Source organism: Calliopsis andreniformis, unplaced genomic scaffold (genome assembly GCF_051401765.1).
Source record: "Calliopsis andreniformis isolate RMS-2024a unplaced genomic scaffold, iyCalAndr_principal scaffold0002, whole genome shotgun sequence".
Classification (NCBI taxonomy): Eukaryota; Metazoa; Arthropoda; class Insecta; order Hymenoptera; family Andrenidae; genus Calliopsis; species Calliopsis andreniformis.
The window spans coordinates 1620177-1764355 of NW_027480423.1; positions in this window are offsets into that span (position 1 = coordinate 1620177).

Below are 144179 nucleotides of genomic sequence, written 5' to 3' on the forward strand. Positions count from 1 at the left end.
ATAGTTAGGGCCTTAGAAGTCAACGCCCGATGCATAAAATACAAAATAAATAGAACAGTTTTTCCATCGTGTAAAACGAATATTTGCTACCGGTGTGAAAATTATGGTCATTTCTACGTTCCGGTCAACCTAGGCTTCACCACAGGGCGTTAGTCCACCAGATAGAATAGTTAGGGCCTAAGAAGTGAACCCCAGAAGCATAAAATACAATATAAATACAACAGTTTTTCCATCACACAAAACGAATAATTGCAACCAGTATGAAAGCTAGGGTCATTTCTACTTTACGGGCAACCTAGGCTACACCCTAGGGCGTTGCTCTTACAGATTGAATAGTTAGGGCCTTAGAAGTTAATGCCCGAAGCATAAAATGCAATAAAAATACAACAGTTTTTCCATCGTATAAAAGGATTAATTGCAACCAGTTTGAAAGTGATGGCCATTTCTACGTTCCGGGCAACCTAGCCTTCACTCGAGGGCGTTGCTCCACCAGAACGAATAGCTGCGGCCTTAGACGTCAACGCCAGATGCATAAAATACAATATAACTACAACAGTTTTTCTATCGTATAAAACGAGTAATTGCAACCAGTATGAAAGTTAACGTCATTTCTTCGTTCCGGGCAACCTAGGCCTCACTCTAGGGCGTTGTTCCACAAGATTGAATAGTTAGGGCCTAGGAAGTGAACGCCAGCAGCATAAAATAGAATATAAATACAACTGTTTTTCCATCATATAAAACAAATAATTGAAACCAGTGTGAAAGTTATGGGCATTTCTACGTTCCGGGCAACCTAGGCTTCACTCTACGGCGTTGTTCCACCAGATCGAATAGTTAGGGCCTAAGAAGTCAGCGCCAGAAGCATAAAATACAATATAAATATAACAGTTTTTCCATCGTATAAAACGAATAATAGCAACCAGTGTGAAAGTTATGGTCATTTCTACGTTCCGGGCAACCTAGGCTTCACCCTAGGGCGTTGCTCCAACAGTTCGAATAGTTAGTGCCTTAGAAGTCAACGGCCGAAGCATAAAATACAAAATAAATAGAACTGTTTTTCCATCGTATAAAACGAATAATTGCTACCGGTGTGAAAGTTATTTCCATTTCTACGTTCCGGGCAACCTAGGCTTCACCGTAGGGCGTTGTTCCACCAGATGGAATAGTTAGGGCATAAGAAGTCAACGCCAGAAGCATAAAAGACGATATAAGTACAACAGTTTTTCCATCGTTTAAAATGTATAATTGCAACCATTGCGAAAGTAATGGTCATTTCTACGTTCCGCGCAACGTAGGCGTCACTCTAGTGCGTTGCTCCACCACATCTAATAGCTACTGCCTTAGACGTCAACGACAGAAGCATAAAATACAATATAAATACAACAGTTTTTCCATCATATAAAACGAATAATTGTAACCAGTATGACAGATAACGTCATTTCTACTTTCCGGGCAACCTAGGCATCACCTAGGGCGTTGCTCCAACAGATTGAATAGTTAGGGCCTTAGAAGTCAATGCCAGAAGCATAAAATACAATATAAATACAACAGTTTTTCCATCATATAACAGGAGTATTTGCAACCAGTTTGAAAGTGATGGTACTTGCTACGTTCCGGGCAACTTAGACTTCACTCTAGGGCGTTGCTCCACCAAATCGAATAGTTAGTACCTTAGAAGTCAACGCCAGAAGCATAAAATACAATATAAACACAACAGTTTCTCCATCGTATAAAACGAATAATTGCTACCAGTATGGAAGTGATGGTCATTTCTACGTTCCGGGCAACCTAGGCATCACCCTAGGGCGTTGCTCCACCAGATTGAATAGTTAGGGCCCAAGAAATCAACGCCAGAAGTATAAAATACAATATAAATATAACAGTTTTTTCATCGTATAAAACGAATAATTTCAACCAGTGTGATTGTTATGGTCATTTCAACATTCCGAGCATCCTAGGCTACACTCTAGGGCGTTGGTCCACCAGAGAGAATAGTTAGGGCCTTAGAAGTCAACGCCAGAAGCATAAAATTCAATAAAGATGCAACAGTTTTTCCATCGTATAGCAGGAATAATTGCAAACAGTGTGAAAGTACTGGTCATTTCTACGTTCCGGGTAACCTAGGCTTCACTCTAGGGCGTTGTTCCACCAGATCGAACAGTTAGGGCATAAGAAGGCAACGCCAGAAGCATAAAATACAATATAAACGCATCAGTTTTTCCATCGTATAAAACGAATAATTGCTACCAGTATGGAAGTGATGGTCATTTCTACGTTCCGGGCAACCTAGGCCTCACACTAGGGCGTTGTTCCACCAGATTGAATGGTTAGGGCCTAAGAAATCAACACCTGAAGCATAAAATACAATATAAATATAACAGTCTTTCCGTCCTATAACAGGAATAATTGCAACCCGTGTGAAAGTGATGGTCATTTGGACGTTCCAGGCAACCTAATCTTCACTCTAGGGCGTTGCTCCACCAGATCGAATAGTTAGTGCCTTAGAAGTCAACGCCAGAAGCATAAAATACAATATAAACACAACAGTTTTTCCATCGTACAAAACGAATAATTGCTACCTGTATGGATGTGATGGTCATTTCTACGTTCCGCGCAACCTAGGCCTCACTCTAGGGCGTTGTTCCACCAGATTGAATAGTTAGGGCCTAAGAAATCAACGCCAGAAGCATAAAATACAATATAAATATAACAGTTTTTCCATCGTATAAAACGAATAATAGCAATCAGTGTGAATGTTATGGTCATTTCTAAGTTCCGGGCAACCTAGGCTTCACCTTAGGGCGTCGCTCCAACAGATTGAATAGTTAGGGCCTTAGAAGTCAACGCCGGAAGCATAAAATGCAATAAAAATACAACAGTTTTTCCTTCGTATAAAAGGATTAATTGCAACCAGTTTGAAAGTGATGGTCATTTCTACTTTCCGGGCAACCTAGGCTTCACTCGAGGGCGTTCCTCCACCAGAACGAATAGCTGCGGCCTTAGACGTCAACGCCAGATGCATAAAATACAATATAACTACAACAGTTTTTCTATCGTATAAAACGAGTAATTGCAACCAGTATGAAAGTTAACGTCATTTCTTCGTTCCGGGCAACCTAGGCCTCACTCTAGGGCGTTGTTCCACAAGATTGAATAGTTAGGGCCTAGGAAGTGAACGCCAGCAGCATAAAATAGAATATAAATACAACTGTTTTTCCATCATATAAAACGAATAATTGAAACCAGTGTGAAAGTTATGGGCATTTCTACGTTCCGGGCAACCTAGGCTTCACTCTACGGCGTTGTTCCACCAGATCGAATAGTTAGGGCCTAAGAAGTCAGCGCCAGAAGCATAAAATACAATATAAATATAACAGTTTTTCCATCGTATAAAACGAATAATAGCAACCAGTGTGAAAGTTATGGTCATTTCTACGTTCCGGGCAACCTAGGCTTCACCCTAGGGCGTTGCTCCAACAGATCGAATAGTTAGTGCCTTAGAAGTCAACGGCCGAAGCATAAAATACAAAATAAATAGAACTGTTTTTCCATCGTATAAAACGAATAATTGCCACCGGTGTGAAAGTTATTTCCATTTCTACGTTCCGGGCAACCTAGGCTACACCCTAGGGCGTTGCTCTTACAGATTGAATAGTTAGGGCCTTAGAAGTTAATGCCCGAAGCATAAAATGCAATAAAAATCCAATAGTTTTTCCATCGTATAAAAGGATTAATTGCAACCAGTTTGAAAGTGATGGTCATTTCTACGTTCCGGGCAACCTAGGCTTCACTCTAGGGCGTTGCTCCAGCAGATCGAATAGCTAGGGCCTTAGAAGTCAACGCCCGAAGCATAAAATACAAAATAAATAGTACAGTTTTTCCATTGTATAAAACGTATAATTGCTACCTGTATGGAAGTGATGGTCATTTCTACGTTCCGGGCAACCTAGGCCTCACTCTAGGGCGTTGTTGCACCAGATTGAATAGTTAGGGCCTAAGAAATCAACGCCAGAAGCATAAAATACAATACAAATATAACAGTTTTTCCATCGTATAAAACGAATAATTTCAACCAGTGTGAATGTTATGGTCATTTGTACGTTCCAGGCAACCTAGGCTTCACTCTATGGCGTTCTTCCACCACATCGAATAGCTACGGCCTCAGAAGTCAACGCCTGAAGCATAAAATACAATAAAAATACAACTGTCTTTCCATCCTATAACAGGAATAATTGCAACCCGCGTGGAAGTGATTGTCATTTGTACGTTCCAGGCAACCTAGGCTTCACTCTAGGGCGTTGTTCCACCAGATCGAATTGTTAGGGCCTAAGAAGTCAACGCCAGAAGCATAAGATACAATATAAATATAACAGTTTTTCCATCGTATAGAACGAATAATAGCAACCAGTGTGAAAGTTATGGTCATTTATACGTTCCGGGCAACCTAGGCTTTACCATAGGGCGTTGTTCCACCAGATGGAATAGTTAGGGCCTAAGAAGTGAACGCCAGAAGCATAAAATACAATATAAATACAACAGTTTTTCTATCATATAAAACGAGTAATTGCAACCAGTATGAAGGTTGTGGTCATTTCTACTTTCCGGGCAACCTAGGCTTCACTCTAGGGCGTTGCTCCACCAGATCGAATAGTTAGTGCCTCAGAAGTCAACGCCAGAAGCATAAAATACAATATAAATACAACAGTTTTTCCAACGCATAAAACGAATAATTGCAACCAGTATGAAAGTTATGGTCATTTCTACGTTCGGGGCAACCTAGGCTTCACTCTACGGCGTTGTTCCACCAGATCGAATAGCTAGGGCCTAAGAAGTCAGCGCCAGGAGCATAAAATACAATATAAATATAACAGTTTTTCCATCGTATAAAACGAATAATAGCAACCAGTGTGAAAGTTATGGTCATTTCCACGTTCCGGGCAACCTAGGCTTCAACCTAGGGCGTTGCTCCAACAGATCGAACAGTTAGTGCCTTAGAAGTCAACGGCCGAAGCATAAAATACAAAATAAATAGAACTGTTTTTCCATCGTATAGAACGAATAATTGCTACCGGTGTGAAAGTTATTTCCATTTCTACGTTCCGGGCAACCTAGGCTTCACCCTAGGGCGTTGTTCCACCAGATGGAATAGTTAGGGCCTAAGAAGTGAACGCCAGAAGCATAAAATACAATATAAATACAACAGTTTTTCTATCATATAAAACGAGTAATTGCAACCAGTATGAAGGTTGTGGTCATTTCTACTTTCCGGGCAACCTAGGCTTCACTCTAGGGCGTTGCTCCACCAGATCGAATAGTTAGTGCCTCAGAAGTCAACGCCAGAAGTATAAAATACAAAATAAATAGAACAGTTTTTCCATCGTATAAAACTAATAATTTCAACCAGTGTGAAAGTAATGGGCATTTCTACGTTCCGGACAACCTAGGCTTCACTCTAGGGCGTTGCTCCACCACATCGAATAGCTACGGCCTTAGAAGTCAACGCCAGAAGCATAAAATACAATAAATATACATGAGTTTTTCCATCGTATATCAGGAATAATTGCAACCAGTGTGAAGGTGTTGGTCATTTCTACGTTCCGGGCAACGTAGGCTTCACTCTAGGGCGTTGTTCCAACAGATCGAACACTTAGGGCCTAAGAAGGCACCGCCAGAAGCATAAAATACAATATAAATATAACAGTTTTTCCATCGTATAAAACGAATAATAGCAATCAGTGTGAAAGTTATGGTCATTTCTAAGTTCCGGGCAACCTAGGCTTCACCCTAGGGCGTCGCTCCAACAGATTGAATAGTTAGGGCCTTCGAAGTCAACGCCCGACGCATAAAATGCAATAAAAATGCAACAGATTATCCATCGTATAAAAGGATTAATTGCAACCAGTTTGAAAGTGATGGTCATTTCTACGTTCCGGGCAACCTAGGCTTCACCCTAGGGCGTTGTTCCGCCAGATGGAGTAGTTAGGGTATAAGAAGTCAAACCCCGACGCATAAAATGCAATAAAAATGCAACAGTTTTTCCATCGTATAAAAGGATTAATTGCAACCAGTTTGAAAGTGATGGTCATTTCTACGTTCCGGGCAACCTAGGCTTCACCCTAGGGCGTTGTTACACCAGATGGAATAGTTAGGGCATGAGAAGTCAACGCCAGAAGCATAAAATACAATATAAATATAACAGTTTTTCCATCGTATAAAACGAATAATAGCAACCAGTGTGAAAGTTATGGTCATTTCTACGTTCCGGGTAACCTAGGCTTCACCCTAGGGCGTTGCTCCAAAAGATCGAACAGTTAGTGCCTTAGAAGTCAACGGCCGAAGCATAAAATACAAAATAAATAGAACTGTTTTTCCATCGTATAAAACGAATAATTGCTACCGGTGTGAAAGTTATTTCCATTTCTACGTTCCGGGCCACCTAGGCTTCACCCTAGGGCGTTGTTCCACCAGATGGAATAGTTAGGGCATAAGAAGTCATCGCCACAAGCATAAAAGACGATATAAGTACAACAGTTTTTCCATCGTATAAAATGTATAATTGCAAACATTGCGAAGGTAATGGTCATTTCTACGTTCCGGGCAACCTAGGCGTCACTCTAGTGCGTTGCTCCACCACATCTAATAGCTACGGCCTTAGACTTCAACGACAGAAGCATAAAATACAATATAAAAACAACAGTTTTTCCATCATATAAAACGAATAATTGCAACCAGTATGAAAGATAACGTCATTTCTACTTTCTGGGCAACCTAGGCATCACCTAGGGCGTTGCTCCAACAGATTGGATAGTTAGGGCCTTAGAAGTCAACGCCAGAAGCATAAAATACAATATAAATACAACAGTTTTTCAATCGTATAAAACGAGTAATTGCAACCAGTACGAAAGTTAACGTCATTTCTACGTTCCGGACAACCTAGGCTTCACCCTAGGGCGTTGCTCCAACAGATTGAATAGTTAGGGCCTTAGAAGTCAACGCCGGAAGCATAAAATGCAATAATAATACATCAGTTTTTCCATCGTATAAAAGGATTAATTGCAAACAGTTTGAAAGTGATGGTCACTTCTACGTTCCGGGCAACCTAGGCTTTACTCTAGGGCGTTGCTCCACCAGATCGAATAGTTAGTGCCTTAGAAGTCAACGCCAGAAGCATAAAATACAATATAAGCACAACAGTTTTTCCATCGTATAAAACGAATAATTGCTACCAGTATGGAAGTGATGGTCATTTCTACGTTCCGGGCAACCTAGGCCTCACTCTAGGGCGTTGTTCCACCAGATTGAATAGTTAGGGCCTTAGAAGTTAATGCCCGAAGCATAAAATGCAATAAAAATACAACAGTTTTTCCATCGTATAAAAGGATTAATTGCAACCAGTTTGAAAGTGATGGTCATTTCTACGTTCCGGGCAACCTAGGCTTCACTCTAGGTCGTTGTTCCACCAGATGGAATAGTTAGGGCCTTAGAAGTCAACGCCCGAAGTATAAAATACAATAAATATACAAGAGTTTTTCCATCGAATATCAGGAATAATTGCAACCAGTGTGAAAGTGATGGTCGTTTCTACGTTCCGGGCAACGTAGGCTTCACTCTAGGGCGTTGTTCCAACAGATCGAACACTTATGCCCTAAGAAGGCACAGCCAGAAGCATAAAATACAATATAAATATAACAGTTTTTCCATCGTATAGAACGAATAATAGCAATCAGTGTGAAAGTTATGGTCATTTCTACGTTCCGGGCAACCTAGGCTTCACCCTAGGGCGTTGCTCCAACAGATCGAATAGTTAGTGCCTTAGAAGTCAACGGCCGAAGCATAAAATACAATATAAATAGAACTGTTTTTCCATCGTATAAAACGAATAATTGCTACCGGTGTGAAAGTTATTTCCATTTCTACGTTCCGGGCAACCTGGGCTTCACCGTAGGGCGTTGTTCCACCAGATGGAATAGTTAGGGCATAAGAAGTCAACGACAGAAGCATAAAAGACGATATAAGTACAACAGTTTTTCCATCGTATAAAATGTATAATTGCAAACATTGCGAAAGTAATGGTCATTTCTACGTTCCGGGCAACGTAGGCGTCACTCTATTGCGTTGCTCCACCACATCTAATAGCTACTGCCTTAAACGTCAACGATAGAAGCATAAAATACAATATAAATACAACAGTTTTTCCATCATATAAAACGAATAATTGCAACCAGTATGAAAGATAACGTCATTTCTACTTTCCGGGCAACCTAGGCATCACCTAGGGCGTTGCTCCAACAGATTGAATAGTTAGGGCCTTAGAAGTCAACGCCAGAATCATAAAATGCAATAAAAATACAACAGTTTTTCCATCGTATAAAAGGATTAATTGCAACCAGTTTGAGAGTGATGGTCATTTCTACGTTCCGGGCAACCTAGGCTTCACTATAGGGCGTTGATCCAACAGATTGAATAGTTAGGGCCTTAGGAGTCAACGCCCGAAGCATAAAATACAATATAAATATAACAGTTTTTCCATCATATAACAGGAATAATTGCAACCAGTTTGAATGTGATGGTCATTTCTACGTTCCGGGCAACCTAGGCCTCACTCTAGGGCATTGTTCCACCAGAGAGAATAGTTAGGGCCTTAGAAGTCAACGCCAGAAGCATAAAATTCAATAAAGATGCAGCAGCTTTTCCATCGTATAGCAGGAATAATTGCAAACTGTGTGAAAGCACTGGTCATTTCTACGTTCCGGGTAACCTAGGCTTCACTCTAGGGCGTTGTTCCACCAGATCGAACAGTTAGGGCATAAGAAGGCAACGCCAGATGCATAAAATACAATATAAACACAACAGTTTTTCCATCGTATAAAACGAATAATTGCTACCAGTATGGAAGTGATGGTCATTTCTACATTCCGGGCAACCTAGGCCTCACTCTAGGGCGTTGTACCACCAGATTGAATAGTTAGGGCCTAAGAAATCAACGCCAGAAGCATAAAATACAATATAAATATAACAGTTTTTCCATCGTATAAAACGAATAATTTCAACCAGTGTGAATGTTATGGTCATTTCTACATTCCGAGCAACCTAGGCTACACTCTAGGGCGTTGGTCCACCAGAGAGAATAGTTAGGGCCTTAGAAGTCAACGCCAGAAGCATAAAATTCAATAAAGATGCAACAGTTTTTACATCGTATAGCAGGAATAATAGCAAACAGTGTGAAAGTACTGGTCATTTCTACGTTCCGGGTAACCTAGGCTTCACTCTAGGGCGTTGTTCCACCAGATCGAACAGTTAGGGCATAAGAAGGCAACGCCAGAAGCATAAAATACAATATAAACACAACAGTTTTTCCATCGTATAAAACGAATAATTGCTACCAGTATGGAAGTGATGGTCATTTCTACGTTCCGGGCAACCTAGGCCTCACAATAGGGCGTTGTTCCACCAGATTGAATAGTTAGGGCCTAAGAAATCAACACCAGAAGCATAAAATACAATATAAATATAACAGTTTTTCCATCGTATAAAGCGAATAATTTCAACCAGTGTGAATGTTATGGTCATTTCTATATTCCGAGCAACCTAGGCTACACTCTAGGGCGTTGATCCACCTGAGAGAATAGTTAGGGCCTTAGAAGTCAACGCCAGAAGCATAAAATTCAATAAAGATGCAACAGTTTTTCCATCGTATAGCAGGAATAATAGCAACCAGTGTGAATGTTATGGTCATTTCTACATTCCGAGCAACCTAGGCTTCGCTCTAGGGCGTTGGTCCAACAGATTGAATAGTTAGAGCCTTAGCAGTCAACGTCCGAAGCATAAAATACAATATAAATATACCTGTTTTTCCATCGTGTAAAACGAATAATTTCAACCAGTGTGAATGTTATGGTCATTTCTACATTCCGAGCAACCTAGGCTTCACTCTAGGTCGTTGATCCACCATATTGAATAGTTAGGGCCTTAGAAGTCAACGCCGGAAGCATAAAATGCATTAAAAATACAACAGTTTTTCCATCGTATAAAAGGATTAATTGCAACCAGTTTGAAAGTGTTGGTCATTTCTACGTTCCGGGCAACCTAGGCTTCACTCTAGGGCGTTGCTCCACCAGATCGAATAGTTGGGGCCTTAGTAGTCAACGCCAGAAGCATAAAATACAATAAAGATGCAACAGCTTTTCCATCGTATTAAACGAATAATTTCAACCAGTACGAAAGTTATGGTCATTTCTACGTTCCGGGCAACCTAGCCTTCACTCTAGGGCGTTGCTCCACCAGATCGAATAGCTAGGGCCTTAGAAGTCAACGCCCGAAGCATAAAATACAAAATAAAGAGTACAGTTTTTCCATTGTATAAAACGTATAATTGCTACCGGTGTGAAAGTTATGGTCATTTCTACGTTCCGGGCAACCTAGGCTTCACCCTAGGTCCTTGTTCCACCAGATGGAATAGTTAGGGCCATAGAAGTCATCTCCCGAAGTATAAAATACAAAATAAATAGAACAGTTTTTCCATCGTATAAAACTAATAATTTCAACCAGTGTGAAAGTAATGGGCATTTCTACGTTCCGGACAACCTAGGCTTCACTCTAGGGCGTTGCTCCACCACATCGAATAGCTACGGCCTTAGAAGTCAACGCCAGAAGCATAAAATACAATAAATATACATGAGTTTTTCCATCGTATATCAGGAATAATTGCAACCAGTGTGAAGGTGTTGGTCATTTCTACGTTCCGGGCAACGTAGGCTTCACTCTAGGGCGTTGTTCCAACAGATCGAACACTTAGGGCCTAAGAAGGCACCGCCAGAAGCATAAAATACAATATAAATATAACAGTTTTTCCATCGTATAAAACGAATAATAGCAATCAGTGTGAAAGTTATGGTCATTTCTAAGTTCCGGGCAACCTAGGCTTCACCCTAGGGCGTCGCTCCAACAGATTGAATAGTTAGGGCCTTCGAAGTCAACGCCCGACGCATAAAATGCAATAAAAATGCAACAGATTATCCATCGTATAAAAGGATTAATTGCAACCAGTTTGAAAGTGATGGTCATTTCTACGTTCCGGGCAACCTAGGCTTCACCCTAGGGCGTTGTTCCGCCAGATGGAGTAGTTAGGGTATAAGAAGTCAACCCCCGACGCATAAAATGCAATAAAAATGCAACAGTTTTTCCATCGTATAAAAGGATTAATTGCAACCAGTTTGAAAGTGATGGTCATTTCTACGTTCCGGGCAACCTAGGCTTCACCCTAGGGCGTTGTTACACCAGATGGAATAGTTAGGGCATGAGAAGTCAACGCCAGAAGCATAAAATACAATATAAATATAACAGTTTTTCCATCGTATAAAACGAATAATAGCAACCAGTGTGAAAGTTATGGTCATTTCTACGTTCCGGGTAACCTAGGCTTCACCCTAGGGCGTTGCTCCAAAAGATCGAACAGTTAGTGCCTTAGAAGTCAACGGCCGAAGCATAAAATACAAAATAAATAGAACTGTTTTTCCATCGTATAAAACGAATAATTGCTACCGGTGTGAAAGTTATTTCCATTTCTACGTTCCGGGCCACCTAGGCTTCACCCTAGGGCGTTGTTCCACCAGATGGAATAGTTAGGGCATAAGAAGTCATCGCCACAAGCATAAAAGACGATATAAGTACAACAGTTTTTCCATCGTATAAAATGTATAATTGCAAACATTGCGAAGGTAATGGTCATTTCTACGTTCCGGGCAACCTAGGCGTCACTCTAGTGCGTTGCTCCACCACATCTAATAGCTACGGCCTTAGACTTCAACGACAGAAGCATAAAATACAATATAAAAACAACAGTTTTTCCATCATATAAAACGAATAATTGCAACCAGTATGAAAGATAACGTCATTTCTACTTTCTGGGCAACCTAGGCATCACCTAGGGCGTTGCTCCAACAGATTGGATAGTTAGGGCCTTAGAAGTCAACGCCAGAAGCATAAAATACAATATAAATACAACAGTTTTTCAATCGTATAAAACGAGTAATTGCAACCAGTACGAAAGTTAACGTCATTTCTACGTTCCGGACAACCTAGGCTTCACCCTAGGGCGTTGCTCCAACAGATTGAATAGTTAGGGCCTTAGAAGTCAACGCCGGAAGCATAAAATGCAATAATAATACATCAGTTTTTCCATCGTATAAAAGGATTAATTGCAAACAGTTTGAAAGTGATGGTCACTTCTACGTTCCGGGCAACCTAGGCTTTACTCTAGGGCGTTGCTCCACCAGATCGAATAGTTAGTGCCTTAGAAGTCAACGCCAGAAGCATAAAATACAATATAAGCACAACAGTTTTTCCATCGTATAAAACGAATAATTGCTACCAGTATGGAAGTGATGGTCATTTCTACGTTCCGGGCAACCTAGGCATCACTCTAGGGCGTTGTTCCACCAGATTGAATAGTTAGGGCCTTAGAAGTTAATGCCCGAAGCATAAAATGCAATAAAAATACAACAGTTTTTCCATCGTATAAAAGGATTAATTGCAACCAGTTTGAAAGTGATGGTCATTTCTACGTTCCGGGCAACCTAGGCTTCACTCTAGGTCGTTGTTCCACCAGATGGAATAGTTAGGGCCTTAGAAGTCAACGCCCGAAGTATAAAATACAATAAATATACAAGAGTTTTTCCATCGTATATCAGGAATAATTGCAACCAGTGTGAAAGTGATGGTCGTTTCTACGTTCCGGGCAACGTAGGCTTCACTCTAGGGCGTTGTTCCAACAGATCGAACACTTATGCCCTAAGAAGGCACAGCCAGAAGCATAAAATACAATATAAATATAACAGTTTTTCCATCGTATAGAACGAATAATAGCAATCAGTGTGAAAGTTATGGTCATTTCTACGTTCCGGGCAACCTAGGCTTCACCCTAGGGCGTTGCTCCAACAGATCGAATAGTTAGTGCCTTAGAAGTCAACGGCCGAAGCATAAAATACAATATAAATAGAACTGTTTTTCCATCGTATAAAACGAATAATTGCTACCGGTGTGAAAGTTATTTCCATTTCTACGTTCCGGGCAACCTGGGCTTCACCGTAGGGCGTTGTTCCACCAGATGGAATAGTTAGGGCATAAGAAGTCAACGACAGAAGCATAAAAGACGATATAAGTACAACAGTTTTTCCATCGTATAAAATGTATAATTGCAAACATTGCGAAAGTAATGGTCATTTCTACGTTCCGGGCAACGTAGGCGTCACTCTATTGCGTTGCTCCACCACATCTAATAGCTACTGCCTTAAACGTCAACGATAGAAGCATAAAATACAATATAAATACAACAGTTTTTCCATCATATAAAACGAATAATTGCGACCAGTATGAAAGATAACGTCATTTCTACTTTCCGGGCAACCTAGGCATCACCTAGGGCGTTGCTCCAACAGATTGAATAGTTAGGGCCTTAGAAGTCAACGCCAGAATCATAAAATGCAATAAAAATACAACAGTTTTTCCATCGTATAAAAGGATTAATTGCAACCAGTTTGAGAGTGATGGTCATTTCTACGTTCCGGGCAACCTAGGCTTCACTATAGGGCGTTGATCCAACAGATTGAATAGTTAGGGCCTTAGGAGTCAACGCCCGAAGCATAAAATACAATATAAATATAACAGTTTTTCCATCATATAACAGGAATAATTGCAACCAGTTTGAATGTGATGGTCATTTCTACGTTCCGGGCAACCTAGGCCTCACTCTAGGGCGTTGTTCCATCATATTGAATAGTTAGGGCCTAAGAAATCAACGCCAGAAGCATAAAATACAATATAAATATAACAGTTTTTCCATCGTATAAAACGAATAATTTCAACCAGTGTGAATGTTATGGTCATTTCTACATTCCGAGCAACCTAGGCTACACTCTAGGGCGTTGGTCCACCAGAGAGAATAGTTAGGGCCTTAGAAGTCAACGCCAGAAGCATAAAATTCAATAAAGATGCAGCAGCTTTTCCATCGTATAGCAGGAATAATTGCAAACTGTGTGAAAGCACTGGTCATTTCTACGTTCCGGGTAACCTAGGCTTCACTCTAGGGCGTTGTTCCACCAGATCGAACAGTTAGGGCATAAGAAGGCAACGCCAGATGCATAAAATACAATATAAACACAACAGTTTTTCCATCGTATAAAACGAATAATTGCTACCAGTATGGAAGTGATGGTCATTTCTACATTCCGGGCAACCTAGGCCTCACTCTAGGGCGTTGTACCACCAGATTGAATAGTTAGGGCCTAAGAAATCAACGCCAGAAGCATAAAATACAATATAAATATAACAGTTTTTCCATCGTATAAAACGAATAATTTCAACCAGTGTGAATGTTATGGTCATTTCTACATTCCGAGCAACCTAGGCTACACTCTAGGGCGTTGGTCCACCAGAGAGAATAGTTAGGGCCTTAGAAGTCAACGCCAGAAGCATAAAATTCAATAAAGATGCAACAGTTTTTACATCGTATAGCAGGAATAATAGCAAACAGTGTGAAAGTACTGGTCATTTCTACGTTCCGGGTAACCTAGGCTTCACTCTAGGGCGTTGTTCCACCAGATCGAACAGTTAGGGCATAAGAAGGCAACGCCAGAAGCATAAAATACAATATAAACACAACAGTTTTTCCATCGTATAAAACGAATAATTGCTACCAGTATGGAAGTGATGGTCATTTCTACGTTCCGGGCAACCTAGGCCTCACAATAGGGCGTTGTTCCACCAGATTGAATAGTTAGGGCCTAAGAAATCAACACCAGAAGCATAAAATACAATATAAATATAACAGTTTTTCCATCGTATAAAGCGAATAATTTCAACCAGTGTGAATGTTATGGTCATTTCTATATTCCGAGCAACCTAGGCTACACTCTAGGGCGTTGATCCACCTGAGAGAATAGTTAGGGCCTTAGAAGTCAACGCCAGAAGCATAAAATTCAATAAAGATGCAACAGTTTTTCCATCGTATAGCAGGAATAATAGCAACCAGTGTGAATGTTATGGTCATTTCTACATTCCGAGCAACCTAGGCTTCGCTCTAGGGCGTTGGTCCAACAGATTGAATAGTTAGAGCCTTAGCAGTCAACGTCCGAAGCATAAAATACAATATAAATATACCTGTTTTTCCATCGTGTAAAACGAATAATTTCAACCAGTGTGAATGTTATGGTCATTTCTACATTCCGAGCAACCTAGGCTTCACTCTAGGTCGTTGATCCACCATATTGAATAGTTAGGGCCTTAGAAGTCAACGCCGGAAGCATAAAATGCATTAAAAATACAACAGTTTTTCCATCGTATAAAAGGATTAATTGCAACCAGTTTGAAAGTGATGGTCATTTCTACGTTCCGGGCAACCTAGGCTTCACTCTAGGGCGTTGCTCCACCAGATCGAATAGTTGGGGCCTTAGTAGTCAACGCCAGAAGCATAAAATACAATAAAGATGCAACAGCTTTTCCATCGTATTAAACGAATAATTTCAACCAGTACGAAAGTTATGGTCATTTCTACGTTCCGGGCAACCTAGCCTTCACTCTAGGGCGTTGCTCCACCAGATCGAATAGCTAGGGCCTTAGAAGTCAACGCCCGAAGCATAAAATACAAAATAAAGAGTACAGTTTTTCCATTGTATAAAACGTATAATTGCTACCGGTGTGAAAGTTATGGTCATTTCTACGTTCCGGGCAACCTAGGCTTCACCCTAGGTCCTTGTTCCACCAGATGGAATAGTTAGGGCCATAGAAGTCATCTCCCGAAGTATAAAATACAAAATAAATAGAACAGTTTTTCCATCGTATAAAACTAATAATTTCAACCAGTGTGAAAGTAATGGGCATTTCTACGTTCCGGACAACCTAGGCTTCACTCTAGGGCGTTGCTGCACCACATCGAATAGCTACGGCCTTAGAAGTCAACGCCAGAAGCATAAAATACAATAAATATACAAGAGTTTTTCCATCGTATATCAGGAATAATTGCAACCAGTGTGAAAGTGATGGTCATTTGGACGTTCCAGGCAACCTAATCTTCACTCTAGGGCGTTGTTCCACCAGATCGAATTGTTAGGGCCTAAGAAGTCAGCGCCAGAAGCATAAGATACAATATAAAGGTAACAGTTTTTCCATCGTATAGAACGAATAATAGCAACTAGTGTGAAAGTCATGGTCACTTCTACGTTCCGGGCAACCTAGGCTTCACTCTAGGGCGTTACTCCACCAGATCAAACAGTTAGGGCCGTAGCAGTCAACGACCGAAGCATAAAATACAAAATAAATAGAACAGTTTTTCCATTGTATAAAACGAATAATAGCAACCAGTGTGAAAGTTATGGTCATTTCTACGTTCGGGCAACCTGGGCTTCACCCTAGGGCGTTGCTAAAACAGATTGAATAGTTAGGGCCTTAGAAGTCAACGCCCGATGCATAAAATACAAAATAAATAGAACAGTTTTTCCATCGTGTAAAACGAATATTTGCTACCGGTGTGAAAATTATGGTCATTTCTACGTTCCGGTCAACCTAGGCTTCACCACAGGGCGTTAGTCCACCAGATAGAATAGCTAGGGCCTAAGAAGTGAACCCCAGAAGCATAAAATACAATATAAATACAACAGTTTTTCCATCACACAAAACGAATAATTGCAACCAGTATGAAAGCTAGGGTCATTTCTACTTTACGGGCAACCTAGGCTACACCCTAGGGCGTTGCTCTTACAGATTGAATAGTTAGGGCCTTAGAAGTTAATGCCCGAAGCATAAAATGCAATAAAAATACAACAGTTTTTCCATCGTATAAAAGGATTAATTGCAACCAGTTTGAAAGTGATGGCCATTTCTACGTTCCGGGCAACCTAGCCTTCACTCGAGGGCGTTGCTCCACCAGAACGAATAGCTGCGGCCTTAGACGTCAACGCCAGATGCATAAAATACAATATAACTACAACAGTTTTTCTATCGTATAAAACGAGTAATTGCAACCAGTATGAAAGTTAACGTCATTTCTTCGTTCCGGGCAACCTAGGCCTCACTCTAGGGCGTTGTTCCACAAGATTGAATAGTTAGGGCCTAGGAAGTGAACGCCAGCAGCATAAAATAGAATATAAATACAACTGTTTTTCCATCATATAAAACGAATAATTGAAACCAGTGTGAAAGTTATGGGCATTTCTACGTTCCGGGCAACCTAGGCTTCACTCTACGGCGTTGTTCCACCAGATCGAATAGTTAGGGCCTAAGAAGTCAGCGCCAGAAGCATAAAATACAATATAAATATAACAGTTTTTCCATCGTATAAAACGAATAATAGCAACCAGTGTGAAAGTTATGGTCATTTCTACGTTCCGGGCAACCTAGGCTTCACCCTAGGGCGTTGCTCCAACAGTTCGAATAGTTAGTGCCTTAGAAGTCAACGGCCGAAGCATAAAATACAAAATAAATAGAACTGTTTTTCCATCGTATAAAACGAATAATTGCTACCGGTGTGAAAGTTATTTCCATTTCTACGTTCCGGGCAACCTAGGCTTCACCGTAGGGCGTTGTTCCACCAGATGGAATAGTTAGGGCATAAGAAGTCAACGCCAGAAGCATAAAAGACGATATAAGTACAACAGTTTTTCCATTTCTACGTTCCGCGCAACGTAGGCGTCACTCTAGTGCGTTGCTCCACCACATCTAATAGCTACTGCCTTAGACGTCAACGACAGAAGCATAAAATACAATATAAATACAACAGTTTTTCCATCATATAAAACGAATAATTGTAACCAGTATGACAGATAACGTCATTTCTACTTTCCGGGCAACCTAGGCATCACCTAGGGCGTTGCTCCAACAGATTGAATAGTTAGGGCCTTAGAAGTCAATGCCAGAAGCATAAAATACAATATAAATACAACAGTTTTTCCATCATATAACAGGAGTATTTGCAACCAGTTTGAAAGTGATGGTACTTGCTACGTTCCGGGCAACTTAGACTTCACTCTAGGGCGTTGCTCCACCAAATCGAATAGTTAGTACCTTAGAAGTCAACGCCAGAAGCATAAAATACAATATAAACACAACAGTTTCTCCATCGTATAAAACGAATAATTGCTACCAGTATGGAAGTGATGGTCATTTCTACGTTCCGGGCAACCTAGGCATCACCCTAGGGCGTTGCTCCACCAGATTGAATAGTTAGGGCCCAAGAAATCAACGCCAGAAGTATAAAATACAATATAAATATAACAGTTTTTTCATCGTATAAAACGAATAATTTCAACCAGTGTGAATGTTATGGTCATTTCAACATTCCGAGCATCCTAGGCTACACTCTAGGGCGTTGGTCCACCAGAGAGAATAGTTAGGGCCTTAGAAGTCAACGCCAGAAGCATAAAATTCAATAAAGATGCAACAGTTTTTCCATCGTATAGCAGGAATAATTGCAAACAGTGTGAAAGTACTGGTCATTTCTACGTTCCGGGTAACCTAGGCTTCACTCTAGGGCGTTGTTCCACCAGATCGAACAGTTAGGGCATAAGAAGGCAACGCCAGAAGCATAAAATACAATATAAACGCATCAGTTTTTCCATCGTATAAAACGAATAATTGCTACCAGTATGGAAGTGATGGTCATTTCTACGTTCCGGGCAACCTAGGCCTCACACTAGGGCGTTGTTCCACCAGATTGAATGGTTAGGGCCTAAGAAATCAACACCTGAAGCATAAAATACAATATAAATATAACAGTCTTTCCGTCCTATAACAGGAATAATTGCAACCCGTGTGAAAGTGATGGTCATTTGGACGTTCCAGGCAACCTAATCTTCACTCTAGGGCGTTGCTCCACCAGATCGAATAGTTAGTGCCTTAGAAGTCAACGCCAGAAGCATAAAATACAATATAAACACAACAGTTTTTCCATCGTACAAAACGAATAATTGCTACCTGTATGGATGTGATGGTCATTTCTACGTTCCGCGCAACCTAGGCCTCACTCTAGGGCGTTGTTCCACCAGATTGAATAGTTAGGGCCTAAGAAATCAACGCCAGAAGCATAAAATACAATATAAATATAACAGTTTTTCCATCGTATAAAACGAATAATAGCAATCAGTGTGAAAGTTATGGTCATTTCTAAGTTCCGGGCAACCTAGGCTTCACCTTAGGGCGTCGCTCCAACAGATTGAATAGTTAGGGCCTTAGAAGTCAACGCCGGAAGCATAAAATGCAATAAAAATACAACAGTTTTTCCTTCGTATAAAAGGATTAATTGCAACCAGTTTGAAAGTGATGGTCATATCTACTTTCCGGGCAACCTAGGCTTCACTCGAGGGCGTTCCTCCACCAGAACGAAAAGCTGCGGCCTTAGACGTCAACGCCAGATGCATAAAATACAATATAACTACAACAGTTTTTCTATCGTATAAAACGAGTAATTGCAACCAGTATGAAAGTTAACGTCATTTCTTCGTTCCGGGCAACCTAGGCCTCACTCTAGGGCGTTGTTCCACAAGATTGAATAGTTAGGGCCTAGGAAGTGAACGCCAGCAGCATAAAATAGAATATAAATACAACTGTTTTTCCATCATATAAAACGAATAATTGAAACCAGTGTGAAAGTTATGGGCATTTCTACGTTCCGGGCAACCTAGGCTTCACTCTACGGCGTTGTTCCACCAGATCGAATAGTTAGGGCCTAAGAAGTCAGCGCCAGAAGCATAAAATACAATATAAATATAACAGTTTTTCCATCGTATAAAACGAATAATAGCAACCAGTGTGAAAGTTATGGTCATTTCTACGTTCCGGGCAACCTAGGCTTCACCCTAGGGCGTTGCTCCAACAGATCGAATAGTTAGTGCCTTAGAAGTCAACGGCCGAAGCATAAAATACAAAATAAATAGAACTGTTTTTCCATCGTATAAAACGAATAATTGCCACCGGTGTGAAAGTTATTTCCATTTCTACGTTCCGGGCAACCTAGGCTACACCCTAGGGCGTTGCTCTTACAGATTGAATAGTTAGGGCCTTAGAAGTTAATGCCCGAAGCATAAAATGCAATAAAAATCCAACAGTTTTTCCATCGTATAAAAGGATTAATTGCAACCAGTTTGAAAGTGATGGTCATTTCTACGTTCCGGGCAACCTAGGCTTCACTCTAGGGCGTTGCTCCAGCAGATCGAATAGCTAGGGCCTTAGAAGTCAACGCCCGAAGCATAAAATACAAAATAAATAGTACAGTTTTTCCATTGTATAAAACGTATAATTGCTACCTGTATGGAAGTGATGGTCATTTCTACGTTCCGGGCAACCTAGGCCTCACTCTAGGGCGTTGTTGCACCAGATTGAATAGTTAGGGCCTAAGAAATCAACGCCAGAAGCATAAAATACAATACAAATATAACAGTTTTTCCATCGTATAAAACGAATAATTTCAACCAGTGTGAATGTTATGGTCATTTGTACGTTCCAGGCAACCTAGGCTTCACTCTATGGCGTTCTTCCACCACATCGAATAGCTACGGCCTCAGAAGTCAACGCCTGAAGCATAAAATACAATAAAAATACAACTGTCTTTCCATCCTATAACAGGAATAATTGCAACCCGCGTGGAAGTGATTGTCATTTGTACGTTCCAGGCAACCTAGGCTTCACTCTAGGGCGTTGTTCCACCAGATCGAATTGTTAGGGCCTAAGAAGTCAACGCCAGAAGCATAAGATACAATATAAATATAACAGTTTTTCCATCGTATAGAACGAATAATAGCATCCAGTGTGAAAGTTATGGTCATTTCTACGTTCCGGGCAACCTAGGCTTCACTCTAGGGCGTTGCTCCACCAGATCGAATAGTTAGTGCCTCAGAAGTCAACGCCAGAAGCATAAAATACAATATAAATACAACAGTTTTTCCAACGTATAAAACGAATAATTGCAACCAGTATGAAAGTTATGGTCATTTCTACGTTTCGGGCAACCTAGGCTTCACTCTATGGCGTTCTTCCACTACATCGAATAGCAACGGCCTCAGAAGTCAACGCCTGAAGCATAAAATACAATAAAAATACAACAGTCTTTCCGTCCTATAACAGGAATAATTGCAACCCGTGTGAAAGAGATGGTCATTTGTACGTTCCAGGCAACCTAGTCTTCATTCTAGGGCGTTGTTCCACCAGATCGAATTGTTAGGGCCTAAGAAGTCAACGCCAGAAGCATAAGATACAATATAAAGATAACAGTTTTTCCATCGTATAGAACGAATAATAGCAACCAGTGTGAAAGTTATGGTCATTTATACGTTCCGGGCAACCTAGGCTTTACCATAGGGCGTTGTTCCACCAGATGGAATAGTTAGGGCCTAAGAAGTGAACGCCAGAAGCATAAAATACAATATAAATACAACAGTTTTTCTATCATATAAAACGAGTAATTGCAACCAGTATGAAGGTTGTGGTCATTTCTACTTTCCGGGCAACCTAGGCTTCACTCTAGGGCGTTGCTCCACCAGATCGAATAGTTAGTGCCTCAGAAGTCAACGCCAGAAGCATAAAATACAATATAAATACAACAGTTTTTCCAACGCATAAAACGAATAATTGCAACCAGTATGAAAGTTATGGTCATTTCTACGTTCGGGGCAACCTAGGCTTCACTCTACGGCGTTGTTCCACCAGATCGAATAGCTAGGGCCTAAGAAGTCAGCGCCAGGAGCATAAAATACAATATAAATATAACAGTTTTTCCATCGTATAAAACGAATAATAGCAACCAGTGTGAAAGTTATGGTCATTTCCACGTTCCGGGCAACCTAGGCTTCACCCTAGGGCGTTGCTCAAACAGATCGAACAGTTAGTGCCTTAGAAGTCAACGGCCGAAGCATAAAATACAAAATAAATAGAACTGTTTTTCCATCGTATAGAACGAATAATTGCTACCGGTGTGAAAGTTATTTCCATTTCTACGTTCCGGGCAACCTAGGCTTCACCCTAGGGCGTTGTTCCACCAGATGGAATAGTTAGGGCCTAAGAAGTGAACGCCAGAAGCATAAAATACAATATAAATACAACAGTTTTTCTATCATATAAAACGAGTAATTGCAACCAGTATGAAGGTTGTGGTCATTTCTACTTTCCGGGCAACCTAGGCTTCACTCTAGGGCGTTGCTCCACCAGATCGAATAGTTAGTGCCTCAGAAGTCAACGCCAGAAGTATAAAATACAAAATAAATAGAACAGTTTTTCCATCGTATAAAACTAATAATTTCAACCAGTGTGAAAGTAATGGGCATTTCTACGTTCCGGACAACCTAGGCTTCACTCTAGGGCGTTGCTCCACCACATCGAATAGCTACGGCCTTAGAAGTCAACGCCAGAAGCATAAAATACAATAAATATACATGAGTTTTTCCATCGTATATCAGGAATAATTGCAACCAGTGTGAAGGTGTTGGTCATTTCTACGTTCCGGGCAACGTAGGCTTCACTCTAGGGCGTTGTTCCAACAGATCGAACACTTAGGGCCTAAGAAGGCACCGCCAGAAGCATAAAATACAATATAAATATAACAGTTTTTCCATCGTATAAAACGAATAATAGCAATCAGTGTGAAAGTTATGGTCATTTCTAAGTTCCGGGCAACCTAGGCTTCACCCTAGGGCGTCGCTCCAACAGATTGAATAGTTAGGGCCTTCGAAGTCAACGCCCGACGCATAAAATGCAATAAAAATGCAACAGATTATCCATCGTATAAAAGGATTAATTGCAACCAGTTTGAAAGTGATGGTCATTTCTACGTTCCGGGCAACCTAGGCTTCACCCTAGGGCGTTGTTCCGCCAGATGGAGTAGTTAGGGTATAAGAAGTCAACCCCCGACGCATAAAATGCAATAAAAATGCAACAGTTTTTCCATCGTATAAAAGGATTAATTGCAACCAGTTTGAAAGTGATGGTCATTTCTACGTTCCGGGCAACCTAGGCTTCACCCTAGGGCGTTGTTACACCAGATGGAATAGTTAGGGCATGAGAAGTCAACGCCAGAAGCATAAAATACAATATAAATATAACAGTTTTTCCATCGTATAAAACGAATAATAGCAACCAGTGTGAAAGTTATGGTCATTTCTACGTTCCGGGTAACCTAGGCTTCACCCTAGGGCGTTGCTCCAAAAGATCGAACAGTTAGTGCCTTAGAAGTCAACGGCCGAAGCATAAAATACAAAATAAATAGAACTGTTTTTCCATCGTATAAAACGAATAATTGCTACCGGTGTGAAAGTTATTTCCATTTCTCCGTTCCGGGCCACCTAGGCTTCACCCTAGGGCGTTGTTCCACCAGATGGAATAGTTAGGGCATAAGAAGTCATCGCCACAAGCATAAAAGACGATATAAGTACAACAGTTTTTCCATCGTATAAAATGTATAATTGCAAACATTGCGAAGGTAATGGTCATTTCTACGTTCCGGGCAACCTAGGCGTCACTCTAGTGCGTTGCTCCACCACATCTAATAGCTACGGCCTTAGACTTCAACGACAGAAGCATAAAATACAATATAAAAACAACAGTTTTTCCATCATATAAAACGAATAATTGCAACCAGTATGAAAGATAACGTCATTTCTACTTTCTGGGCAACCTAGGCTTCACTCTAGGGCGTTGCTCCACCAGATCGAATAGTTAGTGCCTCAGAAGTCAACGCCAGAAGCATAAAATACAATATAAATACAACAGTTTTTCCAACGCATAAAACGAATAATTGCAACCAGTATGAAAGTTATGGTCATTTCTACGTTCGGGGCAACCTAGGCTTCACTCTACGGCGTTGTTCCACCAGATCGAATAGCTAGGGCCTAAGAAGTCAGCGCCAGGAGCATAAAATACAATATAAATATAACAGTTTTTCCATCGTATAAAACGAATAATAGCAACCAGTGTGAAAGTTATGGTCATTTCCACGTTCCGGGCAACCTAGGCTTCACCCTAGGGCGTTGCTCAAACAGATCGAACAGTTAGTGCCTTAGAAGTCAACGGCCGAAGCATAAAATACAAAATAAATAGAACTGTTTTTCCATCGTATAGAACGAATAATTGCTACCGGTGTGAAAGTTATTTCCATTTCTACGTTCCGGGCAACCTAGGCTTCACCCTAGGGCGTTGTTCCACCAGATGGAATAGTTAGGGCCTAAGAAGTGAACGCCAGAAGCATAAAATACAATATAAATACAACAGTTTTTCTATCATATAAAACGAGTAATTGCAACCAGTATGAAGGTTGTGGTCATTTCTACTTTCCGGGCAACCTAGGCTTCACTCTAGGGCGTTGCTCCACCAGATCGAATAGTTAGTGCCTCAGAAGTCAACGCCAGAAGTATAAAATACAAAATAAATAGAACAGTTTTTCCATCGTATAAAACTAATAATTTCAACCAGTGTGAAAGTAATGGGCATTTCTACGTTCCGGACAACCTAGGCTTCACTCTAGGGCGTTGCTCCACCACATCGAATAGCTACGGCCTTAGAAGTCAACGCCAGAAGCATAAAATACAATAAATATACATGAGTTTTTCCATCGTATATCAGGAATAATTGCAACCAGTGTGAAGGTGTTGGTCATTTCTACGTTCCGGGCAACGTAGGCTTCACTCTAGGGCGTTGTTCCAACAGATCGAACACTTAGGGCCTAAGAAGGCACCGCCAGAAGCATAAAATACAATATAAATATAACAGTTTTTCCATCGTATAAAACGAATAATAGCAATCAGTGTGAAAGTTATGGTCATTTCTAAGTTCCGGGCAACCTAGGCTTCACCCTAGGGCGTCGCTCCAACAGATTGAATAGTTAGGGCCTTCGAAGTCAACGCCCGACGCATAAAATGCAATAAAAATGCAACAGATTATCCATCGTATAAAAGGATTAATTGCAACCAGTTTGAAAGTGATGGTCATTTCTACGTTCCGGGCAACCTAGGCTTCACCCTAGGGCGTTGTTCCGCCAGATGGAGTAGTTAGGGTATAAGAAGTCAACCCCCGACGCATAAAATGCAATAAAAATGCAACAGTTTTTCCATCGTATAAAAGGATTAATTGCAACCAGTTTGAAAGTGATGGTCATTTCTACGTTCCGGGCAACCTAGGCTTCACCCTAGGGCGTTGTTACACCAGATGGAATAGTTAGGGCATGAGAAGTCAACGCCAGAAGCATAAAATACAATATAAATATAACAGTTTTTCCATCGTATAAAACGAATAATAGCAACCAGTGTGAAAGTTATGGTCATTTCTACGTTCCGGGTAACCTAGGCTTCACCCTAGGGCGTTGCTCCAAAAGATCGAACAGTTAGTGCCTTAGAAGTCAACGGCCGAAGCATAAAATACAAAATAAATAGAACTGTTTTTCCATCGTATAAAACGAATAATTGCTACCGGTGTGAAAGTTATTTCCATTTCTCCGTTCCGGGCCACCTAGGCTTCACCCTAGGGCGTTGTTCCACCAGATGGAATAGTTAGGGCATAAGAAGTCATCGCCACAAGCATAAAAGACGATATAAGTACAACAGTTTTTCCATCGTATAAAATGTATAATTGCAAACATTGCGAAGGTAATGGTCATTTCTACGTTCCGGGCAACCTAGGCGTCACTCTAGTGCGTTGCTCCACCACATCTAATAGCTACGGCCTTAGACTTCAACGACAGAAGCATAAAATACAATATAAAAACAACAGTTTTTCCATCATATAAAACGAATAATTGCAACCAGTATGAAAGATAACGTCATTTCTACTTTCTGGGCAACCTAGGCATCACCTAGGGCGTTGCTCCAACAGATTGGATAGTTAGGGCCTTAGAAGTCAACGCCAGAAGCATAAAATACAATATAAATACAACAGTTTTTCAATCGTATAAAACGAGTAATTGCAACCAGTACGAAAGTTAACGTCATTTCTACGTTCCGGACAACCTAGGCTTCACCCTAGGGCGTTGCTCCACCAGATCGAATAGTTAGTGCCTTAGAAGTCAACGCCAGAAGCATAAAATACAATATAAGCACAACAGTTTTTCCATCGTATAAAACGAATAATTGCTACCAGTATGGAAGTGATGGTCATTTCTACGTTCCGGGCAACCTAGGCCTCACTCTAGGGCGTTGTTCCACCAGATTGAATAGTTAGGGCCTTAGAAGTTAATGCCCGAAGCATAAAATGCAATAAAAATACAACAGTTTTTCCATCGTATAAAAGGATTAATTGCAACCAGTTTGAAAGTGATGGTCATTTCTACGTTCCGGGCAACCTAGGCTTCACTCTAGGTCGTTGTTCCACCAGATGGAATAGTTAGGGCCTTAGAAGTCAACGCCCGAAGTATAAAATACAATAAATATACAAGAGTTTTTCCATCGTATATCAGGAATAATTGCAACCAGTGTGAAAGTGATGGTCGTTTCTACGTTCCGGGCAACGTAGGCTTCACTCTAGGGCGTTGTTCCAACAGATCGAACACTTATGCCCTAAGAAGGCACAGCCAGAAGCATAAAATACAATATAAATATAACAGTTTTTCCATCGTATAGAACGAATAATAGCAATCAGTGTGAAAGTTATGGTCATTTCTACGTTCCGGGCAACCTAGGCTTCACCCTAGGGCGTTGCTCCAACAGATCGAATAGTTAGTGCCTTAGAAGTCAACGGCCGAAGCATAAAATACAATATAAATAGAACTGTTTTTCCATCGTATAAAACGAATAATTGCTACCGGTGTGAAAGTTATTTCCATTTCTACGTTCCGGGCAACCTGGGCTTCACCGTAGGGCGTTGTTCCACCAGATGGAATAGTTAGGGCATAAGAAGTCAACGACAGAAGCATAAAAGACGATATAAGTACAACAGTTTTTCCATCGTATAAAATGTATAATTGCAAACATTGCGAAAGTAATGGTCATTTCTACGTTCCGGGCAACGTAGGCGTCACTCTATTGCGTTGCTCCACCACATCTAATAGCTACTGCCTTAAACGTCAACGATAGAAGCATAAAATACAATATAAATACAACAGTTTTTCCATCATATAAAACGAATAATTGCAACCAGTATGAAAGATAACGTCATTTCTACTTTCCGGGCAACCTAGGCATCACCTAGGGCGTTGCTCCAACAGATTGAATAGTTAGGGCCTTAGAAGTCAACGCCAGAATCATAAAATGCAATAAAAATACAACAGTTTTTCCATCGTATAAAAGGATTAATTGCAACCAGTTTGAGAGTGATGGTCATTTCTACGTTCCGGGCAACCTAGGCTTCACTATAGGGCGTTGATCCAACAGATTGAATAGTTAGGGCCTTAGGAGTCAACGCCCGAAGCATAAAATACAATATAAATATAACAGTTTTTCCATCATATAACAGGAATAATTGCAACCAGTTTGAATGTGATGGTCATTTCTACGTTCCGGGCAACCTAGGCCTCACTCTAGGGCGTTGTTCCATCATATTGAATAGTTAGGGCCTAAGAAATCAACGCCAGAAGCATAAAATACAATATAAATATAACAGTTTTTCCATCGTATAAAACGAATAATTTCAACCAGTGTGAATGTTATGGTCATTTCTACATTCCGAGCAACCTAGGCTACACTCTAGGGCGTTGGTCCACCAGAGAGAATAGTTAGGGCCTTAGAAGTCAACGCCAGAAGCATAAAATTCAATAAAGATGCAGCAGCTTTTCCATCGTATAGCAGGAATAATTGCAAACTGTGTGAAAGCACTGGTCATTTCTACGTTCCGGGTAACCTAGGCTTCACTCTAGGGCGTTGTTCCACCAGATCGAACAGTTAGGGCATAAGAAGGCAACGCCAGATGCATAAAATACAATATAAACACAACAGTTTTTCCATCGTATAAAACGAATAATTGCTACCAGTATGGAAGTGATGGTCATTTCTACATTCCGGGCAACCTAGGCCTCACTCTAGGGCGTTGTACCACCAGATTGAATAGTTAGGGCCTAAGAAATCAACGCCAGAAGCATAAAATACAATATAAATATAACAGTTTTTCCATCGTATAAAACGAATAATTTCAACCAGTGTGAATGTTATGGTCATTTCTACATTCCGAGCAACCTAGGCTACACTCTAGGGCGTTGGTCCACCAGAGAGAATAGTTAGGGCCTTAGAAGTCAACGCCAGAAGCATAAAATTCAATAAAGATGCAACAGTTTTTACATCGTATAGCAGGAATAATAGCAAACAGTGTGAAAGTACTGGTCATTTCTACGTTCCGGGTAACCTAGGCTTCACTCTAGGGCGTTGTTCCACCAGATCGAACAGTTAGGGCATAAGAAGGCAACGCCAGAAGCATAAAATACAATATAAACACAACAGTTTTTCCATCGTATAAAACGAATAATTGCTACCAGTATGGAAGTGATGGTCATTTCTACGTTCCGGGCAACCTAGGCCTCACAATAGGGCGTTGTTCCACCAGATTGAATAGTTAGGGCCTAAGAAATCAACACCAGAAGCATAAAATACAATATAAATATAACAGTTTTTCCATCGTATAAAGCGAATAATTTCAACCAGTGTGAATGTTATGGTCATTTCTATATTCCGAGCAACCTAGGCTACACTCTAGGGCGTTGATCCACCTGAGAGAATAGTTAGGGCCTTAGAAGTCAACGCCAGAAGCATAAAATTCAATAAAGATGCAACAGTTTTTCCATCGTATAGCAGGAATAATAGCAACCAGTGTGAATGTTATGGTCATTTCTACATTCCGAGCAACCTAGGCTTCGCTCTAGGGCGTTGGTCCAACAGATTGAATAGTTAGAGCCTTAGCAGTCAACGTCCGAAGCATAAAATACAATATAAATATACCTGTTTTTCCATCGTGTAAAACGAATAATTTCAACCAGTGTGAATGTTATGGTCATTTCTACATTCCGAGCAACCTAGGCTTCACTCTAGGTCGTTGATCCACCATATTGAATAGTTAGGGCCTTAGAAGTCAACGCCGGAAGCATAAAATGCATTAAAAATACAACAGTTTTTCCATCGTATAAAAGGATTAATTGCAACCAGTTTGAAAGTGATGGTCATTTCTACGTTCCGGGCAACCTAGGCTTCACTCTAGGGCGTTGCTCCACCAGATCGAATAGTTGGGGCCTTAGTAGTCAACGCCAGAAGCATAAAATACAATAAAGATGCAACAGCTTTTCCATCGTATTAAACGAATAATTTCAACCAGTACGAAAGTTATGGTCATTTCTACGTTCCGGGCAACCTAGCCTTCACTCTAGGGCGTTGCTCCACCAGATCGAATAGCTAGGGCCTTAGAAGTCAACGCCCGAAGCATAAAATACAAAATAAAGAGTACTGTTTTTCCATTGTATAAAACGTATAATTGCTACCGGTGTGAAAGTTATGGTCATTTCTACGTTCCGGGCAACCTAGGCTTCACCCTAGGTCCTTGTTCCACCAGATGGAATAGTTAGGGCCATAGAAGTCATCTCCCGAAGTATAAAATACAAAATAAATAGAACAGTTTTTCCATCGTATAAAACTAATAATTTCAACCAGTGTGAAAGTAATGGGCATTTCTACGTTCCGGACAACCTAGGCTTCACTCTAGGGCGTTGCTGCACCACATCGAATAGCTACGGCCTTAGAAGTCAACGCCAGAAGCATAAAATACAATAAATATACAAGAGTTTTTCCATCGTATATCAGGAATAATTGCAACCAGTGTGAAAGTGATGGTCATTTGGACGTTCCAGGCAACCTAATCTTCACTCTAGGGCGTTGTTCCACCAGATCGAATTGTTAGGGCCTAAGAAGTCAGCGCCAGAAGCATAAGATACAATATAAAGGTAACAGTTTTTCCATCGTATAGAACGAATAATAGCAACTAGTGTGAAAGTCATGGTCACTTCTACGTTCCGGGCAACCTAGGCTTCACTCTAGGGCGTTACTCCACCAGATCAAACAGTTAGGGCCGTAGCAGTCAACGACCGAAGCATAAAATACAAAATAAATAGAACAGTTTTTCCATTGTATAAAACGAATAATAGCAACCAGTGTGAAAGTTATGGTCATTTCTACGTTCGGGCAACCTGGGCTTCACCCTAGGGCGTTGCTAAAACAGATTGAATAGTTAGGGCCTTAGAAGTCAACGCCCGATGCATAAAATACAAAATAAATAGAACAGCTTTTCCATCGTGTAAAACGAATATTTGCTACCGGTGTGAAAATTATGGTCATTTCTACGTTCCGGTCAACCTAGGCTTCACCACAGGGCGTTAGTCCACCAGATAGAATAGTTAGGGCCTAAGAAGTGAACCCCAGAAGCATAAAATACAATATAAATACAACAGTTTTTCCATCACACAAAACGAATAATTGCAACCAGTATGAAAGCTAGGGTCATTTCTACTTTACGGGCAACCTAGGCTACACCCTAGGGCGTTGCTCTTACAGATTGAATAGTTAGGGCCTTAGAAGTTAATGCCCGAAGCATAAAATGCAATAAAAATACAACAGTTTTTCCATCGTATAAAAGGATTAATTGCAACCAGTTTGAAAGTGATGGCCATTTCTACGTTCCGGGCAACCTAGCCTTCACTCGAGGGCGTTGCTCCACCAGAACGAATAGCTGCGGCCTTAGACGTCAACGCCAGATGCATAAAATACAATATAACTACAACAGTTTTTCTATCGTATAAAACGAGTAATTGCAACCAGTATGAAAGTTAACGTCATTTCTTCGTTCCGGGCAACCTAGGCCTCACTCTAGGGCGTTGTTCCACAAGATTGAATAGTTAGGGCCTAGGAAGTGAACGCCAGCAGCATAAAATAGAATATAAATACAACTGTTTTTCCATCATATAAAACGAATAATTGAAACCAGTGTGAAAGTTATGGGCATTTCTACGTTCCGGGCAACCTAGGCTTCACTCTACGGCGTTGTTCCACCAGATCGAATAGTTAGGGCCTAAGAAGTCAGCGCCAGAAGCATAAAATACAATATAAATATAACAGTTTTTCCATCGTATAAAACGAATAATAGCAACCAGTGTGAAAGTTATGGTCATTTCTACGTTCCGGGCAACCTAGGCTTCACCCTAGGGCGTTGCTCCAACAGTTCGAATAGTTAGTGCCTTAGAAGTCAACGGCCGAAGCATAAAATACAAAATAAATAGAACTGTTTTTCCATCGTATAAAACGAATAATTGCTACCGGTGTGAAAGTTATTTCCATTTCTACGTTCCGGGCAACCTAGGCTTCACCGTAGGGCGTTGTTCCACCAGATGGAATAGTTAGGGCATAAGAAGTCAACGCCAGAAGCATAAAAGACGATATAAGTACAACAGTTTTTCCATCGTATAAAATGTATAATTGCAACCATTGCGAAAGTAATGGTCATTTCTACGTTCCGCGCAACGTAGGCGTCACTCTAGTGCGTTGCTCCACCACATCTAATAGCTACTGCCTTAGACGTCAACGACAGAAGCATAAAATACAATATAAATACAACAGTTTTTCCATCATATAAAACGAATAATTGTAACCAGTATGACAGATAACGTCATTTCTACTTTCCGGGCAACCTAGGCATCACCTAGGGCGTTGCTCCAACAGATTGAATAGTTAGGGCCTTAGAAGTCAATGCCAGAAGCATAAAATACAATATAAATACAACAGTTTTTCCATCATATAACAGGAGTATTTGCAACCAGTTTGAAAGTGATGGTACTTGCTACGTTCCGGGCAACTTAGACTTCACTCTAGGGCGTTGCTCCACCAAATCGAATAGTTAGTACCTTAGAAGTCAACGCCAGAAGCATAAAATGCAATATAAACACAACAGTTTCTCCATCGTATAAAACGAATAATTGCTACCAGTATGGAAGTGATGGTCATTTCTACGTTCCGGGCAACCTAGGCATCACCCTAGGGCGTTGCTCCACCAGATTGAATAGTTAGGGCCCAAGAAATCAACGCCAGAAGTATAAAATACAATATAAATATAACAGTTTTTTCATCGTATAAAACGAATAATTTCAACCAGTGTGAATGTTATGGTCATTTCAACATTCCGAGCATCCTAGGCTACACTCTAGGGCGTTGGTCCACCAGAGAGAATAGTTAGGGCCTTAGAAGTCAACGCCAGAAGCATAAAATTCAATAAAGATGCAACAGTTTTTCCATCGTATAGCAGGAATAATTGCAAACAGTGTGAAAGTACTGGTCATTTCTACGTTCCGGGTAACCTAGGCTTCACTCTAGGGCGTTGTTCCACCAGATCGAACAGTTAGGGCATAAGAAGGCAACGCCAGAAGCATAAAATACAATATAAACGCATCAGTTTTTCCATCGTATAAAACGAATAATTGCTACCAGTATGGAAGTGATGGTCATTTCTACGTTCCGGGCAACCTAGGCCTCACACTAGGGCGTTGTTCCACCAGATTGAATGGTTAGGGCCTAAGAAATCAACACCTGAAGCATAAAATACAATATAAATATAACAGTCTTTCCGTCCTATAACAGGAATAATTGCAACCCGTGTGAAAGTGATGGTCATTTGGACGTTCCAGGCAACCTAATCTTCACTCTAGGGCGTTGCTCCACCAGATCGAATAGTTAGTGCCTTAGAAGTCAACGCCAGAAGCATAAAATACAATATAAACACAACAGTTTTTCCATCGTACAAAACGAATAATTGCTACCTGTATGGATGTGATGGTCATTTCTACGTTCCGCGCAACCTAGGCCTCACTCTAGGGCGTTGTTCCACCAGATTGAATAGTTAGGGCCTAAGAAATCAACGCCAGAAGCATAAAATACAATATAAATATAACAGTTTTTCCATCGTATAAAACGAATAATAGCAATCAGTGTGAAAGTTATGGTCATTTCTAAGTTCCGGGCAACCTAGGCTTCACCTTAGGGCGTCGCTCCAACAGATTGAATAGTTAGGGCCTTAGAAGTCAACGCCGGAAGCATAAAATGCAATAAAAATACAACAGTTTTTCCTTCGTATAAAAGGATTAATTGCAACCAGTTTGAAAGTGATGGTCATTTCTACTTTCCGGGCAACCTAGGCTTCACTCGAGGGCGTTCCTCCACCAGAACGAAAAGCTGCGGCCTTAGACGTCAACGCCAGATGCATAAAATACAATATAACTACAACAGTTTTTCTATCGTATAAAACGAGTAATTGCAACCAGTATGAAAGTTAACGTCATTTCTTCGTTCCGGGCAACCTAGGCCTCACTCTAGGGCGTTGTTCCACAAGATTGAATAGTTAGGGCCTAGGAAGTGAACGCCAGCAGCATAAAATAGAATATAAATACAACTGTTTTTCCATCATATAAAACGAATAATTGAAACCAGTGTGAAAGTTATGGGCATTTCTACGTTCCGGGCAACCTAGGCTTCACTCTACGGCGTTGTTCCACCAGATCGAATAGTTAGGGCCTAAGAAGTCAGCGCCAGAAGCATAAAATACAATATAAATATAACAGTTTTTCCATCGTATAAAACGAATAATAGCAACCAGTGTGAAAGTTATGGTCATTTCTACGTTCCGGGCAACCTAGGCTTCACCCTAGGGCGTTGCTCCAACAGATCGAATAGTTAGTGCCTTAGAAGTCAACGGCCGAAGCATAAAATACAAAATAAATAGAACTGTTTTTCCATCGTATAAAACGAATAATTGCCACCGGTGTGAAAGTTATTTCCATTTCTACGTTCCGGGCAACCTAGGCTACACCCTAGGGCGTTGCTCTTACAGATTGAATAGTTAGGGCCTTAGAAGTTAATGCCCGAAGCATAAAATGCAATAAAAATCCAACAGTTTTTCCATCGTATAAAAGGATTAATTGCAACCAGTTTGAAAGTGATGGTCATTTCTACGTTCCGGGCAACCTAGGCTTCACTCTAGGGCGTTGCTCCAGCAGATCGAATAGCTAGGGCCTTAGAAGTCAACGCCCGAAGCATAAAATACAAAATAAATAGTACAGTTTTTCCATTGTATAAAACGTATAATTGCTACCTGTATGGAAGTGATGGTCATTTCTACGTTCCGGGCAACCTAGGCCTCACTCTAGGGCGTTGTTGCACCAGATTGAATAGTTAGGGCCTAAGAAATCAACGCCAGAAGCATAAAATACAATACAAATATAACAGTTTTTCCATCGTATAGAACGAATAATAGCATCCAGTGTGAAAGTTATGGTCATTTCTACGTTCCGGGCAACCTAGGCTTCACTCTAGGGCGTTGCTCCACCAGATCGAATAGTTAGTGCCTCAGAAGTCAACGCCAGAAGCATAAAATACAATATAAATACAACAGTTTTTCCAACGTATAAAACGAATAATTGCAACCAGTATGAAAGTTATGGTCATTTCTACGTTTCGGGCAACCTAGGCTTCACTCTATGGCGTTCTTCCACTACATCGAATAGCAACGGCCTCAGAAGTCAACGCCTGAAGCATAAAATACAATAAAAATACAACAGTCTTTCCGTCCTATAACAGGAATAATTGCAACCCGTGTGAAAGAGATGGTCATTTGTACGTTCCAGGCAACCTAGTCTTCACTCTAGGGCGTTGTTCCACCAGATCGAATTGTTAGGGCCTAAGAAGTCAACGCCAGAAGCATAAGATACAATATAAAGATAACAGTTTTTCCATCGTATAGAACGAATAATAGCAACCAGTGTGAAAGTTATGGTCATTTATACGTTCCGGGCAACCTAGGCTTTACCATAGGGCGTTGTTCCACCAGATGGAATAGTTAGGGCCTAAGAAGTGAACGCCAGAAGCATAAAATACAATATAAATACAACAGTTTTTCTATCATATAAAACGAGTAATTGCAACCAGTATGAAGGTTGTGGTCATTTCTACTTTCCGGGCAACCTAGGCTTCACTCTAGGGCGTTGCTCCACCAGATCGAATAGTTAGTGCCTCAGAAGTCAACGCCAGAAGCATAAAATACAATATAAATACAACAGTTTTTCCAACGCATAAAACGAATAATTGCAACCAGTATGAAAGTTATGGTCATTTCTACGTTCGGGGCAACCTAGGCTTCACTCTACGGCGTTGTTCCACCAGATCGAATAGCTAGGGCCTAAGAAGTCAGCGCCAGGAGCATAAAATACAATATAAATATAACAGTTTTTCCATCGTATAAAACGAATAATAGCAACCAGTGTGAAAGTTATGGTCATTTCCACGTTCCGGGCAACCTAGGCTTCACCCTAGGGCGTTGCTCCAACAGATCGAACAGTTAGTGCCTTAGAAGTCAACGGCCGAAGCATAAAATACAAAATAAATAGAACTGTTTTTCCATCGTATAGAACGAATAATTGCTACCGGTGTGAAAGTTATTTCCATTTCTACGTTCCGGGCAACCTAGGCTTCACCCTAGGGCGTTGTTCCACCAGATGGAATAGTTAGGGCATAAGAAGTCAACGCCCGAAGTATAAAATACAAAATAAATAGAACAGTTTTTCCATCGTATAAAACTAATAATTTCAACCAGTGTGAAAGTAATGCGCATTTCTACGTTCCGGACAACCTAGGCTTCACTCTAGGGCGTTGCTCCACCACATCGAATAGCTACGGCCTTAGAAGTCAACGCCAGAAGCATAAAATACAATAAATATACATGAGTTTTTCCATCGTATATCAGGAATAATTGCAACCAGTGTGAAGGTGTTGGTCATTTCTACGTTCCGGGCAACGTAGGCTTCACTCTAGGGCGTTGTTCCAACAGATCGAACACTTAGGGCCTAAGAAGGCACCGCCAGAAGCATAAAATACAATATAAATATAACAGTTTTTCCATCGTATAAAACGAATAATAGCAATCAGTGTGAAAGTTATGGTCATTTCTAAGTTCCGGGCAACCTAGGCTTCACCCTAGGGCGTCGCTCCAACAGATTGAATAGTTAGGGCCTTCGAAGTCAACGCCCGACGCATAAAATGCAATAAAAATGCAACAGATTATCCATCGTATAAAAGGATTAATTGCAACCAGTTTGAAAGTGATGGTCATTTCTACGTTCCGGGCAACCTAGGCTTCACCCTAGGGCGTTGTTCCGCCAGATGGAGTAGTTAGGGTATAAGAAGTCAACCCCCGACGCATAAAATGCAATAAAAATGCAACAGTTTTTCCATCGTATAAAAGGATTAATTGCAACCAGTATGAAAGTTGTGGTCATTTCTACTTTCCGGGCAAGCTAGGCTACACCCTAGGGCGTTGCTCCAACAGATTGAATAGTTAGGGCCATAGAAGTCAATGCCCGAAGCATAAAATGCAGTAAAAATACAACAGTTTTTCCATCGTATAAAAGGATTAATTGCAACCAGTTTGAAAGTGATGGTCATTTCTACGTTCGGGGCAACCTAGGCTTCACTCTATGGCGTTCTTCCACTACATCGAATTGCAACGGCCTCAGAAGTCAACGCCTGAAGCATAAAATACAATAAAAATACAACAGTCTTTCCGTCCTATAACAGGAATAATTGCAACCCGTGTGAAAGTGATGGTCATTTGGACGTTCCAGGCAACCTAATCTTCACTCTAGGGCGTTGTTCCACCAGATCGAATTGTCAGGGCCTAAGAAGTCAACGCCAGAAGCATAAGATACAATATAAAGGTAACAGTTTTTCCATCGTATAGAACGAATAATAGCAACCAGTGTGAAAGTTATGGTCACTTCTACGTTCGGGCAACATGGGCTTCACTCTAGGGCGTTGCTCCAACAGATTGAATAGCTAGGGCCTTAGAAGTCAACGTCCGATGCATAAAATACAATATAAATAGAACAGTTTTTCCATCGTGTAAAACGAATAATTGCTACCATTGTGAAAATTATGGTCATTTCTACGTTCCGGGCAACCTAGGCTTCACCACAGGGCGTTACTCCACCAGATCGAATAGATAGGGCCTAAGAAGTGATCCCCAGAATCATAAAACACAATATAAATACAACAGTTTTTCCATCATACAAAACGAATAATTGCAACCAGTATGAGAGCTAGGGTCATTTCTACTTTACGGACAACCTAGGTTACACCCTAGGGCGTTGCTCTTACAGATTGAATAGTTAGGGCCTTAGAAGTTAATGCCCGAAGCATAAAATGCAATAAAAATACAACAGTTTTTCCATCGTATAAAAGGATTAATTGCAACCAGTTTGAAAGTGATGGTCATTTCTACGTTCCGGGCAACCTAGGCTTCACTTTAGGTCGTTGTTCCACCAGATGGAATAGTTAGGGCCTTAGAAGTCAACGCCCGAAGTATAAAATACAATAAATATACAAGAGTTTTTCCATCGTATATCAGGAATAATTGCAACCAGTGTGAAAGTGATGGTCGTTTCTACGTTCCGGGCAACGTAGGCTTCACTCTAGGGCGTTGTTCCAACAGATCGAACACTTATGCCCTAAGAAGGCACAGCCAGAAGCATAAAATACAATATAAATATAACAGTTTTTCCATCGTATAGAACGAATAATAGCAATCAGTGTGAAAGTTATGGTCATTTCTACGTTCCGGGCAACCTAGGCTTCACCCTAGGGCGTTGCTCCAACAGATCGAATAGTTAGTGCCTTAGAAGTCAACGGCCGAAGCATAAAATACAATATAAGTAGAACTGTTTTTCCATCGTATAAAACGAATAATTGCTACCGGTGTGAAAGTTATTTCCATTTCTACGTTCCGGGCAACCTGGGCTTCACCGTAGGGCGTTGTTCCACCAGATGGAATAGTTAGGGCATAAGAAGTCAACGACAGAAGCATAAAAGACGATATAAGTACAACAGTTTTTCCATCGTATAAAATGTATAATTGCAAACATTGCGAAAGTAATGGTCATTTCTACGTTCCGGGCAACGTAGGCGTCACTCTATTGCGTTGCTCCACGACATCTAATAGCTACTGCCTTAAACGTCAACGATAGAAGCATAAAATACAATATAAATTCAACAGTTTTTCCATCATATAAAACGAATAATTGCAACCAGTATGAAAGATAACGTCATTTCTACTTTCCGGGCAACCTAGGCATCACCTAGGGCGTTGCTCCAACAGATTGAATAGTTAGGGCCTTAGAAGTCAACGCCAGAATCATAAAATGCAATAAAAATACAACAGTTTTTCCATCGTATAAAAGGATTAATTGCAACCAGTTTGAGAGTGATGGTCATTTCTACGTTCCGGGCAACCTAGGCTTCACTATAGGGCGTTGATCCAACAGATTGAATAGTTAGGGCCTTAGGAGTCAACGCCCGAAGCATAAAATACAATATAAATATAACAGTTTTTCCATCATATAACAGGAATAATTGCAACCAGTTTGAATGTGATGGTCATTTCTACGTTCCGGGCAACCTAGGCCTCACTCTAGGGCGTTGTTCCATCATATTGAATAGTTAGGGCCTAAGAAATCAACGCCAGAAGCATAAAATACAATATAAATATAACAGTTTTTCCATCGTATAAAACGAATAATTTCAACCAGTGTGAATGTTATGGTCATTTCTACATTCCGAGCAACCTAGGCTACACTCTAGGGCGTTGGTCCACCAGAGAGAATAGTTAGGGCCTTAGAAGTCAACGCCAGAAGCATAAAATTCAATAAAGATGCAGCAGCTTTTCCATCGTATAGCAGGAATAATTGCAAACTGTGTGAAAGCACTGGTCATTTCTACGTTCCGGGTAACCTAGGCTTCACTCTAGGGCGTTGTTCCACCAGATCGAACAGTTAGGGCATAAGAAGGCAACGCCAGATGCATAAAATACAATATAAACACAACAGTTTTTCCATCGTATAAAACGAATAATTGCTACCAGTATGGAAGTGATGGTCATTTCTACATTCCGGGCAACCTAGGCCTCACTCTAGGGCGTTGTACCACCAGATTGAATAGTTAGGGCCTAAGAAATCAACGCCAGAAGCATAAAATACAATATAAATATAACAGTTTTTCCATCGTATAAAACGAATAATTTCAACCAGTGTGAATGTTATGGTCATTTCTACATTCCGAGCAACCTAGGCTACACTCTAGGGCGTTGGTCCACCAGAGAGAATAGTTAGGGCCTTAGAAGTCAACGCCAGAAGCATAAAATTCAATAAAGATGCAACAGTTTTTACATCGTATAGCAGGAATAATAGCAAACAGTGTGAAAGTACTGGTCATTTCTACGTTCCGGGTAACCTAGGCTTCACTCTAGGGCGTTGTTCCACCAGATCGAACAGTTAGGGCATAAGAAGGCAACGCCAGAAGCATAAAATACAATATAAACACAACAGTTTTTCCATCGTATAAAACGAATAATTGCTACCAGTATGGAAGTGATGGTCATTTCTACGTTCCGGGCAACCTAGGCCTCACAATAGGGCGTTGTTCCACCAGATTGAATAGTTAGGGCCTAAGAAATCAACACCAGAAGCATAAAATACAATATAAATATAACAGTTTTTCCATCGTATAAAGCGAATAATTTCAACCAGTGTGAATGTTATGGTCATTTCTATATTCCGAGCAACCTAGGCTACACTCTAGGGCGTTGATCCACCTGAGAGAATAGTTAGGGCCTTAGAAGTCAACGCCAGAAGCATAAAATTCAATAAAGATGCAACAGTTTTTCCATCGTATAGCAGGAATAATAGCAACCAGTGTGAATGTTATGGTCATTTCTACATTCCGAGCAACCTAGGCTTCGCTCTAGGGCGTTGGTCCAACAGATTGAATAGTTAGAGCCTTAGCAGTCAACGTCCGAAGCATAAAATACAATATAAATATACCTGTTTTTCCATCGTGTAAAACGAATAATTTCAACCAGTGTGAATGTTATGGTCATTTCTACATTCCGAGCAACCTAGGCTTCACTCTAGGTCGTTGATCCACCATATTGAATAGTTAGGGCCTTAGAAGTCAACGCCGGAAGCATAAAATGCATTAAAAATACAACAGTTTTTCCATCGTATAAAAGGATTAATTGCAACCAGTTTGAAAGTGATGGTCATTTCTACGTTCCGGGCAACCTAGGCTTCACTCTAGGGCGTTGCTCCACCAGATCGAATAGTTGGGGCCTTAGTAGTCAACGCCAGAAGCATAAAATACAATAAAGATGCAACAGCTTTTCCATCGTATTAAACGAATAATTTCAACCAGTACGAAAGTTATGGTCATTTCTACGTTCCGGGCAACCTAGCCTTCACTCTAGGGCGTTGCTCCACCAGATCGAATAGCTAGGGCCTTAGAAGTCAACGCCCGAAGCATAAAATACAAAATAAAGAGTACAGTTTTTCCATTGTATAAAACGTATAATTGCTACCGGTGTGAAAGTTATGGTCATTTCTACGTTCCGGGCAACCTAGGCTTCACCCTAGGTCCTTGTTCCACCAGATGGAATAGTTAGGGCCATAGAAGTCATCTCCCGAAGTATAAAATACAAAATAAATAGAACAGTTTTTCCATCGTATAAAACTAATAATTTCAACCAGTGTGAAAGTAATGGGCATTTCTACGTTCCGGACAACCTAGGCTTCACTCTAGGGCGTTGCTGCACCACATCGAATAGCTACGGCCTTAGAAGTCAACGCCAGAAGCATAAAATACAATAAATATACAAGAGTTTTTCCATCGTATATCAGGAATAATTGCAACCAGTGTGAAAGTGATGGTCATTTCTACGTTCCGGGCAACGTAGGCTTCACTCTAGGGCGTTGTTCCAACAGATCGAACACTTAGGGCCTAAGAAGGCACCGCCAGAAGCATAAAATACAATATAGAAATAACAGTTTTTCCATCGTATGAAACGAATAATAGCAATCAGTGTGAAAGTTATGGTCATTTCTAAGTTCCGGGCAACCTAGGCTTCACCCTAGGGCGTCGCTCCAACAGATTGAATAGTTAGGGCCTTAGAAGTCAACGCCCGACGCATAAAATGCAATAAAAGTGCAACAGTTTTTCCATCGTATAAAAGGATTAATTGCAACCAGTTTGAAAGTGATGGTCATTTCTACGTTCCGGGCAACCTAGGCTTCACCCTAGGGCGTTGTTCCACCAGATGGAATAGCTAGGCCATAAGAAGTCAACGCCAGAAGCATAAAATACGGTATAAATAAATGAGTTTTTCCATCGTATAAAACTAATAATTTCAACCAGTGTGAAAGTAATGGGCATTTCTACGTTCCGGACAACCTAGGCTTCACTCTAGGGCGTTGCTGCACCACATCGAATAGCTACGGCCTTAGAAGTCAACGCCAGAAGCATAAAATACAATAAATATACAAGAGTTTTTCCATCGTATATCAGGAATAATTGCAACCAGTGTGAAAGTGATGGTCATTTCTACGTTCCGGGCAACGTAGGCTTCACTCTAGGGCGTTGTTCCAACAGATCGAACACTTAGGGCCTAAGAAGGCACCGCCAGAAGCATAAAATACAATATAGAAATAACAGTTTTTCCATCGTATGAAACGAATAATAGCAATCAGTGTGAAAGTTATGGTCATTTCTAAGTTCCGGGCAACCTAGGCTTCACCCTAGGGCGTCGCTCCAACAGATTGAATAGTTAGGGCCTTAGAAGTCAACGCCCGACGCATAAAATGCAATAAAAGTGCAACAGTTTTTCCATCGTATAAAAGGATTAATTGCAACCAGTTTGAAAGTGATGGTCATTTCTACGTTCCGGGCAACCTAGGCTTCACCCTAGGGCGTTGTTCCACCAGATGGAATAGCTAGGCCATAAGAAGTCAACGCCAGAAGCATAAAATACGGTATAAATAAATGAGCTTTTCCATCGTATAAAATGTATAATTGCAAACATTGCGAAAGTAATGGTCATTTCTACGTTCCGGGCAACCTAGGCGTCACTCTAGTGCGTTGCTCCACCACATCTAATAGCTACGGCCTTAGACGTCAACGACAGAAGCATAAAATACAATATAAATACAACATTTTTTCCATCATATAAAACGAATAATTGCAACCAGTATGAAAGCTATGGTCATTTCTACGTTCCGGGCTACTGAGGCTTCACTCTAGGGCGTTGCTCCACCAGATCAAACAGTTAGGGCCTTAGCAGTCAACGACCGAAGCATAAAATACAAAATAAATAGAACAGTTTTTCCATTGTATAAAACGAATAATAGCAACCAGTGTGAAAGTTATGGTCATTTCTACGTTCGGGCAACCTGGGCTTCACTCTAGGGCGTTGCTCCACCAGACCAAACAGCTAGGGCCTAAGAAGTCAGCGCCAGAAGCATAAAATACAATATAACTATAACAGTTTTTCCATCGTATAAAACGAATAATAGCAACCAGTGTGAAAGTTATGGTCATTTCTACGTTCCGGGCAACCTAGGCTTCACCCTAGGGCGTTGCTCCAACAGATCGAATAGTTAGTGCCTTAGAAGTCAACGGCCGAAGCATAAAATACAAAATAAATAGATCTGTTTTTCCATCGTATAAAACGAATAATTGCTACCGGTGTGAAAGTTATCTCCATTTCTACGTTCCGGGCAACCTAGGCTTTACTCTAGGGCGTTGCTCCACCAGATCGAATAGTTAGTGCCTTAGAAGTCAACGCCAGAAGCATAAAATACAATATAAACACAACAGTTTTTCCATCGTATAAAACGAATAATTGCTACCAGTATGGAAGTGATTGTCATTTCTATGTTCCGGGCAACCTAGGCCTCACTCTAGGGCGTTTTTCCACCAGATCGAATTGTTAGGGCCTAAGAAGTCAACGCCAGAAGCATAAGATACAATATAAATATAACAGTTTTTCCATCGTATAGAACGAATAATAGCATCCAGTGTGAAAGTTATGGTCATTTCTACGTTCCGGGCAACCTAGGCTTCACTCTAGGGCGTTGCTCCACCAGATCAAACAGGTAGTTCCTTAGAAGTCAACGCCCGAAGCATAAAATACAAAATAAATAGAACAGTCTTTCCATCGTATAAAACGAATAATATCAACCAGTGTGAAAGTTATGGTCATTTCTACGTTCCGGGCAACCTAGGGTTCACCACAGGGCGTTGTTCCACCAGATCGAATAGTTAGGGCCTAAGAAGTGAACGCCAGCAGCATAAAATGCAATATAAATACAACAGTTTTTCCATCATATAAAACGAATAATTGCAACCAGTATGAAAGTTATGGTCATTTCTACTTTCCGGGCAACCTAGGCTACACCATAGGGCGTTGCTCCAGCATTTTGAATAGTTAGGGCCTTAGAAGTCAACGCCGGAAGCATAAAATGCAATAAAAATACAAGAGTTTTTCCATCGTATAAAAGGATTAATTGCAACCAGTTTGAAAGTGCTGGTCATTTCTACGTTCCGGGCAGCCTAGGCTTCACTGTAGGGCGTTGCTCCACCAGATCGAATAGTTGGGGCCTTAGAAGTCAACGCCAGAAGCATAAAACACAATAAAGATGCAACAGCTTTTCCATCGTATTAAACGAATAATTTCAACCAGTGTGAACGTTATTGTCATTTCTACGTCCCGGGCAACCTAGGCTTCACCCTAGGTCGTTGTTCCACCAGATGGAATAGTTAGGGCCTTAGAAGTGAACGCCAGCAGCAAAAAATGCAATATAAATACAACAGTTTTTCCATCGTATAAAAGGATTAATTGCAACCAGTTTGAAAGGGATGGTCATTTCTACGTTCCGGGCAACCTAGGCTTCACCCTAGGGCGTTGTTCCGCCAGATGGAGTAGTTAGGGCATAAGAAGTCAACCCCGACGCATAAAATGCAATAAAAATGCAACAGTTTTTCCATCGTATAAAAGGATTAATTGCAACCAGTTTGAAAGTGATGGTCATTTCTACGTTCCGGGCAACCTAGGCTTCACCCTAGTGCGTTGTTCCACCAGATGGAATAGCTAGGCCATAAGAAGTCAACGCCAGAAGCATAAAATACGGTATAAATACAACAGCTTTTCCATCGTACAAAATGTATAATTGCAAACATTGCGAAAGTAATGGTCATTTCTACGTTCCGGGCAACCTAGGCGTCACTCTAGTGCGTTGCTCCACCACATCTAATAGCTACGGCCTTAGACGTCAACGACAGAAGCATAAAATACAATATAAATACAACATTTTTTCCATCATATAAAACGAATAATTGCAACCAGTATGAAAGCTATGGTCATTTCTACTTTACGGGCAACCTAGGCTACACCCTAGGGCGTTGCTCCTACAGATTGAATAGTTAGGGCCTTAGAAGTCAATGGCCGAAGCATAAAATGCAATAAAAATACAACAGTTTTTCCATCATATAACAGGAGTATTTGCAACCAGTTTGAAAGTGATGGTATTTGCTACGTTCCGGGCAACTTAGGCTTCACTCTATGGCGTTCTTCCACCACATCGAACAGCTACGGCCTCAGAAGTCAACGCCTGAAGCATAAAATACAATAAAAATACAACAGTCTTTCCGTCCTATAACAGGAATAATTGCAACCCGTGTGGAAGTGATGGTCATTTGTACGTTCCAGGCAACCTAGGCTTCACTCTAGGGCGTTGCTCCACCAGATCATACAGTTAGTTCCTTAGAAGTCAGCGCCCGAAGCACAAAATACAAAATAAATAGAACAGTTTTTCCATCGTATAAAACGAATAATAACAACCAGTGTGAAAGTTACGGTCATTTCAACGTTCCGGCAACCTAGGCTTCACACCATGGTGTTGTTCCACCAGATCGAATAGTTAGGGCCTAAGAAGTGAACGCCAGAAGCATAAAATACAACATAAATACAACAGTTTTTCTATCCTATAAAACGAGTAATTGCCACCAGTGTGAAAGTTATGGTCATTTCTACGTTCCGGGCAACCTAGGCTTCACTCTAGGGAGTTGCTCCACCAGATCAAACAGGTAGTTCCTTAGAAGTCAACGCCCGAAGCATAAAATACAAAATAAATAGAACAGTCTTTCCATCGTATAAAACGAATAATATCAACCAGTGTGAAAGTTATGGTCATTTCTACAATCCGAGGAACCTAGGCTTCACTCTAGGGCGTTGATCCAACAGATTGAATAGTTAGGGCCTTAGCAGTCAACGCCCGAAGCATAAAATACAATATAAAAACAACAGTTTTTCCAACGTATAAAACGAATAATTGCAACCAGTGTGAAAGTTATGGTCATTTCTACGTTCGGGCAACCTGGGCTTCACTCTAGGGCGTTGCTCCACCAGATCAAACAGCTAGGGCCTTAGAAGTCAACGCCCGAAGCATAAAATACAATATAAATATAACAGTTTTTCCATCGTATAGAACGAATAATAGCAACCAGTGTGAAAGTTAACGTCATTTCTACTTTCCGGGCAACCTAGGCTTCACCCTAGGGCGTTGCTCCAACAGATTGAATAGTTAGGGCCTTAGAAGTCAACGCCCGATGCATAAAATACAAAATAAATAGAACAGTTTTTCCATCGTGTAAAACGAATAATTGCTACCGGTGTGAAATTTATGGTCATTTCTACGTTCCGGTCAACCTAGGCTTCACCATAGGGCGTTACTCCACCAGATCAAACAGTTAGTTCCTTAGAAGTCAACGCCCGAAGCATAAAATACAAAATAAATAGAACAGTTTTTCCATCGTATAAAACTAATAATTTCAACCAGTGTGAAAGTAATGGGCATTTCTACGTTCCGGACAACCTGGGCTTCACTCTAGGGCGTTGCTCCACCACATCGAATAGCTACGGCCTTAGAAGTCAACGCCAGAAGCATAAAATACAATAAATATACAAGAGTTTTTCCATCGTATATCAGGAATAATTGCAACCAGTGTGAAAGTGATGGTCATTTCTACGTTCCGGGCAACGTAGGCTTCACTCTAGGGCGTTGTTCCAACAGATCGAACACTTAGGGCCTAAGAAGGCACCGCCAGGAGCATAAAATAGAATATAAATATAACAGTTTTTCCATCGTATAAAACGAATAATAGCAATCAGTGTGAAAGTTATGGTCATTTCTAAGTTCCGGGCAACCTAGGCTTCATCCTAGGGCGTCGCTCCAACAGATTGAATAGTTAGGGCCTTAGAAGTCAACGCCCGACGCATAAAATGCAATAAAAATACAACAGTTTTTCCATCATATAACAGGAGTATTTGCAACCAGTTTGAAAGTGATGGTATTTGCTACGTTCCGGGCAACCTAGGCTTCACTCTAGGGCGTTGCTCCACCAGATCCAATAGTTAGTGCCTCAGAAGTCAACGCCAGAAGCATAAAATACAATATAAATACAACAGTTTTTCCAACGTATAAAACGAATAATTGCAACCAGTATGAAAGTTATGGTCATTTCTACGTTCCGGGCAACCTAGGCCTCACTCTAGGGCGTTGTTCCACCAGATTGAATAGTTAGGGCCTTAGAAGTCAACGCCCGAAGCATAAAATACAATATAAATATAACAGTTTTTCCATCGTATAGAACGAATAATAGCAACCAGTGTTAAAGTTAACGTCATTTCTACTTTCCAGGCAACCAAGGCTTCACCATAGGGCGTTGCTCCAGCTGTTTGAATAGTTAGGGCCTTAGAAGTCAATGCCCGAAGCATAAAATGCAATAAAAATACAACAGTTTTTCCATCGTATAAAAGGATTAATTGCAACCAGTTTGAAAGTGATGGTCATTTCTACGTTCCGGGCAACCTAGGCTTCAATCTACGGCGTTGCTCCACCAGATCGAATAGCTAGGGCCTTAGAAGTCAACGCCCGAAGCATAAAATACAAAATAAATAGTACAGTTTTTCCATTGTATAAAACGTATAATTGCTACCGGTGTGAAAGTTATGGTCATTTCTACGTCCCGGGCAACCTAGGCTTCACCCTAGGTCGTTGTTCCACCAGATGGAATAGTTAGGGCCTTAGAAGTGAACGCCAGCAGCATAAAATGCAATATAAATACAACAGTTTTTCCATCATATAAAACGAATAATTGCAACCAGTATGAAAGTTATGGTCATTTCTACTTTCCGGGCAACCTAGGCTACACCACAGGGCGTTGCTCCAGCTGTTTGAATAGTTAGGGCCTTAGAAGTCAATGCCCGAAGCATAAAATGCAATAAAAATACAACAGTTTTTCCATCATATAACAGGAATAATTGCAACCAGTTTGAAAGTGATGGTCATTTCTACGTTCCGGGAAACCTCGGCTTCACTCTAGGGCGTTGCTCCGCCATATCGAATAGTTAGTGCATTAGAAGTCAACGCCAGAAGCATAAAATACAATATAAATACAACAGTTTTTCCATCGTATAAAAGGATTAATTGCAACCAGTTTGAAAGTGATGGTCATTTCTACGTTCCGGGCAACCTAGGCTTCACTGTAGGGCGTTGTTCCGCCAGATGGAGTAGTTAGGGCATAAGAAGTCAACCCCGACGCATAAAATGCAATAAAAATGCAACAGTTTTTCCATCGTATAAAAGGATTAATTGCAACCAGTTTGAAAGTGATGGTCATTTCTACGTTCCGGGCAACCTAGGCTTCACCCTAGGGCGTTGTTCCACCAGATGGAATAGTTAGGCCATAAGAAGTCAACGCCAGAAGCATAAAATAAGGTATAAATACAACAGCTTTTCCATCGTATAAAATGTATAATTGCAATCATTGCGAAAGTAATGGTCATTTCTACGTTCCGGTCAACCTAGGCTTCACCATAGGGCGTTACTCCACCAGATCAAACAGTTAGTTCCTTAGAAGTCAACGCCCGAAGCATAAAATACAAAATAAATAGAACAGTTTTTCCATCGTATAAAACTAATAATTTCAACCAGTGTGAAAGTAATGGGCATTTCTACGTTCCGGACAACCTGGGCTTCACTCTAGGGCGTTGCTCCACCACATCGAATAGCTACGGCCTTAGAAGTCAACGCCAGAAGCATAAAATACAATAAATATACAAGAGTTTTTCCACCGTATATCAGGAATAATTGCAACCAGTGTGAAAGTGATGGTCATTTCTACGTTCCGGGCAACGTAGGCTTCACTCTAGGGCGTTGTTCCAACAGATCGAACACTTAGGGCCTAAGAAGGCACCGCCAGGAGCATAAAATAGAATATAAATATAACAGTTTTTCCATCGTATAAAACGAATAATAGCAATCAGTGTGAAAGTTATGGTCATTTCTAAGTTCCGGGCAACCTAGGCTTCATCCTAGGGCGTCGCTCCAACAGATTGAATAGTTAGGGCCTTAGAAGTCAACGCCCGACGCATAAAATGCAATAAAAATACAACAGTTTTTCCATCGTATAAAAGGATTAATTGCAACCAGTTTGAAAGTGATGGTCATTTCTACGTTCCAGGCAACCTAGGCGTCACTCTAGTGCGTTGCTCCACCACATCTAATAGCAACGGCCTTAGACGTCAACGACAGAAGCATAAAATACAATATAAATACAACATTTTTTCAATCATATAAAACGAATAATTGCAACCAGTAAGAAAGCTATGGTCATTTCTACTTTACGGGCAACCTAGGGTACACCCTAGGGCGTTGCTCCTACAGATTGAATAGTTAGGGCCTTAGAAGTCAATGCCCGAATCATAAAATGCAATAAAAATACAACAGTTTTTCCATCATATAACAGGAGTATTTGCAACCAGTTTGAAAGTGATGGTATTTGCTACGTTCCGGGCAACCTAGGCTTCACTCTAGGGCGTTGCTCCACCAGATCCAATAGTTAGTGCCTCAGAAGTCAACGCCAGAAGCATAAAATACAATATAAATACAACAGTTTTTCCAACGTATAAAACGAATAATTGCAACCAGTATGAAAGTTATGGTCATTTCTACGTTCCGGGCAACCTAGGCCTCACTCTAGGGCGTTGTTCCACCAGATTGAATAGTTAGGGCCTTAGAAGTCAACGCCCGAAGCATAAAATACAATATAAATATAACAGTTTTTCCATCGTATAGAACGAATAATAGCAACCAGTGTTAAAGTTAACGTCATTTCTACTTTCCAGGCAACCAAGGCTTCACCATAGGGCGTTGCTCCAGCTGTTTGAATAGTTAGGGCCTTAGAAGTCAATGCCCGAAGCATAAAATGCAATAAAAATACAACAGTTTCTCCATCGTATAAAAGGATTAATTGCAACCAGTTTGAAAGTGATGGTCATTTCTACGTTCCGGGCAACCTAGGCTTCAATCTACGGCGTTGCTCCACCAGATCGAATAGCTAGGGCCTTAGAAGTCAACGCCCGAAGCATAAAATACAAAATAAATAGTACAGTTTTTCCATTGTATAAAACGTATAATTGCTACCGGTGTGAAAGTTATGGTCATTTCTACGTCCCGGGCAACCTAGGCTTCACCCTAGGTCGTTGTTCGACCAGATGGAATAGTTAGGGCCTTAGAAGTGAACGCCAGCAGCATAAAATGCAATATAAATACAACAGTTTTTCCATCATATAAAACGAATAATTGCAACCAGTATGAAAGTTATGGTCATTTCTACTTTCCGGGCAACCTAGGCTACACCATAGGGCGTTGCTCCAGCTGTTTGAATAGTTAGGGCCTTAGAAGTCAATGCCCGAAGCATAAAATGCAATAAAAATACAACAGTTTTTCCATCATATAACAGGAATAATTGCAACCAGTTTGAAAGTGATGGTCATTTCTACGTTCCGGGAAACCTCGGCTTCACTCTAGGGCGTTGCTCCGCCATATCGAATAGTTAGTGCATGAGAAGTCAACGCCAGAAGCATAAAATACAATATAAATACAACAGTTTTTCCATCGTATAAAAGGATTAATTGCAACCAGTTTGAAAGTGATGGTCATTTCTACGTTCCGGGCAACCTAGGCTTCACTGTAGGGCGTTGTTCCGCCAGATGGAGTAGTTAGGGCATAAGAAGTCAACGCCAGAAGCATAAAATAAGGTATAAATACAACAGCTTTTCCATCGTATAAAATGTATAATTGCAAACATTGCGAAAGTAATGGTCATTTCTACGTTCCGGGCAACCTAGGCGTCACTCTAGTGCGTTGCTCCACCACATCTAATAGCTACGGCCTTAGACGTCAACGACAGAAGCATAAAATACAATATAAATACAACATTTTTTCCATCATATAAAACGAATAATTGCAACCAGTATGAAAGCTATGGTCATTTCTACTTTACGGGCAACATGGGCTACACCCTAGGGCGTTGCTCCTACAGATTGAATAGTTAGGGCCTTAGAAGTCAATGCCCGAAGCATAAAATGCAATAAAAATACAACAGTTTTTCCATCATATAACAGGAGTATTTGCATCCAGTTTGAAAGTGATGGTATTTGCTACGTTCCGGGCAACTTAGGCTTAACTCTAGGGCGTTGCTCCACCAGATCGAATAGTTAGTGCCTTAGAAGTCAATGCCAGAAGCATAAAATACAATATAAATACAACAGTTTTTCCATCGTATAAAACGAATAATTGCAACCAGTATGAAAGATAACGTCATTTCTACTTTCCGGGCAACCTATGCATCACCCTAGGGCGTTGCTTCAACAGATTGAATATTTAGGGCCTTAGAAGTCAACGCCCGAAGCACAAAATACAAAATAAATAGAACAGTTTTTCCATCGTATAAAACGAATAATTGCTACCGGTGTGAAAGTTATGGTCATTTATACGTTCCGGGCAACCTAGGCTTCACCATAGGGCGTTACTCCACCAGGTCGAATAGTTAGGGCCTAAGAAGAGGACTCCAGAAGCATAAAATACAATATAAATACAACAGTTTTTCCATCATAAAAAACGAATTATTGCATCCAGTATGAAAGCTAGGGTCATTTCTACTTTACGGGAAACCTAGGCTACACCCTAGGGCGTTGCTCTTACAGATTGAATAGTTAGGGCCTTAGAAGTTAATGCCCGAAGCATAAAATGCAATAAAAATACAACAGTTTTTCCATCGTATAAAAGGATTAATTGCAACCAGTTTGAAAGTGATGGTCATTTCTACGTTCCGGGCAACCTAGGCTTCACTCTACGGCGTTGCTCCACCAGATCGAATAGCTAGGGCCTTAGAAGTCAACGCCCGAAGCATAAAATACAAAATAAATAGTACAGTTTTTCCATTGTATAAAACGTATAATTGCTACCGGTGTGAAAGTTATGGTCATTTCTACGTTCCGGGCAACCTAGGCTTCACCGTAGGTCGTTGTTCCACCAGATGGAATAGTTAGGGCCTTAGAAGTCAACGCCCGAAGTATAAAATACAAAATAAATAGAACAGTTTTTCCATCGTATAAAACTAATAATTTCAACCAGTGTGAAAGTAATGGGCATTTCTACGTTCCGGACAACCTAGGCTTCACTCTAGGGCGTTGCTCCACCACATCGAATAGCTACGGCCTTAGAAGTCAACGCCAGAAGCATAAAATACAATAAATATACAAGAGTTTTTCCATCGTATATCAGGAATAATTGCAACCAGTGTGAAAGTGATGGTCATTTCTACGTTCCGGACAAACGTAGGCTTCACTCTAGGGGTTGTTCGAACAGATCGAACACTTAGGGCCTAAGAAGGCACCGCCAGAAGCATATAATACAATATAAATATAACAGTTTTTCCATCGTATAAAACGAATAATAGCAATCAGTGTGAAAGTTATGGTCATTTCTATGTTCCGGGCAACCTAGGCTTCACCCTAGGGCGTCGCTCCAACAGATCGAATAGTTAGGGCCTTAGAAGTCAACGCCCGACGAATAAAATGCAATAAAAATGCAACAGTTTTTCCATCGTATAAAAGGATTAATTGCAACCAGTTTGAAAGTGATGGTCACTTCTACGTTCCGGGCAACCTAGGCTTCACCCTAGGGCGTTGTTCCGCCAGATGGAGTAGTTAGGGCATAAGAAGTCAACCCCCGACGCATAAAATGCAATAATAATACATCAGTTTTTCCATCGTATAAAAGGATTAATTGCAAACAGTTTGAAAGTGATGGTCACTTCTACGTTCCGGGCAACCTAGGCTTCACTGTAGGGCGTTGTTCCGCCAGATGGAGTAGTTAGGGCATAAGAAGTCAACGCCAGAAGCATAAAATAAGGTATAAATACAACAGCTTTTCCATCGTATAAAATGTATAATTGCAAACATTGCGAAAGTAATGGTCATTTCTACGTTCCGGGCAACCTAGGCGTCACTCTAGTGCGTTGCTCCACCACATCTAATAGCTACGGCCTTAGACGTCAACGACAGAAGCATAAAATACAATATAAATACAGCATTTTTTCCATCATATAAAACGAATAATTGCAACCAGTATGAAAGCTATGGTCATTTCTACTTTACGGGCAACATGGGCTACACCCTAGGGCGTTGCTCCTACAGATTGAATAGTTAGGGCCTTAGAAGTCAATGCCCGAAGCATAAAATGCAATAAAAATACAACAGTTTTTCCATCATATAACAGGAGTATTTGCATCCAGTTTGAAAGTGATGGTATTTGCTACGTTCCGGGCAACTTAGGCTTAACTCTAGGGCGTTGCTCCACCAGATCGAATAGTTAGTGCCTTAGAAGTCAATGCCAGAAGCATAAAATACAATATAAATACAACAGTTTTTCCATCGTATAAAACGAATAATTGCAACCAGTATGAAAGATAACGTCATTTCTACTTTCCGGGCAACCTATGCATCACCCTAGGGCGTTGCTTCAACAGATTGAATATTTAGGGCCTTAGAAGTCAACGCCCGAAGCACAAAATACAAAATAAATAGAACAGTTTTTCCATCGTATAAAACGAATAATTGCTACCGGTGTGAAAGTTATGGTCATTTATACGTTCCGGGCAACCTAGGCTTCACCATAGGGCGTTACTCCACCAGGTCGAATAGTTAGGGCCTAAGAAGAGGACTCCAGAAGCATAAAATACAATATAAATACAACAGTTTTTCCATCATAAAAAACGAATTATTGCATCCAGTATGAAAGCTAGGGTCATTTCTACTTTACGGGAAACCTAGGCTACACCCTAGGGCGTTGCTCTTACAGATTGAATAGTTAGGGCCTTAGAAGTTAATGCCCGAAGCATAAAATGCAATAAAAATACAACAGTTTTTCCATCGTATAAAAGGATTAATTGCAACCAGTTTGAAAGTGATGGTCATTTCTACGTTCCGGGCAACCTAGGCTTCACTCTACGGCGTTGCTCCACCAGATCGAATAGCTAGGGCCTTAGAAGTCAACGCCCGAAGCATAAAATACAAAATAAATAGTACAGTTTTTCCATTGTATAAAACGTATAATTGCTACCGGTGTGAAAGTTATGGTCATTTCTACGTTCCGGGCAACCTAGGCTTCACCGTAGGTCGTTGTTCCACCAGATGGAATAGTTAGGGCCTTAGAAGTCAACGCCCGAAGTATAAAATACAAAATAAATAGAACAGTTTTTCCATCGTATAAAACTAATAATTTCAACCAGTGTGAAAGTAATGGGCATTTCTACGTTCCGGACAACCTAGGCTTCACTCTAGGGCGTTGCTCCACCACATCGAATAGCTACGGCCTTAGAAGTCAACGCCAGAAGCATAAAATACAATAAATATACAAGAGTTTTTCCATCGTATATCAGGAATAATTGCAACCAGTGTGAAAGTGATGGTCATTTCTACGTTCCGGACAAACGTAGGCTTCACTCTAGGGGTTGTTCGAACAGATCGAACACTTAGGGCCTAAGAAGGCACCGCCAGAAGCATATAATACAATATAAATATAACAGTTTTTCCATCGTATAAAACGAATAATAGCAATCAGTGTGAAAGTTATGGTCATTTCTATGTTCCGGGCAACCTAGGCTTCACCCTAGGGCGTCGCTCCAACAGATCGAATAGTTAGGGCCTTAGAAGTCAACGCCCGACGAATAAAATGCAATAAAAATGCAACAGTTTTTCCATCGTATAAAAGGATTAATTGCAACCAGTTTGAAAGTGATGGTCACTTCTACGTTCCGGGCAACCTAGGCTTCACCCTAGGGCGTTGTTCCGCCAGATGGAGTAGTTAGGGCATAAGAAGTCAACCCCCGACGCATAAAATGCAATAATAATACATCAGTTTTTCCATCGTATAAAAGGATTAATTGCAAACAGTTTGAAAGTGATGGTCACTTCTACGTTCCGGGCAACCTAGGCTTCACTGTAGGGCGTTGTTCCGCCAGATGGAGTAGTTAGGGCATAAGAAGTCAACGCCAGAAGCATAAAATAAGGTATAAATACAACAGCTTTTCCATCGTATAAAATGTATAATTGCAAACATTGCGAAAGTAATGGTCATTTCTACGTTCCGGGCAACCTAGGCGTCACTCTAGTGCGTTGCTCCACCACATCTAATAGCTACGGCCTTAGACGTCAACGACAGAAGCATAAAATACAATATAAATACAGCATTTTTTCCATCATATAAAACGAATAATTGCAACCAGTATGAAAGCTATGGTCATTTCTACTTTACGGGCAACATGGGCTACACCCTAGGGCGTTGCTCCTACAGATTGAATAGTTAGGGCCTTAGAAGTCAATGCCCGAAGCATAAAATGCAATAAAAATACAACAGTTTTTCCATCATATAACAGGAGTATTTGCATCCAGTTTGAAAGTGATGGTATTTGCTACGTTCCGGGCAACTTAGGCTTAACTCTAGGGCGTTGCTCCACCAGATCGAATAGTTAGTGCCTTAGAAGTCAATGCCAGAAGCATAAAATACAATATAAATACAACAGTTTTTCCATCGTATAAAACGAATAATTGCAACCAGTATGAAAGATAACGTCATTTCTACTTTCCGGGCAACCTATGCATCACCCTAGGGCGTTGCTTCAACAGATTGAATATTTAGGGCCTTAGAAGTCAACGCCCGAAGCACAAAATACAAAATAAATAGAACAGTTTTTCCATCGTATAAAACGAATAATTGCTACCGGTGTGAAAGTTATGGTCATTTATACGTTCCGGGCAACCTAGGCTTCACCATAGGGCGTTACTCCACCAGGTCGAATAGTTAGGGCCTAAGAAGAGGACTCCAGAAGCATAAAATACAATATAAATACAACAGTTTTTCCATCATAAAAAACGAATTATTGCATCCAGTATGAAAGCTAGGGTCATTTCTACTTTACGGGAAACCTAGGCTACACCCTAGGGCGTTGCTCTTACAGATTGAATAGTTAGGGCCTTAGAAGTTAATGCCCGAAGCATAAAATGCAATAAAAATACAACAGTTTTTCCATCGTATAAAAGGATTAATTGCAACCAGTTTGAAAGTGATGGTCATTTCTACGTTCCGGGCAACCTAGGCTTCACTCTACGGCGTTGCTCCACCAGATCGAATAGCTAGGGCCTTAGAAGTCAACGCCCGAAGCATAAAATACAAAATAAATAGTACAGTTTTTCCATTGTATAAAACGTATAATTGCTACCGGTGTGAAAGTTATGGTCATTTCTACGTTCCGGGCAACCTAGGCTTCACCGTAGGTCGTTGTTCCACCAGATGGAATAGTTAGGGCCTTAGAAGTCAACGCCCGAAGTATAAAATACAAAATAAATAGAACAGTTTTTCCATCGTATAAAACTAATAATTTCAACCAGTGTGAAAGTAATGGGCATTTCTACGTTCCGGACAACCTAGGCTTCACTCTAGGGCGTTGCTCCACCACATCGAATAGCTACGGCCTTAGAAGTCAACGCCAGAAGCATAAAATACAATAAATATACAAGAGTTTTTCCATCGTATATCAGGAATAATTGCAACCAGTGTGAAAGTGATGGTCATTTCTACGTTCCGGACAAACGTAGGCTTCACTCTAGGGGTTGTTCGAACAGATCGAACACTTAGGGCCTAAGAAGGCACCGCCAGAAGCATATAATACAATATAAATATAACAGTTTTTCCATCGTATAAAACGAATAATAGCAATCAGTGTGAAAGTTATGGTCATTTCTATGTTCCGGGCAACCTAGGCTTCACCCTAGGGCGTCGCTCCAACAGATCGAATAGTTAGGGCCTTAGAAGTCAACGCCCGACGAATAAAATGCAATAAAAATGCAACAGTTTTTCCATCGTATAAAAGGATTAATTGCAACCAGTTTGAAAGTGATGGTCATTTCTACGTTCCGGGCAACCTAGGCTTCACCCTAGGGCGTTGTTCCGCCAGATGGAGTAGTTAGGGCATAAGAAGTCAACCCCCGACGCATAAAATGCAATAATAATACATCAGTTTTTCCATCGTATAAAAGGATTAATTGCAAACAGTTTGAAAGTGATGGTCACTTCTACGTTCCGGGCAACCTAGGCTTTACTCTAGGGCGCTGCTCCACCAGACCGAATAGCTAGTGCCTTAGAAGTCAACGCCAGAAGCATAAAATACAATATAAACACAACAGTTTTTCCATCGTATAAAACGAATAATAGCAACCAGTGTGAAAGTTATGGTCATTTCTACGTTCCGGGCAACCTAGGGTTCACCACAGGGCGTTGTTCCACCAGATCGAATAGTTAGGGCCTTAGAAGTCAATGCCCGAAGCATAAAATGCAATAAAAATACAACAGTTTCTCCATCGTATAAAAGGATTAATTGCAACCAGTTTGAAAGTGATGGTCATTTCTACGTTCCGGGCAACCTAGGCTTCAATCTACGGCGTTGCTTCACCAGATCGAATAGCTAGGGCCTTAGAAGTCAACGCCCGAAGCATAAAATACAAAATAAATAGTACAGTTTTTCCATTGTATAAAACGTATAATTGCTACCGGTGTGAAAGTTATGGTCATTACTACGTCCCGGGCAACCTAGGCTTCACCCTAGGTCGTTGTTCGACCAGATGGAATAGTTAGGGCCTTAGAAGTGAACGCCAGCAGCATAAAATGCAATATAAATACAACAGTTTTTCCATCATATAAAACGAATAATTGCAACCAGTATGAAAGTTATGGTCATTTCTACTTTCCGGGCAACCTAGGCTACACCATAGGGCGTTGCTCCAGCTGTTTGAATAGTTAGGGCCTTAGAAGTCAATGCCCGAAGCATAAAATGCAATAAAAATACAACAGTTTTTCCATCATATAACAGGAATAATTGCAACCAGTTTGAAAGTGATGGTCATTTCTACGTTCCGGGAAACCTCGGCTTCACTCTAGGGCGTTGCTCCGCCATATCGAATAGTTAGTGCATTAGAAGTCAACGCCAGAAGCATAAAATACAATATAAATACAACAGTTTTTCCATCGTATAAAAGGATTAATTGCAACCAGTTTGAAAGTGATGGTCATTTCTACGTTCCGGGCAACCTAGTCTTCACTGTAGGGCGTTGTTCCGCCAGATGGAGTAGTTAGGGCATAAGAAGTCAACGCCAGAAGCATAAAATAAGGTATAAATACAACAGCTTTTCCATCGTATAAAATGTATAATTGCAAACATTGCGAAAGTAATGGTCATTTCTACGTTCCGGGCAACCTAGGCGTCACTCTAGTGCGTTGCTCCACCACATCTAATAGCTACGGCCTTAGACGTCAACGACAGGAGCATAAAATACAATATAAATACAACATTTTTTCCATCATATAAAACGAATAATTGCAACCAGTATGAAAGCTATGGTCATTTCTACTTTACGGGCAACATGGGCTACACCCTAGGGCGTTGCTCCTACAGATTGAATAGTTAGGTCCTTAGAAGTCAATGCCCGAAGCATAAAATGCAATAAAAATACAACAGTTTTTCCATCATATAACAGGAGTATTTGCATCCAGTTTGAAAGTGATGGTATTTGCTACGTTCCGGGCAACTTAGGCTTAACTCTAGGGCGTTGCTCCACCAGATCGAATAGTTAGTGCCTTAGAAGTCAATGCCAGAAGCATAAAATACAATATAAATACAACAGTTTTTCCATCGTATAAAACGAATAATTGCAACCAGTATGAAAGATAACGTCATTTCTACTTTCCGAGCAACCTATGCATCACCCTAGGGCGTTGCTTCAACAGATTGAATATTTAGGGCCTTAGAAGTCAACGCCCGAAGCACAAAATACAAAATAAATAGAACAGTTTTTCCATCGTATAAAACGAATAATTGCTACCGGTGTGAAAGTTATGGTCATTTATACGTTCCGGGCAACCTAGGCTTCACCATAGGGCGTTACTCCACCAGGTCGAATAGTTAGGGCCTAAGAAGAGGACTCCAGAAGCATAAAATACAATATAAATACAACAGTTTTTCCATCATAAAAAACGAATTATTGCATCCAGTATGAAAGCTAGGGTCATTTCTACTTTACGGGAAACCTAGGCTACACCCTAGGGCGTTGCTCTTACAGATTGAATAGTTAGGGCCTTAGAAGTTAATGCCCGAAGCATAAAATGCAATAAAAATACAACAGTTTTTCCATCGTATAAAAGGATTAATTGCAACCAGTTTGAAAGTGATGGTCATTTCTACGTTCCGGGCAACCTAGGCTTCACTCTACGGCGTTGCTCCACCAGATCGAATAGCTAGGGCCTTAGAAGTCAACGCCCGAAGCATAAAATACAAAATAAATAGTACAGTTTTTCCATTGTATAAAACGTATAATTGCTACCGGTGTGAAAGTTATGGTCATTTCTACGTTCCGGGCAACCTAGGCTTCACCGTAGGTCGTTGTTCCACCAGATGGAATAGTTAGGGCCTTAGAAGTCAACGCCCGAAGTATAAAATACAAAATAAATAGAACAGTTTTTCCATCGTATAAAACTAATAATTTCAACCAGTGTGAAAGTAATGGGCATTTCTACGTTCCGGACAACCTAGGCTTCACTCTAGGGCGTTGCTCCACCACATCGAATAGCTACGGCCTTAGAAGTCAACGCCAGAAGCATAAAATACAATAAATATACAAGAGTTTTTCCATCGTATATCAGGAATAATTGCAACCAGTGTGAAAGTGATGGTCATTTCTACGTTCCGGACAAACGTAGGCTTCACTCTAGGGGTTGTTCGAACAGATCGAACACTTAGGGCCTAAGAAGGCACCGCCAGAAGCATATAATACAATATAAATATAACAGTTTTTCCATCGTATAAAACGAATAATAGCAATCAGTGTGAAAGTTATGGTCATTTCTATGTTCCGGGCAACCTAGGCTTCACCCTAGGGCGTCGCTCCAACAGATCGAATAGTTAGGGCCTTAGAAGTCAACGCCCGACGAATAAAATGCAATAAAAATGCAACAGTTTTTCCATCGTATAAAAGGATTAATTGCAACCAGTTTGAAAGTGATGGTCATTTCTACGTTCCGGGCAACCTAGGCTTCACCCTAGGGCGTTGTTCCGCCAGATGGAGTAGTTAGGGCATAAGAAGTCAACCCCCGACGCATAAAATGCAATAATAATACATCAGTTTTTCCATCGTATAAAAGGATTAATTGCAAACAGTTTGAAAGTGATGGTCACTTCTACGTTCCGGGCAACCTAGGCTTTACTCTAGGGCGCTGCTCCACCAGACCGAATGGCTAGTGCCTTAGAAGTCAACGCCAGAAGCATAAAATACAATATAAACACAACAGTTTTTCCATCGTATAAAACGAATAATAGCAACCAGTGTGAAAGTTATGGTCATTTCTACGTTCCGGGCAACCTAGGGTTCACCACAGGGCGTTGTTCCACCAGATCGAATAGTTAGGGCCTTAGAAGTCAATGCCCGAAGCATAAAATGCAATAAAAATACAACAGTTTCTCCATCGTATAAAGGGATTAATTGCAACCAGTTTGAAAGTGATGGTCATTTCTACGTTCCGGGCAACCTAGGCTTCAATCTACGGCGTTGCTCCACCAGATCGAATAGCTAGGGCCTTAGAAGTCAACGCCCGAAGCATAAAATACAAAATAAATAGTACAGTTTTTCCATTGTATAAAACGTATAATTGCTACCGGTGTGAAAGTTATGGTCATTTCTACGTCCCGGGCAACCTAGGCTTCACCCTAGGTCGTTGTTCGACCAGATGGAATAGTTAGGGCCTTAGAAGTGAACGCCAGCAGCATAAAATGCAATATAAATACAACAGTTTTTCCATCATATAAAACGAATAATTGCAACCAGTATGAAAGTTATGGTCATTTCTACTTTCCGGGCAACCTAGGCTACACCATAGGGCGTTGCTCCAGCTGTTTGAATAGTTAGGGCCTTAGAAGTCAATGCCCGAAGCATAAAATGCAATAAAAATACAACAGTTTTTCCATCATATAACAGGAATAATTGCAACCAGTTTGAAAGTGATGGTCATTTCTACGTTCCGGGAAACCTCGGCTTCACTCTAGGGCGTTGCTCCGCCATATCGAATAGTTAGTGCATTAGAAGTCAACGCCAGAAGCATAAAATACAATATAAATACAACAGTTTTTCCATCGTATAAAAGGATTAATTGCAACCAGTTTGAAAGTGATGGTCATTTCTACGTTCCGGGCAACCTAGGCTTCACTGTAGGGCGTTGTTCCGCCAGATGGAGTAGTTAGGGCATAAGAAGTCAACGCCAGAAGCATAAAATAAGGTATAAATACAACAGCTTTTCCATCGTATAAAATGTATAATTGCAAACATTGCGAAAGTAATGGTCATTTCTACGTTCCGGGCAACCTAGGCGTCACTCTAGTGCGTTGCTCCACCACATCTAATAGCTACGGCCTTAGACGTCAACGACAGAAGCATAAAATACAATATAAATACAACATTTTTTCCATCATATAAAACGAATAATTGCAACCAGTATGAAAGCTATGGTCATTTCTACTTTACGGGCAACATGGGCTACACCCTAGGGCGTTGCTCCTACAGATTGAATAGTTAGGGCCTTAGAAGTCAATGCCCGAAGCATAAAATGCAATAAAAATACAACAGTTTTTCCATCATATAACAGGAGTATTTGCATCCAGTTTGAAAGTGATGGTATTTGCTACGTTCCGGGCAACTTAGGCTTAACTCTAGGGCGTTGCTCCACCAGATCGAATAGTTAGTGCCTTAGAAGTCAATGCCAGAAGCATAAAATACAATATAAATACAACAGTTTTTCCATCGTATAAAACGAATAATTGCAACCAGTATGAAAGATAACGTCATTTCTACTTTCCGGGCAACCTATGCATCACCCTAGGGCGTTGCTTCAACAGATTGAATATTTAGGGGCTTAGAAGTCAACGCCCGAAGCACAAAATACAAAATAAATAGAACAGTTTTTCCATCGTATAAAACGAATAATTGCTACCGGTGTGAAAGTTATGGTCATTTATACGTTCCGGGCAACCTAGGCTTCACCATAGGGCGTTACTCCACCAGGTCGAATAGTTAGGGCCTAAGAAGAGGACTCCAGAAGCATAAAATACAATATAAATACAACAGTTTTTCCATCATAAAAAACGAATTATTGCATCCAGTATGAAAGCTAGGGTCATTTCTACTTTACGGGAAACCTAGGCTACACCCTAGGGCGTTGCTCTTACAGATTGAATAGTTAGGGCCTTAGAAGTTAATGCCCGAAGCATAAAATGCAATAAAAATACAACAGTTTTTCCATCGTATAAAAGGATTAATTGCAACCAGTTTGAAAGTGATGGTCATTTCTACGTTCCGGGCAACCTAGGCTTCACTCTACGGCGTTGCTCCACCAGATCGAATAGCTAGGGCCTTAGAAGTCAACGCCCGAAGCATAAAATACAAAATAAATAGTACAGTTTTTCCATTGTATAAAACGTATAATTGCTACCGGTGTGAAAGTTATGGTCATTTCTACGTTCCGGGCAACCTAGGCTTCACCGTAGGTCGTTGTTCCACCAGATGGAATAGTTAGGGCCTTAGAAGTCAACGCCCGAAGTATAAAATACAAAATAAATAGAACAGTTTTTCCATCGTATAAAACTAATAATTTCAACCAGTGTGAAAGTAATGGGCATTTCTACGTTCCGGACAACCTAGGCTTCACTCTAGGGCGTTGCTCCACCACATCGAATAGCTACGGCCTTAGAAGTCAACGCCAGAAGCATAAAATACAATAAATATACAAGAGTTTTTCCATCGTATATCAGGAATAATTGCAACCAGTGTGAAAGTGATGGTCATTTCTACGTTCCGGACAAACGTAGGCTTCACTCTAGGGGTTGTTCGAACAGATCGAACACTTAGGGCCTAAGAAGGCACCGCCAGAAGCATATAATACAATATAAATATAACAGTTTTTCCATCGTATAAAACGAATAATAGCAATCAGTGTGAAAGTTATGGTCATTTCTATGTTCCGGGCAACCTAGGCTTCACCCTAGGGCGTCGCTCCAACAGATCGAATAGTTAGGGCCTTAGAAGTCAACGCCCGACGAATAAAATGCAATAAAAATGCAACAGTTTTTCCATCGTATAAAAGGATTAATTGCAACCAGTTTGAAAGTGATGGTCACTTCTACGTTCCGGGCAACCTAGGCTTCACCCTAGGGCGTTGTTCCGCCAGATGGAGTAGTTAGGGCATAAGAAGTCAACCCCCGACGCATAAAATGCAATAATAATACATCAGTTTTTCCATCGTATAAAAGGATTAATTGCAAACAGTTTGAAAGTGATGGTCACTTCTACGTTCCGGGCAACCTAGGCTTTACTCTAGGGCGCTGCTCCACCAGACCGAATAGCTAGTGCCTTAGAAGTCAACGCCAGAAGCATAAAATACAATATAAACACAACAGTTTTTCCATCGTATAAAACGAATAATAGCAACCAGTGTGAAAGTTATGGTCATTTCTACGTTCCGGGCAACCTAGGGTTCACCACAGGGCGTTGTTCCACCAGATCGAATAGTTAGGGCCTTAGAAGTCAACGCCAGAAGCATAAAATTCAATAAAGATGCAACAGTTTTTCCATCGTATAGCAGGAATAATTGCAAACAGTGTGAAAGTACTGGTCATTTCTACGTTCCGGGTAACCCAGGCTTCACTCTAGGGCGTTGTTCCACCAGATCGAACAGTTAGGGCATACGAAGGCAACGCCAGAAGCATAAAATGCAATATAAATACAACAGTTTTTCCATCATATAAAACGAATAATTGCAACCAGTATGAAAGTTATGGTCATTTCTACGTTCCGGGCAACCTAGGCTTCACTCTATGGCGTTCTTCCACCACATCGAATAGCTACAGCCTCAGAAGTCAACGCCTGAAGCATAAAATACGATAAAAATACAACAGTCTTTCCATCCTATAACTGGAATAGTTGCAACCCGTGTGGAAGTGATGGTCATTTGTACGTTCCAGGCAACCTAGGCTTCACTCTAGGGCGTTGTTCCACCAGATAGAATTGTTAGGGCCTAAGAAGTCAACGCCAGAAGCATAAGATACAATATAAATATAACAATTTTTCCATCGTATAGAACGAATAATAGCAACCAGTATGAAAGTTATGGTCATTTCTACTTTCCGGGCAACCTAGGCTACATCATAGGGCGTTGCTCCAGCAGTTTGAATTGTTAGGGCCTTAGAAGTCAATGCCCGAAGCATAAAATGCAATAAAAATACAACAGTTTTTCCATCATATAACAGGAATAATTGCAACCAGTTTGAAAGTGATGGTCATTTCTACGTTCCGTTAAACCTCGGCTTCACTCTAGGGCGTTGCTCCGCCAGATCGAATAGCTAGTGCATTAGAAGTCAACGCCAGAAGCATAAAATACAATATAAATACAACAGTTTTTCCATCGTATAAAACGAATAATTGCAACCAGTATGAAAGTTAACGTCATTTCTACTTTCCGGGCAACCTAGGCTTCACCCTTGCCCGTTGCTCCAACAGATTGAATAGTTAGGGCCTTAGAAGTCAACGCCGGAAGCATAAAATGCAATAAAAATACAACAGTTTTTCCATCGTACAAAAGGATTACTTGCAACCAGTTTGAAAGTGATGGTCATTTCTACGTTCCGGGCAACCTAGGCTTCACCCTAGGGCGTTGCTCCAACAGATCGAATAGTTAGTGCCTCAGAAGTCAACGGCCGAAGCATAAAATACAATATAAATACAACAGTTTTTCCATCATATAAAACGAATAATTGCAACCAGTATGAAAGATAACGTCATTTCTACTTTCCGGGCAACCTAGGCATCACCTAGGGCGTTGCTCCAACAGATTGAATATTTAGGGCCTTAGAAGTCAACGCCCGAAGCACAAAATACAAAATAAATAGAACAGTTTTTCCATCGTATAAAACGAATAATTGCTACCGGTGTGAAAGTTATGGTCATTTATACGTTCCGGGCAACCTAGGCTTCACCATAGGGCGTTACTCCACCAGGTCGAATAGTTAGGGCCTAAGAAGAGGACTCCAGAAGCATAAAATACAATATAAATACAACAGTTTTTCCATCATAAAAAACGAATTATTGCATCCAGTATGAAAGCTAGGGTAATTTCTACTTTACGGGAAACCTAGGCTACACCCTAGGGCGTTGCTCTTACAGATTGAATAGTTAGGGCCTTAGAAGTTAATGCCCGAAGCATAAAATGCAATAAAAATACAACAGTTTTTCCATCGTATAAAAGGATTAATTGCAACCAGTTTGAAAGTGATGGTCATTTCTACGTTCCGGGCAACCTAGGCTTCACTCTACGGCGTTGCTCCACCAGATCGAATAGCTAGGGCCTTAGAAGTGAACGCCCGAAGCATAAAATACAAAATAAATAGTACAGTTTTTCCATTGTATAAAACGTATAATTGCTACCGGTGTGAAAGTTATGGTCATTTCTACGTTCCGGGCAACCTAGGCTTCACCGTAGGTCGTTGTTCCACCAGATGGAATAGTTAGGGCCTTAGAAGTCAACGCCCGAAGTATAAAATACAAAATAAATAGAACAGTTTTTCCATCGTATAAAACTAATAATTTCAACCAGTGTGAAAGTAATGGGCATTTCTACGTTCCGGACAACCTAGGCTTCACTCTAGGGCGTTGCTCCACCACATCGAATAGCTACGGCCTTAGAAGTCAACGCCAGAAGCATAAAATACAATAAATATACAAGAGTTTTTCCATCGTATATCAGGAATAATTGCAACCAGTGTGAAAGTGATGGTCATTTCTACGTTCCGGACAAACGTAGGCTTCACTCTAGGGGTTGTTCGAACAGATCGAACACTTAGGGCCTAAGAAGGCACCGCCAGAAGCATATAATACAATATAAATATAACAGTTTTTCCATCGTATAAAACGAATAATAGCAATCAGTGTGAAAGTTATGGTCATTTCTATGTTCCGGGCAACCTAGGCTTCACCCTAGGGCGTCGCTCCAACAGATCGAATAGTTAGGGCCTTAGAAGTCAACGCCCGACGAATAAAATGCAATAAAAATGCAACAGTTTTTCCATCGTATAAAAGGATTAATTGCAACCAGTTTGAAAGTGATGGTCATTTCTACGTTCCGGGCAACCTAGGCTTCACCCTAGGGCGTTGTTCCGCCAGATGGAGTAGTTAGGGCATAAGAAGTCAACCCCCGACGCATAAAATGCAATAATAATACATCAGTTTTTCCATCGTATAAAAGGATTAATTGCAAACAGTTTGAAAGTGATGGTCACTTCTACGTTCCGGGCAACCTAGGCTTTACTCTAGGGCGCTGCTCCACCAGACCGAATAGCTAGTGCCTTAGAAGTCAACGCCAGAAGCATAAAATACAATATAAACACAACAGTTTTTCCATCGTATAAAACGAATAATAGCAACCAGTGTGAAAGTTATGGTCATTTCTACGTTCCGGGCAACCTAGGGTTCACCACAGGGCGTTGTTCCACCAGATCGAATAGTTAGGGCCTTAGAAGTCAACGCCAGAAGCATAAAATTCAATAAAGATGCAACAGTTTTTCCATCGTATAGCAGGAATAATTGCAAACAGTGTGAAAGTACTGGTCATTTCTACGTTCCGGGCAACCTAGGCTTCACCCTAGGGCGTTGCTCCAACAGATCGAATAGTTAGTGCCTCAGAAGTCAACGGCCGAAGCATAAAATACAATATAAATACAACAGTTTTTCCATCATATAAAACGAATAATTGCAACCAGTATGAAAGATAACGTCATTTCTACTTTCCGGGCAACCTAGGCATCACCTAGGGCGTTGCTCCAACAGATTGAATAGTTAGGGCCTTAGAAGTCAACGCCCGAAGCATAAAATACAAAATAAATAGAACAGTTTTTCCATCGTATAAAGCGAATAATAGCAACCAGTGTGAAAGTTGTGGTCATTTCTACTTTCCGGGCAACCTAGGCTACACCCTAGGGCGTTGCTCCAACAGATTGAATAGTTAGGGCCTTAGAAGTCAATGCCCGAAGCATAAAATGCAATAAAAATACAACAAATTTTCCATCGTATAAAAGGATTAATTGCAACCAGTTTGAAAGTGATGGTCATTTCTACGTTCCGGGCAACCTAGGCTTCACTCTAGGGCGTTGCTCCACGAGATCGAATAGTTAGTGCCTTAGAAGTCAACGCCAGAAGCATAAAATACAATATAAATACAACAGTTTTTCCATCGTATAAAACGAATAATTGCTACCAGTATGGAAGTGATGCTCATTTCTACGTTCCGGGCTACCTAGGCCTCACTCTAGGGCGTTGTTCCTCCAGATTGAATAGTTAGGACCTAAGAAATCAACGGCAGAAGCATAAAATACAATATAAATATAACTGTTTTTCCATTGTGTAAAACGAATAATTTCAACCAGTGTGAATGTTATGGTCATTTCTACATTCCGAGCAACCTAGGCTTCACTCTAGGTCGCTGATCCACCAGATAGAATAGTGAGGGCCTTAGAAGTCAACGCCAGAAGCATAAAATTCAATAAAGATGCAACAGTTTTTCCATCATATAAAACGAATAATTGCAACCAGTATGAAAGCTATGGTCATTTCTACTTTACGGGCAACCTAGGCTACACGCTAGGGCGATGCTCCTACAGATTGAATTGTTAGGGCCTTAGAAGTCAATGCCCGAAGAATCAAATGCAATAAAAATACAACAGTTTTTCCATCATATAACAGTAATATTTGCAACCAGTTTGAAAGTGATGGTCACTTTTACGTTCCGGGCAACCTACGCTTCACTCTAGGGCGTTGCTCCACCAGATCGAATAGCTAGGGCCTTAGAAGTCAACGCCCGAAGCATAAAATACAAAATAAATAGTACAGTTTTTCCATTGTATAAAACGTATAATTGCTACCGGTGTGAAAGTTATGGTCATTTCTACGTTGCGGGCAACCTAGGCTTCACCCTAGGTCGTTGTTCCACCAGATGGAATAGTTAGGGCCTTAGAAGTCGACGCCCGAAGTATAAAATACAAAATAAATAGAATTGTTTTTCCATCGTATAAAACTAATAATTTCAACCAGTGTGAAAGTAATGGGCATTTCTACGTTCCGGACAACCTAGGCTTCACCCTAGGGCGCTGCTCCACCACATCGAATAGCTACGGCCTTAGAAGTCAACGCCAGAAGCATAAAATACAGTAAATATACAAGAGTTTTTCCATCGTATATCAGGAATAATTGCAACCAGCTTGAAAGCGATGGTCATTTCGACGTTCCGGGCAACGTAGGCTTCACTCTAGGGCGTTGTTCCACCAGATCGACCACTTAGGGCCTAAGAAGGCACCGCCAGAAGCATAAAATACAATATAAATATAACAGTTTTTCCATCGTATAACACGAATAATAGCAATCAGTGTGAAGGTTGTGGTCATTTCTACGTTCCGGGCAACCTAGGCCTCACTCTAGGGCGTTGTTCCACCAGACTGAATAGTTAGGGCCTTAGAAGTCAACGCCGGAAGCATAAAATGCAATAAAAATACATCAGTTTTTACATCGTATAAAAGGATTAATTGCAAACAGTTTGAAAGTGATGGTCACTTCTACGTTCCGAGCAACCTAGGCTTCACTCTAGGTCGCTGATCCACCAGATAGAATAGTGAGGGCCTAAGAAGGCACCGCCAGCAGCATAAAATACAATATAAATATAACAGTTTTTCCATCGTATAAAACGAATAATAGCAATCAGTGTGAAAGTTATGGTCATTTCTAAGTTCCGGGCAACCTAGGCTTCACCCTAGGGCGTCGCTCCAACAGATTGAATAGTTAGGGCCTTAGAAGTCAACGCCCGGCGCATAAAATGCAATAAAAATGCAACAGTTTTTCCATCGTATAAAAGGATTAATTGCAACCAGTTTGAAAGTGATGGTCATTTCTACGTTCCGGGCAACCTAGGCTTCACCCTAGGGCGTTGTTCCGCCAGATGGAGTAGTTAGGGCATAAGAAGTCAACCCCGACGCATAAAATGCAATAAAAATGCAACAGTTTTTCCATCGTATAAAAGGATTAATTGCAACCAGTTTGAAAGTGATGGTCATTTCTACGTTCCGGGCAACCTAGGCTCCGCCCTAGGGCGTTGTTCCACCAGATGGAATAGCTGGGCCATAAGAAGTCAACGCCAGAAGCATAAAATACGGTATAAATACAACAGCTTTTCCATCGTATAAAATGTATAATTGCAAACATTGCGAAAGTAATGGTCATTTCTACGTTCCGGGCAACCTAGGCGTCACTCTAGTGCGTTGCTCCACCACATCTAATAGCTACGGCCTTAGACGTCAACGACAGAAGCATAAAATACAATATAAATACAACATTTTTTCCATCATATAAAACGAATAATTGCAACCAGTATGAAAGCTATGGTCATTTCTACTTTACGGGCAACCTAGACTACACCCTAGGGCGTTGCTCCTACAGATTGAATAGTTAGAGCCTCAGAAGTCAACGCCCGAAGTATAAAATGCAATAAAAATACAACAGTTTTTCCATCATATAACAGGAGTATTTGCAACCAGTTTGAAAGTGATGGTATTTGCTACGTTCCTGGCAACTTAGGCTTAACTCTAGGGCGTTGCTCCACCAGATCGAATAGTTAGTGCCTTAGAAGTCAATGCCAGAAGCATAAAATACAATATAAATACAACAGTTTTTCCATCGTATAAAACGAATAATTGCAGCCAGTATGAAAGATAACGTCATTTCTACTTTCCGGGCAACCTAGGCATCACCCTAGGGCGTTGCTTCAACAGATTGAATATTTAGGGCCTTAGAAGCCAACGCCCGAAGCATAAAATACAAAATAAATAGAACAGTTTTTCCATCGTATAAAACGAATAATTGCTACCGGTGTGAAAGTGATGGTCATTTCTACGTTCCGGGCAACCTAGGCTTCACTCTAGGGCGTTGCTCCACCAGATCGAATAGTTAGGGCCTTAGAAGTCAACGCCAGAATCATAAAATACAATGAAGATGCAACAGCTTTTCCATCGTATTAAACGAATAATTTCAACCAGTGTGAATGTTATGGTCATTTCTACATTCCGAGCAACCTAGGCTTCACTCTAGGGCGTTGATCCAGCAGATTGAATAGTTAGGGCCTTAGCAGTCAACGCCCGAAGCATAAAATACAGTATAAATACAACAGTTTTTCCATCATATAACAGGAATAATTGCAACCAGTTTGAAAGTGATGGTCATTTATACGTTCCGGGCAACCTAGGCTTCACTCTAGGGCGTTGCTCCACCAGATCGAATAGTTAGTGCCTCAGAAGTCAACGCCAGAAGCATAAAATACAATATAAATACAACAGTTTTTCTATCATATAAAACGAGTAATTGCAACCAGTATGAAGGTTGTGGTCATTTCTACTTTCCGGGCAACCTAGGCTACACACTAGGGCCTTGCTCCAACAGATTGAATAGTTAGGGCCTTAGAAGTGAGTGGCCGAAGCATAAAATGCAATAAAAATGCAACAGTTTTTCCATCGTATAAAAGGATTAGTTGCAACCGGCTTGAAAGTGATGGTCATTTCTACGTTCCGGGCAACCTAGGCTTCACTCTAGGGCGTTGCTCCACCAGATCGAATAGTTAGGGCCTTAGAAGTCAACGCCAGAATCATAAAATACAATGAAGATGCAACAGCTTTTCCATCGTATTAAACGAATAATTTCAACCAGTGTGAATGTTATGGTCATTTCTACATTCCGAGCAACCTAGGCTTCACTCTAGGGCGTTGATCCAACAGATTGAATAGTTAGGGCCTTAGCAGTCAACGCCCGAAGCATAAAATACAGTATAAATACAACAGTTTTTCCATCATATAACAGGAATAATTGCAACCAGTTTGAAAGTGATGGTCATTTATACGTTCCGGGCAACCTAGGCTTCACTCTAGGGCGTTGCTCCACCAGATCGAATAGTTAGTGCCTCAGAAGTCAACGCCAGAAGCATAAAATACAATATAAATACAACAGTTTTTCCAACGTATAAAACGAATAATTGCAACCAGTATGAAAGTTATGGTCATTTCTACGTTCCGGGCAACCTAGGCCTCACTCTAGGGCGTTGTTCCACCAGATTGAATAGTTAGGGCCTTAGAAGTCAACGCGGGAAGCATAAAATGCAATAAAAATACATCAGCTTTTCCATCGTATAAAACGAATAATAGCAACCAGTGTGAAAGTTATGGTCATTTCTACGTTCTGGCAACCTGGGCTTCACTCTAGGGCGTTGCTCCACCAGATCAAACAGCTAGGGCCTTAGGAGTCAACGCCCGAAGCATAAAATACAATATAAATATAACAGTTTTTCCATCGTATAGAACGAATAATAGCAACCAGTGTGAAGGTTAACGTCATTTCTACTTTCCGGGCAACCTAGGCTTCACCCTAGGGCATTGCTCCAACAGATTGAATAGTTAGGGCCTTAGAAGTCAACGCCCGATGCATAAAATACAAAATATACAGAACAGTTTTTCCATCGTGTAAAACGAATAATTACTACGGGTGTGAAAATTATGGTCATTTCTACGTTCCGGTCAACCTAGGCTTCACCATAGGGCGTTACTCCACCAGATCAAACAGTTAGTTCCTTAGAAGTCAACGCCCGAAGCATAAAATACAAAATAAATAGAACAGTTTTTCCATCGTATAAAGCGAATAATAGCAACCAGTGTGAAAGTTGTGGTCATTTCTACTTTCCGGGCAACCTAGGCTACACCCTAGGGCGTTGCTCCAACAGATTGAATAGTTAGGGCCTTAGAAGTCAATGCCCGAAGCATAAAATGCAATAAAAATACAACAGTTTTTCCATCGTATAAAAGGATTAATTGCAACCAGTTTGAAAGTGATGGTCATTTCTACGTTCCGGGCAACCTAGGCTTCACTCTAGGGCGTTGCTCCACGAGATCGAATAGTTAGTGCCTTAGAAGTCAACGCCAGAAGCATAAAATACAATATAAATACAACAGTTTTTCCATCGTATAAAACGAATAATTGCTACCAGTATGGAAGTGATGCTCATTTCTACGTTCCGGGCTACCTAGGCCTCACTCTAGGGTGTTGCTCCTCCAGACTGAATAGTTAGGACCTAAGAAATCAACGGCAGAAGCATAAAATACAATATAAATGTAACTGTTTTTCCATCGTGTAAAACGAATAATTTCAACCAGTGTGAATGTTATGGTCATTTCTACATTCCGAGCAACCTAGGCTTCACTCTAGGTCGCTGATCGACCAGATAGAATAGTGAGGGCCTAAGAAGGCACCGCCAGCAGCATAAAATACAATATAAATATAACAGTTTTTCCATCGTATAAAACGAATAATAGCAATAAGTGTGAAAGTTATGGTCATTTCTAAGTTCCGGGCAACCTAGGCTTCACCCTAGGGCGTCGCTCCAACAGATTGAATAGTTAGGGCCTTAGAAGTCAACGCCCGGCGCATAAAATGCAATAAAAATGCAACAGTTTTTCCATCGTATAAAAGGATTAATTGCAACCAGTTTGAAACTGATGGTCATTTCTACGTTCCGGGCAACCTAGGCTTCACCCTAGGGCGTTGTTCCGCCATATGGAGTAGTTAGGGCATAAGAAGTCAACCCCGACGCATAAAATGCAATAAAAATGCAACAGTTTTTCCATCGTATAAAAGGATTAATTGCAACCAGTTTGAAAGTGATGGTCATTTCTACGTTCCGGGCAACCTAGGCTTCGCCCTAGGGCGTTGTTCCACCAGATGGAATAGCTGGGCCATAAGAAGTCAACGCCAGAAGCATAAAATACGGTATAAATACAACAGCTTTTCCATCGTATAAAATGTATAATTGCAAACATTGCGAAAGTAATTGTCATTTCTACGTTCCGGGCATCCTAGGCGTCACTCTAGTGCGTTGCTCCACCACATCTAATAGCTACGGCCTTAGACGTCAACGACAGAAGCATAAAATACAATATAAATACAACATTTTTTCCATCATATAAAACGAATAATTGCAACCAGTATGAAAGCTATGGTCATTTCTACTTTACGGGCAACCTAGACTACACCCTAGGGCGTTGCTCCTACAGATTGAATAGTTAGAGCCTCAGAAGTCAACGCCCGAAGTATAAAATGCAATAAAAATACAACAGTTTTTCCATCATATAACAGGAGTATTTGCAACCCGTGTGAAAGTGATGGTCATTTGTACATTCCAGGCAACCTAGGCTTCACTCTAGGGCGTTGCTCCACCAGATCGAATAGTTAGTGCCTCAGAAGTCAACGCCAGAAGCATAAAATACAATATAAATACAACAGTTTTTCTATCATATAAAACGAGTAATTGCAACCAGTATGAAGGTTGTGGTCATTTCTACTTTCCGGGCAACCTAGGCTACACACTAGGGCCTTGCTCCAACAGATTGAATAGTTAGGGCCTTAGAAGTGAGTGGCCGAAGCATAAAATGCAATAAAAATGCAACAGTTTTTCCATCGTATAAAAGGATTAGTTGCAACCGGCTTGAAAGTGATGGTCATTTCTACGTTCCGGGCAACCTAGGCTTCACTCTAGGGCGTTGCTCCACCAGATCGAATAGTTAGGGCCTTAGAAGTCAACGCCAGAATCATAAAATACAATGAAGATGCAACAGCTTTTCCATCGTATTAAACGAATAATTTCAACCAGTGTGAATGTTATGGTCATTTCTACATTCCGAGCAACCTAGGCTTCACTCTAGGGCGTTGATCCAACAGATTAAATAGTTAGGGCCTTAGCAGTCAACGCCCGAAGCATAAAATACAGTATAAATTCAACAGTTTTTCCATCATATAACAGGAATAATTGCAACCAGTTTGAAAGTCATGGTCATTTATACGTTCCGGGCAACCTAGGCCTCACTCTAGGGCGTTGTTCCACCAGATTGAATAGTTAGGGCCTTAGAAGTCAACGCGGGAAGCATAAAATACAATATAAATACAACAGTTTTTCCAACGTATAAAACGAATAATTGCAACCAGTATGAAAGTTATGGTCATTTCTACGTTCCGGGCAACCTAGGCCTCACTCTAGGGCGTTGTTCCATCAGATTGAATAGTTAGGGCCTTAGAAGTCAACGCGGGAAGCATAAAATGCAATAAAAATACATCAGGTTTTCCATCGTATAAAACGAATAATAGCAACCAGTGTGAAAGTTATGGTCATTTCTACGTTCTGGCAACCTGGGCTTCACTCTAGGGCATTGCTCCAACAGATTGAATAGTTAGGGCCTTAGAAGTCAACGCCCGATGCATAAAATACAAAATATACAGAACAGTTTTTCCATCGTGTAAAACGAATAATTACTACCGGTGTGAAAATTATGGTCATTTCTACGTTCCGGTCAACCTAGGCTTCACCATCGGGCGTTACTCCACCAGATCAAACAGTTAGTTCCTTAGAAGTCAACGCCCGAAGCATAAAATACAAAATAAATAGAACAGTTTTTCCATCGTATAAAGCGAATAATAGCAACCAGTGTGAAAGTTGTGGTCATTTCTACTTTCCGGGCAACCTAGGCTACACCCTAGGGCGTTGCTCCAACAGATTGAATAGTTAGGGCCTTAGAAGTCAATGCCCGAAGCATAAAATGCAATAAAAATACAACAGTTTTTCCATCGTATAAAAGGATTAATTGCAACCAGTTTGAAAGTGATGGTCATTTCTACGTTCCGGGCAACCTAGGCTTCACTCTAGGGCGTTGCTCCACGAGATCGAATAGTTAGTGCCTTAGAAGTCAACGCCAGAAGCATAAAATACAATATAAATACAACAGTTTTTCCATCGTATAAAACGAATAATTGCTACCAGTATGGAAGTGATGCTCATTTCTACGTTCCGGGCTACCTAGGCCTCACTCTAGGGCGTTGCTCCTCCAGACTGAATAGTTAGGACCTAAGAAATCAACGGCAGAAGCATAAAATACAATATAAATGTAACTGTTTTTCCATCGTGTAAAACGAATAATTTCAACCAGTGTGAATGTTATGGTCATTTCTACATTCCGAGCAACCTAGGCTTCACTCTAGGTCGCTGATCCACCAGATAGAATAGTGAGGGCCTAAGAAGGCACCGCCAGTAGCATAAAATACAATATAAATATAACAGTTTTTCCATCGTATAAAACGAATAATAGCAATAAGTGTGAAAGTTATGGTCATTTCTAAGTTCCGGGCAACCTAGGCTTCACCCTAGGGCGTCGCTCCAACAGATTGAATAGTTAGGGCCTTAGAAGTCAACGCCCGGCGCATAAAATGCAATAAAAATGCAACAGTTTTTCCATCGTATAAAAGGATTAATTGCAACCAGTTTGAAACTGATGGTCATTTCTACGTTCCGGGCAACCTAGGCTTCACCCTAGGGCGTTGTTCCGCCAGATGGAGTAGTTAGGGCATAAGAAGTCAACCCCGACGCATAAAATGCAATAAAAATGCAACAGTTTTTCCATCGTATAAAAGGATTAATTACAACCAGTTTGAAAGTGATGGTCATTTCTACGTTCCGGGCAACCTAGGCTTCGCCCTAGGGCGTTGTTCCACCAGATGGAATAGCTGGGCCATAAGAAGTCAACGCCAGAAGCATAAAATACGGTATAAATACAACAGCTTTTCCATCGTATAAAATGTATAATTGCAAACATTGCGAAAGTAATTGTCATTTCTACGTTCCGGGCAACCTAGGCGTCACTCTAGTGCGTTGCTCCACCACATCTAATAGCTACGGCCTTAGACGTCAACGACAGAAGCATAAAATACAATATAAATACAACATTTTTTCCATCATATAAAACGAATAATTGCAACCAGTATGAAAGCTATGGTCATTTCTACTTTACGGGCAACCTAGACTACACCCTAGGGCGTTGCTCCTACAGATTGAATAGTTAGAGCCTCAGAAGTCAACGCCCGAAGTATAAAATGCAATAAAAATACAACAGTTTTTCCATCATATAACAGGAGTATTTGCAACCCGTGTGAAAGTGATGGTCATTTGTACATTCCAGGCAACCTAGGCTTCACTCTAGGGCGTTGTTCCACCAGATCGAATTGTTAGGGCCTCAGAAGTCAACGCCAGAAGCATAAGATACAATATAAATATAACAGTTTTTCCATCGTATAAAATGAATAATTGCAAACATTGCGAAACTAATGGTCATTCCACGTTCCGGGCAACCTAGGCGTCACTCTAGTGCGTTGCTCCACCACATCTAACAGCTACGGCCTTAGACGTCAACGACAGAAGCATAAAATACAATAAAGATGCAACAGCTTTTCCATCGTATAAAACGAATAATTGCACCCAGTGTGAAAGTTATTGTCATTTCTACTTTCCGCGCAACCTAGGCTTCACCCTAGGGCGTTGCTCCAACAGATTGAATAGCTAGGACCTTAGAAGTCAATGCCCGAAGCATAAAATGCAAGAAAAATACAACAGTTTTTCCATCGTATAACAGGAATAATTGCAACCAGTTTGAAAGTGATGGTCGTTTCTACGTTCCGGGCAACCTAGGCTTCACCCCAGGTCGTTGTTCCACCAGATCGAATAGTTAGGGCCTAAGAAGTGAACGCCAGCAGCATAAAATACAATATAAATACAACAGTTCTTCCATCATATAAAACGAATAATTGCAACCAGTATGAAAGTTATGGCAATTTCTACGTTCCGGGCAACCCAGGCTTCACTCTGTGGCGTTCTTCCACCACATCGAATAGCTACGGCCACAGAAGTCAACGCCAGAAGCTTAAAATACAATATAAACACAACAGTTTTTCCATCGTATAAAACGAATAATTGCTACCAGTATGGAAGTGATGGTCATTTCTACGTTCCGGGCAACCTAGGCCTCACTATATGGCGTTGTTCCACCAGATTGAATAGTTAGGGCCTAAGAAATCAACGCCAGAAGCATAAAATACAATATAAATACAACAGTTCTTCCTTCATATAAAACGAATAATTTCAACCAGTATGAAAGTTATGGTCATTTCTACGTTCCTGGCAACCTAGGCTTCACTCTATGGCGTTCTTACACCACATCGAATAGCTACGGCCTCAGAAGTCAACGCCTGAAGCATAAAATACAATATAAATATAACAGTTTTTCCATCGTGTAGAACGAATAATAGCAACCAGTGTGAAAGTTAACGTCATTTCTACATTCCGGGCAACCTAGGTGTCACCCTAGGGCGTTGCTCCAACAGACTGAATAGTTAGGGCCTTAGAAGTCAACGCCCGATGCATAAAATACAAAATAAATAGAACAGTTTTACCATCGTGTAAAACGAATAATTGCTACCGGTGTGAATATTATGGTCATTTCTACGTTCCGGTCAACCTAGGCTTCACCATAGGGCGTTACTCCACCAGATCGAATAGTTAGGGCCTAAGAAGTGAACGCCAGAAGCATAAAATACAATATAAATACAACAGTTTTTCCATCATACAAAACGAATAATTGCAACCAGTACGAAAGCTAGGGTCATTTCTACTTTACGGGCAACCTGGGCTACAACCTAGGGCGTTTCTCTTACAGATTGAATAGTTAGGGCCTTAGAAGCTAATGCCCGAAGCATAAAATGCAATAAAAATACAACAGTTTTTCCATCGTATAAAAGGATTAATTGCAACCAGTTTGAAAGTGATGGTCATTTCTACGTTCCGGGCAACCTAGGCTTCACTCGAGGGCGTTCTTCCACCACATCGAATAGCTACGGCCACAGAAGTCAACGCCAGAATCATAAAATACGGTATAAATACAACAGCTTTTCCATCGTATAAAACGAATATTAGCAACCAGTGTGAAAGTTATGGGCATTTCTACGTTCCGGGCAACCTAGGCTTCACTCTACGGCGTTGTTCCACCAGATCGAATAGTTAGGGCCTAAGAAGTCAGCGCCAGAAGCATAAAATACAATATAAATATAACAGTTTTTCCATCGTATAAAACGAATAATAGCAACCAGTGTGAAAGTTATGGTCATTTCTACGTTCCGGGCAACCTAGGCTTCACCCTAGGGCGTTGCTCCAACAGATCGAATAGTTAGTGCCTAAGAAGTCAGCGGCCGAAGCATAAAATACAAAATAAATAGAACTGTTTTTCCATCGTATAAAACGACTAATTGCTACCGGTGTGAAAGTTATTTCCATGTCTACGTTCCGGGCAACCTAGGCTTCACCCTAGGGCGTTGTTCCACCAGATGGAATAGTTAGGGCATAAGAAGTCAACGCCAGAAGCATAAAAGACGATATAAGTACAACAGTTTTTCTATCATATAAAACGAGTAATTGCAACCAGCTTGAAAGTGATGGTCATTTCTACGTTCCGGGCAACCTAGGCTTCACTCTAGGGCGTTGCTCCACCAGATCGAATAGTTAGGGCCTTAGAAGTCAACGCCAGAATCATAAAATACAATGAAGGTGCAACAGCTTTTCCATCGTATTAAACGAATAATTTCATCCAGCGTGAATGTTATGGTCATTTCTACATTCCGAGCAACCTAGGCTTCACTCTAGGGCGTTGATCCAACAGATTGAATAGTTAGGGCCTTAGCAGTCAACGCCCGAAGCAGAAAATACAATATAAATACAACAGTTTTTCCATCATATAACAGGAATAATTGCAACCAGTTTGAAAATGATGGTCATTTCTACGTTCCGGGCAACCTAGGCCTCACTCTAGGGCGTTGTTCCACCAGATTGAATAGTTAGGGCCTAAGAAATCAACGCCAGAAGCATAAAATACAATATAAATATAGCAGTTTTTCCATCGCATAAAACGAATAATTTCAACCAGTGTGAATGTTATGGTCATTTCTACATTCCGAGCAATCTAGACTACACTCTAGAGCGCTGATCCACCACATCGAATAGCTACGGCCTCAGAAGTCAACGCCTGAAGCATAAAATACAATAAAAATACAACAGTCTTTCCATCCTATAACAGGAATAATTGCAACCCGTGTGGTAGTGATGGTCATTTGTACGTTCCAGGCAAGCTAGGCTTCACTCTAGGGCGTTGTTCCACCAGATCGAATTGTTAGGGCCTAAGAAGTCAACGCCGGAAGCATAAGATAGAAAATAAATAGAACAGTTTTTCCATCGTATAAAACGAATAATAGCAACCAGTGTGAAAGTTATGATTATTTCTACGTTCCGGCAACCTAGGCTTCACCCTAGGTCGTTGTTCCTCCAGATGGAATAGTTAGGGCCTTAGAAGTCAACGCCCGAAGCATAAAATACAAAATAAATTGAACAGCTTTCCATCGCATGAAACTAATAATTGCAACCAGTGTGAAAGTAATGGGCATTTCAACGTTCCGGGCAACCTAGGCTTCACTCTAGGGCGTTCCTCCACCACATCGGATAGCTACGACTTTAGAAGTCAACGCCAGAAGCATAAAATACAGTATAAATGCAACAGATTTTCCATTGTATAGCATGACCAATTGCAACCAGTGCGAAAGTAACGATCATTTCGACGTTTCGGGCATCCTAGACTTAACTCTGTGGCGTTGCTCCACCAGATCGAAGAGTTAGGGTCTAAGAAGTCAACACCGGAAGCATAAAATGCAATATAAATACAACAGTTTTTCCATCGTAGAAAACGAATAATTGCAACCTGTGTGAAGGTTATGGTCATATCTACGTTCCGGGCAACCGTGGCTTCACTGTAGGCTGTTGCTCCACCAGATCGAATAGGTAGGGCCATAGAAGTCTACGCCCGAAGTATAAAATACAATAAAAATACAACCGTCTTTCCATCCTATAACAGGAATAATTGCAACCCTTGTGAAAGTGATGGTCATTTCTACGTTCCGGGCAACCTAGGCCTCACTCTAGCGCGTTGTTCCACCAGATCGAATAGTTAGGGCCTAAGAAGTGAACGCCAGCAGCATAAAATACAATATAAATACAACAGTTCTTCCATCATATAAAACGAATAATTGCAACCAGTATGAAAGTTATGGCAATTTCTACGTTTCGGGCAACCCAGGCTTCAGTCTATGGCGTTCTTCCACCACATCGAATAGCTACGGCCACAGAAGTCAACGCCAGAAGCTTAAAATACAATAAAAGTACTACAGTCTTTCCGTCCTATAACAGGAATAATTGCAACCCGTGTGAAAGTGATGGTCATTTGGACGTTCCAGGCAACCTAGGCTTCACTCTATGGCGTTCTTCCACCACATCGAATAGCTACGGCCTCAGAAGTCAACGCCTGAAGCATAAAATACAATAAAAATACAACAGTCTTTCCGTCCTATAACAGGAATAATTGCAACCCGTGTGAAAGTGATGGTCATTTGGACGTTCCAGGCAACCTAGGCTTCACTCTAGGGCGTTGTTCCACCAGATAGAATTGTTAGGGCCTAAGAAGTGAACGCCAGAAGCATAAGATACAATATAAATATAACAGTTTTTCCATCGTATAGAACGAATAATAGCAACCAGTGTGAACGTTATGGTCATTTCTACGTTCCGGTCAACCTAGGCTTCACCATAGGGCGTTACTCCACCAGAACGAATAGTTTGGGCCTAAGAAGTGAACGCCAGAAGCATAAAATACAATATAAGTACAACAGTTTTTCCATCGTATAAAATGAATAATTGCAAACATTGCGAAAGTAATGGTCATTCCACGTTCCGGGCAACCTAGGCGTCACTCTAGTGCGTTGCTACACCACATCTAATAGCTACGGCCTTAGACGTCAACGACAGAAGCATAAAATACAATAAAGATGCAACAGCTTTTCCTTCGTATAAAACGAATAATTGCACCCAGTGTGAAAGTTATTGTCATTTCTACTTTCCGCGCAACCTAGGCTTCACCCTGGGGCGTTGCTCCAACAGATTGAATAGTTAGGACCTTAGAAGTCAATGCCTGAAGCATAAAATGCAATAAAAATACAACAGTTTTTCCATCATATAACAGGAATAATTGCAACCGGTTTGAAAGTGATGGTCATTTCTACGTTCCGGGCAACCTAGGCTTCACTCTAGGGCGGTGCTCCACCAGATCGAATAGTTAGGGCCTTAGAAGTCAACGCCCGAAGCATAAAATGCAATAAAAATACAACAGTGTTTCCATCGTATAACAGGAATAATTGCAACCAGTTTGAAAGTGATGGCCAATTCTACGTTCTGCGCAACCTAGGCTTCACTCCAGGGCGTTGCTCCACCAGATCGAAAAGTGACGGCCTAAGAAGTCAACGCCAGAAGCATAAAATACAATATAAATACAACAGTTTTTCCGTCGTATAAAAGGATTAATTGCAACCAGTTTGAAAGTGATGGTCACTTCTACGTTCCGGGAAACCTAGGCTTCACTCTAGGGCGTTGCTCCACCAGATCAAATAGCTAGGGCCTTATAAGTCAACGCCCGAAGTATATAATACAAAATAAATAGAACAGTTTTTCCATCGTATAAAACTAATAATTTCAACCAGTGTGAAAGTAATGGGCATTTCTACGTTTCGGGCAACCTAGGCTTCACTCTAGGGCGTTGCTCCACCACATCGAATAGCTACGGCCTTAGAAGTCAACGCCAGAAGCATAAAATACAGTATAAATACAACAGTTTTTCCATTGTATAGCATGACCAATTGCAACCAGTGCGAAAGTAACGATCATTTCGACGTTTCGGGCATCCTAGACTTAACTCTGAGGCGTTGCTCCACCAGATCGGAGAGTTAGGGTCTAAGAAGTCAACACCGGAAGCATAAAATACAATATAAAAACAACAGCTTTTCCATCGTAGAAAAAGAATAATTGCAACCTGTGTGAAGGTTATGGTCATATCTAAGTTCCGGGCAACCTAGGCTTCACCCTAAGGCGTCGCTCCAATAGATTCAATAGTTAGGGCCTTAGAAGTCAACGCCCGACGCATAAAATGCAATAAAAATGCAACAGTTTTTCCATCGTATAAAAGGATTAATTGCAACCAGTTTGAAAGTGATGGTCATTTCTACGTTCCGGGCAACCTAGGCTTCACCTTAGGGCGTTGTTCCACCAGATGGAATAGTTAGGGCATAAGATGTCAACGCCAGAATCATAAAATACGGTATAAATACAACAGCTTTTCCATCGTATAAAACGAATAATAGCAACCAGTGTGAAAGTTATGGGCATTTCTACGTTCCGGGCAACCTAGGCTTCACTCTACGGCGTTGTTCCACCAGATCGAATAGTTAGGGCATAAGATGTCAACGCCAGAATCATAAAATACGGTATAAATACAACAGCTTTTCCATCGTATAAAACGAATAATAGCAACCAGTGTGAAAGTTATGGTCATTTCTACGTTCCGGGCAACCTAGGCTTCACCCTAGGGCGTTGCTCCAACAGATCGAATTGTTAGTGCCTTAGAAGTCAGCGGCCGAAGCATAAAATACAAAATAAATAGAACTGTTTTTCCATCGTATAAAACGACTAATTGCTACCGGTGTGAAAGTTATTTCCATTTCTACGTTCCGGGCAACCTAGGCTTCACCCTAGGGCGTTGTTCCACCTGATGGAATAGTTAGGGCATAAGAAGTCAACGCCAGAAGCATAAAAGACGATATAAATACAACAGTTTTTCTATCATATAAAACGAGTAATTGCAACCAGTATGAAAGTTGTGGTCATTTCTACTTTCCGGGCAACCTAGGCTACACTCTAGGGCGTTGCTCGAGCAGATCGAATAGTTAGTGCCTCAGAAGTCAACGCCAGAAGCATAAAATACAATATAAATACAACAGTTTTTCCGACGTATAAAACGAATAATTGCAACCAGTATGAAAGTTATGGTCATTTCTACGTTTCGGGCAACCTAGGCTTCACTCTATGGCGTTCTTCCACTACATCGAATAGCAGCGGCCTCAGAAGTCAACGCCTGAAGCATAAAATACAAAAAAAATACAACAGTCTTTCCGTCCTATAACAGGAATAATTGCAACCCGTGTGAAAGTGATGTTCATTTGGACGTTCCAGGCAACCTAGGCTTCACTCTAGGGCGTTTTTCCACCAGATAGAATTGTTAGGGCCTAAGAAGTGAACGCCAGAAGCATAAGATACAATATAAATATAACAGTTTTTCCATCGTATAGAACGAATAATAGCAACCAGTGTGAAAGTTATGGTCACTTCTACGTTCCGGGCAACCTAGGCTTCACTCTAGGGCGTTGCTCCACCAGATCAATCAGCTAGGGCCTTAGAAGTCAACGCCCGAAGCATAAAATACAATATAAATATAACAGTTTTTCCATCATACAAAACGAATAATTGCAACCAGTATGAAAGCTAGGGTCACTTCTACTTTACGGGCAACCTAGGCTACACCCTAGGGCGTTGCTCTTACAGATTGAATAGTTAGGGCCTTATAAGTTAATGCCCGAAGCATAAAATGCAATGAAAATACAACAGTTTTTACATCGTATAAAAGGATTAATTGCAACCAGTTTGAAAGTGACGGTCATTTCTTCGTTCCGGGCAACCTAGGCTTCACTGTAGGGCGTTGCTCCACCAGGTCGAATAGTTAGGGCCTTAGAAGTCAACGCCAGAAGCATAAAATACAATATAAGTACAACAGTTTTTCCATCGTATAAAATGAATAATTGCAAACATTGCGAAAGTAATGGTCATTCCACGTTCCGGGCAACCTAGGCGTCACTCTAGTGCGTTGCTACACCACATCTAATAGCTACGGCCTTAGACGTCAACGACAGAAGCATAAAATACAATAAAGATGCAACAGCTTTTCCTTCGTATAAAACGAATAATTGCACCCAGTGTGAAAGTTATTGTCATTTCTACTTTCCGCGCAACCTAGGCTTCACCCTGGGGCGTTGCTCCAACAGATTGAATAGTTAGGACCTTAGAAGTCAATGCCTGAAGCATAAAATGCAATAAAAATACAACAGTTTTTCCATCATATAACAGGAATAATTGCAACCAGTTTGAAAGTGATGGTCATTTCTACGTTCCGGGCAACCTAGGCTTCACTCTAGGGCGGTGCTCCACCAGATCGAATAGTTAGGGCCTTAGAAGTCAACGCCCGAAGTATATAATACAAAATAAATAGAACAGTTTTTCCATCGTATAAAACTAATAATTTCAACCAGTGTGAAAGTAATGGGCATTTCTACGTTTCGGGCAACCTAGGCTTCACTCTAGGGCGTTGCTCCACCACATCGAATAGCTACGGCCTTAGAAGTCAACGCCAGAAGCATAAAATACAGTATAAATACAACAGTTTTTCCATTGTATAGCATGACCAATTGCAACCAGTGCGAAAGTAACAATCATTTCGACGTTTCGGGCATCCTAGACTTAACTCTGAGGCGTTGCTCCACCAGATCGGAGAGTTAGGGTCTAAGAAGTCAACACCGGAAGCATAAAATACAATATAAAAACAACAGCTTTTCCATCGTAGAAAACGAATAATTGCAACCTGTGTGAAGGTTATGGTCATATCTAAGTTCCGGGCAACCTAGGCTTCACCCTAAGGCGTCGCTCCAACAGATTCAATAGTTAGGGCCTTAGAAGTCAACGCCCGACGCATAAAATTCAATAAAAATGCAACAGTTTTTCCATCGTATAAAAGGATTAATTGCAACCAGTTTGAAAGTGATGGTCATTTCTACGTTCCGGGCAACCTAGGCTTCACCTTAGGGCGTTGTTCCACCAGATGGAATAGTTAGGGCATAAGATGTCAACGCCAGAATCATAAAATACGGTATAAATACAACAGCTTTTCCATCGTATAAAACGAATAATAGCAACCAGTGTGAAAGTTATGGGCATTTCTACGTTCCGGGCAACCTAGGCTTCACTCTACGGCGTTGTTCCACCAGATCGAATAGTTAGGGCCTAAGAAGTCAGCGCCAGAAGCATAAAATACAATATAAATATAACAGTTTTTCCATCGTATAAAACGAATAATAGCAACCAGTGTGAAAGTTATGGTCATTTCTACGTTCCGGGCAACCTAGGCTTCACCCTAGGGCGTTGCTCCAACAGATCGAATAGTTAGTGCCTTAGAAGTCAGCGGCCGAAGCATAAAATACAAAATAAATAGAACTGTTTTTCCATCGTATAAAACGACTAATTGCTACCGGTGTGAAAGTTATTTCCATTTCTACGTTCCGGGCAACCTAGGCTTCACCCTAGGGCGTTGTTCCACCTGATGGAATAGTTAGGGCATAAGAAGTCAACGCCAGAAGCATAAAAGACGATATAAATACAACAGTTTTTCTATCATATAAAACGAGTAATTGCAACCAGTATGAAAGTTGTGGTCATTTCTACTTTCCGGGCAACCTAGGCTACACTCTAGGGCGTTGCTCCAGCAGATCGAATAGTTAGTGCCTCAGAAGTCAACGCCAGAAGCATAAAATACAATATAAATACAACAGTTTTTCCGACGTATAAAACGAATAATTGCAACCAGTATGAAAGTTATGGTCATTTCTACGTTTCGGGCAACCTAGGCTTCACTCTATGGCGTTCTTCCACTACATCGAATAGCAGCGGCCTCAGAAGTCAACGCCTGAAGCATAAAATACAAAAAAAATACAACAGTCTTTCCGTCCTATAACAGGAATAATTGCAACCCGTGTGAAAGTGATGGTCATTTGTACATTCCAGGCAACCTAGGCTTCACTCTAGGGCGTTGTTCCACCAGATCGAATTGTTAGGGCCTAAGAAGTCAACGCCTGAAGCATAAGATACAATATAAATATAACAGTTTTTCCATCGTATAGAACGAATAATAGCAACCAGTGTGAAAGTTATGGTCACTTCTACGTTCCGGGCAACCTAGGCTTCACTCTAGGGCGTTGCTCCTCCAGATCAAACAGCTAGGGCCTTAGAAGTCAACGCCCGAAGCATAAAATACAATATAAATATAACAGTTTTTCCATCGTGTAGAACGAATAATAGCAACCAGTGTGAAAGTTAACGTCATTTCTACTTTCCGGGCAACCTAGGCTTCACCCTAGGGCGTTGCTCCAACAGATTGAATAGTTAGGGCCTTAGAAGTCAACGCCCGATTAATAAAATACAAAATAAATAGAACAGTTTTACCATCGTATAAAACGAATAATTGCAACCAGTATGAAAGTTATGGTCATTTCTACGTTCCGGGCAACCTAGGCTTCACTCTGGGGCGTTGCTCCACCAGATCGAATAGTTAGGGCCTTAGAAGTCAACGCCAGAATCATAAAATACAATAAAGATGCAACAGCTTTTCCATCGTATTAAACGAATAATTTCAACCAGTGTGAATGTTATGGTCATTTCTACATTCCGAGCAACCTAGGCTTCACTCTAGGGCGTTGATCCAACAGATTGAATAGTTAGGGCCTTAGCAGTCAACGCCCGAAGCATAAAATACAATATAAATACAACAGTCTTTCCGTCCTATAACAGGAATAATTGCAACCCGTGTGAAAGTGATGGTCATTTGGACGTTCCAGGCAACCTAGGCTTCACTCTAGGGCGTTGTTCCACCAGATAGAATTGTTAGGGCCTAAGAAGTGAACGCCAGAAGCATAAGATACGATATAAATATAACAGTTTTTCCATCGTATAGAACGAATAATAGCAACCAGTGTGAAAGTTATGGTCACTTCTACGTTCCGGGCAACCTAGGCTTCACTCTAGGGCGTTGCTCCACCAGATCAATCAGCTAGGGCCTTAGAAGTCAACGCCCGAAGCATAAAATACAATATAAATATAACAGTTTTTCCATCGTACAGAACTAATAATAGCAACCAGTGTGAAAGTTAACGTCATTTCTACTTTGCGGGCAACCTAGGCTTCACCCTAGGGCGTTTCTCCAACAGATTGAGTAGTTAGGTCCTTAGAAGTCAACGCCCGATGCATAAAATACAAAATAAATAGAACAGTTTTTCCATCGTGTAAAACGACTAATTGCTACCGGTGTGAAAATTATTGTCATTTCTACGTTCCGGTCAACCTAGGCTTCACCATAGGGCGTTACTCCACCAGAACGAATAGTTTGGGCCTAAGAAGTGAACGCCAGAAGCATAAAATACAATATAAATACAACAGTTTTTCCATCATACAAAACGAATAATTGCAACCAGTATGAAAGCTAGGGTCACTTCTACTTTACGGGCAACCTAGGCTACACCCTAGGGCGTTGCTCTTACAGATTGAATAGTTAGGGCCTTATAAGTTAATGCCCGAAGCATAAAATGCAATAAAAATACAACAGTTTTTACATCGTATAAAAGGATTAATTGCAACCAGTTTGAAAGTGACGGTCATTTCTTCGTTCCGGGCAACCTAGGCTTCACTGTAGGGCGTTGCTCCACCAGGTCGAATAGTTAGGGCCTTAGAAGTCAACGCCAGAAGCATAAAATACAATATAAGTACAACAGCTTTTCCATCGTATAAAATGAATAATTGCAAACATTGCGAAAGTAATGGTCATTCCACGTTCCGGGCAACCTAGGCGTCACTCTAGTGCGTTGCTACACCACATCTAATAGCTACGGCCTTAGACGTCAACGACAGAAGCATAAAATACAATAAAGATGCAACAGCTTTTCCTTCGTATAAAACGAATAATTGCACCCAGTGTGAAAGTTATTGTCATTTCTACTTTCCGCGCAACCTAGGCTTCACCCTGGGGCGTTGCTCCAACAGATTGAATAGCTAGGACCTTAGAAGTCAATGCCTGAAGCATAAAATGCAATAAAAATACAACAGTTTTTCCATCATATAACAGGAATAATTGCAACCAGTTTGAAAGTGATGGTCATTTCTACGTTCCGGGCAACCTAGGCTTCACTCTAGGGCGGTGCTCCACCAGATCGAATAGTTAGGGCCTTAGAAGTCAACGCCCGAAGCATAAAATGCAATAAAAATACAACAGTGTTTCCATCGTATAACAGGAATAATTGCAACCAGTTTGAAAGTGATGGCCAATTCTACGTTCTGCGCAACCTAGGCTTCACTCCAGGGCGTTGCTCCACCAGATCGAAAAGTTACGGCCTAAGAAGTCAACGCCAGAAGCATAAAATACAATATAAATACAACAGTTTTTCCGTCGTATAAAAGGATTAATTGCAACCAGTTTGAAAGTGATGGTCACTTCTACGTTCCGGGCAACCTAGGCTTCACTCTAGGGCGTTGCTCCACCAGATCAAATAGCTAGGGCCTTATAAGTCAACGCCCGAAGTATATAATACAAAATAAATAGAACAGTTTTTCCATCGTATAAAACTAATAATTTCAACCAGTGTGAAAGTAATGGGCATTTCTACGTTTCGGGCAACCTAGGCTTCACTCTAGGGCGTTGCTCCACCACATCGAGTAGCTACGGCCTTAGAAGTCAACGCCAGAAGCATAAAATACAGTATAAATACAACAGTTTTTCCATTGTATAGCATGACCAATTGCAACCAGTGCGAAAGTAACGATCATTTCGACGTTTCGGGCATCCTAGACTTAACTCTCAGGCGTTGCTCCACCAGATCGGAGAGTTAGGGTCTAAGAAGTCAACACCGGAAGCATAAAATACAATATAAAAACAACAGCTTTTCCATCGTAGAAAACGAATAATTGCAACCTGTGTGAAGGTTATGGTCATATCTAAGTTCCGGGCAACCTAGGCTTCACCCTAAGGCGTCGCTCCAACAGATTCAATAGTTAGGGCCTTAGAAGTCAACGCCCGACGCATAAAATGCAATAAAAATGCAACAGTTTTTCCATCGTATAAAAGGATTAATTGCAACCAGTTTGAAAGTGATGGTCATTTCTACGTTCCGGGCAACCTAGGCTTCACCTTAGGGCGCTGTTCCACCAGATGGAATAGTTAGGGCATAAGATGTCAACGCCAGAATCATAAAATACGGTATAAATACAACAGCTTTTCCATCGTATAAAACGAATAATAGCAACCAGTGTGAAAGTTATGGGCATTTCTACGTTCCGGGCAACCTAGGCTTCACTCTACGGCGTTGTTCCACCAGATCGAATAGTTAGGGCCTAAGAAGTCAACGCCTGAAGCATAAAATACAAAAAAAAATACAACAGTCTTTCCGTCCTATAACAGGAATAATTGCAACCCGTGTGAAAGTGATGGTCATTTGTACATTCCAGGCAACCTAGGCTTCACTCTAGGGCGTTGTTCCACCAGATCGAATTGTTAGGGCCTAAGAAGTCAACGCCTGAAGCATAAGATACAATATAAATATAACAGTTTTTCCATCGTATAGAACGAATAATAGCAACCAGTGTGAAAGTTATGGTCACTTCTACGTTCCGGGCAACCTAGGCTTCACTCTAGGGCGTTGCTCCTCCAGATCAAACAGCTAGGGCCTTAGAAGTCAACGCCCGAAGCATAAAATACAATATAAATATAACAGTTTTTCCATCGTGTAGAACGAATAATAGCAACCAGTGTGAAAGTTAACGTCATTTCTACTTTCCGGGCAACCTAGGCTTCACCCTAGGGCGTTGCTCCAACAGATTGAATAGTTAGGGCCTTAGAAGTCAACGCCCGATTAATAAAATACAATATAAATATAACAGTTTTTCCATCGTATAGAACTAATAATAGCAACCAGTGTGAAAGTTAACGTCATTTCTACTTTCCGGGCAACCTAGGCTTCACCCTAGGGCGTTGCTCCAACAGATTGAGTAGTTAGGGCCTTAGAAGTCAACGCCCGATGCATAAAATACAAAATAAATAGAACAGATTTTCCATCGTGTAAAACGAATAATTGCTACCGGTGTGAAAATTATGGTCATTTCTACGTTCCGGTCAACCTAGGCTTCACCATAGGGCGTTACTCCACCAGATCGAATAGTTTGGGCCTAAGAAGTGAACGCCAGAAGCATAAAATACAATATAAATGCAACAGTCTTTCCATCATACAAAACGAATAATTGCAACCAGTATGAAAGCTAGGGTCATTTCTACTTTCCGGGCAACCTAGGCTACACCCTAGGGCGTTGCTCTTACAGATTGAATAGTTAGGGCCTTATAAGTTAATGCCCGAAGCATGAAATGCAATAAAAATGCAACAGTTTTTACATCGTATAAAAGGATTAATTGCAACCAGTTTGAAAGTGGCGGTCATTTCTTCGTTCCGGGCAACCTAGGCTTCACTGTAGGGCGTTGCTCCACCAGATCGAAAAGTTACGGCCTAAGAAGTCAACGCCAGAAGCATAAAATACGATATAAATACAACAGCTTTTCCATCGTATAAAACGAATAATTGCAACCAGTGTGAAAGTTATGGTCATTTCTACGTTCCGGGCAACCTAGGCATCACCCCAGGTCGCTGTTCCACCAGATCGAATAGTTAGGGCCTAAGAAGTGAACGCCAGCAGCATAAAATACAATATAAATACAACAGCTCTTCCATCATATAATACGAATAATTGCAACCAGTATGAAAGTTATGGTCATTTCTACGTTCCGGGCAACCCAGGCTTCACTCTATGGCGTTCTTCCACCACATCGAATAGCTACGGCCACAGAAGTCAACGCCAGGAGCATAAAATACAATATAAACACAACAGTTTTTCCATCGTATAAAACGAATAATTGCTGCCAGTTTGGAAGTGATGGTCATTTCTAAGTTCCGGCAACCTAGGCCTCACCCTAGGGCGTTGTTCCACCAGATTGAATAGTTAAGGCCTAAGAAATCAACGCCAGAAGCATAAAATACAATATAAATATAACAGTTTTTCCATCGTATAAAAGGATTAATTGCAACCAGTTTGAAAGTGATGGTCACTTCTACGTTCCGGGCAACCTAGGCTTCACTCTAGGGCGTTGCTCCACCAGATCGAATAGCTAGGGCCTTAGAAGTCAACGCCCGAAGTATAAAATACAAAATAAATAGAACAGTTTTTCCATCGTATAAAACTAATAATTTCAACCAGTGTGAAAGAAATGGGCATTTCTACGTTTCGGGCAACCTAGGCTTCACTCTAGGGCGTTGCTCCACCACATCGAATAGCTACGACCTTAGAAGTCAACGCCAGAAGCATAAAATACAGTATAAATACAACAGTTTTTCCATTGTATAGCATGACCAATTGCAACCAGTGCGAAAGTAACGATCATTTCGACGTATCGGGCATCCTAGACTTAACTCTGAGGCGTTGCTCCACCAGATCGGAGAGTTAGGGTCTAAGAAGTCAACACCGGAAGCATAAAATACAATATAAAAACAACAGCTTTTCCATCGTAGAAAACGAATAATTGCAACCTGTGTGAAGGTTATGGTCATATCTAAGTTCCGGGCAACCTAGGCTTCACCCTAGGGCGTCGCTCCAACAGATTCAATAGTTAGGGCCTTAGCAGTCAACGCCCGAAGCAGAAAATACAATATAAATACAACAGTTTTTCCATCATATAACAGGAATAATTGCAACCAGTTTGAAAGTGATGGTCATTTCTACGTTCCGGGCAACCTAGGCTTCACTCTAGGGCGTTGCTCCACCAGATCGAATAGTTAGTGCCTCAGAAGTCAACGCCAGAAGCATAAAATACAATATAAATACAACAGTTTTTCCGACGTATAAAACGAATAATTGCAACCAGTATGAAAGTTATGGTCATTTCTACGTTTCGGGCAACCTAGGCTTCACTCTATGGCGTTCTTCCACTACATCGAATAGCAGCGGCCTCAGAAGTCAACGCCTGAAGCATAAAATACAAAAAAAATACAACAGTCTTTCCGTCCTATAACAGGAATAATTGCAACCCGTGTGAAAGTGATGGTCATTTGTACATTCCAGGCAACCTAGGCTTCACTCTAGGGCGTTGTTCCACCAGATCGAATTGTTGGGGCCTAAGAAGTCAACGCCAGAAGCATAAGATACAATATAAATATAACAGTTTTTCCATCGTATAGAACGAATAATAGCAACCAGTGTGAAAGTTATGGTCACTTCTACGTTCCGGGCAACCTAGGCTTCACTCTAGGGCGTTGCTCCTCCAGATCAAACAGTTAGGGCCTTAGAAGTCAACGACCGAAGCATAAAATACAATATAAATACAACAGTTCTTCCATCATATAAAACGAATAATTGCAACCAGTATGAAAGTTATGGTCATTTCTACGTTCCGGGCAACCCAGGCTTCACTCTATGGCGTTCTTCCACCACATCGAATAGCTACGGCCACAGAAGTCAACGCCAGAAGCATAAAATACAATATAAACACAACAGTTTTTCCATGGTATAAAACGAATAATTGCTACCAGTATGGAAGTGATGGTCATTTCTGCGTTCCGGTCAACCTAGGCTTCACCATAGGGCGTTGTTCCACCAGATGGAATAGTTAGGGCATAAGATGTCAACGCCAGAATCATAAAATACGGTATAAATACAACAGCTTTTCCATCGTATAAAACGAATAATAGCAACCAGTGTGAAAGTTATGGGCATTTCTACGTTCCGGGCAACCTAGGCATCACTCTACGGCGTTGTTCCACCAGATCGAATAGTTAGGGCCTAAGAAGTCAGCGCCAGAAGCATAAAATACAATATAAATATAACAGTTTTTCCATCGTATAGAACGAATAATAGCAACCAGTGTGAAAGTTATGGTCACTTCTACGTTCCGGGCAACCTAGGCTTCACTCTAGGGCGTTGCTCCTCCAGATCAAACAGTTAGGGCCTTAGAAGTCAACGACCGAAGCATAAAATACAAAATAAATAGAACAGTTTTTCCATTGTATAAAACGAATAATAGCAACCAGTGTGAAAGTTATGGTCATTTCTACGTTCGGGCAACCTGGGCTTCACTCTAGGGCGTTGCTCCACCAGATCAAACAGCTAGGGCCTTAGAAGTCAACACCCGAAGCATAAAATACAATATAAATATAACAGTTTTTCCGTCGTGTAGAACGAATAATAGCAACCAGTGTGAAAGTTAACGTCATTTCTACTTTCCGGGCAACCTAGGCTTCACCCTAGGGCGTTGCTCCAACAGATTGAATAGTTAGGGCGTAAGAAGTGATCGCCAGAAGCATAAAATACAATATAAATACAACAGTTTTTCCATCATACAAAACGAATAATTGCAACCAGTATGAAAGCTAGGGTCATTTCTACTTTACGGGCAACCTAGGCTACAACCCAGGGCGTTGCTCTTACAGATTGAATAGTTAGGGCCTTAGAAGTTAATGCCCGAAGCATAAAATGCAATAAAAATACAACAGTTTTTCCATCGTATAAAAGGATTAATTGCAACCAGTTTGAAAGTGATGGTCATTTCTACGTTCCGGGCAACCTAGGCTTCACTCTAGGTCGTTGCTCCACCAGATCGAATAGTTAGGGCCTTAGAAGTCAACGACCGAAGCATAAAATACAAAATAAATAGAACAGTTTTTCCATTGTATAAAACGAATAATAGCAACCAGTGTGAAAGTTATGGTCATTTCTACGTTCGGGCAACCTGGGCTTCACTCTAGGGCGTTGCTCCACCAGATCAAACAGCTAGGGCCTTAGAAGTCAACACCCGAAGCATAAAATACAATATAAATATAACAGTTTTTCCGTCGTGTAGAACGAATAATAGCAACCAGTGTGAAAGTTAACGTCATTTCTACTTTCCGGGCAACCTAGGCTTCACCCTAGGGCGTTGCTCCAACAGATTGAATAGTTAGGGCGTAAGAAGTGATCGCCAGAAGCATAAAATACAATATAAATACAACAGTTTTTCCATCATACAAAACGAATAATTGCAACCAGTATGAAAGCTAGGGTCATTTCTACTTTACGGGCAACCTAGGCTACAACCCAGGGCGTTGCTCTTACAGATTGAATAGTTAGGGCCTTAGAAGTTAATGCCCGAAGCATAAAATGCAATAAAAATACAACAGTTTTTCCATCGTATAAAAGGATTAATTGCAACCAGTTTGAAAGTGATGGTCATTTCTACGTTCCGGGCAACCTAGGCTTCACTCTAGGTCGTTGCTCCACCAGATCGAATAGTTAGGGAATTAGAAGTCAACGCCAGAAGCATAAAATACAGTATAAGTACAACAGTTTTTCCATCGTATAAAACGAATAATTGCACCCAGTGTGAAAGTTATGGCCATTTCTACTTTCCGGTCAACCTAGGCTTCACCCTACGGCGTTGCTTCAACAGATTGAATAGTTAGGGCCTAAGAAGTGAACGCCAGAAGCATAAAATACAATATAAATACAACAGTTTTTCCATCATATAACAGGAATAATTGCAACCAGTTTGAAAGTGATGGTCATTTCTACGTTCCGGGCAACCTAGGCTTCACTCTAGGGCGGTGCTCCACCAGATCGAATAGTTTGGGCCTTAGAAGTCAACGCCCGAAGCATAAAATGCAATAAAAATACAACAGTGTTTCCATCATATAACAGGAGTAATTGCAACCAGTTTGAAGGTGATGGTCACTTCTACGTTCCGGGCAACCTAGGCTTCACCCCAGGGCGTTGTTCCACCAGATCGAATTGTTAGGGCCTAAGAAGTGAACGCCAGAAGGATAAAATACAATATAAATACAACTGTTTTTCTATCGTATAAAGCGAGTAATTGCAACCAGTATGAAAGTTGTGGTCATTTCTACTTTCCGGGCAACCTAGGCTACACCCTAGGGCGTTGCTCCAACAGATTGAGTAGTTAGGGCCTTAGAAGTCGATGCCCGAAGCATAAAATGCAGTAAAAATACAACAGTTTTTCCATCGTATAAAAGGATTAATTGCAACCAGTTTGAAAGTGATGGTCATTTCTACGTTCCGGGCAACCTAGGCTTCACTCTAGGGCGTTGCTCCACCAGATCGAATAGCTAGGGCCTTAGAAGTCAACGCCAGAATCATAAAATACAATGAAGATGCAACAGCTTTTACATCGTATTAAACGAATAATTTCAACCAGTGTGAAAGTTATGGTCACTTCTACGTTCCGGGCATCCTAGGCTTCACTCTAGGGCGTTGCTCCACCAGATCAAACAGTTAGGGCCTAAGAAGTGAACGCCAGAAGCATAAAATACAATATAAATACAACAGTTTTTCCATCATATAAAACGAGTAATTGCAACCAGTATGAAAGTTGTGGTCATTTATACTTTCCGGGCAACCTAGGCTACACCCTAGGGCGTTGCTCCAACAGATCGAATAGTTAGTGCCTTAGAAGTCAACGGCCGAAGCATAAAATACAAAATAAATAGAACTGTCTTTCCATCGTATAAAACGAATAATTGCAACCAGTTTGAAAGTTAACGTCATTTCTACGTTCCGGGCAACCTAGGCTTCACTCTAGGGCGTTGCTCCACCAGATCGAATAGTTAGGGCCTTAGAAGTCTACGCCAGAATCATAAAATCCAATAAAGATGCAACAGATTTTCCATCGTATTAAACGAATAATTTAAACCAGTGTGAATGTTATGGTCATTTCTACATTCCGAGCAACCTAGGCTTCACTCTAGGGCGTTGATCCAACAGATTGAATAGTTAGGGCATTAGCAGTCAACGCCCGAAGCATAAAATACAATATAAATACAACAGTTTTTCCATCATATAACAGGAATAATTGCACCCAGTTTGAAGGTGCTGGTCATTTCTGCGTACCGGGCAACCTAGGCTTCACTCTAGAGCGTTGCTCCACCAGATCGAATAGTTAGTGCCTTAGAAGTCAACGCCAGAAGCATAAAATACAATATAAATATAACAGTTTTTCCATCGTATAGAACGAATAATAGCAACCAACGTGAAAGTTATGGTCATTTCTACGTTCCGGGCGACCTAGGCTTCACTCTATGGCGTTCTTCCACTACATCGAATGGCAACGGCCTCAGAAGTCAACGCCTGAAGCATAAAATACAATAAAAATACAACAGTCTTTCCGTCCTATAACAGGAATAATTGCAACTCGTGTGAAAGTGATGGTCATTTGTACGTTCCAGGCAACCTAGGCTTCACTCTAGGGCGTTGCTCCAACAGATCGAATAGTTAGTACCTTAGAAGTCAACGGCCGAAGCATAAAATACAAAATAAGTAGAACAGTTTTTCCATTGTATAAAACGAATAATAGCAACCAGTGTGAAAGTTATAGTCATTTCTACGTTCCGGGCAAACTAGGCTTCACTCTACGGCGTTGCTCCACCAGATCAAACAGCTAGGGCCTTAGAAGTCAACGCCCGAAGCATAAAATACAATATAAATATAACAGTTTTTCCATCGTATAGAACGAATAATAGCAACCAGCGTGAAAGTTATCGTCATTTCTACTTCCCGGGCAACTTAGGCTTCACCCTAGGGCGCTGCTCCAACAGATTGAATAGTTAGGACCATAGAAGTCAACGCCCGATGCATAAAACACAAAATTAATAGAACAGTTTTTCCATCGTGTAAAACGAATAATTGCCACCGGTGTGAAAGTTATGGTCATTTCTACGTTCCGGTCAACCTAGGCTTCACCATAGGGCGTTGTTCCACCAGACCGAATAGTTAGGGCCCAAGAAGTGAACACCAGATGCATAAAATACAATATAAATACAACAGTTTTTCCATCATACAAAACGAATAATTGCAACCAGTATGAAAGCTATGGTCATTTCTACTTTACGGGCAACCTAGGGTACACCCTAGGGCGTTGCTCTTACAGATTGAATAGTTAGGGCCTTAGAAGTTAATGCCCGAAGCATAAAATGCAATAAAAATACAACAGTTTTTCCTTCATATAACAGGAATATTTGCAACCAGTTTGAAAGTGATGGTAACTGCTACGTTCCGGGCAACTTAGGCTTCACTCTAGGGCGTTGCTCCACCAGATCGAATAGTTAGTGCCTTAGACGTCAACGCCAGAAGCATAAAATACAATATAAATACAACAGTTTTTCATCGTATTAAACGAATAATTGCAACCAGTATGAAAGTTAACGTCATTTCTACTTTCCGGGCAACCTAGGCTTCACTCTAGGGCGTTGATTCAACAGATTTTATAGTTAGGGCCTTAGAAGTCAACGCCCGATGCATAAAATACAAAATAAATAGAACAGTTTTACCATCGTGTAAAACGAATAATTGCTACCGGTGTGAAAATTATGGTCATTTCTACGTTCCGGTCAACCTAGGCTTCACCATAGGGCGTTACTGCACCAGAACGAATAGTTAGGGCGTAAGAAGTGATCGCCAGAAGCATAAAATACAATATAAATACAACAGTTTTTCCATCATACAAAACGAATAATTGCAACCAGTATGAAAGCTAGGGTCATTTCTACTTTACGGGCAACCTAGGCTACAACCCAGGGCGTTGCTCTTACAGATTGAATAGTTAGGGCCTTAGAAGTTAATGCCCGAAGCATAAAATGCAATAAAAATACAACAGTTTTTCCATCGTATAAAAGGATTAATTGCAACCAGTTTGAAAGTGATGGTCATTTCTACGTTCCGGGCAACCTAGGCTTCACTCTAGGTCGTTGCTCCACCAGATCGAATAGTTAGGGAATTAGAAGTCAACGCCAGAAGCATAAAATACAGTATAAGTACAACAGTTTTTCCATCGTATAAAACGAATAATTGCACCCAGTGTGAAAGTTATGGCCATTTCTACTTTCCGGTCAACCTAGGCTTCACCCTACGGCGTTGCTTCAACAGATTGAATATTTAGGGCCTTAGAAGTCAACGCCCGAAGCATAAAATACAAAATAAATAGAACAGTTTTTCCATCGTATAAAACGAATAATTGCAACCGGTGTGCAAGTTATGGTCATTTCTACGTTCCGGGCAACCTAGGCTTTACCATAGGGCGTTGTTCCACCAGATGGAATAGTTAGGGCATAAGAAGTCAACGCCAGAAGCATAAAATACAATATAAATACAACAGTTTTTCAATCGTATAAAACGAGTAATTGCAACCAGTACGAAAGTTAACGTCATTTCTACGTTCCGGACAACCTAGGCTTCACCCTAGGGCGTTGCTCCAACAGATTGAATAGTTAGGGCCTAAGAAGTGAACGCCAGAAGCATAAAATACAATATAAATACAACAGTTTTTCCATCATATAACAGGAATAATTGCAACCAGTTTGAAAGTGATGGTCATTTCTACGTTCCGGGCAACCTAGGCTTCACTCTAGGGCGGTGCTCCACCAGATCGAATAGTTTGGGCCTTAGAAGTCAACGCCCGAAGCATAAAATGCAATAAAAATACAACAGTGTTTCCATCATATAACAGGAGTAATTGCAACCAGTTTGAAGGTGATGGTCACTTCTACGTTCCGGGCAACCTAGGCTTCACCCCAGGGCGTTGTTCCACCAGATCGAATTGTTAGGGCCTAAGAAGTGAACGCCAGAAGGATAAAATACAATATAAATACAACTGCTTTTCTATCGTATAAAGCGAGTAATTGCAACCAGTATGAAAGTTGTGGTCATTTCTACTTTCCGGGCAACCTAGGCTACACCCTAGGGCGTTGCTCCAACAGATTGAGTAGTTAGGGCCTTAGAAGTCGATGCCCGTAGCATAAAATGCAGTAAAAATACAACAGTTTTTCCATCGTATAAAAGGATTAATTGCAACCAGTTTGAAAGTGATGGTCATTTCTACGTTCCGGGCAACCTAGGCTTCACTCTAGGGCGTTGCTCCACCAGATCGAATAGCTAGGGCCTTAGAAGTCAACGCCAGAATCATAAAATACAATGAAGATGCAACAGCTTTTCCATCGTATTAAACGAATAATTTCAACCAGTGTGAAAGTTATGGTCACTTCTACGTTCCGGGCACCCTAGGCTTCACTCTAGGGCGTTGCTCCACCAGATCAAACAGTTAGGGCCTAAGAAGTGAACGCCAGAAGCATAAAATACAATATAAATACAACAGTTTTTCCATCATATAAAACGAGTAATTGCAACCAGTATGAAAGTTGTGGTCATTTCTACTTTCCGGGCAACCTAGGCTACACCCTAGGGCGTTGCTCCAACAGATCGAATAGTTAGTGCCTTAGAAGTCAACGGCCGAAGCATAAAATACAAAATAAATAGAACTGTTTTTCCATCGTATAAGACGAATAATTGCAACCACTTTGAAAGTTAACGTCATTTCTACGTTCCGGGCAACCTAGGCTTCACTCTAGGGCGTTGCTCCACCAGATCGAATAGTTAGGGCCTTAGAAGTCTACGCCAGAATCATAAAATCCAATAAAGATGCAACAGATTTTCCATCGTATTAAACGAATAATTTCAACCAGTGTGAATGTTATGGTCATTTCTACATTCCGAGCAACCTAGGCTTCACTCTAGGGCGTTGACCCAACAGATTGAATAGTTAGGGCATTAGCAGTCAACGCCCGAAGCATAAAATACAATATAAATACAACAGTTTTTCCATCATATAACAGGAATAATTGCAACCAGTTTGAAGGTGCTGGTCATTTCTGCGTTCCGGGCAACCTAGGCTTCACTCTAGAGCGTTGCTCCACCAGATCGAATAGTTAGTGCCTTAGAAGTCAACGCCAGAAGCATAAAATACAATATAAATATAACAGTTTTTCCATCGTATAGAACGAATAATAGCAACCAGCGTGAAAGTTATGGTCATTTCTACGTTCCGGGCGACCTAGGCTTCACTCTATGGCGTTCTTCCACTACATCGAATGGCAACGGCCTCAGAAGTCAACGCCTGAAGCATAAAATACAATAAAAATACAACAGTCTTTCCATCCTATAACAGGAATAATTGCAACCCGTGTGAAAGTGATTGTCATTTGTACGTTCCAGGCAACCTAGGCTTCACTCTAGGGCGTTGTTCCACCAGATCGAATTGTTAGGGCCTAAGAAGTCAACGCCAGAAGCATAAGATACAATATAAATATAACAGTTTTTCCATCGTATAGAACGAATAATAGCATCCAACGTGAAAGTTATGGTCATTTCTACGTTCCGGGCCACCTAGGCTTCACTCTAGGGCGTTGCTCCACCAGATCAAACAGTTAGTTCCTTAGAAGTCAACGCCCGAAGCATAAAATACAAAATAAATAGAACAGTTTTTCCATCGTATAAAACGAATAATTGCAACCAGTATGAAAGTTAGCGTCATTTCTACTTTCCGGGCAACCTAGGCTTCACCCTAGGGCGTTGGTCCAACAGATTGAATAGTTAGGGCCTTAGAAGTCAACGCCGGAAGCATAAAATGCAATAAAATTGCAACAGTTTTTCCATCGTATAAAAGGAATAATTGCAAACATTCCGAAAGTAATGGTCATTCCACGTTCCGGGCAACCTAGGCGTCACTCTAGTGCGTTGCTCCACCACATCTAATAGCTACGGCCTTAGACGTCAACAACAGAAGCATAAAATGCAATATAAATACAACAGCTTTTCCATCGTAGAAAACGAATAATTGCAACCTGCGTGAAGGTTATGGTCATATCTACGTTCCGGGCAACCTTGGCTTCACTGTAGGGTGTTGCTCCACCAGATCGAATAGGTAGGGCCATAGAAGTCTACGCCCGAAGCATAAAATACGATAAATATACAAGAGTTTTTCCATCGTATATCAGGAATAATAGCAACCAGTGTGAAAGTTATGGTCATTTCTACGTTCCGGGCAACCTAGGCTTCACTCTAGGGCGTTGATCCACCAGATCGAATAGTTAGGGCCTTAGAAGTCAACGCCAGAAGCATATAATACAATATAAATACAACAGTTTTTCCATCATATAAAACGAGTAATTGCAACCAGTATGAAAGTTGTGGTCATTTCTACTTTCCGGGCAACCCAGGCTACACCCTAGGGCGTTGCTCCAACACGTCGAATAGTTAGTGCCTTAGAAGTCCACGGCCGAAGCATAAAATACGAAATAAATAGTACTGTTTTTCCGTCGTATAAAACGAATAATTGCAACCAGTATGAGAGTTAACGTCATTTCTACGTTCCGGGCAACCTAGGCTTCACACTAGGGCGTTGATCCACCAGATAGAATAGTTAGGGCCTTAGAAGTCAACGCCAGAAGCATAAAATACAATATAAATACAACAGTTTTTCATCGTATAAAACGAATAATTGCAACCAGTATGAAAGTTAACGTCATTTCTACTCTCCGGGCAACCTAGGCTTCACTCTAGGGCGTTGATTCAACAGATTGAATAGTTAGGGCCTTAGAAGTCAACGCCCGATGCATAAAATACAAAATAAGTAGAACAGTTTTTCAATCGTGTAAAACGAATAATTGCTACCGGTGTGAAAGTTATGGTCATTTCTACGCTCCGGTCAACCTAGGCTTCACCATAGGGCGTTATTCCACCAGATCGAATAGTTAGGGCCTAAGAAGTGAACGCCAGAAGCATAAAATACAATATAAATACAACAGTTTTTCCATCATACAAAACGAATAATTGCAACCAGTATGAAAGCTAGGTTCATTTCTACTTTACGGGCAACCTAGGCTACACATTTGGGCGTTGCTCTTACAGATTGAATAGTTAGGGCCTTAGAAGTTAATGCCCGAAGCATAAAATGCATTAAAAATACAACAGTTTTTCCATCATATAACAGGAATATTTGCAACCAGTTTGAAAGTGATCGTAATTGCTACGTTCCGGGCAACTTATGCTTCACTCTAGGGCGTTGCTCCACCAGTTCGAATAGTTAGTGCCTTAGAAGTCAAGGCCAGAAGCATAAAATGCAATATAAATACAACAGTTTTTCCATCGTATAAAACGACTAAGTGCAACCAGTATGAATGTTAACGTCATTTCTACTTTCCGGGCAACCCAGGCTTCACCCTAGGGCGTTGTTCCAACAGATTGAATTGTTAGGGCCTTAGAAGTCAACGCCGGATGCATAAAATGCAATAAAAATACAACAGTTTTTCCATCGTATAAAAGGATTAATTGCAACCAGTTTGAAAGTGATGGTCATTTCTACGTTCCGGGCAACCTAGGCTTCACTCTAGGGCGTTGCTCCACCAGATCGAATAGTTAGGGCCTTAGAAGTCAACGCCAGAGGCATAAAATACAATATAAGTACAACAGTTTTTCCATCGTATAAAATGAATAATTGCAAACATTGCGAAAGTAATGGTCATTCCACGTTCAGGGCAACCTAGGCGTCACTCTAGTGCGTTGCTCCACCACACCTAATTGCTACGGCCTTAGACGTCAACGACAGAAGCATAAAATACAATAAAGATGCAACAGCTTTTCCATCGTACAAAACGAATAATTGCACCCAGTGTGAAAGTTATTGTCATTTCTACTTTCTGCGCAACCCAGGCTTCACCCTAGGGCGTTGCTCCAACAGATTGAATAGTTAGGACCTTAGAAGTCAATGCCCGAAGCATAAAATGCAATAAAAATACAACAGTTTTTCCATCATATAAAACGAGTAATTGCAACCAGTATGAAAGTTGTGGTCATTTCTACTTTCCGGGCAACCCAGGCTACACCCTAGGGCGTTGCTCCAACAGATCGAATAGTTAGTGCCTTAGAAGTCCACGGCCGAAGCATAAAATACAAAATAAATAGTACTGTTTTTCCGTCGTATAAAACGAATAATTGCAACCAGTATGAGAGTTAACGTCATTTCTACGTTCCAGGCAACCTAGGCTTCACACTAGGGCGTTGATCCACCAGATAGAATAGTTAGGGCCTTAGAAGTCAACGTCAGAAGCATAAAATTCAATAAGGATGCAACAGTTTTTCCACCGTATAGCAGGAATAACTGCAAACAGTGTGAAAGTACTGGTCATTTCTACGTTCCGGGTAACCTAGGCTTCACTCTAGGGCGTTATTCCACCAGATCGAATAGTTAGGGCCTAAGAAGTCAACGCCCGAAGCATAAAATACAAAATAAATAGAACAGTTTTTCCATGGTATAAAACGAACACTTGCTACCAGTGTAAAAGTTATGGTCATTTCTACGTTCCGGGCAACCTAGGCTTCACCCTTGGGCGTTGTTCCACCAGATCGAATAGTTAGGGCCTAAAAAGCGAACGCCAGAAGCATAAAATACAATATAAATACAACAGTTTTTCCATCATATAAAACGAGTAATTGCAACCAGTATGAAAGTTGTGGTCATTTCTACTTTCCCGGCAACCCAGGCTACACCCTAGGGCGTTGCTCCAACAGATCGAATAGTTAGCGCCTTAGAAGTCCACGGCCGAAGCATAAAATACAAAATAAATAGTACTGTTTTTCCGTCGTATAAAACGAATAATTGCAACCAGTATGAGAGTTAACGTCATTTCTACGTTCCGGGCAACCTAGGCTTCACACTAGGGCGTTGATCCACCAGATAGAATGGTTAGGGCCTTAGAAGTCAACGTCAGGAGCATAAAATTCAATAAGGATGCAACAGTTCTTCCATCGTATAGCAGGAATAACTGCAAACAGTGTGAAAGTACTGGTCATTTCTACGTTCCGGGTAACCTAGGCTTCACTCTAGGGCGTTGTTCCACCAGATCGAACAGTTAGGGCCTAAGAAGTGAACGCCAGAAGCATAAAATACAATATAAATACAACAGCTTTTCCATCATATAAAACGAGTAATTGCAACCAGTATGAAAGTTGTGGTCATTTCTACTTTCCGGGCAACCCAGGCTACACCCTAGGGCGTTGCTCCAGCAGATCGAATAGTTAGTTCCTTAGAAGTCCACGGCCGAAGCATAAAATACAAAATAAGTAGAACTGTTTTTCCATCGTATAAAACGAATAATTGCAACCAGTTTGAAAGTTAACGTCATTTCTACGTTCCGGGCAACCTAGGCTTCACTCTAAGGCGTTGCTCCACCAGATCGAATAGTTAGGGCCTTAGAAGTCTACGCCAGAATCATAAAATACAATAAAGATGCAACATATTTTCCATCGTATTAAACGAATAATTTCAACCAGTGTGAATGTTATGGTCATTTCTACATTCCGAGCAACCTAGGCTTCACTCTAGGGCGTTGATCCAACAGATTGAATAGTTAGGGCATTAGCAGTCAACGCCCGATGCATAAAATACCAAATAAATAGAACAGTTTTTCCATCGTGTAAAACGAATAATTGCAACCAGTTTGAAAGTTAACGTCATTTCTACGTTCCGGGCAACCTAGGCTTCACTCTATGGCGTTCTTCCACTACATCGAATAGCAACGGCCTCAGAAGTCAACGCCTGAAGCATAAAATACAATAAAAATACAACAGTCTTTCCGTCCTATAACAGGAATAATTGCAACCCGTGTGAAAGTGATGGTCATTTGTACGTTCCAGGCAACCTAGGCTTCACTCTAGGGCGTTGTTCCACCAGATCGAATTGTTAGGGCCTAAGAAGTCAACGCCAGAAGCATAAGATAGTATATAAATATAACAGTTTTTCCATCGTATAGAACGAATAATAGCAACCATTGTGAAAGTTATGGTCACTTCTACGTTCCGGGCAACCTAGTCTTCACACTAGGGCGTTGCTCCACCAGATCAAACAGTTAGGGCCTTAGAAGTCAACGCCCGAAGCATAAAATACAAAATAAATAGAACAGTTTTTCCATTGTATAAAACGAATAATAGCAACCAGTGTGAAAGTTATGATCATTTCTACGTTCCGGGCAACCTAGGCTTCACTCTAGGGCGTTGCTCCACCAGATCAAACAGCTAGGGCCTTAGAAGCCAACGCCCGAAGCATAAAATACAATATAAATATAACAGTTTTTCCATCGTATAGAACGAATAATAGCAACCAGTGTGAAAGTTAACGTCATTTCTACTTTCCGGGCAACCTAGGCTTCACGCCTAGGGCGTTGCTCCACCACATCAAACAGTTAGGGCCTTAGAAGTCAACGCCCGAAGCATAAAATACAAAATAAATAGAACAGTTTTTCCATGGTATAAAACGAACAATTGCTGCCAGTGTAAAAGTTATTGTCATTTCTACGTTCCGGGCAACCTAGGCTTCACCCTAGGGCGTTGTTCCACCAGATCGAATAGTTAGGGCCTAAGAAGTGTGCGCCAGAAGCATAAAATACGATATAAATACAACAGTTTTTCCATCATATAAAACGAGTAATTGCAACCAGTATGAAAGTTGTGGTCATTTCTACATTCCGGGCATCCCAGGCTACACCCTAGGGCGTTGCTGCAACAGATCGAATAGTTAGTACCTTAGAAGTCCACGGCCGAAGCATAAAATACAGAATAAATAGAACTGTTTTTCCGTCGTATAAAACGAATAATTGCAACCAGTATGAAAGTTAACGTCATTTCTACGTTCCAGGCAACCTAGGCTTCACTTTAGGGCGTTGTTCCACCAGATCGAATTGTTAGGGCCTAAGAAGTCAACGCCAGAAGCATAAGATACAATATAAATATAACAGTTTTCCATCGTATAGAACGAATAATAGCAACCAGTGTGAAAGTTATGGTCATTTCTACTTTCCGGGCAACCTAGGCTTCACGCCTAGGGCGTTGCTCCACCACATCAAACAGTTAGGGCCTTAGAAGTCAACGCCCGAAGCATAAAATACAAAATAAATAGAACAGTTTTTCCATGGTATAAAACGAACAATTGCTGCCAGTGTAAAAGTTATTGTCATTTCTACGTTCTGGGCAACCTAGGCTTCACCCTAGGGCGTTGTTCCACCAGATCGAATAGTTAGGGCCTAAGAAGTGTGCGCCAGAAGCATAAAATACGATATAAATCCAACAGTTTTTCCATCATATAAAACGAGTAATTGCAACCAGTATGAAAGTTGTGGTCATTTCTACATTCCGGGCATCCCAGGCTACACCCTAGGGCGTTGCTGCAACAGATCGAATAGTTAGTACCTTAGAAGTCCACGGCCGAAGCATAAAATACAGAATAAATAGAACTGTTTTTCCGTCGTATAAAACGAATAATTGCAACCAGTATGAAAGTTAACGTCATTTCTACGTTCCGGGCAACCTAGGCTTCACTCTAGGGCGTTGCTCCACCAGATCGAATAGTTAGGGCCTAAGAAGTGAACGCCAGAAGCATAAAATACAATACAAATACAACAGCTTTTCCATCATATAAAACGAGTAATTGCAACCAGTATGAAAGTTGTGGTCATTTCTACTTTCCGGGCAACCCAGGCTACACCCTAGGGCGTTGCTCCAGCAGATCGAATAGTTAGTGCCTTAGAAGTCCACGGCCGAAGCATAAAATACAATATAAACACAACAGTTTTTCCATCGTATAAAACGAATAATTGCTACCAGTATGGAAGTGATGGTCATTTCTACGTTCCGGGCAACCTAGGCTTCACTCTAGAGCGTTGCTCCACCAGATCGAATAGTTAGTGCCTTAGAAGTCAACGCCCGATGCATAAAATACAAAATAAGTAGAACAGTTTTTCAATCGTGTAAAACGAATAATTGCTACCGGTGTGAAAGTTATGGTCATTTCTACGCTCCGGTCAACCTAGGCTTCACCATAGGGCGTTACTCCACCAGATCGAATAGTTAGGGCCTAAGAAGTGAACGCCAGAAGCATAAAATACAATATAAATACAACAGTTTTTCCATCATACAAAACGAATAATTGCAACCAGTATGAAAGCTAGGGTCATTTCTACTTTACGGGCAACCTAGGCTACACATTTGGGCGTTGCTCTTACAGATTGAATAGCTAGGGCCTTAGAAGTTAATGACCGAAGCATAAAATGCAATAAAAATACAACAGTTTTTCCATCATATAACAGGAATATTTGCAACCAGTTTGAAAGTGATGGTAATTGCTACGTTCCGGGCAACTTATGCTCCACTCTAGGGCGTTGCTCCACCGGATCGAATAGTTAGTGCCTTAGAAGTCAACGCCAGAAGCATAAAATGCAATATAAATACAACAGTTTTTCCATCGTATAAAACGACTAAGTGCAACCAGTATGAAAGTTAACGTCATTTCTACTTTCCGGGCAACCCAGGCTTCACCCTAGGGCGTTGTTCCAACAGATTGAATTGTTAGGGCCTTAGAAGTCAACGCCGGATGCATAAAATGCAATAAAAATGCAACAGTTTTTCCATCGTATAAAAGGATTAATTGCAACCAGTTTGAAAGTGATGGTCATTTCTACGTTCCGGGCAACCTAGGCTTCACTCTAGGGCGTTGCTGCACCAGATCGAATAGTTAGGGCCTTAGAAGTCAACGCCAGAAGCATAAAATACAATATAAGTACAACAGTTTTTCCATCGTATAAAATGAATAATTGCAAACATTGCGAAAGTAATGGTCATTCCACGTTCCGGGCAACCTAGGCGTCACTCTAGTGCGTTGCTCCACCACATCTAATTGCTACGGCCTTAGACGTCAACGACAGAAGCATAAAATACAATAAAGATGCAACAGCTTTTCCATCGTATAAAACGAATAATTGCACCCAGTGTGAAAGTTATTGTCATTTCTACTTTCTGCGCAACCTAGGCTTCACCCTAGGGCGTTGCTCCACCAGATTGAATAGTTAGGACCTTAGAAGTCAATGCCCGAAGCATAAAATGCAATAAAAATACAACAGTTTTTCCATCATATAACAGGAATAATTTCAACCTGTGTGAATGTTATGGTCATTTCTACATTCCGAGCAACCTAGGCTTCACTCTAGGGCGTTGATCCACCAGATAGAATAGTTAGGGCCTTAGAAGTCAACGCCTGAAGCGTAAAATACTTTAAAAGTACAACAGTCTTTCCGTCCTATAACAGGAATAATTGCAACCCGTGTGAAAGTGATGGTCATTTGTACGTTCCACGCAACCTAGGCTTCACTCTAGGGCGTTGTTCCACCAGATCGAATTGTTAGGGCCTAAGAAGTCAACGTGAGAAGCATAAGATACAATATAAATATAACAGTTTTTCCATCGTATAGAACGAACAATAGCAACCAGTGTGAAAGTTATGGTCACTTCTACGTTCCGGGCAACCTAGGCTTCACTCTAGGGCGTTGCTCCACCAGATCAAACAGTTAGGGCCTAAGAAGTGAACGCCAGAAGCATAAAATACAATATAAATACAACAGTTTTTCCATCATATAAAACGAGTAATTGCAACCAGTATGAAGGTTGTGGTCATTTCTACTTTCCGGGCAACCTATGCTACACCCTAGGGCGTTGCTCCAACAGATCGAATAGTTAGTGCCTTAGAAGTCAACGGCCGAAGCATAAAATACAAAATAAATAGAACTGTTTTTCCATCGTATAAAACGAATAATTGCAACCAGTTTGAAAGTTAACGTCATTTCTACGTTCCGGGCAACCTAGGCTTCACTCTAGGGCGTTGCTCCACCAGATCGAATAGTTAGGGCCTTAGAAGTCTACGCCAGAATCATAAAATACAATAAAGATGCAACAGATTTTCCATCGTATTAAACGAATAATTTCAACCAGTGTGAATGTTATGGTCATTTCTACATTCCGAGCAACCTAGGCTTCACTCTAGGGCGTTGATCCAACAGATTGAATAGTTAGGGCATTAGCAGTAAACGCCCGAAGCATAAAATACAATATAAATACAACAGTTTTTCCATCATATAACAGGAATAATTGCAACCAGTTTGAAGGTGATGGTCATTTCTGCGTTCCGGGCAACCTAGGCTTCACTCTAGAGCGTTGCTCCACCAGATCGAATAGTTAGTGCCTTAGAAGTCAACGCCAGAAGCATAAAATACGATATAAATACAACAGTTTTTCCATCGTATAGAACGAATAATTGCAACCAGTATGAAAGTTATGGTCATTTCTACGTTCCGGGCAACCTAGGCTTCACTCTATGGCGTTCTTCCACTACATCGAATGGCAACGGCCTCAGAAGTCAACGCCTGAAGCATAAAATACAATAAAAATACAACAGTCTTTCCGTCCTATAACTGGAATAATTGCAACCCGTGTGAAAGTGATGGTCATTTGTACGTTCCAGGCAACCTAGGCTTCACTCTAGGGCGTTGTTCCACCAGATCGAATTGTTAGGGCCTAAGAAGTCAACGCCAGAAGCATAAGATAGTATATAAATATAACAGTTTTTCCATCGTATAGAACGAATAATAGCAACCAGTGTGAAAGTTAACGTCATTTCTACTTTCGGGGCAACCTAGGCTTCACCCTAGGGCGTTGCTCCAACAGATTGAATAGTTAGGGCCTTAGAAGTCAACGCCCGATGCATAAAATACAAAATAAATAGAACAGTTTTTCCATCGTGTAAAACGAATAATTGCTACCGGTGTGAAAGTTATGGTCATTTCAACGTTCCGGTCAACCTAGGCTTCACCATATGGCGTTATTCCACCAGATCGAATAGTTAGGGCCTAAGAAGTCAACGCCCGAAGCATAAAATACAAAATAAATAGAACAGTTTTTACATGGTATAAAACGAACACTTGCTACCAGTGTAAAAGTTATGGTCATTTCTACGTTCCGGGCAACCTAGGCTTCACCCTAGGGCGTTGTTCCGCCAGATCGGGTAGTTAGGGCCTAAGAAGTGAACGCCAGAAGCATAAAATACAATATAAATACAACAGTTTTTCCATCATATAAAACGAGTAATTGCAACCAGTATGAAAGTTGTGGTCATTTCCACTTTCCGGGCAACCCAGGCTACACCCTAGGGCGTTGCTCCAACAGATCGAATAGTTAGTGCCTTAGAAGTCCACGGCCGAAGCATAAAATACAAAATAAATAGTACTGTTTTTCCGTCGTATAAAACGAATAATTGCAACCAGTATGAGAGTTACCGTCATTTCTACGTTCCGGGCAACCTAGGCTTCACACTAGGGCGTTGATCCACCAGATAGAATAGTTAGGGCCTTAGAAGTCAACGTCAGAAGCATAAAATTCAATAAGGATGCAACAGTTTTTCCATCGTATAGCAGGAATAACTGCAAACAGTGTGAAAGTACTGGTCATTTCTACGTTCCGGGTAACCTAGGCTTCACTCTAGGGCGTTGTTCCACCAGATCGAACAGTTAGGGCCTAAGAAGGCACCGCCAGAAGCATAAAATACAATATAAATATATCAGTTTTTCCATCGTATAAAACGAATAATAGCAACCAGTGTGAAAGTTATGGCCATTTCTACGTTCCGGGCAACATAGGCTTCACCCCAGGTAGTTGTTCCACCAGATCGAATAGTTAGGGCCTAAGAAGTGAACGCCAGGAGCATAAAATACAATATAAATACAACAGTTCTTCCATCATATAAAACGGATAATTGCCACCAGTATGAAGGTTATGGTCATTTCTACGTTCCGGGCAACCTAGGCTTCACCCTATGGCGTTCTTCCACCACATCGAATAGCTACGGCCTCAGAAGTCAACGCCTGAAGCATAGAATACAATAAAAATACAACAGTCTTTACATCCTATAACTGGAATAATTGCAACCCGTGTGAAAGTGATGGTCATTTGTACGTTCCAGGCAACCCAGGCTTCACTTTAGGGCGTTGTTCCACCAGATCGAATTGTTAGGGCCTAAGAAGTCAACGCCAGAAGCATAAGATACAATATAAATATAACAGTTTTTCCATCGTATAGAACGAATAATAGCAACCAGTGTGAAAGTTATGGTCATTTCTACTTTCCGGGCAACCTAGGCTTCACGCCTAGGGCGTTGCTCCACCAGATCAAACAGTTAGGGCCTTATAAGTCAACGCCCGAAGCATAAAATACAAAATAAATAGAACAGTTTTTCCATGGTATAAAACGAACAATTGCTGCCAGTGTAAAAGTTATTGTCATTTCTACGTTCTGGGCAACCTAGGCTTCACCCTAGGGCGTTGTTCCACCAGATCGAATAGTTAGGGCCTAAGAAGTGAACGCCAGAAGCATAAAATACGATATAAATACAACAGTTTTTCCATCATATAAAACGAGTAATTGCAACCAGTATGAAAGTTGTGGTCATTTCTACATTCCGGGCATCCCAGGCTGCACCCTAGGGCGTTGCTCCAACAGATCGAATAGCTAGTGCCTTAGAAGTCCACGGCCGAAGCATAAAATACAAAATAAATAGAACTGTTTTTCCGTCGTATAAAACGAATAATTGCAACCAGTATGAAAGTTAACGTCTTTTCTACGTTCCGGGCAACCTAGGCTTCACTCTAGGGCGTTGCTCCACCAGATCGAATAGTTAGTGCCTTAGAAGTCAACGGCCGAAGCATAAAATACAAAATAAATAGAACTGTTTTTCCATCGTATAAAACGAATAATTGCAACCAGTTTGAAAGTTAACGTCATTTCTACGTTCCGGGCAACCTAGGCTTCACTCTAGGGCGTCGCTCCACCAGATCGAATAGTTAGGGCCTTAGAAGTCTACGCCAGAATCATAAAATACAATAAAGATGCAACAGATTTTCCATCGTATTAAACGAATAATTTCAACCAGTGTGAATGTTATGGTCATTTCTACATTCCGAGCAACCTAGGCTTCACTCTAGGTCGTTGATCCAACAGCTTGAATAGTTAGGGCATTAGCAGTCAACGCCCGAAGCATAAAATACAATATAAATACAACAGTTTTTCTATCATATAATAGGAATAATTGCAACCAGTTTGAAAGTGATGGTCATTTCTACGTTCCGGGCAACCTATGCTTCACTCTAGAGCGTTGCTCCACCAGATCGAATAGTTAGTGCCTTAGAAGTCAACGCCAGAAGCATAAAATACAATATAAATACAACAGTTTTTCCATCGTATAAAACGAATAATTGCAACCAGTATGAAAGTTATGGTCATTTCTACGTTCCTGGCAACCTAGGATTCACTCTATGGCGTTCTTCCACTACATCGAATAGCAACAGCCTCAGAAGTCAACGCCTGAAGCATAGAATACAATAAAAATACAACAGTCTTTACATCCTATAACTGGAATAATTGCAACCCGTGTGAAAGTGATGGTCATTTGTACGTTCCAGGCAACCTAGGCTTCACTTTAGGGCGTTGTTCCACCAGATCGAATTGTTAGGGCCTAAGAAGTCAACGCCAGAAGCATAAGATACAATATAAATATAACAGTTTTTCCATCGTATAGAACGAATAATAGCAACCAGTGTGAAAGTTATGGTCATTTCTACTTTCCGGGCAACCTAGGCTTCACGCCTAGGGCGTTGCTCCACCAGATCAAACAGTTAGGGCCTAAGAAGTGAACGCCAGAAGCATAAAATACAATATAAATACAACAGATTTTCCATCATATAAAACGAGTAATTGCAACCAGTATGAAGGTTGTGGTCATTTCTACTTTCCGGGCAGCCTAGGCTACACCCTAGGGCGTTGCTCCAACAGATCGAATAGTTAGTGCCTTAGAAGTCAACGGCCGAAGCATAAAATACAAAATAAATAGAACTGTTTTTCCATCGTATAAAACGAATAATTGCAACCAGTTTGAAAGTTAACGTCATTTCTACGTTCCGGGAAACCTAGGCTTCACTCTAGGGCGTTGCTCCACCAGATCGAATAGTTAGGGCCTTAGAAGTCTACGCCAGAATCATAAAATACAATAAAGATGCAACAGATTTTCCATCGTATTAAACGAATAATTTCAACCAGTGTGAATGTTATGGTCATTTCTACTTTCCGGGCAGCCTAGGCTACACCCCAGGGCGTTGCTCCAACAGATCGAATAGTTAGTGCCTTAGAAGTCAACGGCCGAAGCATAAAATACAAAATAAATAGAACTGTTTTTCCATCCTATAAAACGAATAATTGCAACCAGTTTGAAAGTTAACGTCATTTCTACGTTCCGGGCAACCTAGGCTTCACTCTAGGGCGTTGCTCCACCAGATCGAATAGTTAGGGCCTTAGAGGTCTACGCCAGAATCATAAAATACAATAAAGATGCAACAGATTTTCCATCGTATTAAACGAATAATTTCAACCAGTGTGAATGTTATGGTCATTTCTACATTCCGAGCAACCTAGGCTTCACTCTAGGGCGTTGATCCAACAGATTGAATAGTTAGGGCATTAGCAGTCAACGCCCGATGCATAAAATACAAAATAAATAGAACAGTTTTTCCATCGTGTAAAACGAATAATTGCAACCAGTTTGAAGGCTAACGTCATTTCTACGTTCCGGGCAACCTAGGCTTCACTCTATGGCGTTCTTCCACTACATCGAATAGCAACGGCCTCAGAAGTCAACGCCTGAAGCATAAAATACAATAAAAATACAACAGTCTTTCCGTCCTATAACAGGAATAATTGCAAGCCGTGTGTAAGTGATGGTCATTTGTACGTTCCAGGCAACCTAAGCTTCACTCTAGGGCGTTGTTCCACCAGATCGAATTGTTAGGGCCTAAGAAGTCAACGCCAGAAGCATAAGATAGTATATAAATATAACAGTTCTTCCATCGTATAGAACGAATAATAGCAACCAGTGTGAAAGTTATGGTCACTTCTACGTTCCGGGCAACCTAGTCTTCACACTAGGGCGTTGCTCCACCAGATCAAACAGTTAGGGCCTTAGAAGTCAACGCCCGAAGCATAAAATACAAAATAAATAGAACAGTTTTTCCATTGTATAAAACGAATAATAGCAACCAGTGTGAAAGTTATGATCATTTCTACGTTCCGGGCAACCTAGGCTTCACTCTAGGGCGTTGCTCCACCAGATCAAACAGCTAGGGCCTTAGAAGTCAACGCCCGAAGCACAAAATACAATATAAATATAACAGTTTTTCCATCGTATAGAACGAATAATAGCAACCAGTGTGAAAGTTAACGTCATTTCTACTTTCCGGGCAACCTAGGCTTCACCCTAGGGCGTTGCTCCAACAGATTGAATAGCTAGGGCCTTAGAAGTCAACGCCCGATGCATAAAATACAAAATAAATAGAACAGTTTTTCCATCGTGTAAAACGAATAATTGCTACCGGTGTGAAAGTTATGGTCATTTCTACGTTCCGGTCAACCTAGGCTTCACCATATGGCGTTATTCCACCAGATCGAATAGTTAGGGCCTAAGAAGTCAACGCCCGAAGCATAAAATACAAAATAAATAGAACAGTTTTTCCATGGTATAAAACGAACACTTGCTACCAGCGTAAAAGTTATGGTCATTTCTACGTTCCGGGCGACCTAGGCTTCACCCTAGGGCGTTGTTCCACCAGATCGAATAGTTAGGGCCTAAGAAGTGAACGCCAGAAGCATAGAATACAATATAAATACAACAGTTTTTCCATCATATAAAACGAGTAATTGCAACCAGTATGAAAGTTGTGGTCATTTCTACTTTCCGGGCAACCCAGGCTACACCCTAGGGCGTTGCTCCAACAGATCGAATAGTTAGTGCCTTAGAAGTCCCCGGCCGAAGCATAAAATACAAAATAAATAGTACTGTTTTTCCGTCGTATAAAACGAATAATTGCAACCAGTATGAGAGTTAACGTCATTTCTACGTTCCGGGCAACCTAGGCTTCACACTAGGGCGTTGATCCACCAGATAGAATAGTTAGGGCCTTAGAAGTCAACGTCAGAAGCATAAAATTCAATAAGGATGCTACAGTTTTTCCATCGTATAGCAGGAATAACTGCAAACAGTGTGAAAGTACTGGTCATTTCTACGTTCCGGGCAACCTAGGCTTCACCCTAGGTCGTTGTTCCGCCAGATGGAATAGTTAGGGCCTTAGAAGTCAACGCTCGAAGCATAAAATACAAAATAAATAGAACAGTTTTTCCATCGTATAAAACTAATAATTGCAACCAGTGTTAAAGTAATGGGCATTTCTACGTTCCGGGCAACCTAGGCTTCACTCTAGGGCGTTGCTCCACCACATCGAATAGCTACGGCCTTAGAAGTCAACGCCAGAAGCATAAAATACAGTATAAATACAACAGTTTTTCGATTGTATAGCATGACCAATTGCAACCAGTGCGAAAGTAACGATCATTTCGATGTTTCGGGCATCCTAGACTTAACTCTGAGGCGTTGCTCCACCAGATCGAAGAGTTAGGGTCTAAGAAGTCAACACCGGAAGCATAAAATACAATATAAATACAACAGCTTTTCCATCGTAGAAAACGAATAATTGCAACCTGTGTGAAGGTTATGGTCATATCTACGTTCCGGGCAAGCTTGGCTTCACTGTAGGGTGTTGCTCCACCAGATCGAATAGGTAGGGCCATAGAAGTCTACGCCCGAAGCATAAAATACAATAAATATACAAGAGTTTTTCCATCGTATATCAGGAATAATAGCAGCCAGTGTGAAAGTGATGGTCATTTCTACGTCCCGGGCAACGTAGGCTTCACTCTAGGGCATTGTTCCACCAGATCGAACACTTAGGGTCTAAGAAGGCACCGCCAGAAGCATAAAATACAATATAAATATAACTGTTTTTCCATCGTGTAAAACGAATAATAGCAATCAGTGTGAAAGTTATGGTCATTTCTAAGTTCCAGGCCACCTAGGCTTCACCCTAGGGCGTTGCTCCAACAAATTGAATAGTTAGGGCCTTAGAAGTCAACGCCCGAAGCATAAAATACAAAATAAATAGAACAGTTTTTTCTTCGCATAAAACTAATAATTGCAACCAGTGTGGAAGTAATGGGCATTTCTACGTTCCGGGCAACCTAGGCTTCACTCTAGGGCGTCGCTCCACCACGTCGAATAGCTACGGCTTTAGAAGTCAACGCCAGAAGCATAAAATACAGTATAAATACAACAAATTTTCCATTGTATAGCATGACCAATTGCAACCAGTGCAAAAGTAACGATCATTTCGACGTTTCCGGCATCCTAGACTTAACTCTGAGGCGTTGCTCCACCAGATCGAAGAGTTAGGGTCTAAGAAGTCAACACCGGAAGCATAAGATTCAATATAAATATAACAGTTTTTCCATCGTATAGAACGAATAATAGCAACCAGTGTGAAAGTTATGGCCCTTTCTACGTTCCGGGCAGCCTAGGCTTCACTCTAGGGCGTTGCTCCACCAGATCGAATAGTTAGGGCCTAAGAAGTGAACGCCAGAAGCGTAAAATGCAATATAAATACAACAGTTTTTCCATTGTATAAAACGAATAATTGCAACCAGGATGAAACTTATGGTCATTTCTAAGTTCCAGGCAACCTAGGCTTCACCCTAGGGCGTTCCTCCAACAGATTGAATAGTTAGGGCATTAGAAGTCAACGCCCGAAGCATAAAATACAATAAAAATGCAACAGTTTTTCCATCGTATAAAAGGATTAATTGCAACCAGTTTGAAGGTGATGGTCATTTCTACGTTCCGCGCAACCTAGGCTTCACTCCAGGGCGTTGCTCCACCAGATCGAATAGTTACGGCCTAAGAAGTCAACGCCAGAAGCCTAAAATACGATATAAATACAACAGCTTTTCCATCGTATAAAACGAATAATTGCAACCAGTGTGAAAGTTATGGTCATTTCTACGTTCCGGGCAACCTAGGCATCACCCCAGGTCGTTGTTCCACCAGATCGAATAGTTAGGGCCTAAGAAGTGAACGCCAGCAGCATAAAATACAATATAAGTACATCAGTTCTTCCATCATATAAAACGAATAATTGCAACCAGTATGAAAGTTATGGTCATTTCTACGTTCCGGGCAACCCAGGCTTCACTCTATGGCGTTCTTCCACGTCATCGAATAGCTACGGCCTCTGAAGTCAACGCCTGATGCATAAAATACAATAAAAATACAACAGTCTTTCCATCCTATAACAGGAATAATAGCAACCCGTGTGAAAGTGATGGTCATTTGTACGTTCCAGGCAACCTAGGCTTCACTCTAGGGCGTTGTTCCACCAGATCGAATTGTTAGGGCCTAAGAAGTCAACGCCAGAAGCATAAGATGCAATATAAATACAACAGTTTTTCCATCATATAACAGGAATAATTGCAACCAGTTTGAAAGTGATGGTCATTTCTACGTTCCGGGCAACCTAGGCTTCACTCTAGGGCGTTGCTCCAACAGATTGAATAGTTCGGGTCTTAGCAGTCAACGCCCGAAGGATAAAATACAATATAATTACAACAGTTTTTCCATCATATAACAGGAATAATTGCAACCAGTTTGAAAGTGATGATCATTTCTACGTTCCGGGCAACCTAGGCTTCACTCTAGGGCGTTGCTCCACCAGATCGAATTGTTAGGGCCTTAGAAGTCAACGCCCGACGCATAAAATGCAATAAAAATACAACAGTGTTTCCATCATCTAACAGGAATAATTGCAACCAGTTTGAAAGTGATGGCCAATTCTACGTTCCGCGCAACCTAGGCTTCACTCCAGGGCGTTGCTCCACCAGATCGGATAGTTACGGCCTAAGAAGACAACGCCAGAAGCATAAAATACGATATAAATACAACAGCTATTCCATCGTATAAAACGAATAATTGCAACGAGTGTGAAAGTTATGGTCATTTCTACGTTCCGGGCAACCTGGGCTTCACCCCAGGCCGTTGTTCCACCAGATCGAATGGTTAGGGCCTAAGAAGTGAACGCCAGCAGCATAAAATACAATATAAATGCAACAGTTCTTCCATCATATAAAACGAATAATTGCAACCAGTATGACAGTTATGGTCATTTCTACGTTCCGGGCAACCCAGGCTTCACTCTATGGCGTTCTTCCACCACATGGAATAGCTACGGCCTCAGAAGTCAACGCCTGAAGCATAAAATACAATAAAAATACAACAGCCTTTCCATCCTATAACAGGAATAATTGCAACCAGTTTGATAGTGATGGTCATTTCTACGTTCCGGGGAACCTAGGCTTCACTCTAGGGCGTTGCTCCACCAGATCGAATAGTTAGTGCCTTAGAAGTCAACGCCAGAAACATAAAATACAATATAAACACAACAGTTTTTCCATCGTATAAAACGAATAATTGCTACCAGTATGGAAGTGATGCTCATTTCTACGTTCCGGGCAACCTAGGCCTCACTCTATGGCGTTGTTCCACCAGATTGAATAGTTAGGGCCTAAGAAATCACCGCCAAAAGCATAAAATACAATATAAATATAACAGTTTTTCCGTCATGTAAAACGAATAATTTCAACCAGTGTGAATGTTATGGACATTTCTACATTTGGAGCAACCTAGGCTTCACTCTAGGGCGTTGGTCCACCAGATAGAATAGTTAGGGCCTTAGAAGTCAACACCAGAAGCATAAAATTCAATAAAGATGCAACAGTTTTTCCATCGTATAGCAGCAATAACTGCAAACAGTGTGAAAGTACTGGTCATTTCTACGTTCCGGGTAACCTAGGCTTCACTCTAGGGCGTTGTTCCACCAGATCGAACAGTTAGGGCCTAAGAAAGCAACGCCAGAAGCATAAAATACAAAATAAATAGAACAGTTTTTCCATCGTATAAAACGAATAATTGCAACCAGTATGAAAGTTAACGTCATTTCTACGTTCCGGGCAACCTAGGCTTCACTCTAGGGCGTTGCTCCACCAGATCGAATAGTTAGGGCCTTTGAAGTCGACGCCAGAATCATAAAATACAATAAAGATGCAACAGCTTTTCCATCGTATTAAACGAATAATTTCAACCAGTGTGAATGTTATGGTCATTTCTACATTCCGAGCAACCTAGGCTTCACTCTAGGGCGTTGATCCAACAGATTGAATAGTTAGGGCCTTAGCAGTCAACGCCCGAAGCATAAAATACAATATAAATACAACAGTTTTTCCATCATATAATAGGAATAATTGCAACCAGTTTGAAAGTGATGGTCATTTCTACGTTCCGGGCAACCTAGGCTTCACTCTAGAGCGTTGCTCCACCAGATCGAATAGTTAGTGCCTTAGAGGTCAACGCCAGAAGCATAAAATACAATATAAATACAACAGTTTTTCCATCGTATAAAACGAATAATTGCAACCAGTATGAAAGTTATGGTCATTTCTACGTTCCTGGCAACCTAGGATTCACTCTATGGCGTTCTTCCACTACATCGAATAGCAACGGCCTCAGAAGTCAACGCCTGAAGCATAAAATACAATAAAAATACAACAGTCTTTCCGTCCTGTAACAGGAATAATTGCAACTCGTGTGAAAGTGATGGTCATTTGTACGTTCCACGCAACCTAGGCTTCACTCTAGGGCGTTGTTCCACCAGATCGAATTGTTAGGGCCTAAGAAGTCAACGCCAGAAGCATAAGATAGTATATAAATATAACAGTATTTCCATCGTATAGAACAAATAATAGCAACCAGTGTGAAAGTTATGGTCACTTCTACGTTCCGGGCAACCTAGTCTTCATACTAGGGCGTTGCTCCACCAGATCAAACAGTTAGGGCCTTAGAAGTCAACGCCCGAAGCATAAAATACAAAATAAATAGAACAGTTTTTCCATTGTATAAAACGAATAATAGCAACCAGTGTGAAAGTTATGATCATTTCTACGTTCCGGGCAACCTAGGCTTCACTCTAGGGCGTTGCTCCACCAGAACAAACAGCTAGGGCCTTAGAAGTCAACGCCCGAAGCATAAAATACAATATAAATATAACAGTTTTTCCATCGTATAGAACGAATAATAGCAACCAGTGTGAAAGTTAACGTCATTTCTACTTTCCGGGCAACCTAGGCTTCACCCTAGGGCGTTGCTCCAACAGATTGAATAGTTAGGGCCTTAGAAGTCAACGCCCGATGCATAAAATACAAAATAAATAGAACAGTTTTTCCATCGTGTAAAACGAATAATTGCTACCGGTGTGAAAGTTATGGTCATTTCTACGTTCCGGTCAACCTAGGCTTCACCATATGGCGTTATTCCACCAGATCGAATAGTTAGGGGCTAAGAAGTCAACGCCCGAAGCATAAAATACAAAATAAATAGAACAGTTTTTCCATGGTATAAAACGAACACTTGCTACCAGTGTAAAAGTTATGGTCATTTCTACGTTCCGGGCAACCTAGGCTTCACCCTAGGGCGTTGTTCCACCAGATCGAATAGTTAGGGCCTAAGAAGTGAACGCCAGAAGCATAAAATACAATATAAATACAACAGTTTTTCCATCATATAAAACGAGTAATTGCAACCAGTATGAAAGTTGTGGTCATTTCTACTTTCCGGGCAACCCAGGCTACACCCTAGGGCGTTGCTCCAACAGATCGAATAGTTAGGGCCTAAGAAGACAACGCCAGAAGCATAAAATACGATATAAATACAACAGCTTTTCCATCGTATAAAACGAATAATTGCAACGAGTGTGAAAGTTATGGTCATTTCTACGTTCCGGGCAACCTGGGCTTCACCCCAGGCCGTTGTTCCGCCAGATCGAATGGTTAGGGCCTAAGAAGTGAACGCCAGCTGCATAAAATACAATATAAATGCAACAGTTCTTCCATCATATAAAACGAATAATTGCAACCAGTATGACAGTTATGGTCATTTCTACGTTCCGGGCAACCCAGGCTTCACTCTATGGCGTTCTTCCACCACATGGAATAGCTACGGCCTCAGAAGTCAACGCCTGAAGCATAAAATACAATAAAAATACAACAGCCTTTCCATCCTATAACAGGAATAATTGCAACCAGTTTGATAGTGATGGTCATTTCTACGTTCCGGGGAACCTAGGCTTCACTCTAGGGCGTTGCTCCACCAGATCGAATAGTTAGTGCCTTAGAAGTCAACGCCAGAAACATAAAATACAATATAAACACAACAGTTTTTCCATCGTATAAAACGAATAATTGCTACCAGTATGGAAGTGATGCTCATTTCTACGTTCCGGGCAACCTAGGCCTCACTCTATGGCGTTGTTCCACCAGATTGAATAGTTAGGGCCTAAGAAATCACCGCCAAAAGCATAAAATACAATATAAATATAACAGTTTTTCCGTCATGTAGAACGAATAATTTCAACCAGTGTGAATGTTATGGACATTTCTACATTTGGAGCAACCTAGGCTTCACTCTAGGGCGTTGGTCCACCAGATAGAATAGTTAGGGCCTAAGAAGTCAACGCCAGAAGCATAAGATACAATATAAATATAACAGTTTTTCCATCGTATAGAACGAATAATAGCAACCAGTGTGAAAGTTATGGTCATTTCTACTTTCCGGGCAACCTAGGCTTCACGCCCAGGGCGTTGCTCCACCAGATCAAACAGTTAGGGCCTTAGAAGTCAACGCCCGAAGCATAAAATACAAAATAAATAGAACAGTTTTTCCATGGTATAAAACGAACAATTGCTGCCAGTGTAAAAGTTATTGTCATTTCTACGTTCTGGGCAACCTAGGCTTCACCCTAGGGCGTTGTTCCACCAGATCGAACAGTTAGGGCCTAAGAAGTGAACGCCAGAAGCATAAAATACGATATAAATACAACAGTTTTTCCATCATATAAAACGAGTAGTTGCAACCAGTATGAAAGTTGTGGTCATTTCTACATTCCGGGCATCCCAGGCTACACCCTAGGGCGTTGCTCCAACAGATCGTATAGTTAGTGCCTTAGAAGTCCACGGCCGAAGCATAAAATACAAAATAAATAAAACTGTTTTTCCGTCGTATAAAACGAATAATTGCAACCAGTATGAAAGTTAACGCCATTTCTACGTTCCGGGCAACCTAGGCTTCACTCTAGGGTGTTGCTCCACCAGATCGAATAGTTAGGGCCTAAGAAGTCAACGCGAGAAGCATAAGATACAATATAAATATAACAGTTTTTCCATCGTATAGAACGAATAATAGCAACCAGTGTGATAGTTATGGTCACTTCTACGTTCCGGGCAACCTAGGCTTCACTCTAGGGCGTTGCTCCACCAGACCAAACAGTTAGGGCCTAAGAAGTGAACGCCAGAAGCATAAAATACAATATAAATACAACAGATTTTCCATCATATAAAACGAGTAATTGCAACCAGTATGAAGGTTGTGCTCATTTCTACTTTCCGGGCAGCCTAGGCTACACCCTAGGGCGTTGCTCCAACAGATCGAATAGTTAGTGCCTTAGAAGTCAACGGCCGAAGCATAAAATACAAAATAAATAGAACTGTTTTTCCATCGTATAAAACGAATAATTGCAACCAGTTTGAAAGTTAACGTCATTTCTACGTTCCGGGCAACCTAGGCTTCACTCTAGGGCGTTGCTCCACCAGATCGAATAGTTAGGGCCTTAGAAGTCTACGCCAGAATCATAAAATACAATAAAGATGCAACAGATTTTCCATCGTATTAAACGAATAATTTCAACCAGTGTGAATGTTATGGTCATTTCTACTTTCCGGGCAGCCTAGGCTACACCCCAGGGCGTTGCTCCAACAGATCGAATAGTTAGTGCCTTAGAAGTCAACGGCCGAAGCATAAAATACAAAATAAATAGAACTGTTTTTCCATCCTATAAAACGAATAATTGCAACCAGTTTGAAAGTTAACGTCATTTCTACGTTCCGGGCAACCTAGGCTTCACTCTAGGGCGTTGCTCCACCAGATCGAATAGTTAGGGCCTTAGAGGTCTACGCCAGAATCATAAAATACAATAAAGATGCAACAGATTTTCCATCGTATTAAACGAATAATTTCAACCAGTGTGAATGTTATGGTCATTTCTACATTCCGAGCAACCTAGGCTTCACTCTAGGGCGTTGATCCAACAGATTGAATAGTTAGGGCATTAGCAGTCAACGCCCGATGCATAAAATACAAAATAAATAGAACAGTTTTTCCATCGTGTAAAACGAATAATTGCAACCAGTTTGAAAGCTAACGTCATTTCTACGTTCCGGGCAACCTAGGCTTCACTCTATGGCGTTCTTCCACTACATCGAATAGCAACGGCCTCAGAAGTCAACGCCTGAAGCATAAAATACAATAAAAATACAACAGTCTTTCCGTCCTATAACAGGAATAATTGCAAGCCGTGTGTAAGTGATGGTCATTTGTACGTTCCAGGCAACCTAAGCTTCACTCTAGGGCGTTGTTCCACCAGATCGAATTGTTAGGGCCTAAGAAGTCAACGCCAGAAGCATAAGATAGTATATAAATATAACAGTTCTTCCATCGTATAGAACGAATAATAGCAACCAGTGTGAAAGTTATGGTCACTTCTACGTTCCGGGCAACCTAGTCTTCACACTAGGGCGTTGCTCCACCAGATCAAACAGTTAGGGCCTTAGAAGTCAACGCCCGAAGCATAAAATACAAAATAAATAGAACAGTTTTTCCATTGTATAAAACGAATAATAGCAACCAGTGTGAAAGTTATGATCATTTCTACGTTCCGGGCAACCTAGGCTTCACTCTAGGGCGTTGCTCCACCAGATCAAACAGCTAGGGCCTTAGAAGTCAACGCCCGAAGCACAAAATACAATATAAATATAACAGTTTTTCCATCGTATAGAACGAATAATAGCAACCAGTGTGAAAGTTAACGTCATTTCTACTTTCCGGGCAACCTAGGCTTCACCCTAGGGCGTTGCTCCAACAGATTGAATAGCTAGGGCCTTAGAAGTCAACGCCCGATGCATAAAATACAAAATAAATAGAACAGTTTTTCCATCGTGTAAAACGAATAATTGCTACCGGTGTGAAAGTTATGGTCATTTCTACGTTCCGGTCAACCTAGGCTTCACCATATGGCATTATTCCACCAGATCGAATAGTTAGGGCCTAAGAAGTCAACGCCCGAAGCATAAAATACAAAATAAATAGAACAGTTTTTCCATGGTATAAAACGAACACTTGCTACCAGCGTAAAAGTTATGGTCATTTCTACGTTCCGGGCGACCTAGGCTTCACCCTAGGGCGTTGTTCCACCAGATCGAATAGTTAGGGCCTAAGAAGTGAACGCCAGAAGCATAGAATACAATATAAATACAACAGTTTTTCCATCATATAAAACGAGTAATTGCAACCAGTATGAAAGTTGTGGTCATTTCTACTTTCCGGGCAACCCAGGCTACACCCTAGGGCGTTGCTCCAACAGATCGAATAGTTAGTGCCTTAGAAGTCCCCGGCCGAAGCATAAAATACAAAATAAATAGTACTGTTTTTCCGTCGTATAAAACGAATAATTGCAACCAGTATGAGAGTTAACGTCATTTCTACGTTCCGGGCAACCTAGGCTTCACACTAGGGCGTTGATCCACCAGATAGAATAGTTAGGGCCTTAGAAGTCAACGTCAGAAGCATAAAATTCAATAAGGATGCTACAGTTTTTCCATCGTATAGCAGGAATAACTGCAAACAGTGTGAAAGTACTGGTCATTTCTACGTTCCGGGCAACCTAGGCTTCACCCTAGGTCGTTGTTCCGCCAGATGGAATAGTTAGGGCCTTAGAAGTCAACGCTCGAAGCATAAAATACAAAATAAATAGAACAGTTTTTCCATCGTATAAAACTAATAATTGCAACCAGTGTTAAAGTAATGGGCATTTCTACGTTCCGGGCAACCTAGGCTTCACCCTAGGGCGTTGCTCCAACAAATTGAATAGTTAGGGCCTTAGAAGTCAACGCCCGAAGCATAAAATACAAAATAAATAGAACAGTTTTTTCTTCGCATAAAACTAATAATTGCAACCAGTGTGGAAGTAATGGGCATTTCTACGTTCCGGGCAACCTAGGCTTCACTCTAGGGCGTCGCTCCACCACGTCGAATAGCTACGGCTTTAGAAGTCAACGCCAGAAGCATAAAATACAGTATAAATACAACAAATTTTCCATTGTATAGCATGACCAATTGCAACCAGTGCAAAAGTAACGATCATTTCGACGTTTCCGGCATCCTAGACTTAACTCTGAGGCGTTGCTCCACCAGATCGAAGAGTTAGGGTCTTAGAAGTCAACACCGGAAGCATAAGATTCAATATAAATATAACAGTTTTTCCATCGTATAGAACGAATAATAGCAACCAGTGTGAAAGTTATGGCCCTTTCTACGTTCCGGGCAGCCTAGGCTTCACTCTAGGGCGTTGCTCCACCAGATCGAATAGTTAGGGCCTAAGAAGTGAACGCCAGAAGCGTAAAATGCAATATAAATACAACAGTTTTTCCATTGTATAAAACGAATAATTGCAACCAGGATGAAACTTATGGTCATTTCTAAGTTCCAGGCAACCTAGGCTTCACCCTAGGGCGTTCCTCCAACAGATTGAATAGTTAGGGCATTAGAAGTCAACGCCCGAAGCATAAAATACAATAAAAATGCAACAGTTTTTCCATCGTATAAAAGGATTAATTGCAACCAGTTTGAAAGTGATGGTCATTTCTACGTTCCGCGCAACCTAGGCTTCACTCCAGGGCGTTGCTCCACCAGATCGAATAGTTACGGCCTAAGAAGTCAACGCCAGAAGCATAAAATACGATATAAATACAACAGCTTTTCCATCGTATAAAACGAATAATTGCAACCAGTGTGAAAGTTATGGTCATTTCTACGTTCCGGGCAACCTAGGCATCACCCCAGGTCGTTGTTCCACCAGATCGAATAGTTAGGGCCTAAGAAGTGAACGCCAGCAGCATAAAATACAATATAAGTACATCAGTTCTTCCATCGTATAAAACGAATAATTGCAACGAGTGTGAAAGTTATGGTCATTTCTACGTTCCGGGCAACCTAGGCTTCACTCTAGGGCGTTGCTCCAACAGATTGAATAGTTCGGGTCTTAGCAGTCAACGCCCGAAGGATAAAATACAATATAATTACAACAGTTTTTCCATCATATAACAGGAATAATTGCAACCAGTTTGAAAGTGATGATCATTTCTACGTTCCGGGCAACCTAGGCTTCACTCTAGGGCGTTGCTCCACCAGATCGAATTGTTAGGGCCTTAGAAGTCAACGCCCGACGCATAAAATGCAATAAAAATACAACAGTGTTTCCATCATCTAACAGGAATAATTGCAACCAGTTTGAAAGTGATGGCCAATTCTACGTTCCGCGCAACCTAGGCTTCACTCCAGGGCGTTGCTCCACCAGATCGGATAGTTACGGCCTAAGAAGACAACGCCAGAAGCATAAAATACGATATAAATACAACAGCTATTCCATCGTATAAAACGAATAATTGCAACGAGTGTGAAAGTTATGGTCATTTCTACGTTCCGGGCAACCTGGGCTTCACCCCAGGCCGTTGTTCCACCAGATCGAATGGTTATGGCCTAAGAAGTGAACGCCAGCAGCATAAAATACAATATAAATGCAACAGTTCTTCCATCATATAAAACGAATAATTGCAACCAGTATGACAGTTATGGTCATTTCTACGTTCCGGGCAACCCAGGCTTCACTCTATGGCGTTCTTCCACCACATGGAATAGCTACGGCCTCAGAAGTCAACGCCTGAAGCATAAAATACAATAAAAATACAACAGCCTTTCCATCCTATAACAGGAATAATTGCAACCAGTTTGATAGTGATGGTCATTTCTACGTTCCGGGGAACCTAGGCTTCACTCTATGGCGTTCTTCCACCAGATCGAATAGTTAGAGCCTTAGAAGTCAACGCCTGAAGCATAAAATACGATAAAAATACAACAGTCTTTCCATCCTATAACAGGAATAATTGCAACCCGTGTGGAAGTGATGGTCATTTGGACGTTCCAGGCAACCTAATCTTCACTCTAGGACGTTGTTCCACCAGATCGAATTTTTAGGGCCTAAGAAGTCAACGCCAGAAGCATAAGATACAATATAAAGGTAACAGTTTTTCCATCGTATAGAACGAATAATAGCAACCAGTGTGAAAGTTATGGTCACTTCTACGTTCCGGGAAACCTAGGCTTCACTCTAGGGCGTTGCTCCACCAGATCAAACAGTTAGGGCCTTAGCAGTCAACGACCGAAGCATAAAATACAAAATAAATAGAACAGTTTTTCCATTGTATAAAACGAATAATAGCAACCAGTGTGAAAGTTATGGTCATTTCTACGTTTGGGCAACCTGGGCTTCACTCTAGGGCGTTGCTCCACTAGATCAAACAGCTAGGGCCTTAGAAGTCAACGCCCGAAGCATAAAACACAATATAAATATAACAGTTTTTCCATCGTATAGAACGAATAATAGCAACCAGTGTGAAAGTTAACGTCATTTCTACTTTCCGGGCAACCTAGGCTTCACCCTAGGGCGTTGCTCCAACAGATTGAATAGTTAGGGCCTTAGAAGTCAACGCCCGATGCATAAAATACAAAATAAATAGAACAGTTTTTCCATCGTGTAAAACGTATAATTGCTACCGGTGTGAAAATTATGGTCATTTCTACGTTCCGGTCAACCTAGACTTCACCATAGGGCGTTACTCCACCAGATCGAATAGTTAGGGCCTAAGATGTGAACCCCAGAAGCATAAAATACAATATAAATACAACAGTTTTTCCATCATACAAAACGAATAATTGCAACCAGTATGAAAGCTAGGGTCATTTCTCTTTACGGGCAACCTAGGCTACACCCTAGGGCGTTGCTCTTACAGATTGAATAGTTAGGGCCTTAGAAGTTAATGCCCGAAGCATAAAATGCAATAGAAATACAACAGTTTTTCGATCGTATAAAAGGATTAATTGCAACCAGTTTGAAGTGATGGTCATTTCTACGTTCCGGGCAACCTAGCCTTCACTCTAGGGCATTGCTCCACCAGATCGAATAGCTAGGGCCTTAGAAGTCAACGCCCGAAGCATAAAATACAAAATAAATAGTACAGTTTTTCCATTGTATAAAACGTATAATTGCTACCGGTGTGAAAGTTATGGTCATTTCTACGTTCCGGGCAAGCTAGGCTTCACCCTAGGTCGTTGTTCCACCAGATGGAATAGTTAGGGCCTTAGAAGTCAACGCCCGAAGTATAAAATACAAAATAAATAGAACAGTTTTTCCATCGTATAAAACTAATAATTTCAACCAGTGTGAAAGTAATGGGCATTTCTACGTTCCGGACAACCTAGGCTTCACTCTAGGGCGTTGCTCCACCACATCGAATAGCTACGGCCTTAGAAGTCAACGCCAGAAGCATAAAATACAATAAATATACAAGAGTTTTTCCATCGTATATCAGGAATAATTGCAACCAGTGTGAAAGTGATGGTCATTTCTACGTTCCGGGCAACGTAGGCTTCACTCTAGGGCGTTGTTCCAACAGATCGAACACTTAGGGCCTAAGAAGGCACCGCCAGAAGCATAAAATACAATATAAATATAACAGTTTTTCCATCGTATAAAACGAATAATAGCAATCAGTGTGAAAGTTATGGTCATTTCTACGTTCCGGTCAACCTAGGCTTCACCATAGGGCGTTACTCCACCAGATCAAACAGTTAGTTCCTTAGAAGTCAACGCCCGAAGCATAAAATACAAAATAAATAGAACAGTTTTTCCATTGTATAAAACGAATAATAGCAACCAGTGTGAAAGTTATGGTCATTTCTACATTCGGGCAACCTGGGCTACACTCTAGGGCGTTGCTCCACCAGATCAAACAGCTAGGGCCTTAGAAGTCAACGCCCGAAGCATAAAATACAATATAAATATAACAGTTTTTCCATCGTATAGAATGAATAATAGCAACCAGTGTGAAAGTTAACGTCATTTCTACTTTCCGGGCAACCTAGGCTTCACCCTAGGGCGTTGCTCCAACAGATTGAATAGTTAGGGCCTTAGAAGTCAACGCACGATGCATAAAATACAAAATAAATAGAACAGTTTTTCCATCGTGTAAAACGAATAATTGCTACCGGTGTGAAAATTATGGTCATTTCTACGTTCCGGTCAACCTAGGCTTCACCATAGGGCGTTACTCCACCAGATCAAACAGTTAGTTCCTTAGAATTCAACGCCCGAAGCATAAAATACAAAATAAATAGATCAGTTTTTCCATCGTATAAAACGAATAATAGCAACCAGTGTGAAAGTTATGGTCATTTCTACGTTCCGGCAACCTAGGCTTCACCCCAGGGCGTTGCTCCACCAGATCGAATAGTTAGGGCCTAAGAAGTGAACGCCAGAAGCATAAAATAAAATATAAATACAACAGTTTTTCTATCATATAAAACGAGTAATTGCAACCAGTATGAAAGTTGTGGTCATTTCTACTTTCCGGGCAACCTAGGCTACACCCTAGGGCGTTGCTCCAACAGATTGAATAGTTAGGGCCTTAGAAGTCAACGCCCGAAGTATAAAATACAAAATAAATAGAACAGTTTTTCCATCGTATAAAACTAATAATTTCAACCAGTGTGAAAGTTATGGTCATTTCTAAGTTCCGGGCAACCTAGGCTTCACCCTAGGGCGTCGCTCCAACAGATTGAATAGTTAGGGCCTTGGAAGTCAACGCCCGACGCATAAAATGCAATAAAAATGCAACAGTTTATCCATCGTATAAAAGGATTAATTGCAACCAGTTTGAAAGTGATGGTCATTTCTACGTTCCGGGCAACCTAGGCTTCACCCTAGGGCGTTGTTCCGCCAGATGGAGTAGTTAGGGCATAAGAAGTCAACGCCAGAAGCATAAAATACGCTATAAATACAACAGCTTTTCCATCGTATAAAACGTATAATAGCAACCAGTGTGAAAGTTATGGGCATTTCTACGTTCCGGGCAACCTAGGCTACACTCTACGGCGTTGTTCCACCAGATCGAATAGTTAGGGCCTAAGAAGTCAGCGCTTGAAGCATAAAATACAAAATAAATGGAACAGTTTTTCCATTGTATAAAACGAATAATAGCAACCAGTGTGAAAGTGATGGTCATTTCTACGTTCCGGGCAACGTAGGCTTCACTCTAGGGCGTTGTTCCAACAGATCGAACACTTAGGGCCTAAGAAGGCACCGCCAGAAGCATAAAATACAATATAAATATAACAGTTTTTCCATCGTATAAATCGAATAATAGCAATCAGTGTGAAAGTTATGGTCATTTCTAAGTTACGGGCAACCTAGGCTTCACCCTAGGGCGTCGCTCCAACAGATTCAATAGTTAGGGCCTTAGAAGTCAACGCCCGACGCATAAAATGCAATAAAAATGCAACAGTTTATCCATCGTATAAAAGGATTAATTGCAACCAGTTTGAAAGTGATGGTCATTTCTACGTTCCGGGCAACCTAGGCTTCACCCTAGGGCGTTGTTCCGCCAGATGGAGTAGTTAGGGCATAAGAAGTCAACCCCCGACGCATAAAATGCAATAAAAATGCAACAGTTTTTCCATCGTATAAAAGGATTAATTGCAACCAGTTTGAAAGTGATGGTCATTTCTACGTTCCGGGCAACCTAGGCTTCACCATAGGGCGTTACTCCACCAGGTCGAATAGTTAGGGCCTAAGATGTGAACCCCAGAAGCATAAAATACAATATAAATACAACAGTTTTTCCATCATACAAAACGAATAATTGCAACCAGTATGAAAGCTAGTGTCATTTCTACTTTACGGGCAACCTAGGCTACACCCTAGGGCGTTGCTCTTACAGATTGAATAGTTAGGGCCTTAGAAGTTAATGCCCGAAGCATAAAAGGCAATAAAAATACAACAGTTTTTCCATCGTATAAATGGATTAATTGCAACCAGTTTGAAAGTGATGGTCATTTCTACGTTCCGGGCAACCTAGGCTTCACCCTAGGGCGTTGCTCCAACAGATTGAATAGTTAGGGCCTTAGAAGTCAACGCCCGACGCATAAAATACAAAATAAATAGAACAGTTTTTCCATCGTGTAAAACGAATAATTGCTACCGGTGTGAAAATTATGGTCATTTCTACGTTCCGGTCAACCTAGGCTTCACCATAGGGCGTTACTCCACCAGATCAAACAGATAGTTCCTTAGAATTCAACGCCCGAAGCATAAAATACAAAATAAATAGAACAGTTTTTCCATCGTATAAAACGAGTAATAGCAACCAGTGTGAAAGTTATGGTCATTTCTACGTTCCGGCAACCTAGGCTTCACCCCAGGGCGTTGTTCCACCAGATCGAATAATTAGGGCCTAAGAAGTGAACGCCAGAAGCATAAAATAAAATATAAATACAACAGTCTTTCTATCATATAAAACGAGTAATTGCAACCAGTATGAAAGTTGTGGTCATTTCTACTTTCCGGGCAACCTAGGCTACACCCTATGACGTTGCTCCAACAGATTGAATAGTTAGGGCCTTAGAAGTCAACGCCCGAAGTATAAAATACAAAATAAATAGAACAGTTTTTCCATCGTATAAAACTAATAATTTCAACCAGTGTGAAAGTTATGGTCATTTCTAAGTTCCGGGCAACCTAGGCTTCACCCTAGGGCGTCGCTCCAACAGATTGAATAGTTAGGGCCTTAGAAGTCAACGCCCGACGCATAAAATGCAATAAAAATGCAACAGTTTATCCATCGTATAAAAGGATTAATTGCAACCAGTTTGAAAGTGATGGTCATTTCTACGTTCCGGGCAACCTAGGCTTCACCCTAGGGCGTTGTTCCGCCAGATGGAGTAGTTAGGGCATAAGAAGTCAACGCCAGAAGCATAAAATACGCTATAAATACAACAGCTTTTCCATCGTATAAAACGTATAATAGCAACCAGTGTGAAAGTTATGGGCATTTCTACGTTCCGGGCAACCTAGGCTACACTCTACGACGCTGTTCCACCAGATCGAATAGTTAGGGCCTAAGAAGTCAGCGCCAGAAGCATAAAATACAATATAAATATAACAGTTTTTCCATCGTATAAAACGAATAATTGCAGCCAGTGTGAAAGTTATGGTCATTTATACGTTCCGGGCAACCTAGGCTTCACCCTAGGGCGTTGCTCCAACAGATCGAATAGTTAGTGCCTCAGAAGTCAACGACCGAAGCATAAAATACAAAATAAATGGAACAGTTTTTCCATTGTATAAAACGAGTAATAGCAACCAGTGTGAAAGTTATGGTCATTTCTACGTTCGGGCAACCTGGGCTTCACTCTAGGGCGTTGCTCCACCAGATCAAACAGCTGGGCCCTTAGAAGTCAACGCCCGAAGCATAAAATACAATATAAATATAACAGTTTTTCCATCGTATAGTACGAATAATAGCAACCAGTGTGAAAGTTAACGTTATTTCTACTTTCCGGGCAACCTAGGCTTCACCCTAGGGCGTTGCTCCAACATATTGAATAGTTAGGGCCTTAGAAGTCAACGCCCGATGCATAAAATACAAAATAAATGGAACAGCTTTTCCATCGTGTAAAACGAATAATTGCTACCGGTGTGAAAATTATGGTCATTTCTACGTTCCGGTCAACCTAGGCTTCACCATAGGCCGTTACTCCACCAGGTCGAATAGTTAGGGCCTAAGATGTGAACCCCAGAAGCATAAAATACAATATAAATACAACAGTCTTTCCATCATACAAAACGAATAATTGCAACCAGTATGAAAGCTAGGGTCATTTCTACTTTACGGGCAACCTACGCTACACCCTAGGCCGTTGCTCTTACAGATTGAATAGTTAGGGCCTTAGAAGTTAATGCCCGAAGCATAAAATGCAATAAAAATACAACAGTTCTTCCATCGTATAAAAGGATTAATTGCAACCAGTTTGAAAGTGATGGTCATTTCTACGTTCCGGGCAACCTAGCCTTCACTCTAGGGCGTTGCTCCGCCAGATCGAATAGCTAGGGCCGTAGAAGTCAACGCCCGAAGCATAAAATACAAAATAAATAGTACAGTTTTTCCATTGTATAAAACGTATAATTGCTACCGGTGTGAAAGTTATGGTCATTTCTACGTTCCGGGCAACCTAGGCTTCACCCTAGGTCGTTGTTCCACCAGATGGAATAGTTAGGGCCTTAGAAGTCAACGCCCGAAGTATAAAATACAAAATAAATAGAACAGTTTTTCCATCGTATAAAACTAATAATTTCAACCAGTGTGAAAGTTATGGTCATTTCTAAGTTCCGGGCAACCTAGGCTTCACCCTAGGGCGTCGCTCCAACAGATTGAATAGTTAGGGCCTTAGAAGTCAACGCCCGACGCATAAAATGCAATAAAAATGCAACAGTTTATCCATCGTATAAAAGGATTAATTGCAGCCAGTTTGAAAGTGATGGTCATTTCTACGTTCCGGGCAACCTGGGCTTCACCCTAGGGCGTTGTTCCGCCAGATGGAGTAGTTAGGGCATAAGAAGTCAACGCCAGAAGCATAAAATACGCTATAAATACAACAGCTTTTCCATCGTATAAAACGTATAATAGCAACCAGTGTGAAAGTTATGGGCATTTCTACGTTCCGGGCAACCTAGGCTACACTCTACGGCGTTGTTCCACCAGATCGAATAGTTAGGGCCTAAGAAGTCAGCGCCAGAAGCATAAAATACAATATAAATATAACAGTTTTTCCATCGTATAAAACGAATAATAGCAGCCAGTGTGAAAGTTATGGTCATTTCTACGTTCCGGGCAACCTAGGCTTCACCCTAGGGCGTTGCTCCAACAGATCGAATAGTTAGTGCCTCAGAAGTCAACGACCGAAGCATAAAATACAAAATAAATGGAACAGTTTTTCCATTGTATAAAACGAATAATAGCAACCAGTGTGAAAGTTATGGTCATTTCTACGTTCGGGCAACCTGGGCTTCACACTAGGGCGTTGCTCCACCAGATCAAACAGCTGGGGCCTTAGAAGTCAACGCCCGAAGCATAAAATACAATATAAATATAACAGTTTTTCCATCGTATTGTACGAATAATAGCAACCAGTGTGAAAGTTAACGTCTTTTCTACTTTCCGGGCAACCTAGGCTTCACCCTAGGGCGTTGCTCCAACAGATTGAATAGTTAGGGCCTTAGAAGTCAACGCCCGATGCATAAAATACAAAATAAATGGAACAGCTTTTCCATCGTGTAAAACGAATAATTGCTACCGGTGTGAAAATTATGGTCATTTCTACGTTCCGGTCAACCTAGGCTTCACCATAGGGCGTTACTCCACCAGGTCGAATAGTTAGGGCCTAAGATGTGAACCCCAGAAGCATAAAATACAATATAAATACAACAGTCTTTCCATCATACAAAACGAATAATTGCAACCAGTATGAAAGCTAGGGTCATTTCTACTTTACGGGCAACCTACGCTACACCCTAGGCCGTTGCTCTTACAGATTGAATAGTTAGGGCCTTAGAAGTTAATGCCCGAAGCATAAAATGCAATAAAAATACAACAGTTTTTCCATCGTATAAAAGGATTAATTGCAACCAGTTTGAAAGTGGATGGCCATTTCTACGTTCCGGGCAACCTAGCCTTCACTCTAGGGCGTTGCTCCGCCAGATCGAATAGCTAGGGCCGTAGAAGTCAACGCCCGAAGCATAAAATACAAAATAAATAGTACAGTTTTTCCATTGTATAAAACTAATAATTTCAACCATTGTGAAAGTTATGGTCATTTCTAAGTTCCGGGCAACCTAGGCTTCACCCTAGGGCGTCGCTCCAACAGATTGAATAGTTAGGGCCTTAGAAGTCAACGCCCGACGCATAAAATGCAATAAAAATGCAACAGTTTATCCATCGTATAAAAGGATTAATTGCAACCAGTTTGAAAGTGATGGTCATTTCTACGTTCCGGGCAACCTAGGCTTCACCCTAGGGCGTTGTTCCGCCAGATGGAGTAGTTAGGGCATAAGAAGTCAACGACAGAAGTATAAAATACGCTATAAATACAACAGCTTTTCCATCGTATAAAACGTATAATAGCAACCAGTGTGAAAGTTATGGGCATTTCTACGTTCCGGGCAACCTAGGCTACACTCTACGGCGTTGTTCCACCAGATCGAATAGTTAGGGCCTAAGAAGTCAGCGCCAGAAGCATAAAATACAATATAAATATAACAGTTTTTCCATCGTATAGAACGAATAATAGCAACCAGTGTGAAAGTTAACGTCATTTCTACTTTCCGGGCAACCTAGGCTTCACCCTAGGGCGTTGTTCCACCAGATGGAATAGTTAGGGCCTTAGAAGTCAACGCCCGAAGTATAAAATACAAAATTAATAGAACAGTTTTTCCATCGTATAAAACTAATAATTTCAACCAGTGTGAAAGTAATGGGCATTTGTACGTTCCGGACAACCTAGGCTTCACTCTAGGGCGTTGCTCCACCACATCGAATAGCTACGGCCTTAGAAGTCAACGCCAGAAGCATAAAATACAATAAATATACAAGAGTTTTTCCATCGTATATCAGGAATAATTGCAACCAGTGTGAAAGTGATGGTCAGTTCTACGTTCCGGGCAACGTAGGCTTCACTCTAGGGCGTTGTTCCAACAGATCGAACACTTAGGGCCTAAGAAGGCACCGCCAGAAGCATAAAATACAATATAAATATAACAGTTTTTCCATCGTATAAAACGAATAATAGCAATCAGTGTGAAAGTTATGGTCATTTCTAAGTTCCGGGCAACCTAGGCTTCACCCTAGGGCGTCCCTCCGACAGATTGAATAGTTAGGGCCTTAGAAGTCAACGCCCGACGCATAAAATGCAATAAAAATGCAACAGTTTATCCTACGTATAAAAGGATTAATTGCAACCAGTTTGAAAGTGATGGTCACTTCTACGTTCCGGGCAACCTAGGCTTCACCCTAGGGCGTTGTTCCGCCAGATGGAGTAGTTAGGGCACAAGAAGTCAACCCTCGACGCATAAAATGCAATAAAAATGCAACAGATTTTCCATCGTATAAAAGGATTAATTGCAACCAGTTTGAAAGTTATGGTCATTTATACGTTCCGGGCAACCTAGGCTTTACCATAGGGCTGTGTTCCACCAGATGGAATAGTTAGGGCATAAGAAGTCAACGCCAGAAGCATAAAATACAATATAAATACAACAGTTCTTCAATCGTATAAAACGAGTAATTGCAACCAGTACGAAAGTTAACGTCATTTCTACGTTCCGGACAACCTGGGCTACACTCTACGGCGTTGTTCCACCAGATGGAATAGCTAGGGCCTAAGAAGTCAGCGCCAGAAGCATAAAATACAATATAAATATAACAGTTTTTCCATCGTATAAAACGAATAATAGCAGCCAGTGTGAAAGTTATGGTCATTTCTACGTACCGGGCAACCTAGGCTTAACCCTAGGGCGTTGCTCCAACAGATCGAATAGTTAGGGCCTTAGCAGTCAACGCCCGACGTATAAAATGCATTAAAAATGCAGCAGTTTTTCCATCGTATAAAAGGAATAATTGCAACCAGTTTGAAAGTGATGGTCATTTCTACGTTCCGGGCAACCTAGGCTTCACCCTAGGGCGTTGTTCAGCCAGATGGAGTAGTTAGGGCATAAGAAGTCAACCCCCGACGCATAAAATGCATTAAAAATACAACAGTTTTTCCATCGTATAAAAGGATTAATTGCAACCAGTTTGAAAGTGATGGTCATTTCTACGTTCCGGGCAACCTAGGCTACACTCTACGGCGTTGTTCCACCAGATCGAATAGTTAGGGCCTAAGAAGTCAGCGCCAGAAGCATAAAATACAATATAAATATAACAGTTTTTCCATCGTATAAAACGAATAATAGCAGCCAGTGTGAAAGTTATGGTCATTTCTACGTTCCGGGCAACCTAGGCTTCACCCTAGGGCGTTGCTCCAACAGATCGAATAGTTAGTGCCTTAGAAGTCAACGGCCGAAGCATAAAATACAAAATAAATAGAACTGTTTTTCCATTGTATAAAACGAATAATTGCTACCGGCGTGAAAGTTATTTCTATTTCTACGTTCCGGGCCACCTAGGCTTCACCCTAGGGCGTTGTTCAGCCAGATGGAGTAGTTAGGGCATAAGAAGTCAACCCCCGACGCATAAAATGCATTAAAAATACAACAGCTTTTCCATCGTATAAAACGTATAATAGCAACCAGTGTGAAAGTTATGGGCATTTCTACGTTCCGGGCAACCTAGGCTACACTCTACGGCGTTGTTCCACCAGATCGAATAGTTAGGGCCTAAGAAGTCAGCGCCAGAAGCATAAAATACAATATAAATGTAACAGTTTTTCCATCGTATAAAACGAATAATAGCAGCCAGTGTGAAAGTTATGGTCATTTCTACGTTCCGGGCAACCTAGGCTTCACCCTAGGGCGTTGCTCCAACAGATCGAATAGTTAGTGCCTTAGAAGTCAACGGCCGAAGCATAAAATACAAAATAAATAGAACTGTTTTTCCATTGTATAAAACGAATAATTGCTACCGGTGTGAAAGTTATTTCTATTTCTACGTTCCGGGCCACCTAGGCTTCACCCTTGGGCGTTGTTCCACCAGATGGAATAGTTAGGGCATAAGAAGTCAGCGCCAGAAGCATAAAATACAATATAAATATAACAGTTTTTCCATCGTATAAAACGAATAATAGCAGCCAGTGTGAAAGTTATGGTCATTTCTACGTTCCGGGCAACCTAGGCTTCACCCTAGGGCGTTGCTCCAACAGATCGAATAGTTAGTGCCTCAGAAGTCAACGACCGAAGCATAAAATACAAAATAAATGGAACAGTTTTTCCATTGTATAAAACGAATAATAGCAACCAGTGTGAAAGTTATGGTCATTTCTACGTTCGGGCAACCTGGGCTTCACACTAGGGCGTTGCTCCACCAGATCAAACAGCTGGGGCCTTAGAAGTCAACGCCCGAAGCATAAAATACAATATAAATATAACAGTTTTTCCATCGTATTGTACGAATAATAGCAACCAGTGTGAAAGTTAACGTCATTTCTACTTTCCGGGCAACCTAGGCTTCACCCTAGGGCGTTGCTCCAACAGATTGAATAGTTAGGGCCTTAGAAGTCAACGCCCGATGCATAAAATACAAAATAAATGGAACAGCTTTTCCATCGTGTAAAACGAATAATTGCTACCGGTGTGAAAATTATGGTCATTTCTACGTTCCGGTCAACCTAGGCTTCACCATAGGGCGTTACTCCACCAGGTCGAATAGTTAGGGCCTAAGATGTGAACCCCAGAAGCATAAAATACAATATAAATACAACAGTCTTTCCATCATACAAAACGAATAATTGCAACCAGTATGAAAGCTAGGGTCATTTCTACTTTACGGGCAACCTACGCTACACCCTAGGCCGTTGCTCTTACAGATTGAATAGTTAGGGCCTTAGAAGTTAATACCCGAAGCATAAAATGCAATAAATATACAACAGTTTTTCCATCGTATAAAAGGATTAATTGCAACCAGTTTGAAAGTGATGGCCATTTCTACGTTCCGGGCAACCTAGCCTTCACTCTAGGGCGTTGCTCCGCCAGATCGAATAGCTAGGGCCGTAGAAGTCAACGCCCGAAGCATAAAATACAAAATAAATAGTACAGTTTTTCCATTGTATAAAACGTATAATTGCTACCGGTGTGAAAGTTATGGTCATTTCTACGTTCCGGGCAACCTAGGCTTCACCCTAGGTCGTTGTTCCACCAGATGGAATAGTTAGGGCCTTAGAAGTCAACGCCCGAAGTATAAAATACAAAATAAATAGAACAGTTTTTCCATCGTATAAAACTAATAATTTCAACCAGTGTGAAAGTTATGGGCATTTCTACGTTCCGGGCAACCTAGGCTACACTCTACGGCGTTGTTCCACCAGATCGAATAGTTAGGGCCTAAGAAGTCAGCGCCAGAAGCATAAAATACAATATAAATATAACAGTTTTTCCATCGTATAGAACGAATAATAGCAACCAGTGTGAAAGTTAACGTCATTTCTACTTTCCGGGCAACCTAGGTTTCACCCTAGGGCGTTGTTCCACCAGATGGAATAGTTAGGGCCTTAGAAGTCAACGCCCGAAGTATAAAATACAAAATTAATAGAACAGTTTTTCCATCGTATAAAACTAATAATTTCAACCAGTGTGAAAGTAATGGGCATTTCTACGTTCCGGACAACCTAGGCTTCACTCTAGGGCGTTGCTCCACCACATCGAATAGCTACGGCCTTAGAAGTCAACGCCAGAAGCATAAAATACAATAAATATACAAGAGTTTTTCCATCGTATATTAGGAATAATTGCAACCAGTGTGAAAGTGATGGTCATTTCTACGTTCCGGGCAACGTAGGCTTCACTCTAGGGCGTTGTTCCAACAGATCGAACACTTAGGGCCTAAGAAGGCACCGCCAGAAGCATAAAATACAATATAAATATAACAGTTTTTCCATCGTATAAAACGAATAATAGCAATCAGTGTGAAAGTTATGGTCATTTCTAAGTTCCGGGCAACCTAGGCTTCACCCTAGGGCGTCCCTCCGACAGATTGAATAGTTAGGGCCTTAGAAGTCAACGCCCGACGCATAAAATGCAACAAAAATGCAACAGTTTATCCTACGTATAAAAGGATTAATTGCAACCAGTTTGAAAGTGATGGTCATTTCTACGTTCCGGGCAACCTAGGCTTCACCCTAGGGCGTTGTTCCGCCAGATGGAGTAGTTAGGGCACAAGAAGTCAACCCTCGACGCATAAAATGCAATAAAAATGCAACAGATTTTCCATCGTATAAAAGGATTAATTGCAACCAGTTTGAAAGTTATGGTCATTTATACGTTCCGGGCAACCTAGGCTTTACCATAGGGCTGTGTTCCACCAGATGGAATAGTTAGGGCATAAGAAGTCAACGCCAGAAGCATAAAATACAATATAAATACAACAGTTCTTCAATCGTATAAAACGAGTAATTGCAACCAGTACGAAAGTTAACGTCCTTTCTACGTTCCGGACAACCTGGGCTACACTCTACGGCGTTGTTCCACCAGATGGAATAGCTAGGGCCTAAGAAGTCAGCGCCAGAAGCATAAAATACAATATAAATATAACAGTTTTTCCATCGTATAAAACGAATAATAGCAGCCAGTGTGAAAGTTATGGTCATTTCTACGTACCGGGCAACCTAGGCTTAACCCTAGGGCGTTGCTCCAACAGATCGAATAGTTAGGGCCTTAGCAGTCAACGCCCGACGTATAAAATGCATTAAAAATGCAGCAGTTTTTCCATCGTATAAAAGGATTAATTGCAACCAGTTTGAAAGTGATGGTCATTTCTACGTTCCGGGCAACCTAGGCTTCACCCTAGGGCGTTGTTCAGCCAGATGGAGTAGTTAGGGCATAAGAAGTCAACCCCCGACGCATAAAATGCATTAAAAATACAACAGTTTTTCCATCGTATAAAAGGATTAATTGCAACCAGTTTGAAAGTGATGGTCATTTCTACGTTCCGGGCAACCTAGGCTTCACCCTAGGGCGTTGTTCCACCAGATCGAATGGTTAGGGCCTAAGAAGTCAGCACCAGAAGCATAAAATACAATATAAATATAACAGTTTTTCCATCGTATAAAACGAATAATAGCAGCCAGTGTGAAAGTTATGGTCATTTCTACGTTCCGGGCAACCTAGGCTTCACCCTAGGGCGTTGCTTCAACAGATCGAATAGTTAGTGCCTTAGAAGTCAACGGCCGAAGCATAAAATACAAAATAAATAGAACTGTTTTTCCATCGTATAAAACGAATAATTGCTACCGGTGTGAAAGTTATTTCTATTTCTACGTTCCGGGCAACCTAGGCTTCACCCTAGGGCGTTGTTCCACCAGATGGAATAGTTAGGGCATAAGAAGTCAGCGTCAGAAGCATAAAATACAATATAAATGTAACAGTTTTTCCATCGCATAAAACGAATAAAGCAGCCAGTGTGAAAGTTATGGTCATTTCTACGTTCCGGGCAACCTAGGCTTCACCCTAGGGCGTTGCTCCAACAGATCGAATAGTTAGTGCCGCAGAAGTCAACGACCGAAGCATAAAATACTAAATAAATAGAACAGTTTTTCCGTTGTATAAAACGAATAATAGCAACCACTGTGAAAGTTATGGTCATTTCTACGTTCGGGCAACCTGGGCTTCACTCTAGGGCGTTGCTCCACCAGATCAAACAGCCAGGGCCTTAGAAGTCAACGCCCGAAGCATAAAATACAATATAAATATAACAGTTTTTCCATCGTATAGAACGAATAATAGCAACCAGTGTGAAAGTTAACGTCATTTCTACTTTCCGGGCAACCTAGCCATCACCCTAGGGCGTTGCTCCAACAGATTGAATAGTTAGGGCCTTAGAAGTCAACGCCCGATGCATAATATACAAAATAAATAGAACAGCTTTTCCATCGTGTAAAACGAATAATTGCTACCGGTGTGAAAATTATGGTCATTTCTACGTTCCGGACAACCTGGGCTACACTCTACGGCGTTGTTCCACCAGATGGAATAGCTAGGGCCTAAGAAGTCAGCGCCAGAAGCATAAAATACAATATAAATATAACAGTTTTTCCATCGTATAAAACGAATAATAGCAGCCAGTGTGAAAGTTATGGTCATTTCTACGTACCGGGCAACCTAGGCTTAACCCTAGGGCGTTGCTCCAACAGATCGAATAGTTAGGGCCTTAGCAGTCAACGCCCGACGTATAAAATGCATTAAAAATGCAGCAGTTTTTCCATCGTATAAAAGGATTAATTGCAACCAGTTTGAAAGTGATGGTCATTTCTACGTTCCGGGCAACCTAGGCTTCACCCTAGGGCGTTGTTCAGCCAGATGGAGTAGTTAGGGCATAAGAAGTCAACCCCCGACGCATAAAATGCATTAAAAATACAACAGTTTTTCCATCGTATAAAAGGATTAATTGCAACCAGTTTGAAAGTGATGGTCATTTCTACGTTCCGGGCAACCTAGGCTTCACCCTAGGGCGTTGTTCCACCAGATCGAATGGTTAGGGCCTAAGAAGTCAGCACCAGAAGCATAAAATACAATATAAATATAACAGTTTTTCCATCGTATAAAACGAATAATAGCAGCCAGTGTGAAAGTTATGGTCATTTCTACGTTCCGGGCAACCTAGGCTTCACCCTAGGGCGTTGCTTCAACAGATCGAATAGTTAGTGCCTTAGAAGTCAACGGCCGAAGCATAAAATACAAAATAAATAGAACTGTTTTTCCATCGTATAAAACGAATAATTGCTACCGGTGTGAAAGTTATTTCTATTTCTACGTTCCGGGCAACCTAGGCTTCACCCTAGGGCGTTGTTCCACCAGATGGAATAGTTAGGGCATAAGAAGTCAGCGTCAGAAGCATAAAATACAATATAAATGTAACAGTTTTTCCATCGCATAAAACGAATAAAGCAGCCAGTGTGAAAGTTATGGTCATTTCTACGTTCCGGGCAACCTAGGCTTCACCCTAGGGCGTTGCTCCAACAGATCGAATAGTTAGTGCCGCAGAAGTCAACGACCGAAGCATAAAATACTAAATAAATAGAACAGTTTTTCCGTTGTATAAAACGAATAATAGCAACCACTGTGAAAGTTATGGTCATTTCTACGTTCGGGCAACCTGGGCTTCACTCTAGGGCGTTGCTCCACCAGATCAAACAGCCAGGGCCTTAGAAGTCAACGCCCGAAGCATAAAATACAATATAAATATAACAGTTTTTCCATCGTATAGAACGAATAATAGCAACCAGTGTGAAAGTTAACGTCATTTCTACTTTCCGGGCAACCTAGCCATCACCCTAGGGCGTTGCTCCAACAGATTGAATAGTTAGGGCCTTAGAAGTCAACGCCCGATGCATAATATAGAAAATAAATAGAACAGCTTTTCCATCGTGTAAAACGAATAATTGCTACCGGTGTGAAAATTATGGTCATTTCTACGTTCCGGTCAACCTAGGCTTCACCATACGGCGTTACTCCACCAGGTCAAACAGTTAGTTCCTTAGAAGTCAACGCCCGAAGCATAAAATACAAAATAAATAGAACAGTTTTTCCATCGTATAAAATGAATAATTGCAACCAGTATGAAAGTTATGGTCATTTCTACGTTCGGGGCAACCTAGGCTTCACTCTATGGCGTTCTTCCACTACATCGAATAGCAACGGCCTCAGAAGTCAACGCCTGAAGCGTAAAATACAATAAAAATACAACAGTCTTTCCGTCCTATAACAGGAATAATTGCAACCCGTGTGAAAGTGATGGTCATTTGGACGTTCCAGGCAACCTAATCTTCACTCTAGGGCGTTGATCCACCAGATCAAATTTTTAAGGCCCAAGAAGTCAACGCCAGAAGCATAAGATACAATATAAAGGTAACAGTTTTTCCATCGTATACAACGAATAATTGCAACCAGTATGAAAGTTAACGTCATTTCTACTTTCCGGGCAACCTAGGCTTCACCCTTGCGCGTTGCTCCAACAGATTGAATAGTTAGGGCCTTAGAAGTCAACGCCGGAAGCATAAAATGCAATAAAAATACAACAGTTTTTCCCTCGTATAAAAGGATTAATTGCAACCAGTTTGAAAGTGATGGTCATTTCTACGTTCCGGGCAACCTAGGCTTCACTCTAGGGCGTTGCTCCACCAGATGGAATAGTTAGGGCATAAGAAGTCAACGCCAGAAGCATAAAATACAATATAAATACAACAGTTTTTCAATCGTCTGAAACGAGTAATTGCAACCAGTACGAAAGTTAAAGTCATTTCTACGTTCCGGACAACCTAGGCTTCACCCTAGGGCGTTGCTCCACCAGATCGAATAGTTAGTGCCTTAGCAGTCAACGCCAGAAGCATAAAATACAATATAAACACAACAGTTTTTCGATCGTATAAAACGAATAATTGCTACCTGTATGGAAGTGATGGTCATTTCTACGTTCCGGGCAACCTAGGCCTCACTCTAGGGCGTTGTTCCACCAGATTGAATAGTTACGGCCTAAGAAATCAACGACCGATGCATAAACTACAAAATAAATAGAACAGTTTTTCCATTGTATAAAACGAATAATAGCAACCAGTGTGAAAGTTATGGTCATTTCTACGTTCGGGCAACCTGGGCTTCACTCTAGGGCGTTGCTCCACCAGATCAAACAGCTAGGGCCTTAGAAGTCAACGCCCGAAGCATAAAATACAATATAAATATAACAGTTTTTCCATCGTATAGAACGAATAATAGCAACCAGTGTGAAAGTTAACGTCATTTCTACTTTCCGGGCAACCTAGGCTTCACTCTAGGGCGTTGCTCCACCATATCAAACAGTTAGTTCGTTAGAAGTCAACGCCCGAAGCATAAAATACAAAATAAATAGAACAGTTTTTTCATCGTATAAAACGAATAATAGCAACCAGTGTGAAAGTTATGGTCATTTCTACTTTCCGGGCAACCTAGGCTACACCACAGGGCGTTGCTCCAGCAGTTTGAATAGTAAGGGCCTTAGAAGTCAATGCCCGAAGCATAAAATGCAATAAAAATGCAACAGTTTTTCCATCATATAACAGGAATAATTGCAACCAGTTTGAAAGTGATGGCCATTTCTACGTTCCGGGAAACCTCGGCTTCACTTTAGGGCGTTGCTCCGCCAGATCGAATAGTTAGTGCATTAGAAGTCAACGCCAGAAGCATAAAATACAATATAAATACATCAGTTTTTCCATCGTATACAACGAATAATTGCAACCAGTATGAAAGTTAACGTCATTTCTACTTTCCGGGCAACCTAGGCTTCACCCTTGCGCGTTGCTCCAACAGATTGAATAGTTAGGGCCTTAGAAGTCAACGCCGGAAGCATAAAATACAATATAGATACAACAGTTCTTCCATCGTATAAAACGAATAATTGCTACCAGTATGGAAGTGATGGTCATTTCTACGTTCCGGGCAACCTAGGCCTCACTCTAGGGCGTTGTTCCTCCAGATTGAATATTTAGGGCCTAAGAAATCAGCGGCAGAAGCATAAAATACAATATAAATATAACTGTTTTTCCATCGTGTAAAACGAATAATTTCAACCAGTGTGAATGTTATGGTCATTTCTACATTCCGAGCAACCTAGGCTTCACCCTAGGTCGTTGATCCACCAGATAGAATAGTGAGGGCCTTAG